The 104903-nt window shown below is 40.9% G+C and overlaps 3 protein-coding genes and 1 long non-coding RNA gene across 5 annotated transcripts; 2 read left to right on the top strand and 2 right to left on the bottom strand.

Annotated features, from left to right (window-relative positions):
• Positions 1-17329: 17329 nt before the first annotated feature.
• On the top strand, positions 17330-22806 carry wnt16 (wingless-type MMTV integration site family, member 16). The gene is made up of 4 exons (XM_060839330.1): positions 17330-17424; positions 17519-17745; positions 19083-19378; positions 22217-22806. Exons 1-4 carry the CDS (start codon positions 17330-17332, stop codon positions 22679-22681), a joined length of 1083 nt encoding a protein of 360 aa, XP_060695313.1. The 3' UTR covers positions 22682-22806.
• A 2734-nt stretch (positions 22807-25540) lies between these two features.
• On the bottom strand, positions 25541-36864 carry LOC132824679 (uncharacterized). Its single transcript, XR_009645690.1, has 3 exons — positions 36780-36864; positions 27753-27970; positions 25541-25977 (listed from the first exon to the last, which is right to left on the bottom strand). It is a non-coding gene; the product is annotated as an uncharacterized LOC132824679 (long non-coding RNA).
• A 70-nt stretch (positions 36865-36934) lies between these two features.
• On the top strand, positions 36935-71461 carry LOC132824917 (interleukin-1 receptor-associated kinase 4-like). The gene is made up of 12 exons (XM_060839790.1): positions 36935-36979; positions 40157-40321; positions 42234-42379; positions 52069-52272; positions 55510-55670; positions 59350-59423; positions 59514-59628; positions 59750-59859; positions 61975-62158; positions 66332-66394; positions 66734-66892; positions 66978-71461. The coding sequence occupies exons 2-12, from the start codon at positions 40161-40163 to the stop codon at positions 67017-67019; spliced, it is 1419 nt and encodes a 472-aa protein (XP_060695773.1). The 5' UTR covers positions 36935-36979; positions 40157-40160; the 3' UTR covers positions 67020-71461.
• An 8625-nt stretch (positions 71462-80086) lies between these two features.
• Positions 80087-91658, bottom strand: slc35e3 (solute carrier family 35 member E3). 2 transcript variants are annotated; one of them, XM_060839788.1, is made up of 5 exons: positions 91033-91658; positions 87539-87649; positions 84122-84280; positions 82574-82656; positions 80087-81236 (listed from the first exon to the last, which is right to left on the bottom strand). In XM_060839788.1, exons 1-5 carry the CDS (start codon positions 91429-91431, stop codon positions 81050-81052), a joined length of 939 nt encoding a protein of 312 aa, XP_060695771.1. In that variant the 5' UTR covers positions 91432-91658; the 3' UTR covers positions 80087-81049. The 2 variants fall into 2 exon arrangements, with proteins under 2 accessions (XP_060695771.1, XP_060695772.1); XM_060839789.1 differs by lacking the exon at positions 87539-87649.
• Positions 91659-104903: the final 13245 nt, after the last annotated feature.

Here is a 104903-nt window from a genome sequence, read left to right as displayed (position 1 = left end):
CTCATCAGCCACTTTGTCTACTGCTTCAGTCCATGACACAAAGGTTCTCGAAATCACAGAATTGCTCCAGTGCAAAAAAAGGATTTTCATCCCAGCTCTCTGTATGAGCATTATTACATAGTGCTATTCTCCACACTTGTCCCTTTAAGCCTGCATTCTATTTCTATTCAAATAATTATCTCATGCCCAATTTAATGCTTCAATTGTACCTCCCCCACCACCACCACCACCACCACCACATTTCAAGGCAGTACATGGCAAATTCTAACTACTCAAGAACATGAAACATTATTTCTCTCTCAAAGCTTTTACTTCTTTTATAAATATTTTAAATACGTGTCCTCTTGTTCTTGAGGCTTGAATATGTATGGATGGTTTCTTCTTTTCTACTTTGTCAGACTTCTCATGATTTTGAAAGCTTCTATCAAATATCTTCAGAGTGTTGTCTTCTCCAATCCCTCTTCATAACTGAAGTTTCTCACTCCTGTAAACATCTTTGGCATTCTCTCCATTCTTCCTAAAGCCCTACTATACTGTGCTCAGACATTTTTAGCTTTCAGGAATCACTTTTTCCTTCAACAGGCTTTGGTTCAGATTCAGGCCTGAGCTTCGCAAACATCACAATGGTTGCCTGGAGATTGAGCATTTTGAGGTCACCTGCCCACCTCAAAAGTAGAGAAAGGTAGTTGGATAAAGAATTATAAAGGTTCAGAGTTCAGCAGTTCTGTGAAAACCTACATTGAACATCTACAATCATGTTGTTTGATGGCACTGATGGCTCAGTCCATCATTTTATGAACAATTGGCAATATTTATTTGTTTTAACTTTAAAAATCTACTCCGAACAGTTATGTCACCAGCTCCCTGTGCCACACATAGATCAGTTCAGGAACCGATTGTCTTCATTGAAGTACAGTGGTTCTCTATTCCGACAGTAAATCAAATTTAAAATCTGGTACATAACTCTAACTCTCTCAGTGACTTCATCACATCTTAGAGTCATAGAGATGTACAGCACGGAAACAGACCCTTCGGTCCAACTTGTCCATGCCGACTAGACATCCCATCCTAATCTCGTCTCACCTGCCAGTACCCTGCCCATATCACTCCAAACCCTTCGTATTCATTCACCCACCCAGATGCCTTTTAAATGTTGCAATCATACTCGTCTCCACCACTTCCTCTGGCAACTCATTCCATACATGTACCACCCTGTACGTGAAAACATTGCCCTTTACGTGTCTTTTATATTTATTCCCACTCACACTAAAACTATGCCCTCTCGATCTGGGAAAAGACTTTGTCTATTTATCCTATCCATGTCCCTCATGATTTTATACACCTCTATAAAGTCACCACTCAACCTCCAACACTCCAGGGAAAGCAGCCTATTCAACCTCTCCATATAGCTCAAATCCTTCAACTCTGGCAACATACTTTCTGAACCCTTTCAAGTTTCACAACATCCTTCTAATAGGAAGGAGACCAGAATTGCACATAATATTCCACAAGTGGCCTAACCAATGTCCTATAAAGCTGTAACATGACCTCCCAACTCCTATATTCAATGCTCTGACCAATGAAGGAAAGCATACCAAATGCCTTCTTTACTATCCTATCTATATGCGACTCCATTTTCATGGAGCTATGAACCTGCACTCCAAGGTCTCTTTGTTCAGCAACACTCCCAAGGACCTTACCATTAAGTGTATAAGTCCTCTGTAACCTTTCAAATTTACCAGTGCTCTCTGATCCTCAGAGTTTGGACTTCTGTTGTCCCTCCCTCTATTTCAGGATCAGTCCAAGAAACTTCATATATCTCAATTCTATTCTCTGAAAACCACTCTTTAAGTTATGTTCTGTGTTTTATTGTATCGTTAAAAGGAACCATTTATTTAAACAAGCCTTTAATCATTTTGTTCCTCACTTCCTCTGGAGCATATGATGAAAAGAATAAGAGATTTACACTTAAAAAAGCAATTTTTATGGCCACTGGACATGTCTAAGTGCTTCACAGCCAATTAAGCATTTTTTGAAGTGCAGTCAACTGTAGCAATATAGGAAACAATTTAGGAATGCTTTTCTACATTGGTTCCTTGTTGTTCTGAGAGTATTAAGAATCAGCTGAACACTGTGGGATTGATGACACATGTTGACCAGATTTCCTTGCCTTCGCTGAAGGATGTTAGTGAACGAGTTTAGTTTTACAACAATCAAGTAGCCATTGTGCTCATGACAATTTACTAATGATCAGATTATTGAACTGAATTTCGTGACTTTCTATGGTATGATTTGAACTCATGACTTTTGAAGTGCTGGTCCAGTACTGTGCACATCAGTCTGCAACCTCTTTAGGAGTGTAGTTTATATTACGACAAAAAGATCCTAATGCAGAATCACCGCCCATAAAAATTCAGAAAAACAATCGGTGAAAAGACAACAGATAGCAGCAGGTAGTCTAATTCTAAAAAATAACGAAACAAAATGTGTTGCAGGTAGGAAAGACAGAGAAATGAGATATAATGGGAAAGAGCAGAGGATGATGGATTACAGCCTGTGCAGACAGACATAGTATGAGCCAATGAGAAATTATGACAATATAGGTAAATACATCAGAATAGACAATGAGTAGGAGAAATTCACATCCAAAGTTTATTTTGGAATATGATTATGGTTTATATCAGGCTTTAACATAGTAAAACGTCCTCGGCCATTTCACAGCAGCATCAACTAAACTTGTAGATATTACTACACACCTCTGCAACAGGTGGAACTTGAAGCCAAACCTCCTGCTCAGAGAAATAGCATTACCACTGCACCACAAGAACTCGTAGAACAAAAGTCTGGTCAGACAGTAGATTTTAATAATGTCTTAAAGAAGGAAAAAGAGAAAAGTGGAGAGCTTTATAGAGTGTTAAACTACAAATACCAGCTGTTGAAAGCAGAAGCCAGAGCCAGCATTGAGAGTACATTTATTCATAAATTTAAATATTCTAGATATGTATTTACATACTCAATTCTACTACTCGTTACTTCAATTTTCACTTCATGGTTAGTTATCCCTGTGCCAATTTCCAGGACAGGCATAGCCCCACCACACTTGATGAAACCCTTTACAACACAAAGGTCACTGTGTGTCGCTTCACCCTTCTCTCCTTGTCATGAACAAGCCAACAGAGGACTCCATCTTCCTCCCTAATCCTCTTCAACAGTTTTCATGCCAGTTTGGATTCCCTCATTGGCTGGTGCTGGGTTGGTGAATGTTGGGCCGTTTGGTAATTATGCAGTCTGTTGATGGCCAGGACAATTGATGAAGCTGTCTTAGGTTCCCTTTCAATGTAGATAGCGCCTGACTCGACCTATCTGGATATGGTTTGGATTTCACTCTCAAGTTCATCAGTGACACTCCACTGAATCTTAATTTGAATGTCTGAGGAATTGTGGTCAGAATGCTATCCTGATTTGGAGCATGGGCATGACATTAGCCACAGCATCCCTGCTGCTGGCATTAATGAATTCTGTCCTGTGGTCAATCTACTGACTAAGGACATCGGTATTTGTATTGATTTCCCTTGACCTGTACTGGAATAAAAAAAAATACTGGAATCAAAACTGAATGAGTTCAGCAACCCATTGGGTCTCTGTTGCTCCAGGCTTGGCAGACATTTAAAAATGGCTAAGTGGGTTGTTGTCTGTAAAATACTTCACACTCTGCACTGAGTAGAGTGTCTCTGACCTTCTGGGAAAAAGTCTATCTTAAAATTAACAGTTGGAGTTGCATACTGGCATAATTCTCGATATACCTCATTTGGCTTCAGACTTTGACGAGTATAAGTGATAACCAGACAAAATGTGGGACTGCAGATGCTGGAAAGCACAGCAGGTCAGGCAGCATCTGAGGATCAGAAAAATCAATGTTTCAGGCAAAAGTCCTTCATCAGGACTGAAGGCAGGGAGTCTCCAGGGTAGATAGATAAATGGGATGGGGGTTGGGACTGGGGAGAAACTAGCAAAGAGTGCAATGGGCGGGTGGGGGTGGGGATGAAAGTGAAAAGTCAGAGGGGAGGGTGGAGCAGATAGGTGGGAAGGGAGATAGGCAGGTAGGACAGGTCATGGGGATGATGCTGAGCTGGAAGGTTGGAACTGGGGTAAGGGAGGGGAAATGAGGAAATTGGTCAAGTCCACATTGATGTCCGGGGGTTGAAGTGTTCTGAGGTGCAAGATGAGGTGTTCTTCCTCCAGGCATCAGCTGTGAGGGAGTGGAGGTGGAAGAGGCCCAGGACCTGCATGTTCTGGGCAGAGTGGGAGGGGGCGTTGAAATGTTGGGCCACAAGGCGGTGGGGTTGATTGGTGTGGGTGTCCTGGAGATGTTCCCTGAAGCGCTCTGCGAGAAAGCATCCAGTCTTCCAGTGTAGAGGAACCTCATTGGGAGCAACGGATACAATAAATGACATTGGTGGATGTGCAGGTGAAACTTTGATGGATATGGAAGGCTCCTTTGAGGCCTTGGATAGAGGTGAGGGAGGAAGTGTGGGCACAGGTTTTGCAATTCCTGTAGTGGCAGGGGAAGGTGCCAGGATGGGAGGGTGGGTTGTTGGAGGGTCGTGGACCTGACCAGGTAGTCACAGAGGGAACAGTCTTTGCGGAAAGGGGTGGGGAGGGAAATCTGTAGTGGGGTCCATTTGGAGGTGGCAGAAATGCTGGCGGATGATGTGGTTAATGCGAAGATTGGTGGGGTGGAAGGTGAGGACTGGGGGGTTCTGTCCTTGCTACGGTTGGAGGGGTGGTTTGAGGGCGGAGGTGCAGAATATGAATGAGATGTGTTGGAGAGCATCTTCAACCACGTGGGAAGGGAAATTGTGGTTTTTAAAGAAGGAGGCCATCTGGTGTGTTCTGTGGTGGAACTGGTCATCCTGGGAGCAGATACAGTGGAGGCGGAGGAATTGGGAATACTGGATGGCATTTTTGCAAGAGGTAGGGTGGGAAGAAGTGTAATCCAGGTAGCTGTGGGAGTCGGTGGGTTTGTAAAAAATATCAGTGTCAAGTCGGTTGTCATTGATGGAGATGGAGAGGTCCGGGAAGGGGAGGGGGGTGTCAGAGATGGTCCAGGTGAATTTAAGGTCAGAGTGGAAGGGGTTGGTGAAGTTGATGAACTGCTCAATCTCCTCACGGGAGCACAAGATGGTGCTGATGCAGTCATCAATGTAGCGGAGGAAGAGGTAGGGAGTGGAGAGGTGCCAGTGTAACTACGGAAGATGGACTGTTCAACGTAACTGATAAAGAGACAGGTATAGCTGGTGCCAATATGGGTGCCCATGGCTACTCCTTTGGTCTGGAGGATGTGGGAGGATTCAAAGAAGAAATTGTTAAGGGTGAGGACCAATGCAGCCAAATGAATGAGAGTGTCAGTGGAAGGATACTGTTGGTGACGTCGGGACAGGAAGAAACTGAGGGCTTGAAGGCCCTGGTCATGGCAGATGGAGGTGTAGAGGGATTGGATATCCATGGTGAAGATGAGACGTTGGGGGCTGGGGAAACGGAAGTCTTGGAGGAGATGGAGGGCATGGGTGGTGTCTTGAATGTATGTGGGGAGTTCCTGAACTAGGGGGGACAGGACAGTATTGACGTAGGTGGAGATGAGTTCGGTGGGGCAGGAGCATGCTGAGACAATGGGTCGGCCAGGGTGGTCAGGCTTGTGGATCTTGGGAAGGAGGTAAAATCGGGCAGTGTGGGGTTCCCGGACTATGAGGTTGGAAGCTGTGGGTGGGAGATCTCCTGAAGTGATGGGGTTGTGTATGGTCTGGGAGATGATGGTTTAGTAATGGGGGGATGGGGTCACGGTTGAGGGGGCAGTAGGAGGAGGTGTCTTCGAGTTGGCGTCTGACTTCAGCGGTGTAGAGGTCAGTGCACCAAACTACCACTGCACCCCTTTTATCCGCTGGTTTTTTGGTGAGGTTGGGATTGGAGCAGAGGGAGTGGAGGGCTGCAATTGTGATGGTGAGAAGTTGGAGTGGGGGAGGGAGTAGTCAGGTTGAGGCGGTTAATGTTTTGGCAGCAGTTGGAAATGAAGAGATCGAGGGTGGGTAATAGGCCTGCATGGGCTGTCAGGTGGGTGGAATGTGTTGGAGGCATGCGAAGGGGTCCTCGGAAGATGGGCGGGAGTCCTGATTGTAAAAGTAAGCTCGGAGGCGGAGGCGGCAGAAGAAGTGTTCAACGTCACGACGTGTATTAAATTCATTGATGCGTGGACGGAGGGGGATAAAGGGAAGGCCTTTCCTGAGGACTGATAACCGCTCTTAACCAATGATACTGGTTTCAGTTTCTAATATGAAAGGAAGTTCGAAATCTGGATAAGCAAGGACAGGTAATGAGACATGGTTCTGCTTATTGGTGCAAAAGGAGTATTCACATAGTGGGGTTCAATATGCTGTGATGCTCCATTGAGTATAGCACCTTGTATATCCTTTCCCAGTCACTCCATTCTCCAGTTTCCTCAGGGAATCAATGGAATGTGTCAGGTAATGGTGCACAGCCTTGCACAAACTTCCTATAGTAATCAGATAAATCAAGGAACATATGCAGTTCCCTCTCTGCTTGAGTCCAGGGTCAAATCTCTACTGTTTTCAGCATCAGGAGTGATGCCTTCCTTTGTAATGAAGTGCTCAAGACACCATACTTTTATCTAGAGAAGTTCTCCAGTTTGACTTTCAAGTTAAACTACAACAAGCAAGCTAAGATGGTGTCTAGTCTTTCAAGGGTCTCATGACTTTGGCCTGAAAATTTGATTTAGAGTCATATAATCATAGAGATGGAAACAGACTCTTCAGTCCAACCAGTCCATGCTGACCAGATATCCCAACCCAATCTAGTCCCACCTGCCAGCACCCAGGTCATATCCCTCCAAACCCTTCCTATTCATATACCCATCCAAATGCCTTTTAAATGTTGCAATTGTACCAGTCTCCACCACTTCCTCTGGCAACTCATTCCATTCACATACTACCCAGTGCATGAAAAAGTTGCCCCTTAGGTCTCTTTTATATGTTTCCCCTCTCACCCTAAACCTATGCCCTCTAGTTCTGGACTCCACCAACCCAGGGAAAAAACTTTGTCTATTTGTCATATCTATGTCCCTCATAATTTTGTAAACTTCTATAAGGTCACTCCTCAGCCTCCGACGTTCTTCCATCAATGCTGAGCCTTCAATGATACTAGAAGATCTTCAGCCTTCCTCAGAGATATTTTCAGCTTCAACACATCTTCCATCCACTCCATCTCAGTTTGGCACCTTTCAAACTCATCTGACATGACTTGATGTCTGTAATGAAAAACCCTGTCAATACCTTTAGAACTGTAAGATAAAATTCAAACATATGGAGGGCCCAAAGATCACGAAGCATGAAGTCTTTACTCCACTATCATCAGGTCATGACAAAACATGATCTGAAATTAAGGTTCAACAAGGAAGACACAATATTTATGTGGACTTAAGCCTGTGGCTTACATCTGGTTGGGGTAATCCTTTGTCTATTTGATTCTTCTTCCCTCGAGGCGTCCTTCCTGCAAAGGCACCCTTTCCTTTGAAAGGATCTTTTCAACTCCCTTGTTCAGTGCGCTTCATCACAGTTGCTACCTGCTTGTTGTGTTGCCATGATTTCACCAGAGCATAGGCGCTGCTCTCTTATTAGAGAAAAGCAACGAGTGGTGATTTAATCTGAAGGCCACCAGACCTAGCCGAGGGAAGAGGTTGAGAAGGAGAGTCCTTCATGGTAACCTCAAACCAGTGATGGGAATTGAACCTATCCTGTTGATATTATACTGCTCTGTAAACTAACAATCCAGTCAACTGAGCTAAACCGCTACTGGAGATCCAAGCACAACTCTCCGAGCTGTCATTTGTGGCCCGCTCTCTCACCTCCAGCTTGCTACTGCAGGTTCTGTTACAGTAAAGGATGAGAGACGGGAGGGGAGGAAACCAACTATGAAGACGGTAAGAAAAAGATCAGTCAAGAAAATGTACTTCCAATGACCAATTGGTTGATAAAAAGATAGCCTAAGTTCACAATCGTGACCAAAACAAGCAGTTTAAAGACTTTGCTTTCAAATTGGAGATTTTATTTGCTAAAAATCAGAAACAGTCATCAAAGTCAATTTCATAAACTTTTTTTTATATTGGTATATATTTGGAGAAAGTAAGTATAAGAAAGGAACATGAGAGTGGGAGTCTTAAGACCTAGCCAAGGTTCAATGGGCCAAATGATCTCCTTCCATGGTGGAAATCCTAGATACAAATGGGTTTGCATTTGGATAACTGCCACTGTGTACCGGTCAAATGTAGTTGTTACAAGGGACTTCAATTTTCTAAGACAAAAAAATAGGAAATCTATCAAAAGTTACACGCCAAAATTCAGAGCATGAACATCCATTTTATGGGTGGCTAGAAGTTGGATTTCTCCTTGCAGATCTTGAACTGAATAATTTTAGTTTTTTATCCAATTTGTGGCATGAATCTTTTAAAGATTCAATATTGGCAAATAACAAGGCTCCATTAGTTTATGTTTAAAGATGTTATTTGGACAACTGTTTGCACAACCATGACAGGCAGTACAGTTGCTGGAGCCATAACTGGAAAATTTCAACTTTAATGTTACTTCAATGTTCCCTCCAATTCTCAATCCTCCAGATAATTTAAGTACCATCAGAAGCAAAATTCTGCGAATAGGAATTAAAAACAACAAAAAATATTCAGTAGGTCTGGCAGCAACTGAGGCAAGAAACAATGCTAATCTTTCAAGTTCAGGGCCTTTCTACAGATTCAAAACTTTTTTTCCTCTTGAACATTACAAAGTTGAACCAGTAACAAACATTTTATGATAAATGAATACAAACCCCCAACACCCATGCCATGTATCATCATGGAACTTTGGATAAATTTCCATTTTAGTTCTAATTTATTTGAAATGATGTAATCTCCACTATGAATTCATACCCTCCGAAATGCAAATTGGGCCTATCCAAATTCATTGATCGTTCACCTTCTCATCACATTTACTCGAATTAGTTTCAGCTCCAGAGCTAGAAGAACAACGTGACAATCCACTGTAACATCCAGTCTTCTCTGTAATTTGGTTAGTGTAAATATCCTTTATATTGTCAAAATATAGGTATTTTTACAAAGATGCTTAATATATACGTTGGTTCTGGGAGGGGTTAAATTTTGAAGGATTGTGGAAAATAGATTTATTTCAAGTTCTGGCAGACTGAATGCCACCTCTAGGTGGAACAAATTCTAGAAAGTTAAAAATCACACAACACCAGGTTATAGTCCAACAGGTTTGATTGGAAGCACACTAGATTTCGGAGCGACGCTCCTACATCAGGTGATTGTCACCTGATGAAGGATCGGTGCTCCAAAAGCTAGTGTGCTTCCAATTAAACCCATTGGACTACAACCTGGTGTTGTGTGATTTTTACCTTTGTATACCCCAGTCCAACACCAGCATCTCCAAATCAGAAATTCTAGAAGAAAACTAACATCACTCAAACAACAGGAAGCAGCTGCCTATCTAAAGATGGCACTGCCTGAATGAAAACTGCAATAGCATGTACAATAAGACAGAGGTTATTTTCTTTCAGCAGCCACCTCCTCTCTTCCATTCTCCTACAATTTTCCAATCTTCCCACAGCTTTTCCATTAGTCCCAGGCAATATGGGAGACTGGCCTCCAACTGCACCCCACCACCACCACCTTGCATCCAGATACCACTCCCAGCACAGGTGGCCTCACCTTCTCCACTACCATTCCTGCAGCAGGTAGCCTTGTCTGGCCGCTCACCCTTCCCAGAGCAAGCAGCCAGACATTCTGCAAATCACTGCTTTGCCTTCCATTCACCTTCCATCATTGCAGCAGGTGATCGTGCTTTCCCCAACCCAGAATAGCCATTGTCCCACTCCCATCAGGGTCCAAACCTCCACCTCTGCTCTCTGATCTTTCAACAGTGGCACATGTGCAGACATTTCCTGCAGTCTGATTTGTCATGTTAAGGTGACGTCTCTGGTCTTATCTGTACATGAGGTAAACATTTTGAGGAAATATCTGTACCATTTTGTTCCAAAAGAGGTAATTAAAATTTACGAGGTTTCTTGTAAATCACCTCACTGGTAAGAACTGCTCAGTTTTCTGCAGACTCTTGTGAAATAACTCCATGGAGACTAGTATTGCGTCATCAAATCAGCCTTTATTTACATGTGCATAATACTTGACATTGATCCAGCTTACACAGAGCCAACTCCCAAGGTGAACAGAATCCCTGACACTCTGGTTTATATCTGTCAGCCAGGACTCCCTGATTGGACCACGTTATCAGTTCCAATCAGGGAACTCATATTCTATGAGGTCCACCAGACTGACCCCATTGTAATCACTACACCCTGTCAGGGCTGTTTTGAACAGTGACTATCTTGGACAGTTGCTTCTGTTTTCTGGTTCAGTTGGCATGAAGTCTGTGAAGAACAAGCATCCAAGCTGATCTTTCCCATTGCTGAAAAGAAATCTTTCATGGTGAAACTCATTTGTTTCCTTGAAAGAGTAATTGAAAACGCATCTGAAGATTGTATTTCCTCAGCAAACAGTGTCTTTCAGACTTCACAAATAACTGTGCATGATTATAGATTTGACCACACCAGCCACAACATCAGATTAACAGACTCAGGAATGTTCTACTTTTTGGCCTTCAATAATATCTATTGTAGAAAGATAGGAATCATTAGCAAAGCTCAGTAAGTCTGGTCGCATCTGTGGGAAGAAAGCAGAGTTAATGATTAGTGTCCTGTGACTCTTCATCAGAATGGTTTATTCCACTGCACAGAAATCCAATCTCTGCAGAGAAATATTTCTCTCTCCTCTCCTAAACGTTTGGATGGATTAACACTTATACCTCACAATTATTGTCCGTGCATGTTAACCTAAAACTGTGTCTTTATTGATTCAATTTCATTTTCATAATAAAATAATAATTGTATTTGTTAAGAAACTGGGTTGATAAATCTTGTTAATAACTTGTTATTATGTAAAAAGGTTCTTGATCTGGTATCTGCTGACAGTATTTATATTTTATATTATGGTTTTTATGGTATTCAGACTAGAGCAACTGAACAAAAACAGGAATTGCTGGAAAAACTCAGCAGGTCGGGCAGCATCTGTGAAGAAAAATCAGAGTTAATGTTTTGGGTCTAGTAACCTTTCCTCTGAGGATCACCACAGCCAAAACGTTAACTCTGATTTCTCTTTGCAGATGCTGCCAGATCTGCTGAGCTTTTCCAGCAACTACCATTTCTGTTTCTAATCTACAGCAACCATAATTCTTTGGCTTTTTATAGAGCAATAGCACACTCGTCCAGCCTCAGTCATAAGAATATGCATATATATTTTTTAAAAATACACCCTTTGAAAAATAAAGTTACAAAGTTTATGCTGTATACCTATGAATGTTTATTTCAATCAGATATTGCATCATAAAATAAGTTTTATAAAAGACATGCAAATAAACATAAATGGTCCTCTGAGAAATGTTACTACAGAACATATTTTAAGTAAATCCATTTCAGCAGTTAGCACTTCTCCCTCCCAAGTCAGAAACTAGATTAATATTTTACTGTAGTTCTGAAGAAATGGAATCTTGTTTTTTGACGCTACCTTTCAAACAGAATTTTAAAGTGGGGCCCCACCTGGCAGCTCAAATATCCCAGTCAAAGAGATAAGTTTAGGGAGTGTTTTAAAGGAGGTGTCAGAGGAAAAGAGGGAAAGACAGGTTTAGGAAGGCACATGCACCAGTAGAGGTGCAATTAAAATCAGATATTCAAGAGGCTGAAGGAGGTTGCAAAGATAGGCAGGGAACAGGTTGAAATGAATTTGAAAAAAAAAGCACAAAAATTTTATGACTGCGGTGTTCAATCAGAAGCCAATGTAGATTTGTGAGCATGGATGTGATCAACGACTGAATTTGGTGCAAGTTATGATTTTTCTTTTGTGTCAGTTTTGTTGTTAACTTAAGAAAAATCCAAATTGGAGGCTATTCAACACTTTGCTAGATCCTAGTCTTGATTGTTCTAACTAAGACTTGGATGAAGGTTTCAGCAGAAGATGGGCTTGGGCAAGAGTTGGATTGAGCAATTCTAAAAAGGTAGAAACTGAAGGTCTTGGACTTAACCTGGGCTCAAATATAAAAGTGAGGTTGTGAATAACCTTGTTTAGTCTCAGACAGTTGCTAGGAAGAGAGTTAGTCAGTCACCAGGAAATGTGGCAAAGACCAACAAAAACAGCTTAATTCTTTGTATATTTAGTTGAAGATAATATCTGCTCAGCTCAATCATTTATAGATAGTGGGGAAGTCAGGAGGGGTAATGAATAGATAGAACTGGATGTGGTAAATGTAAGCAAAAACAGTATTTTATACAATGTTGTTAAGAGACAGGATGTAGATGAGAAATAGGAATGGACAAAAGATAGATCTTGGGGGATCACAGAGATAATGGTAAGAGTGTAAGGAGAAATTATTGCAGAGAGTTCTCTGGGTATGACTGGAGAAACAGGAACAGAACCAGGTGTGAGCATTCCAGCTGGACAATGGTGGAGCTGTTGGCAGAGGATGTTGTGGTTAACTGTGTCAAAGACTGCAGAAAGATCGAGAGGGATGAGAGAATTATTCAACCTTTTTCAAACATGTGAAATATAATTTGTATTTTGATTTAAAAAACACAATTTTAGAACTGGGGAGAAACTGTTTCAGCAATTCAAACCTGAAATGTCTTGGGGTCGTGGGAGGTGAGGTGGGAACTGCATGGATTTAGGAAATTACATTCTTGGTGCATCAAAGGTTGGAGATGAAGTGGTAGCAATGCAAATATTGTCGGACTATGGGCTGATTTTAACAGGTGAGACCTGCTTTGGCAGAGATAGGTTGGCACATGAGCAGAAAGAACCATTAGCAAAACAGCTGGCATGTCCTGGAAGTCAGTGTGAAATAGTAAGAACAGGATTAATATCAATGTTGTAGTTGGACTTCACATTAGATTTGGAGTTTATGAAGCAGAATTTTGGAATTGCATCAAAGACTAACAAAGTAAGTGACCTTATTTTTCAGTGTTTTCCTGAACAAAGGGTCATATGATATGTTTAGTACAATTCTTTCCATAGACAAAATTAAATTTAAACTCTCATTACATTAATTATTGTAATTAGTACATTTATTAGAAAAAGGTTCTTATAATATAAGAAACATTTTTAAGCCAAAGCTTTCTGGTGCTAAACCTTCAGACACGTTCACCTATAATTTTGAGTTCATAGCAATAAAAATAGGGTTTTTTTTGCAATATAACGAACAATGACAAATGAAATGAATCGACATATGACAAAGCCTTGTGAAACTGTGCCGACAGAAAAGAAATTCACTCACGCAAAAGTTTCCGGAAGATTCAGTCCTTGTTGAAGAGAAAGATTACGTCATACCACTGGACGGAAAGAAAACTTCCCAAATGCGACTGAAAATAATTCACCTCGTGATAGAAACAGTGTTAAATAGATTGACATTTGGCTGGATTGGAGTGACGCGACAGGGACTGCACTGCCACTGGCAGTGAAATCTACACTCCGGGCAGCGACGCGTTAGCAACTTGCTGTAAAAATATATTACAGCATGATTTTCATCATGGGGACCGATTATCGAAACGCACTTTGTCCTAATATCGAGTCTTTGGCTCAAATAGTCCTTTCTGAAGTAATAGGTGGCAATGTTTCGCAAGCTTAACACAGAATATACTTAACACATGACCCACTGCTGCTAATGTTCATCGTCCAACTAGAAAGACGAATCTTTACTGCTAAATATTTCCAAATGAGAAGCGACAGTAGGCCCATTGCACAACTGTTTAAAGCACTTGACATGTATGCCAACTACAAAATTATTTATCAAGTGGCAATGCTCTTGGAAAAAACCTAGGTTCAGGTCCCATCTACCCCAGATGTGAGCCAACACCTCGGAACAAGCTGGTTAGAAATATCTACACTCAAATGACATTCTTTCAAATGTGGTCGATTAGGAGTGAGAAATCTTTTTTTCATAGATGGCACTTTGTTTCACAAACAGCAAAATATACTTCTGCAATAAGAAGTGCTTCTTAGTCCCACGATTTATAGGTGGACAACAAAAAAGTAAACTTTTTCATGTTTTCAATACATAGAATTATAAACTAACGCTAGAGTTTGGATAATACTTTATGACTAGTAGGTACTACTGTCCTACTCCATAGTTGGAATTTGTAGTCATTTGGATGGCCCCCAGTAGACATTTAACATGCAATGAACGTAGAACTGCGGTTCTTTTGGAATTTAGAATTGCAGCTCTAAAAATGACACAGCTGGAGATTACAGCTTCCATTGGGCTGAAGTACGAATATTCAAATTTACAAGAAAACGGGTTTGGCGAGAAATTAAACTTAGTTTAAGTCCAATACTCTCATAGTTCCCTTTGTTTCAACATTTCTTCAATCTAGTTGAAGTTAGTTATTAAAGGGGTTATAGAAGAACGTGCAACCAAATCGACCCCAGTTTCGTATATTAACACATCCGAGGTTATTATAAGCCTAAATTGCATAAATAATTAAATTTTAGACGCCATAAAACTACAATGAGATTTTCTTATGTGTATGGGTCGAGTACATGTATTAACCGTGATGTGATATTCGAGGCGTAAACATATACATAAAATTTAAAAATTAGGAGTCTGAAAGTATAATCGATCAATTGTAGCATTTGCCTACGGCGAAAGCAAATTGGCTAGTTCTTAAGAGGCTGATTGACTTGCATTGCCAACAGCGTCCACAGTAGAATCTTAGACTAAAATATCATTTCAAAAACATTGGTGGATTTTCCATCCAACATGAATACATTTGAGAAATTATTAGCTCGTGCATGCAAATTGTACACTTTTCAAATTCTGCCCTCTCTTCCTCACCTCCTCTTTCCCCTTTCATTTTATCTAACATTTTTCAGATTAAATAAATTTTAAGCGTTCACTTGTAATACCCAAGTGTTGCACTCCGTTTATGACTTCTGGTATTTTCAAAGTAGTTCAGTAATTAAGAGCTTTTACCGAGAAACATGGAATGTATTGGAAGTAAATCTAATGGTGCTTGGAGTCAGTTTATCAGATATGGAAGACTGCTGACCCTGGCCATCCATTTACCCGCCAAACTAACGTGTTTCCCGAATCAGCTAACTGCACTATCTGCACACATGCATCAAGCCATATTTCTGACTTCTCAAATGTAATTAATTGGAAATGAAACAGGAATCTCCAAATTGTTACTTCCTGGTTCCCAATCTTGGGAGAGAATAATGTAAATACTTTTTTAAAAAGTTAAGTAACACGCAAGAATGATGTTCAATTTTTTTAAAATTCTGTATTCTCCATAATGATGACATGCTTTGTAGAAATATTAGCTCACATACTGAGTAGTTATGGAATCACTTTGACAAAAAGCTTCATGCTGATTAAGTGCGTCCCCTCATTTGACTAAACAATTTATTAGACGTTGCGCTGTGGAAAGATTTGTCAAGAAACTGGGATCACCCTGGAACCACCTGTTAGATCACAAAAACAGACGGCTGACCAACATCACCGAAGGGAGACTTGGATTAAAAATCTTAAATCGTTTACACAAAATATCTCATCTCAGATCTACAAATAAATTGTATCAAACTCGGAACTGCTCATTGGCTAAAGATGCAGTACCTTTCCGCCAAAACGTGGAAAGAGGTGGGTTTTGAAGGTGTTGAAGTTGTTAATGTTCCTATTGCCGAGTGGAAGATCATAACGTTTCAAGTCCAAAAGTTTTTTTCAAACGTTCAATGCAAACAGTACAAATTGATCAATAGTATGCATCGAAAACAGATGCTGCACTAACATTATAACCGAGCTAACATTAACAAATCTGATAGCTATTAACATCGTTGAATCGAACTTTCTTCCCAGTTTAAACAACACATTGTCAGAATCGATATCCAAATGTTAGCTTAGGTGGCAGCGATTAGTTCATTAGCACGAAATGTAATGTTAATGTTCACGTGAGTACGCGGATGCATTAACAAAATTGGTTGGCCAGCAAGTATACCAATTACAATTTCATTCTCTCCTTGAAGAAATCAATCTATTACACTCCACAAATTCTCGGGCAGATTTGTGAACACATTTTTAATCACGTTAAATCAGGAAGTTTTGCAAAAATGTTTCGCATTTTAGAAAGCAAATGTTGATGTAAAATGTGAACGCATTCGTCTAAACTTTCCAGATGTTGATTCTCTCACAGTATTTGCAAAATATATTTCCAATTAGAAACTGCGTAAGGCAACGGTACGGACGAGATGTTTAACTGCCGAGGTAACATTCCACTCTGAGGGGGTTAAAAAGAACGCTCCAAAGTCAACCGAGCGCTTAGAACACACTTCCTGGATTGTGTCCAAATCAAGTCAGACCAAACTCTACTTCTACTATTTAGAAACGAATGGAACAATTTACTTAAAATAGTTTTCTGCGTATCGCTTTCATCTTGACGTTGCACAATGCTTTGGGAGAGTTGTTTTACATTAAATGCGCTCATTCATCATTTTGACAGACTTTTAAGTGACTGATAGTTCCCCTTTTTTTTCAAACATTAACTATATAAACTATTATTCGAGAAAATAATTGTTAAGGTAGACGGAATGTGGCTTCCAATGATTCTGCTCAGTAAGGTTTGTATCATAAGAGTATCGTGCGATCCATTTCACAATTTAAGACAGTTACTAATGACCCCAAGTGTAATTGAACTGGAGATACGAGGATGTTCACTACCACCAGCATCAGGACTGAAGCTTCCTGGTGGTTAAATGAACTTTAGATACTTAGCTGCACGAAACACCCCTTGTGGAGGTGATAACCGACCAATCGCCATTGTGGTCTATTTCACTGTAACTTCGCCTTTATCCAATGGGAAGTGTACATGGGCGGGAACTGCAGTATTGGCAGACAGAGGCAACATAACGCCGAATCGAATTCGTCCTTTCACAACGATTTGCCCCAAATGTTATCTCTCTGTGAATTTATTATTCTCAATCTATTTCACACTCTGCCTCCGAATCCTGTTTTGTAAAAGCCCTCACAGGATTACAGAATGAATAGTGAGGCCAGTCGGAAGGATAATCCCCTTACATTTGCAACAATCCGGATCGATTCTCAATTACATTAACAGCCGTGACACTTTCGCTTGGCACAAGATAATAAATGATTCTGTCATGGAGAAAGGGGCTTCTTTTGGATTATTTCGGTGTTGTATGTTATTCGCAGTAATCCCAATACTCTTTCCCTACCACTGTCAAGGAAATTGGATGTAAGTAAACCTCGATCATTGAAAAGAGTCGTGTGTTTGTTTGTGATACTCTGTTTATTTAATAGTGCTGTGTGTTTCTATATACTCACAACAGGTGGTTAGGATCCACAGCCGGTGGAATCACCGAGAAGATGGGGTGTCTAGGTCTGCCACTTTCAAACAAACAGAAAGATCTGTGTAAAAGAAAGCCCAATCTTTTGCCGACTATTAAAGAAGGGGCACGCATTGGTATTTATGAATGCCAGAATCAGTTTAAACACGAGAGATGGAACTGCTCAATTACAAATGATTACTCTGTCTTTGGCTACGAGCTAACCAGTGGTGAGTCAACTGTACGACTAAATATATACGCCTGGATTTGTGATCAGTGTTCAATATTTCAGACAGTTAAGTGGAAGAGCAAGAAATCGTTGGTTTTGGTTATTAAGTGGAAACAAACCACGTGGGACTAATGTTTACACAAATGAAAATACAATATTTCTGTTATCGTTTATTCATTCCGTACAGTCAGTGGAATATTGAATAAAGCAGCTGCTAAGTACTTCCTTCAGTTTTGAATCAAACCTTGGTCGTAACTGTATTTAACAATACTCATGGTAGTGGACAACTGTCTCGTGAAACATCAAATCAGTAATTTTGCACAGCGACCAGCTGCTATTGGCTGCGGTATGCCTGCAGCTTGATCAAGAATGTTCCCATGTGGTTTCTGTTAACTTTCTCAACAAGCGTTTAACCCTGATCAAGTGTCCGTATTTTGACGCTAAACGTTTCAGAACATGAAAAACTATAAAGAATCTGAAGAAAGTTAAATATATTTAAATGAAAATTAGCAGATTACAGCAGCAAAAAAATTAAATTTTAAACCATAAACTTAAATGCGTTATTCAACAAATATCGAAACGTTATATAAATTAACGTTTTATTCATAGTTAATTTATATTTTATGACAAAATACAATTACCTAATTAAAATTTAATGTTATTAATGCCTTATTTCAGTCTGAAACATTGCGGTCGATTATAAATAACTTGTACAAAGTGTAATGTATGGTGATTATTATTGAGAAACGTGGCCTGTAAGGCAATCTAGCTTTATTCGGATACACAATAAGTCGCTCAAACTCTTTTACGAAGTCGCTAGGTTACATCCAGAGGAAAAAGGCTGCTGTTTATGTCAGTCCTAATCTTCTGAAAGGCTGCATTTCTGGTTCAGTGCACAGCCCGAAGCTGGGGGGAAAGAGAATAATGAATTCACGTGAAGTGTTTGATCCGTATCATTCTCCAGCATTGTGTACACAGTTTAGACAGGAAGTCCCCCGACCATATTTCAGCGAAATGGAAATGAAGATCTGTCGGCTCTTTTAGTAGATGCCGCCTACTTGTTCTCCTAAACCTTTCAAAATGTAAACCAGGGCCATCAAACAAACCGATAAGAATTTATCATTTGTTAAATATTCATTCAGGAAAACACAGTAACCTAACCTACTCACCCGACACGTGTATTGTAATATGTCTTTGCTCCACTGAGTTTATTAGCTCCCGCCAATTGGTTCCAAACTCGCATCAGGCAGGGGCGCAATTCGGGCGATAATCGGCGGAAATTCGGGGTCGCCGTGGCCTAAGAGATGGAGAGAAACGGGTCCCTTTTGTCTTCCTCAGGTACGAAGGAAAGTGCCTTCATCCAGGCGGTGATGGCGGCGGGACTGGTGCACTCGGTGACCCGAGCGTGCAGCGCCGGCAACCTGACCGAGTGTTCCTGTGACAGGAGCCTGCAGAGCGGAGGCTCCGCCGATGAGGGCTGGCACTGGGGCGGCTGTTCCGACGACATCCAGTACGGCGTGGCGTTCAGCAGGAAATTCATCCACTCGAGCGAGAAACCCTCGAGCCCCGGTCTGGCAGGAGAGAAGGAAGCTCGGGAAACCATGATCCTGCATAACTCCGAGGCTGGCCGCCAGGTAGGGGAAGGGAGGAGGGAAGGGACAGGGAGTAAGGTCACGGATGGGAGAGGAGAGGTGAAGGAGGGGTAAAGGTCAGGGAGTAAGGTAACAGAGGGGAGGGAAGGTCAGGCTCGCCAGGACTGACTTGAACAGCGGGACCTGCAGACTTCCCATTGGGGAAAGAAAAACTCACTGAGGGAAGGAACATTATTATCTGATGAAGGATTATTAGTAACAAACGTTGGAATTCAAATTGTTGTGGTGGCACCTTTTCACAACTGATGCAATGCTTCTGAAGCCGACACTGAAAATGCTCAAGAAACTCATGAGGTCTGATAGCATCTGTGGAGAGAGAAACAGTTAACATGTTGAGTTCTGTATGACTTAGAGTCACTCAGCATGGAAATAGACTCTCGGTCCAACTCGTCCACGCCGACCATGTTCCCAAACTAAACTAGTCGCACTTGTCTGTATTTGCCCATATCCCTCCAAGCCATTCCTATGATGTACTCATCCAAATGTATCTTAAACGTTGCAATTGTACCTGCATCTACCACTTCCTCTGGCAATTCACACGAACCACTTTCTGTGTGAAGAGGTTGCCCCTTCATATCCTTTTTAAAATTTTCTCTCACCTTAAAAATATGCCCCTTAGTTTTGAACTCTCCCACCTTAGGGAAAAGACCTTTGCTATTTATCTTATCCAAGCCTCTCATGGTTTTATAAACCCCTATAAAGTCACCCCTCAACTTCCTATAATCCGGTGAAAAAAAAGTCACAGCTCTTTTTTTATAACTTAAACCTTCCATTTCCAGCAATACCCTGGTAAATCTTTCCTGAACCCTCTCCAACTTAAGAACATCCTTCCTATGACAGGATGACCAGGACTGCAAATAGACTTCAGAAGAGGCCTCACCAACGTCCTTCTTCAGAACTGTATCCTGTGTTTGTTTCAGATTTACAACATGTGCAGGATTTGCTTTTATTGGAGTCCTTTTGAAATACTGGATAATGCAACAAACCTGTGCACAGCAAACTCCCACTAAAAAAGTTAGTTTTTGTGATGTCAATTTGAGTTAAGTAATGTGTTGGACAAGGATAACTTGCCTGTCTTTTAAATTAGTGCCATGACATCCTTTACATGCATCTGGCCAGGCATACAGAGCTTCTGTTTAATATGCCATCTTAAAATTGGCACCAGAAACAATAGCACTCTCAATACAACATTAGATTATGCACCTAGATGTTAATACTCAAGTCTCTTGGCCAGGGCTAGAACTAACCAGCTTTTCCCACTGGAGGAATTCCACCAGCAATGTGAATTTGGTGCATTCAATAAGGTTTCTTTATTTTAGGAGTACTTTCTTTGTAGCCTTCAATCAAGGCTAAAGAGCTGTACCTGTTCTTTTAAATGAACTTTACCCATCAAATGCAAATTAACCTGGCACTTGCCATGACAGGAATATACCACTGATGCAGTGTTCACTCCTTCCAGGTTCCAATAATCTATTGGTAGCTAAACTAATATTTAGAGATAATATTCTCATCTCCATTCACCAAACTGTATTGAGTGAGACTGCATCGCTTCACAACTAAATCAGAGGCTCAATCCAAATTCATGCTATAGTTAGATTAATTTGATTGGGTTTACTAGGCTACATCTGGATATTATAATTATATCTGAATGTTACAAGCATCATTCAGAGAGTATTAGCAGCTTGGGTTGTGTGAAACATTATCCCAATAGATATCTACAAGTTATATTGTAAACAAAGTAATGTAGCATGAAACTGGTAGGACTGAATGTGTTGAAACTTTAAAATTGCATTGTTACTCCTCATGAAACACAGACAAGAATTTAAAAATTCAAATTCAGTTTGATCAATCTGTCTTAGACAATGCATGTTCAAAATATATATTGAATAGTTTCACATTAATTCCTCAATATCAACAATGCATTACTGTCTTCATAATTCTATACAATATTTTAACTTCACTAGACAATCAATCTCTGGTTAATATTTATTACATAATATTCAGAAATTTTACATGGTAATTTGTTATAGACATGTGATCTGTCTTATTCATGCATTAAATTTTAATTAAATTTATTTTATTCTATTAACATAACCTGGAATATACTGTTTAGTGAAGTTAATGATACTTTTGCACTAACCTGAAACAGTATAAGTTAACTAAAGCTTGTGTTTAGCTCAGGGCTCTCACTCCTGAGCAACCATGGATATATTTACATTATTAATAACAAAGTACAAATCATTGTTGATTAGCATTGATCCCACAGTTAAAATGTAAATTCAACTGCAATCCAAATTCAGGGTCTGGTTGGGCATTGATGCCATAGGATTGACATTTCCTGATGGTTTGGACTAATTTTATGTCTAGATGTATGGTTTACACTCCTGCAACTTAGAGTTGATATACGGCTGAAGTCTTTCAATTGCAATAAATTTATATGTAACTAAAGCTAAAGGAAGCATCTAGAAGGCAATTTCACAAACGCTGGGTGTGGATTGTGTATAATATAAATCCAGATTAGTGTAATGTCACACTTTACAATTTTATCACACTTTTCAATGTTAGACATCAGAGGCTCCCCTTCCCGCTCATGGTTTAAATGTAATAATTCGGGGATGGTTCTCTGAGCACGTCAAAGAACAAACAAGATGTGTTATTTTGTGGTGAAGCAGCGAGGCATAGTTAATGGCATAACTCTAGTGACTCCTATGTTTGGACATCAGCAGTTACTGTGTAAGCACAGACTTAAAGTATGAACAATCAATGAGTTTTTTTCGAAAAATTCAAGTGGGTAATGTATCGTTATTTTGGCTCCAACAGGCAGTGTCCAAATTGCTGTCTGTGAACTGCCGGTGTCATGGAGTTTCTGGCTCATGTGCTGTGAAGACTTGTTGGAAGACCATGTCATCCTTCGACAAAATCGGTCAATTTCTGAAAGAGAAATACGAGCACAGCGTCCAGATCTTGGACAGATCAAAGAAAAAAGTGCGTCGCAAAGACAAGGTGCAGCGGAAAGTGCCTGTGAACAGGGACGATCTAGTACATATTAAAAAGTCACCAAATTATTGTGTGGAGGATAAGAAGCTTGGGATCCACGGGACCCGGGGAAGGCAATGCAACCGCACCTCACCAGCCGCTGATGGTTGCAACTTGCTGTGCTGTGGCCGGGGATATAACACACATGTAGTCCGGCACGTGGAACGGTGCGACTGTAAGTTTGTGTGGTGTTGCTACGTGCGCTGTCGGAGATGTGAAACCATGACTGATGTGCACACCTGCAAATAGCTGCGAAATGCGAAACAAGGATAGTTTAAAAAGGTTTTGGGACAAAGGAGCGTATATTCAGAGTCTGGCGATATTATTAACTTTTAATGAGCAGTTGACACATTACAACACCGAGGAAGCATTATTACAAGGAATCCAAACATGAGTGGACAGCACATTCAATTCAGAAGAAAATATGCCCACGATCCTATTATCTGTAACGGTGAACTCAGCAAACATCAAGGCCCCAAAAATGAGTTCATTTTGTTTGTAGTGACCGTAGAAAATCATGTTAGGTGATCTTCAAAAGAGCAACAAGGAAATCTCAGAGGAACAGCAATAATATTGAAGTCTTATAATAATGGCATTTATAACAGTTTAAACAACGTAAAATAGAAATGCTAACATTCCATAATGAACATTTGAAAACTTTGTATTTTGTTAGATGTCAATATAAACTGGTTGTACTAAATTTGTTCGAGGATTTTAAAAAGGATTAAAAATTCCAAGAAGCTTGCATTGCCTGCAAGCCATGGCATAATATTTACCTCTGGAGGATAAAATCTTCCAAATTGTTGTCTGTTCAGAGTTGGAAATGAAAACATGACATTTACTCAGTGATGACACTGTATTTCAGTTGCATGGCAACTGTGTATCAAAAGTTATGTTACTTACAAAGTAAAAATTTAACTTGCTATGCTGAATTCTAAAAGAATAGCATTTCATACTTTTTAAAAAATATATGTACAGAGAACTTTAGTTTTGGATAACAAACATACTAACAGCTTATCTGTAAATATTGTTTAACTTATGCAAATCATGTATAAAAGTATCAACCATTCTGTAAAATATGTAGATTGGCACTAATCTTGATAAACTTGCTCAAGTGCTGAGTGAATTGGTAGCATTTCAAACTTGTCTATCTTTCATTTAGTTTTCTGCAGATTATTATAAATGGCAGTATTGGTTTCAATAATTCTGGTATATTGATTTATCTTGCAGGAGGTGTTTTGAGAAGACAATAAATAATTTTTTTGGAACAAATGCATTAACTTTTTAAGTTACTTGGAACGAGAACTGTATGTAACTTTACCCAACTTCTCTTAAAGCTCAAGTTTGTGTGGGGTAGTGATTTGTGAAAAATGACAAGCTAACGAAAAATATCACAAGTCCATTTTTTTAAATAAAGAATTTCAGTTAAATCATGACCGGGGGTTAAAAGTCTTGGCCTGTTTTATACAGTCTGATGTAAAGATGAAAAATAACAAGTAATCTACTGAGAATTAAACAATTTGACATTTGTCTTGGTAGAAATTAATTTTCGAACTGAACTTTAGCAGTTACTTGACTTTTAATTTGCACAATATTTTTGAAGCATTATGGCAGCATAATGATTTGAAGTCTATATATTGCATAGTGCATAAGACAGAAAGTAATGGAAGTAAGGAAACAAAAACTTGCACTCAAGATCTTGCAATCTACTTATGCATTTTAGGTTGTAAGTAGTTCTCTTCGTCCTCCATTATACTGCTTCACTTTTGCAACTGTCCATTCTGTGTCTTCACAGAATCTCAGAATTGTTACAGTGTAGAAAGCAGGCCATTTGGTCCACTGTCTGCAGCAGCTTTTGGAATATTTTGATTTGTTGCTAATATCCTGCCTTTTTGTTTGCACATTATCTCAACTTAAATATTCGTCAATTGCTGTCTTCAAAACCTTAACTGAACCTGCCTTCACCAGGCTTCCAGGCAGTGCATGCCATATCCTAACGACTCATGGTGTGATTTTTTTTTCTCACCTTACATTTGCTTCTTTTGCAAAACACTTTACTCTTGTAACCACTAACTCTCAATCCTTGTGAGTGAGAATAGTTTCTCCCCATCTATACTGTCCAGGCTGAGCCTGATTAAATGGCATTAAAACTACTTAAAGACAGCATTACAATATATGAAAGTAATTAAATAAATGAGAGTTGAAGATCATGCTATTATTCAGGTATTAGCTTTATTTCTGACTGAACAGAAAGAACAATTGCAATTGGTAAAGCTTCATTTTAACTTAGAATGGATGAATTTCAGACAAATCCTAAAAGGATACAATAAGAACATTAGAAACAGAAGTACAGGCAGGCCATTCAGCCCCTTGAGTCCATTCTACCATTCAATAAGATCACAACTAACCTGCTTCAGTATAATTTTCTTGAAGTATTCCTTGATGTTTTGAATATGTAGAAATCTATCAATCTCATTCTTGAATAATAAATGAGTCTAAGGCCTCTGGGTCAGAGAATTTAAAAGATTCACCACTTTCTGAGGATGAAGAAGCACCTCTTCATCTCCACCTTAAATTTCCTGACTCCTAATCTGACACTATGTCCCCTGGTTCTACACTCACCAGCGAGCGTTGTGCCTTGTAAAAATGTTGTAAATTTCACTGGGGTTAAGTTTTCATTCTTGCAACTCTAAATATAGGCCCACTTTCTTCAATCTCTCCTCATAAGGAAATCCTGCCAGAAACTTTTGTTTCATTGCCTCTATGGTAAGTATATACTTCTGAGGGTAAAGTGACCAAAATAAGTGTCTAATATACTTGTGCTGATTACAAAGTATTTTTTTTTCTGTAATTTAGCTAATTTGATGATTTTGATTCCCAATATATGGTATTGTTCACTGTATTTTTAAAACAGGAATTAATTGTTGAGTTCCACTACAATGGAAACAAAACTTTTAATTACAAATACCATAGGAACAACCAATAAAACACACAAATAAAACCGTGTTAGGCTCACGGTTATGGGGAATTTAAAGTAAACATGAAGAAATGCTCCACACAACTGAATGAGTTTAATATCAGGTTGAATTTGTAAATATTTTGCAGGTAATGAATAATCTGTTTTAGATCTTTATAAATAAATATTTTCCAGTATTTCAATAGACTTTGACATTGTAGCTAAGGCTCAACCCTGATAGGAACTGTGGTGAGTTTGTGTACTGGAAATAAGATTTGTACCGTATTTGCAGTTGGCGTTTTGTAAACAAAATCAGAAATATTTGCTTAAAATAGTAAATATTTTGTCTGGAATACAAGGAACAAAAATCTGAATTGGTTTTATAAGCAGAATTTCTGGGCAATTAGGAATGTGCCGAAATGTAGGTGTAGCCAGCAACGCCGTCATCCACGAATAAAATAAAGATGAACTCCATTGAGACCAGTATAATGAAACAGGTAAGTTTCCTCCCAACACCCCACTGTTAATTTCTCTGTTATATGGCCAATGGAGGATGTTCATAAGTAGGATTACTTTCTTCAGGAGTAAACTGAAAAACATGTCAATTCATGAAAGTTAGGTGGAGGCATGTACACAATTTCAATACAAGTTCATTATAACTTGTAATTTTTAAGTTTTATTAATGTTTCAAATTGCAGTTGCAGTGTTTACATGAATCTATTATATCAGTGAAGTTATCCTTTTAGCTATTATAGCTTGAAAAATGTTTTTTTCTTTAATACATCATATTGTTGTACAATATTAATATTCCTGTTCCAAATCTACTTCCTAACGTAAATTTATTTCTAGAGTTCAATTTTTAGATTAGATTAGACTTACAGTGTGGAAACAGGCCCTTCGGCCCAACAAGTCCACACCGACCCGCCGAAGCGCAACCCACCCATACCCCTACATTTACCCCTTACCTAACACTATGGGCAATTTAGCATGGCCAATTCACCTGACCCGCACATCTTTGTGACTGTGGGAGGAAACCGGAGCACCCGGAGGAAACCCACGCAGACACGGGGAGAACGTGCAAACTCCACACAGTCAGTCGCCTGAGTCGGGAATTGAACCCGGGTCTACAGGCGCTGTGAGGCAGCAGTGCTAACCACTGTGCCACCGTGCCGCCCACAATTTGTTGGAAAGCAGATATTACTTAAATTTTAGATGAAATAAATTTAGTAGGGCACTATTAGAATCTTCAGCATCCGGATATGTAGCTAAGAACTTCCACAACTATATAGGTACATACTCAAATTAGATCTGTCCCAGCAGAAAATAATTCCATTCTATACTTTGAACATATCACTAAAACATCTGGAAGACAAGCAACCTAAAAATAAATTAATTAAATTTCGGCAAAGTTGAATAAACTTGTATTATTATTGCGCTAAGGTTAATTTTTTACTATAATCTATAGGAGGGGTTGAATTTCATTTGAGTTGTCAAATTTGGGCTGTATTGGTTCAGCTGCCATTATACACAGTGCCTTAATATTAAGTTCCAAATACAACTGACTAGTCTCTGTACTAGAAAATCAGCAACTGATCAATATAATTGATTTGGATTATTGTCTGAAACAAATTTCTACCCTATATAGTTGTGGAAATTCTTAGCTACATATCCGGACGCTGAAGATTCTAATAGTGCCCTACTAAATTTTCTGAACTTGATTAAATTTATACATAGAGGTATTTTCTGAAGCTGGTATGTGTGCACAGTTGGCAGTTATCAAAATTACATGCAAAAAAGAACCTATAGTGAAAAATTACATTATAGCAGAATTACAATTTTAGCTAACATAGAAAAGTACAGCACAGAACAGGCCCTTTGGCCCACGATGTTGTGCCAAGGATTAATCTTAATGTAAAATAAAATAACTTAACCTACATGTGCCTCAATTCACTGCTATCCATGTGCATGTCCAGCAGTCGCTTAAATGTCCCTAATGACTCTGCTTTCACCACCACCACTGGGAACGCATTCCATGCATTCACAACCTTCTGCGTAAAGAAACTTTCCCTGATGTCCCCTCTATACCTTTCTCCCAATATCTTAAAACTGTGACCCCCCCGCACCAGTCAATCCTGCCTTGGGGAAAAGTCTCTGGCTATTGACCCTATCCATGCCTCTCATTATCTTGCATACCTCGATCAGGTCACCTCTCTTCCTCCTACTCTCCTACTTAGTCAACCTCGGCAAGCCCTCCAGTCCAGGCAGCCTCCGGGTAAACCTTCTTTGCACCCTCTCCAAAGCCTCTGTATCTTTCCTATAGTAGGGCGACCAGAACTGGATACAATATTCCAAGTGTGGTCTCACCAGGGACTTGTAGAGCTGTAGCAAAACCTCGCAGTTCTTAAACTCGATCCTCCTGTTAATGAAAGCCAAAACGCCATATGCTTTCTTAACAATCCTATCCACTTGGTGGCAGCTTTGAGTGATCTATGTACTTGAACACCAAGATCCCTCTGTTCCTCCACACTGCCAAGAATCTTGTCTTTTATCCTAGATTCAGCATTCGAGTTCGACCTTCAAATCTTGGATGATATAAGAAATTAGACAAAAGTAAAAACAGACACTTATTGGAAGAGAGGAGTTAAAGTAGGGCAAGTGTTGAATGTCCAAAAGATCACTGATCCAAATGCTTTTATTTCCAATTTCCATTAACAACGTGGGTAGTTTTCTTTCATTTGCCACCAATCCGAAAGCTATATTATTAATTCAGTTCCTTGATTTTAAATAACCAATCTTTCTTTTCCTATTCCAATGCTGGAATTAAAGACCCAGATTTAAATTGCAAATGTTATTTCAGCAGAAACCAACCAGAAAAAAAAATGAGTCGAGACAATGACAATTTGCAAAGTGGAGCAATTGAAGCTAGGAATACAGCCCTGGATTTTCAAAATAAGTTAGAACAAAGTATTAGTGTGTGGAGACATGTTAACTATGAATACAGATGCAAAATACTATGTAAGAAGCTTTGAGAATAAAACTTGGCAGCATGTGTGATAGGTACACTCGTTGTATGGTAATCAAACATCCCAGGATAAAGGAATGGGCAATCCTGGATATTATTATACTCAGCAGTTGGAATGTTTACTTATGATGGAACAGCCATGAAATGAATTATGTACTAAGCTATGCAACTAAAGCACAGATAAAGTTTAAGGCAACTATGCTTATATTGTAGTGTTACAGTTAGACTACATGTTGAGTTATGTGGAAGTTCTAGCCACTAAAATGTAAGAAATAAATTCATGACTTGGGAATGTAAATCCATATGAAGGGTGATCCTAATTGGAATATCTTACCACAAAAGATTCTATAATCAATATTTTGAATGATGAAATGACAAAATGATCTATACTGTTCCATGTAGAAATCCACTTCTTGTTTTCAAAATTATCCATTTTATTGGAGAAATCAGGATCAAACCTGCCTGTTCCCTGTGGTCAGTGATGAGGAATGTGAAATTTAAAATTGTTAACAAAAGAGGGAAAAGGGTTTGAGAAACTTGTGGAGTGGGTTATTGGAGTGTGAGATGCTTGGCCACAGGAAATAGGGTGTAGAGAACAATTCAAAATTAACTCCTGCTGGTTTGTTTTCTGTTCTGGTAACACCAACTTTCTGAAACATTCAATAGATTTCTGGGAAGGATCATATAGACAAACTTTATACAAACTTTGCAGAAATACATCAGTATACTTAAGCATTTTGAAACCAAGCTACACAGAAATCTAGACAGCTTTGTTTCAGTTTGCCATGGTCAGATCAGAATGCACATTATACAAATCAAACGTCAGCAAGCTAAGTTGCAGGATTGAAAAGTTAAGTCTTAGAAAAGCCCTAATTTGCAATAAGATTCTGCTCAATTTAATTAGATAAAGCCATACTGTGTAGCTGCATAGAGAATTCCAGAGATACCTGAACAGAATGATTTAGGGCACTAAAGGCATATAACTTAGAGGCCATCTCCTTAACTCCAAGCAGACCAATTTATCTCTCTCCAAGAGGGACACTTATTAGACAAGTGAAGCATTGACAACAGGTAGTACTCACAACTGGCATGGTCAACAGTTCAATTTACTATGAATATGATTGCACTGTCACCATTCTCAAGACCACAGATTAGTTCTATCCTACCAAACAATGATTCTAATAGTCGGAGTTGCAGCACATCACCATTATTGTTTACTTCTGCAATAAGTCATTAAAGACCTCAACTCCTGAATTTTTGAGCTCATATTCTTATACTTAATTTAAAAATAGCATCTATTAGCAGTTATTGCAAGCCCCAGATTTCTCAGAAACTATAAAGTGGCCAAATGCAATAATCAAGTAGATGAACCAATCTGGTAACATTTTGTGATGCATCACAAATGTTAATGCTCTTTACATCCACACCTAAACTGAAGTAGCAAGTATATTAGTCACAGCTTGCTCAATGTTGAGAGGCTTTGGCCCCTATTAAGAGACAAATTAAATAATATTTCAGCATAAATTATGACTTTTCAATTGACAGAAGCATAAATTCAATTTTAATGTTATATATTTAAATTACAGTAACAGTAAATTTCTGTGTAATTGAATGAATGCTTGACTGGATAAAGTGATTTTATCATAAACCATTTTTTAACAGATTTATATTCTACTGTAGGATATTGCTATTCAGAATATATAATTCTGATGAAAAGAAAAAATATAAATACAAGCCTACTTTACAAAAATGTATTAATAAAGACCTAATCAGTTATTTGGTATGCCACTGTAAACTACAAAATGCTTATCAATTATTGATCATAGCAATATAACATGCTGGCTTAGTGCAAATTATATATAAATATTTATTATTAATTATAGGGAAATATTAATGTAACTCGCCAGATGTGGATGGGAAACCCACTGGACTAGGTGAAATACTGATTTTACACTGAACAATTGAGGCCAATGTGAATATCACCTGAAGGTTGGGAAACTGATGGAATTGGGTGTAAAACATTTTACACCACACACAATTTTATTCTCCATGAAAGTTAATCAGTAATATTGTATGGAATCTAAAATGAGCATGCAGCTTGATCTAGTGGGTTTTCACTTGGCAAGCTTAAATTGTCTCCTACACCTTTAACCATAGGATTTGCTTTAAAATGCTTTAAATTCCAGTTATTCATTTGGGCACAAACAAAAACACCTTTCGTTTTATTTAGTGTATCCTTGTTGTCCATAGATTGCTTATCATGACTAATTTAGACCATGATATCACAATGGGAAAGTAGAAGATGCAGGCTACAAGAACTATCTGCCATTATAACAAACCCATGCTGTCAAACTAATCAGCCCTTGTACATATTCTGCAAAATGTTAAAATAAAACACATCCGACAATGTCAGTATCTCTTGCAAAAGTAAGTAAAATAATTGCATCACAATTGATGAGCTGACGCCCTCTAGTGGAGAACGAGCGGTTATATTAGCATGATTCCCAGTTAGCATGAGAATTGCAATCAATAAGAGAAATTTAGATTTCATTTAAAAACTTCCAGATCCTAATTTGAAAATGTACTAACGTATACCTCTATAATTCCTTGCTGACTAGCTAAAATAGGAACACCACTTGGGCCAAGATCCCCCCAAACCCCAAAGACACACCATCCTGACTTGGAAGTATTTTACCATTGCTTCACTGTTGCTGAGTCAAAATCTTGGATCTCCCTTCCTAAAAGTCCTGTCCATGCACCTGCACTAGATGGATGGCAACAGTTCAAGAATACAGATCTCTCCATCCTTCTCACGGGCATTTAAAGGTGGGTGACAAATGGTGACAGCCAACAATATTCACATCTCGAGAAAGAATGAAAATGAGGGTGGCAAATTCTGCTTTCTACTAAACATACCAAAGATTTAGGATTTGATTTAGCAATTTATTGGTTAAGTATAATCTTGAGCATCTCCAAAGGCGAAAGTAATCAGAATCAATTCTTTTTACTGTAGCTGAAAAATTTGAAGTGCACATATATTGTAAACAGAAACATAGAACCCTTCTAATAGCTGAGTTTAAATAATTCATCATAATGTGATCATGATTGGTCATTATTTTTGACAGCTGGTTTGAGCACTGCCTAAAGTCAAACACATGTACTCTTACCTCTACTGTCATACATAGCCCACTAAAGGGTATGTAGGAGAATAATTCATTCTCAATACAAATAGATTGCATGTTTAAATGGAACTTTAAATTGAAAGCCACAATAGTTCAATTCTTAAAAATGAACAACTGAAATATAACTTCTATCCATATTAATAACTGCATCATAGAGTGCAGTAATCAAACAGAATTTTGGCTTGCAGTCACTAGTGTATGGTACATGCTGTGAAACAAGTTGTACCAGGAATTATATTGTTCATAATGTTTAGCTGTCTGCTATACTAAAGTTAGAGAGCAAGAAAATCTGTATCCAAATTCTAGTCCATGTGTATTCTTCACAGCCTATGAAAATACAGTCAGGATCAAGTTAAAATGCTTTTGTAAAATCCACAAGACATTTTAAAACTTGTTTTAGTATCTTAAGCATAAATAAAGGTAATTTCAAGGATGCCTTTGCAAAGAAATTCTAGGGAAACGTGCAGTGGGTTTTGTCATTGTTCATCGTGCTCTTTGACACAGGACTCTGTTCCTTCGTCTGTTCCCCAGGATGTTCAGCGAGATAAGTATCAACTGCACCTGGAGGACCATGAGCTTGGTAAAAGATACTCTTTGGTCTTTCCAAAACTTGTTGGTCTTCCAGAACAAGGTGTTGACCCTGACTGAGTATTGTAGACTGCACATTCCACGGTCCAGGACTATAGTACATGGGACACGCCAAAGCTTCGGGCAGCTATCACCACGGAACGGTTGGAAAAGACCACTGTCCGAGGCTATTACTGCCAAAATGGGAGTCTGTTCAGTTATCGGACCCTCCTAGTACCTCAACTATATGTAAACATAATCTAGTTCAAGTAAGCGATGCCTTTGGTTTTGTTTGTTAGATAGAATCAAACTCCAATGTTTGTTTGTTTTCTTCATATGCTACTGAACAGAACTGCTTTACTGATTTTTTTAATGAATAAACTATATTCTGGAAATGAAAAAATGAACACAGAATGAACTAGAGTGAACTTGGAAAATATGTTAAAAGGTAGAATTGTTAGTGTGCAATGAAACGTATTTAAGGAGATATTTCACAACCTACAGCAATGATATCTTCCATTAGAAATAGTGTAAGAAAGATGAACTATCTATAACTAAGGAATTTAAGAATGGTGTTAAATTGAAAGGAAAAGCATACAATATGAAAAATCAGATGGTTTTTAAGAGGTGTATTTTATCCTGGATGTTTTAATGAAGAAAGATCGAGACAGAGGTGACAAGCAGTCTGCTCAAAGCCAACAAAATAAACATTTTGAGAGACCTTGGGTTTAGTTTTAAAGTTGGAACAATAGAAGCAGCCTGAATGGGTGGGGTCAAACACCCACAAAACCAGGAGTTTTAGTTTTAGCTTTCTGCATTCGTGGGGTCTTGAAGATGGATGTGGAAGCACTTATTCCTCTCTCTGTTAGATCTAAAAGATCGGGTTCTCTTCCTGCTGCCAGGATTGTGACAATCTATTTTACTGAATTTGCCTTTGCCAAGGATGTGTTTATGGGATGTTACCATATTGGAACAGTTAATCAGTAGTAGTTAATATATTTTTTGTTAAGCATTTCGAAACAGTTAAGCCAATTATTTTATTTTTATTTTGTCTGCATTACCGTAGTGCAAAAATAAAGCATGTTTTGCTAAAATCAAGAGGTTTGACCAATCAAATTACATGTGAAATGCAACACCTTATACTACCTTTAAAATAAGAAAAAAAAAGGTGTAGTCCATCTTCTTAATATATTTTAAGGGTGTTTGGTCTAGTCCATCACACATACTAGATGAGAAGGCTGGAGTGATCTTAGAATAAACAAGGAATAACTAATAAAAAGAGAGAAATTAGAATAAAGCTAGCTGGAAACATAAAAATAGATGGTAAAGGTGTCTAAAAATATTTAAAAAGGAAAAGAGTAACTAAAACAGGTATTGGTATCTTAGATGATGAGTTAGGGGAATAATGAGAGACAAGAAACTGGCAAAAACTTTGAATAGGTATTTTCTGTCTGTCTTCACTACCAAAGAAACAAAAAAATCCCAAGAATATTTAAAGAGGTGAATGGGAGAGAAGAAATTGACCATCATAATATTCAGGAAAAGGGAGAAAATAAGAAAATGATCGGCAATTGCTGACAAGTCTCTTAGATACAATAGGGTAAAAAATGAGGTCTGCAGATGCTGGAGATCACAGCTGAAAATGTGTTGCTGGTTAAAGCACAGCAGGTCAGGCAGCATCCAAGGAATAGGAAATTTGACGTTTCGGGCATAAGCCCTTCATCAGGAATGAGGAGAGTGTGCCAAGCAGGCTAAGATAAAAGGTAGGGAGGAGGGACTTGGGGGAGGGGCGATGGAGATGTGATAGGTGGAAGGAGGTCAAGGTGAGGGTGATAGGCCAGAGTGGGGTGGGGGCGGAGAGGTCAGGAAGAAGATTGCAGGTTAGGAGGGCGGTGCTGAGTTGAGGGAATCAACTGAGACAAGGTGGGGGGAGGGGAAATGAGGAAACTGGAGAAATCTGAGTTCATCCCTTGTGGTTGGAGGGTTCCCAGGTGGAAGATGAGGCGCTCTTCCTCCAACCGTCGTGTTGTTATGTTCTGGCGATGGAGCAGTCCAAGGACCTGCATGTCTTTGGTGGAGTGGGAGGGAGAGTTAAAGTGTTGCTGTGAGAGTGTTGTCCTGAGCTGGGTAGGGCTGATTGCAGGGAATGTAGGTAGCGACGCATGGCTGCAAGGGTGGAGCGGAGGATCCGGAGGGAGGTCTGTTGCTGGAGGCTTCGGATTTGTTGTAGGTACAGTTTGTCCTGGTTGGGTCCAAATTTTGTTGGTTGGAATGTAGTTCAGAGTCCGTGTGGGATCAGTCGGTTCTGTAGGCAGGTGCTGAGGAAGGAGATGTGGCTGTGGTAACGAGCCTGTTTGAGAACGTGGCTGAAGAGCTTCTGTGCAGAGGAGATGACCCGGGGGGTGCAGTGAGAGAGAGACTCACTGAAATCCTTGTAGAGAGAGGAAGAGAGCTTCTTCAAGGAAGGCATCCTTGCAAGAGGATTCGCAGTAGGTTAAAATCTTCGAGTAAAAAGTGAGGTCTGCAGATGCTGGAGATCAGAGCTGAAAATGTGTTGCTGGTTAAAGCACAGCAGGTCAGGCAGCATCCAAGGAATAGGAAATTTGACGTTTCGGGCATAAGCCCTTCATCAGGAATGAGGAGAGTGTGCCAAGCAGGCTAAGATAAAAGGTAGGGAGGAGGGACTTGGGGGAGGGGCGATGGAGATGTGATAGGTGGAAGGAGGTCAAGGTGAGGGTGATAGGCCAGAGTGGGGTGGGGGCGGAGAGGTCAGGAAGAAGATTGCAGGTTAGGAGGGCGGTGCTGAGTTGAGGGAATCAACTGAGACAAGGTGGGGGGAGGGGAAATGAGGAAACTGGAGAAATCTGAGTTCATCCCTTGTGGTTGGAGGGTTCCCAGGTGGAAGATGAGGCGCTCTTCCTCCAACCGTCGTGTTGTTATGTTCTGGCGATGGAGCAGTCCAAGGACCTGCATGTCTTTGGTGGAGTGGGAGGGAGAGTTAAAGTGTTGCTGTGAGAGTGTTGTCCTGAGCTGGGTAGGGCTGATTGCAGGGAATGTAGGTAGCGACGCATGGCTGCAAGGGTGGAGCGGAGGATCCGGAGGGAGGTCTGTTGCTGGAGGCTTCGGATTTGTTGTAGGTACAGTTTGTCCTGGTTGGGTCCAAATTTTGTTGGTTGGAATGTAGTTCAGAGTCCGTGTGGGATCAGTCGGTTCTGTAGGCAGGTGCTGAGGAAGGAGATGTGGCTGTGGTAACGAGCCTGTTTGAGAACGTGGCTGAAGAGCTTCTGTGCAGAGGAGATGACCCGGGGGGTGCAGTGAGAGAGAGACTCACTGAAATCCTTGTAGAGAGAGGAAGAGAGCTTCTTCAAGGAAGGCATCCTTGCAAGAGGATTCGCAGTAGGTTAAAATCTTCGAGTAAAAAGTGAGGTCTGCAGATGCTGGAGATCAGAGCTGAAAATGTGTTGCTGGTTAAAGCACAGCAGGTCAGGCAGCATCCAAGGAATAGGAAATTCGACGTTTCGGGCCAGAGCCCTTCATCAGGAATGAGGAGAGGGTGCCAGGCAGGCTAAGATAAAAGGTAGGGAGGAGGGACTTGGCGCAGTAGGTTAAAATCTTCGAGTAAAAACGCAGTAGGTTAAAATCTTCGAGTAAAAACGCAGTAGGTCCCTCCTCCCTACCTTTTATCTTAGCCTGCCTGGCACCCTCTCCTCATTCCTGATGAAGGGCTCTGGCCCGAAACATCGAATTTCCTGTTCCTTGGATGCTGCCTGACCTGCTGTGCTTTAACCAGCATCACATTTTCAGCTCTAGTATGGGTTTATTCATTCCACAATTTGCGAACTCAGATCTGCTCTTTTAGCCATAGTATTTGTATGGCTGTTCCAGTCCAATTTCTGTTCAATGGTAACCCAAATATTGATGGTGACTGGTGACAATTACATGGGACATCAAGGGGATACTTTTAGATTCTCTCTTCTTGGAGCTGCTCATTATTTGGTCCTTGTGTGCACATAGAACAAGAAAGTTATGATGAATCTGTGCAGTACACTGGTTCAGCACTACACCAGGAAGGATGTGAACGTATGGGAGATGGCACAGAAAATATTTACAAAAAATGCTGGAGGTCATAGCAGGTCAGGCAGCGTCCATGGAGAGAATGCAAGCTAACATTTCAAGTCTAAATGACTCTTCACAGAGCTCTTATGAAGAGTTACCTAGACTCAAAACGTTAACTTCCTTTCTCTGTTAATCTGCTGCGACCTCCGGCATCTATTGATTTCAGTTTAGATTCCAGCAGTAAGGTGCTTTTACAAAAATGCTCCCAGGAATGAGATGCTTCTGTTACGTGAATAGATTGGAGAAGCCAGAACTGTTACCCTAGGGAGAACAGAAAATTATGAGAAGATTTGACAAGAGATGTTAAGACTGTTGGAGGTCAGAAAAGTGTGTGGTTGGGGCCCCCATCCTCTTGGTCTCATCCTTGAAGCTGCAGGAATCAAAGATTAACATCCTTGGACATAACTACCCAGTAACCCAACAGGTAATCAAAGACAAGGGGGAAAAAACAATAGGCTGCTTGATCACCAAATATCACGTACTCAACCACTAAAGAATGGCTACCTTCCATTCGTCACCCAGTCTTGAATTTAACGAGAAGTGAGGAAATAGCAGGAGGAAACGGACTCTCAGAGAAACCTTCAAAAAGCAGAACTCCAACTTCCGGTCACCGGGAGGAAACGGGTGAGTGGGGCGTGGCGAGCGGAAGTGACGTTAGCAGAGCGGTTAATTACCCGGAGTGAGGATTAGGAGCGAGAGAGCGAGTGAGTGGGGGTGGTGTGGGCCTCGCGCTCCCCTCGCGTGCTGAAGTTCAGCCCTCGTGGTATTCGCGAGTTTGACGGTTGGCCAGGGTCGGCGCTGTCCTGCTGTGCCCCCTCCCCGCCTTTGCCCATAAGGTGTGGAGTTTCGGTGAACGCCATTCGGCTTCCAAGGCTTCATCCGGGTTAAAATCATGTCGGTGGTTCAGTGCAATCTCTGGGGACGGGAGGAATGAACTGTCTTATTCGTGGTCCTGTATTGTTAAGTTTGAGTTGTATAGCCTTGCAATGGCATCAGAGTATCTTACTGTAACGTACATATCATCTCCTTATAAAACGTTATTTATTTCAATAACAACGGCAGCAGCCTGTCTCTAATGCGGCAGTTTGTGGGTTCACAATCCATTCCAAAGACTTCACTACAAAACCTAAGTTAACTCTCCAGTGTAGTGTTAATGCAGTGTCAAGGATGATAATTTAAAGCAAGGTCCTCTCTGCCCTCACAGCTAAAAGCAAATGATCCCATAGCACTATTGTTAAAATAAAGCGAGTCGTTTTGATGCCCTGGACAGTATTTATGACTGGACCGATGTGTCTCTGTGGATATTGCAGTTGTTGTTTATGGTAATGTGCTTTCTATCCATGCAGTAAAGGTGCTAAATTTGATGATACGAAGATGGATAAGGTTCTAAAGAGGACATAAGGTGGCTGCAAAAGGATATAATTAGGTTGAGTGAGTGAGTGAGCAAACCTATGACAAATTGAGGGTAAATGGAAAAATGTGAAATTGTCCATTTTTGGTGGTGAGACTGTGTATAGGATATAAGCAGCAGGGAAAAAAAGTTAAGGTCTGAGTTTTGTGAAACAGGAGGTTCAGCTGAACGTGACTCCGATCAGATAAAAAAACTTATAGTTCACAATAGGATGCTGGAGGCAAGGGTAGTGGGTTAACAAGGTGGAAAAGCAGTCATTATGTAGAACCATTTAACAATATTGGAAGCATTCAGTTATGCAAGATCAGCTAACAAGAGGAAATATTTTCCATTGTATGAATCAAGTTATCAAGATTAAGAACATTCATTGTATAACAGTGGAGAGCTTGGTTTCTGCTATTGATTCTCGTTGATTGTACCGGTCACCCAATTAATGTATGTTGTCTTATCTGGATGCTCCTCCCTGTAAAATGACTGTAGTTCATTGAGAAACTGCTGTTTCAGAGAAGACTGTGAACTCATGTCTCAGTGCACATGGGCGATCGATCTCTCTCCTTCCAGGGCCCAGAATAAAGATGAAGGTAAAACTACATTGTCTCTGAGTGTTTTTCTTTGACTGGTAGGAGGAAGGAATAGGACGACAGGGGGAATAATCTAAATGCATAATTGGAAAGTTCTCAGGTGCAAAAGGATTTGGTGTTCTCATGACACACAAAGTTGATGTGCAAATATGGAAAGTATTTAGAAAATCTAATAAAATGTTATCACTTACTGTGAAGGGAACTGAATACAAAAGTAAGAAGTTTATGCTTCAGCTATACAGAGCATTAATGAGACCACATCTGGAATACTACATAGTATAGTATTGGTCTCTGTTTAAGGAAAATTAAATACATCAGAAGCAATTCAGAGAAGGTCTATTGGACCAATTACTAGAATAGGTCTGACTGATGAAATTTTATCCACTGGAATTTCAGAAGAAGTGGGTGACTTGATTGAAACATTTATTTTTGGATTTATTTTGACAAGATGGATGTAGAAAGGATGTTTCTTGTGGGAAAGTTTAAAACTAAGGATCACTGCTTAAAAATAAGGAGTTATCCAAAAAGAGATGAGAATTCTTTTCTCTGATTTCAGTCTTTGGAGCACCCTTTCTCTGGGGACAGTGGAAGCAACATTGTTGAATGTTTTTAAGGCAGTCATAGATGGATTCTTGATGAGCAAGTCAGTAGAAAGTTAATGGAAGTTAAGTGGGAAGAATAATCAGATCAGCTATGATTTAACTGGTAGAGCAGGTTTGGTCCTGTTCTTAATTTGTATATTCATAGTTGCTAGGACTATCCTTGCACTCCTTCTTGAGGAAAGTGTGGCGTCTGCCACTCAAATACAATTTGCACATCTTTAAAAGCTTGATAAATAAAAACAAGCCCTTTCATTATCTCCACTCTGACATCCTTTGGCTCCTGCGCTACAAATCATCTGGATGAGGCTTCAGATCTACCCTATGCATAGTTAGCCTTTTTGGCACCTTTCAATTTTCAAACTATTGTCTCCATTTCTACCAGTACTTTACCAGACTGCTCTTCTTTAGTAAACACAATACAAAGTACTCTTCAAGTATTCTAGTCTACCCTGTACTCAGTATATATCACTGTTTTTGACTGTAATGGCACTCAATCCATCTCTTACTACCCCTTACAACTTGCTGCAACCTTTTTTTCTTCACAATTTATGTTAATTGTCTTTTTATGCCCATGCTATGTTTGCAAATTTACTTTCCCTTCTAAACTATGTTTTGACGTGGTTTTCATTTGAAGAATTCACCTGACATCCATCATGCCCACTCTTTTTTTGTTTCACCCTTCCACCTCCAACATATGTACCCTTTATATCCTTCCTTAAATATGGAAACCAGAATTCCACGCCATATTCCAACTGTGATTTCACCAACACTGCAATTGTAACAAGATTGGATTATCTTTGTAAAGGGATTGGAGTACAATGAAAGTCACCATGCTCTTTGTCTTTCTACTTGCTTACTGCACCTGCATGCTAACTTTGAGTTCCTTGTACAAAAGCACCCAAGTCTCTTAATGCTTACTCCTAATTTCCCAAACACTGCGTCCTTTGATCAACAGAAATGTGATTGAGGCTCAGCTTTCCAAGTCAGCTGAGTCTGCCTGCTGTTGCTTTCGGACAGAGACAAAAAAAAACCCTGCAAATTCTGGAACCCAAAATAGACAGGCAGGAGGTTGCCTGGCTTGCTGTGTTCTTCCAGCCTCCTGCCTGTCTATGCTGATTCCAGACAGACAGATTGCAAGGTTTGTGTGCTCTGCTAATAAGTGAAAATTGATCCTTGAGTTTTCTTTTGTCCCATTTCCTCCTGAGCTTTTGCCTCCTGATCCTGGTATTATTTGTTTGTTTTTCATTTGTAAAACTGATTCAAATATTTATTTTCTAATAAATGAAGGAAAATGAATAAATCATTGACTCCACAATCCTACATCCGCCACCTGAAGCATGGGCTCATCCAAGAACTATCAGATATGTTGGATCCACAAGATGGTTGGAAGAAACTAGCAGTAAGCATAAAAAAGCCTACAGGAGAACTAAGATACAGCCAGTTACATATAAGGTAGGTAAGACTGTTGAAGGGATGCCATTGATTGAAGATGGTACATGACGCTGAGGAAGATCCCAGTAAATACCAAATAAGTTGACCTTTGGTGCACATTCACTGCTAATTTGAAGCCAGTGTTAATTTCTAACCAATTATCATAGCAAAATCAGGAAAAGTCAAATTGTTAACCACTTTTCAGGTTGATGCAAAAGATCACATGGTCAAACACAATTACTCTACATTTTAAATCGATCTGTGTGGAGTTATTTCACACCTTTGGAGTAGGTTGAACATGAATCCAGGCCTCCTTGCTCAAGAGTTCAGGACACTACCACTGTGACATTACTCAAATGTTCTAAAGATAGTAATTTGTACCTATGAAACGTCGGCTTAAGAGTCCAGCTTTAAGAAATTGCTTTTAATTACAGCAAAACATCCAATCTATACCCTGCAATATTAATTGCAGATACGGATGGTTTATTCTCGAAGTTGTGTTACACTACATGCATGGAACTGATCAAATGCAGAAGGTGTCAGATTGAAAAGCAACTAAGCATTGGAGGCTGGCTTTTATGCCTCCAACCCCTCCCACACTGGTATTGAGATGAGAGGTGTGGGAGTGGGTAGCTGGTAAAATCTATGCCATAGCACCAATGTCAAAACTTGCACCCCCTACCTGCTCCAGTTTTATCAGAAGTATGTGGGCACTGAGAGGCCAGTCTGCTTGTGAGTGAGTCGAGACTGTTGACTGCCACAAGGGCCTCTCCCAGCTGCCACCAGCATTTAATCAAATGAGGATACACCCCTGCAAGCCTGGTAGCTTTCACTACGTGTGTGATGATAGGAAAGGGGGAGTTTCTCCCCAAATATACCTTTTAACGCCAGTTACATGGCCCCTTACCATTGCAGTGCCAGCAATGGTCACCACTGCTAGCAGTGCTACTGCAACCAGGGAGTAGTTGGCTAATAGATTGCCCTTCAGATCTCAGACGCAGGACTTTCTCTCTACAGGGGTGTGGAAGTCTTGCCTTAAACCAATAATGGCCTGGTGACCTTAAATTTACACAAGGCAGACTTTGACATATCTACTTGGCCATACTATGTTGGTGTGCAAGGATTCCAAAATGTTAATCCAGCAATTATAGGTGTTTTTAAAATATATCTTTTAAAAGTTGCTTAGAAGGCACTTCAAAATGGATATGTCCTCTGCTTTATCTGCAAAGGCAGCTCCTTCCACACTGATATCAGAACCAAAGGGACCATTGATTTGATTTATTATCACATGTATTTATTATAAATACAGTGAAAACATTGTTTAGTGTCCCCATGTCTGGCACCATATTAAAACACAGAAAATAAACCAAAACACAGCATAATGTTGCCCATCCAGATGGGGAGCTTGTCTATTGCCTTTAATTAACTGTTGACTATAGAGACTTTTATTCAGCTTATTGAAGAGCATCAGGACACACTAGAGTCATAGAGATGTACAGCATGGAAACAGACCCTTTAGTCCAATCTGTCCATGCCGACGAGATATCCTCATCCAAACTAGTCCTACCTGCCAGCACCCAGCCCATATCCCTTACCTAGGAATCAACCTGTTCAGAGATGTTATTGCACACTCTGGAGTAGATGGGATATGAACCCAGGCCTCTCTGGTCTGGGGCAGGGACACTACCACTGCATCAAAAGAGGGGTCCCTTGAATGTTAAGTATATTCATTGGACATTAATCGGCCAGTTTATGGAAAGTCAGTGCTGGGTGACTACTAATGCTATTGCATGATTAGGATACATCTCTTTGGTTCTGATTTCTGGGCGCCAACTCAAAAATCTGTCCACGGTTTCTTGCTGAGGCAACATTAGTTTTAATGTGGACTTTGGCCAAACAGTTTTACATGGAACCAAACAATTTTTGTGTTCAGGAGATTTGAAGGATTGATTCCTAAGGGCAGGAGCCCTACTGCAGAGCTTCTGTTTGACTGGGGAACAACCAATGCCACAGTCAATGACTTGGTGGAAATCTTGATCCAAAATAATTTTCTAGCTGCAGCTAGCTTGGTACTTCCAGGTAAGGATTTTTTTTTTTTAGTTTACTGTATACTTGACTCGAATATTAATGTAAGCATGTGTTAAAAGTTGTTGGTTGTGCTTTGAAAAATGCAAAGCATTGAAACATCCTATGCAGTAGTATTTCCAGCAGCGCATGCATTCTTGCTTTTGCTTTTTCTTCTGAGTTGTGTATCATAAATATTTAAAGTATTCTTTACAAAATCACATCATGATAAAGAATTAAATAAGTCTTTTCATTCAGTCCTTTTTGTCTAATGAGTGGATCTCCCATGAAGTTACGGTTAAAGATGATTAAATAAAGTCAAACAGCATTTATTGCAGGAGATTAGTGATATTTCTGGGCTTAATTTTATGATAAATGAGAGCAATTGCAAAAAAAAACTGTATAAAACCACTTTCATGATTATTAAAAGTATATTCACCTAGATATTTTTGATTAACCTTTTTAAAGGTAATGATGTTTCTTATAGATAAGATGTAATTTGTAAGAAATTTGTGTAGCAGTGTTAGGAAGTTGGAGAATTGTTGGAGATGATGTTTGAAGGATGGGCCTCGAGCTTGCAAGAAGTAATCAGAGTGCAATTCCACCCCCCCCCCCAAAAAAAAACCCAGTAGTGGTAAGAAAGGCAAATAATTTGGTGAGTTAGGCTTGGTGAGATACTTGCATTTGCTTATCTCATCTGTTACATGCTTTGTCATCTTGCCAGCAATTAAAGCCCTTAAGTCAATTAACAGCCCCAATGTTCTAAGTGCCACCAATTACCTGCCTTCTTGGCCGATAAGAAAATTGACTGGGCACCCTGACTGCTAGGTTAGGGAAGGAGGATTCGCCATTTTCACCAATCTAGAACCAGTCAGGTTAGCAATTTGGTGGAAGAAAGTTGCCATGAAAGCTATACCTTGTCTCTAACCCCCTGACTGTCCTACCCTCATGACCTCCACCCTGCAAGATTCCAAAATAAACCACCTACCTTCTCACTATTGGATCTCAAGGGGTGCAATTCTCCACTAACTCAGTTAGCAAGAATAATAGAGTCATAAAGATGTACAGCATAGAAACAGACCCTTCAGTCCAAACCGTCCATGCTGACCAGATATCCCAACCCAATCTTGTCCCACTTGCCAGCACCTGGCCCATATCCCTCCAAACCCTTCCTATTCATATACCCATCCAAATGCCTCTTAAATGTTGCAATTGTATCAGCCTCCACCATATCCTCTGGCAGCTCATTCCATACACGTACCACCCTCTGCGTGAAAAAGTTGCCCCTTAGGTCTTTTTTATATCTTTCCTCTCTCACCCTAAACCTATGCCCTCTAGTTCTGGACTCCCCGACCCCAGGGAAAAGACTTTGTCTATTTATCCTATCCATGCCCTCTCTATAAGGTCACCCCTCAGCCTCCGATATTCTAGGGAAAACTGACCCAGCTTGTTCAGCCTCTCCCTGTAGCTCGGATCCTCCAACCCCGGCAACATCCTTGTAAATCTTTTCTGAACCCTTTCAAGTTTCACAACATCTTTCCAAAAGAAAGGAGACCAGAATTGCACGCAATATTCCAACAGCGGCCTAACCAATGTCCTGTACAGCTGCAACATGACCTCCCAACTCTTGTACTCAATACTCTGACCAACAAAGGAAAGCATACCAAACGCCTTCTTCACTATCCTGTCTACCTGCGACTCCACTTTCAAGGAGCTATGAACCTGCACTCCAAGGTCTTTTTGTTCAGCAACACTCCCTAGGACCTTACATTAAGTATATAAGTCCTGCTAAGATTTGCTTTCCCAAAATACAGCACCTTGCATTTATCTGGCAGGCATGATGTGTTACCCGGGAGAGAACCTAGTCAAAAGTTTTCAGATATTTTACAGAGAGGTCAGACTTGTACAATTAGTCCTGGTATATTGGTTGTGTCATAGTCATACAGCACAGAAACAGACCCTTCGGTGTAACTCATCTGCGCCAAACAGACATTCCAATTTGACCTCTTATTTGCCAGCATTTGGCCCATATCCCTCTCAATACTTCCTATTCATATACCCATCCAGATGACTTTTAAATACTGTAGCTTAACCTGCCTCCATCTCTTCCTCTGGCAACTTGTTCCATACACACACCACTCTCTCCGTGAGTGTGGCCATTTTAGTGGGAGAAGCAGATAAGCTGCCTTGGATAAAAGTGCAGTAGCAGATGTTGGCTCAACACGGTGAAGAAGATGCGGGCAGGATCAGACAAGCATAGAACTATTTTATTGATGCTGCTGGAAGAACGCAAAGCTATGTAAGCACAGGGACATTAAGAACCAATCTGGGAGGAATCAAACAGAAGTAGAATTAAGCCTGACGAGAAGAAATAAGAAACATGTGACAAAAAAAATCACATGATGAAATCATTTTACAGCTTAAAGATAGTCAAGAAGGCTTGTTGGAGATTTTTATGTTTAGAAAAAAAATTATGGGTTCAGTAATAGTGTCAATTCTACAATGTACACTACTTTATCTTCCACACATTCCTGAGTTTAGAAACTCATCCACATTAACCTCTTGAATTTAAATTATTTAAAGTGACAGTTTAAAAATAATTTAGTAAAATTGTTGCAATGTTTTATTGTGTAAGAGATGGTGATGATGAAAATTTCTCATTAACTCTTAAGGGCAGCGTAATTGCCATTTCTTAGCTCTCAATTTACTTCTCTGTCCTTTTACTTTTATTAGATATTTTACGCAATTTACTTAGCTTCACAACTTTTTTAGTCTTCTGGCTAAAACTGTACCTTCTGGCTCAGTTAATCCCTGCTTCTGTGTCAAGACATGCAAGTTGTTCATGTTCTCAGAATGAACGTTCAACACTCCACACTTTACATCTCCTTGTATTGGGGTAGAACCAGATTACATCTGCAATTGTAAGTACATATACTCAGAAGGACATTTTGAGATTTCATAGCTAATGGACAGAAAATCTAACTTATTTACCATTTGAAGATACAGGTTTAATTTAACATGCCAAATACAAATGAAAAAGAGTGGTCTTTATGATTTACCAAAGCATATGTGTCTTGTGCTAATGGTAAATGTTGAACTTCATAAATCTGATATGCATGTTACATGTTTAAGTTTGCAGTGTATTACACTTGATTTATGAGTCCTGCTGCTTGGAACATTTTATCGTGCTATCGCACAATCTCCAATTATAGTTTTCTGACTTAACCATTTTCATCCCAACTGCTAGTCATGTTCTTCTTTAACCACAATAGCTCTGGTTGAGTTGGTAGACCTCTCACCAGAGTAGAACAAGTTACACTCCTGAAACTTGAGCACAAAGTCTAGGTTGCACTCCTGTGTAGAGCTCAAAGCCAAGCTGTAATGTTGCAGGATGACAAGTTAAAGCAACATTCTGTCTGTTCTCTCAGGTGAATATAAAAGATTTCATGGGAGATAACTCTGATGGCCTGACCAATATTTATCACTCAATCAACACTGTGAAAAACAATTTATCTAGTCATTTATGCTGTTTGCGCTTGTTTTGCACAAAGTCTGTGTAACTTGTTTTCTATACTACAGCATAGAAAGCATTTCAAATGTACTTAATTGACTGCAAGGCATTTTATGATGTCCTGAGGTGATGAGCTGTATAAATAAAATAATTTTCAACTCTTTCCAGTAAATTATTCTTGTGCCACCACCACTGAAAATATGATAAGTCCAATTCGCTAACCCAAGATTCTGAAGGTATTGACATTGTCAGCTATTCCCACTGGCAGAACAGTATATCCAATCCAAAAGAAGAATGCCTTGATATATCATAGCTTCGGATTAGCAGATCGCAGGTGAGATTGTCATGTTACCGTGCCAACTAGTTAGAGCAGAGATCCATGCTAAATCATCATTTGATTTCAAGATCTGACAGAGAAAGAACATTCAAGCCCTGCAAGTGTGGCTGAGCCTGTGAGAAAATTGTGTGTTGGTGATTGGAGAGCAAGTGAAAACCATAGCACAAAGCAAAATGGCACAGACATTGCTAAAGAGTCAGAGAATCCACCATCAAGTTTGTCAATGTTTTGAAGTACAAGGCAAACAAGCAAGCATTCCCTCCAGCAAGAAAGAGGATGAGAATGGTTCCCTAGCATTGAAGAAGCTCTGTTAATGTGGTTCAAGAGAACTATGCCATCTCTGGTAATTCTGCAAGAGGGGTAAGTTGCCCTAGCATAGAGGCTGGGCCACAAGGAGTTCACCTGCTGTGATGGATGGCTGGACTGATTCATTTTTCAACTCTGGTACTCCAGCATCTGCAGTTCCCACTTTCTCCTAGTTGATCTTAACGTACTGCGAATCTTCTTGCAAGGATGCCTACCTTGAAGAAGCTCTCCTCCTCCCTCTACAAGGATCTCAGTGAGTCCCTGTCTCACTGCACCCCTCAGGTCATCTCCTCTGTCCTGAAGCTCTTTAGCCACGTCCTGAAACAGACTTGCTACTACAGCCACATCTTTTTCGTCAGCACCTGCATACGGAACCGACTGACCCCGCATGGACTCTGGACTACATTCGGACCAACAGTTTGGACCCAACCAGGACAACCAGTACCTGCAACAAATCTGAAGCCTCCAGCAACAGACCTCCCTCCGGATCCTCCGTTCCACGCTCGCAGCCATGTGCCGCCACCTACACTCCCTGCAGTCAGCCCTGCCCCAACTCAGGACAACACTCTCCCAGACCTGCAAAGGACCTCTGCTGTTCTTCATCCTCAGAAAAATTCATACACTGAACAAACGCTTTTTCCTAGCCATTATCGAACATCAAAGAAAGTAAGTACTTTCATGTATTCACCCCCACACTCCGGATTCCTCGACCGTTCCTGAACTTTCTCGGGACCTCCGGAACCGCTCAGGCGCCATTGCCTACGCGGTCATTGCAGCCACCACCGCCGCGGCGAACGATGATGTCACTTCCGCCCCCACCACCGCACGGACAACAGCTACCACCGACCATGCAGTCAGGATTGTCAGGAAGACCATCGCCAACAGATACGCGGGATCCATGGCCACCGGGACCAGCAACTTCCCCCCCCCCCCCCCCCCCCCCCCCCCAGTGACATCACTCACCTGCTCAAGGACCACACCGCATGCCACGCCGCCCCCATGTCGGTCTCCGCCCCCACGTCGATCTCCGCTCCCACGACTAACTCCGCCCCCACACCCAGCTCCAGCCCTACACTAGGTCCTAGCTCCCAGCCCTGCCATGTTTTCACCATCCCTCCAGACCTCCCCCTTTCTGAGGATGAACGATCAGTCCTCAGCAGAGGCCTCACCTTCATCCCCTTACGCTCCCGGATCAATGAGTTTGGCACGTAGCTAGACATTGAGCATTTTTTCTGCCGCCTTCGCCTCTGCGCCTACTTCTTCAACCAGGACTCCCGCCCACCCTCTGACGACCCCTTCTCCCACCTCTAACACACCCCATCCACCTGGACACCCCTTGCTGGCCTCTTACCCGCCCTCGATCTCTTCATATCCAACTGCTGCTGCGACATTGACCGCCTCAACCTGTCCACCCCTCTCACCCACTCCAACCTCTCACCCTTACAACACGCAACCTTCCACTCCCTCTGCTCCAACCCCAACCTCACCATCAAACCGGCAGACAAGGGAGGCGCAATGGTAGTTTGGCCCACCGATCTTTACACCGCTGAAGCTAGACGCCAACTCACGGACACCTCCTCCTACTGCCACCTTGACCATGACTCCACCTTCCACCACCAAACCATCATCTCCCAGACCATCTGTAACCTCATCACCTCAAGAGACCATTCCTGAAGAAGGCTTATGCCTGAAACGTCGATTCTCCTGCTCCTCGGATGCTGCCTGGCCTGCTATGTTTTTCCAGCACAACATTTTTCAACTCTGGTACTCCAGCATCTGCAGTCCTCACTTTCTCCTGGACTGATTCAAGACCAGGTACTGCATGTCCTTCTGCACACTAAGGATGCAGTAATTATGGCAGCATTGATGGATGATTAGCTACAGATTGGTTTTATCATATCTTCTATAAGTAAATGTTTTGGACATCTTGCACAGGAAAATCTTCCTGTTATGATGATTTAGCATAGCCTAACTCTGCTCTAACTGGTTGGCATAGTCACATGACAAGTTCATGTGCTTGGCTAATCCAAGAATCTGACTTACCAAGACATTATTCTATTAGACTTGCTGTCCTGCTGACACGAAAACATCAACACGACAGGAATTTTGAGTTGTTCAAATTTGACCATCACATTTCAGTGGTGGAGGCACAAGAAGAATTTACTGGGGACAAAAATTGAAAATTATTTTATTTATATATCTCGTTATGTCACCTCAGGACATTCCAAAATGCTTTACAGCTAATTAAATGTTTTAAAATACTTTCCATATTGTGTGTAGAAAACAAGGCATGCATTTGTGCTACAATCCAATATGCAATAATGACCAGATAAACTGTTTCTCATTTTTACTACAGACTGTTCATTGTCTTTTGTCAGACCATTCTTTGCTGTTTTAAAAATGAAACAAGTGATGATGGAAAGTGAGGCTAAGAACATGTCACTTCTCTGGTCTATGTCAGCATAGATGTCACTTAAAAGCTATTGCCTCTTATGATAGGAAAGTCCAAAAAGTCATGTTACTTTGCAAATGTCAAGACATATGACCCATGCAATATGAGGCTAACAAAACTGCCTGGATGGCCTCCATTATATATGAGCTGAAGATCAGAAAATTGTACTGACTGTATCAATGGAGAAAGGGAAAATTTATAATCGTTTGAGATAACTGCCCCTTGACTCCGATGTTGTTCGTCTTGAGAAGGTCCAGCTGACACTGCTACCTTCTAACACTATAGCAGAGAATCAGCCAATGTTTAGGAACCCGAAGACACTTTACCAACAGTAGTTGATCTCATAGATTATTGAGACCATCAGTAAGAGGCAGCAGTGCAATCCAAGTTTTGTAGAGGCCGTGTACATGATGACAACGGCATGGAAGATGGTGATGGCAGCCACAGTTGTCAACCTGCCATTCTGGGTTCAAATGAGCTATGATGTGCTAATTGCCAAGAATGAGGAGAAATTTACAGTAGCGCCTCGACATACGAACGACCCCGTTCATGTACAAATTGGTCTACGAACAGGATTGTACGTAAAATTTTGTTTCAACGTACGAATGAAATTGAAGGTACGAACGCAAAAAGCCCATGTGCGACCACGTGATTTCATTGTTCTGCTTTGCTACGCGCTTGTTGAATGCAAAAGCTCTCGGGCCCCGCGTGATCTCATTCAGTTCGTCTTTGGCGCGTGCGCTGTGAACAGCCGTCCAAGCATTCTTACGCTATCCGAACAATGGGAAAAATTGATTCAGTTCGCGAACTTTGCGGTTTGCGAACCGGGTCCCGGAACGGATTAAATTTGTAAGTCGTGGCGCTACTGTAATACCAACTAACCCAAGGCAGGGTGTTTTTATTCACCTGTGGGAAACTGCCATTGAAATTCCAGCAGAGATAGTCGTGGAAATGTATCCCATAGTGGACAACTCAGTACGCTGCACATTGGAACTGATAGATGAGACATTTATAGATGCAAAATGTTTTTCTTAAACTGACATGTCCAAGAATGCCGAGGACCCTGAAGAGTCTGATAAATATCTGCTTGCTCATTTGTCTGCATTAACTATATGATAGAATGTCTTTCATTCATCCGGATTCAGCATACTACTCATAAAATAAATAGTTTTTCCAGACCCAGCTCCCTGTGAGCAATGTGAAAAATGACAATTTTCAACTTTACAGCTTTACTATGTTTTCGTTTGGGATTTTCTTGATATAGAATATGTTAGTAAGCAAAGTGGATTACAAAAGGACTTCCATAGCTGTTGTGAAACACAAATTTTGGATAGAACCACAGCAATTCGACTCATCATGATTGCATTGTATCGTCGTTTATGTTTGTACCTTTCCCATTTTTGTCTCTCCTTTTCTCCAAGTTTTTGTTCTCTTTACCATGATATACCATGGCCTAAATGATAGAACATAGAACATTACCGTGCAGTATAGGCTCTTCGGCCCTCTATGTTGTGCCAACCTGTGAAATCAATCTGAAGCCTGTCTAATCTATACTATTCCATTTTCATCCATATGTCTATCCAATGACCATTTAAATGCCGTAAATTTGGCGAGTCTACAACTGTTGCAGGCAGGCCGTTCCACGCCCTACTACTCTGAGTAAAGAAAATACCTCTGACATTTGTCCGAGATCTATCACCCCTCAATTTAAAGCTATGTCCCTTGTGCTAGCCATCACCATTTGAGGAAAAAGGCTCTCACTGTCCACCCTATCTAATTACATTGTATGTATCCATTAAGTCATCTCTCAACCTTCTTCTAACGAAAGCAGCCTCAAGTCCCTCAGCCTTTCCTCCATAAGACTTTACCTCCATACCAGCAATATCCTTGGAAGTCTCCTCTGAACCCTTTCCAAAGCTTCTACATCCTTCCTGTAATGCGGTGACCAGAACTGCACACAATTCTCCACATGTGACTGCACCAGAGTTTTTAACAGCTGCAGAATCATCTTATGGCTCTGAAACTCAATCCATTTACTAATAAAATCCATTTGTAAATTGACATTTGTCGATACAGCCCCATATTGCATAAAGAGAAACATGAAGCTGGACTTTCTCACAGGCTTCAGTACCTGATGTCTGATCCAAACTGAAGTCATAAGCTAGCACTTGCTGACAATGCTCCTACCAGCATATCCTGGACACTGCCTCCTAATTGGCGGTTCCCTCGTTTGCTACCCTATTAAAGGTGGCAGGCAAGTTCTCAATGCTGTCAGTCCAGTCAGGGCCAGTATCTCCGGAACCTCGGAAACCTGGAGGAAAACCCCTCCACTGATTGCAATCGTAACAAATGCCAATCTTTTAAGCACATAGCCTGATTATTTGAGAGAATTCCTCCATTGAGCTGGAAAAATCTCTGCTTGGGTCAGGAGATGCCTTTCTACTGACAGGAAAGTGCTGATTTAGCTGCAACTTTGCCCAAAATGTGCTCTAATTACCTTTTAAATGTCTGTTCGGCATGTTGCGAGCAGCTGATCCACTTCATTGCTTGCCTGGGGAAATCTCCATGGTGACAGAAATATGCCATGGAGTTTTACAAATATGCCCCACCCCCCACCCCCATTTTCACCTTCTTTCCATGCCTTCAACCTCATTTATGTGCCATGTCTCTTGTTGGGAGAGTTATGAAGGCACAACCACCTTGGAAATTATATTAAAACGCAAAATACTCCAGATGCTGGAAATCTGATATAATAAGAAAACAAAATGGAAAACTCAGTTGGTCAAACTGCTTCTCTTCATAGACACTGAGTTATTGATTCAGTTCATTGACCTTTCATCAGAACAGATCAACTCTTTCCATTTACAGTTGCTGCCAAAGCTGAGATTTTCTAGCTTTTATTAGAAATTTTATTCCATAACTTGTTACAGTCAATGTTCGTGGTAAATGAAAAAATAAAGCCTTTTTATTGTTGTTTTAACTATCCTTATATCTATTTCTAAAGGGGAAGAGGGATTTATTTAGCAGAAGATAATACCATGACCTAAAGGTTTTATTTATTGCTTTTTTAAACTTTGATTTATGATTTTACTTAACAGATAAAGTACCATTGGCTACACCATTTGCTTTATTACCTGAAAAAAATGATACCCTTATCTGTGACTCTGCCTATAAGCCAATTCTACAGGTCTCTAATAACGAACACACCTGCCACTATCCAGACAGCAGCACTGAGAAGGAAACTGCCTTATTGGTAAACAGTTCAACGCCACCATGTTCATCTTATGACAGTTCAGAAATAAGTAAGTCAGTTGTTTTGCAGCATTGCGTGTATGATATATGAACAATGTGCTTAAAGATTTCAAAATAAATTTTAATTGTCATGCTGAAGAATTTGCAGAACTTGAAATGGAATGCCCAAAACCAAGAATGAATAAGATTACTCTGTTCAAAATGGGATATGTAATATCACTATCATTAACTTGTATCCAGTGCATATGCTGGTACAATTAATTGTCCATTACATACCCTCAGATACCAAGCAATCTACTTCATAGCCATTGACTTGTAACATTCTTTTCTGGTGTGACATCAATAATAAACGTTGCAGTGCTTATTCTACGAGTATTTTGCAAGTCAGATATTTATCCACTTAATGTTCTACTCGATTCTAACATTCCTTGAATTAGAAACTTGTGGTTTATTTTGACATCCAGTAAAATTCAGTCTCATTATCCTCATGGACAAGGATTTAAGCGGAGTAGTATTTTAGAACTAAAATGCTACTCAGATTAATTCCTTGTCCATACAGATCATTTCTGTTCAACCTATTAACAATAATTTTGAAAAGATTTTGCCACTGACAAATTAGAGGTATTACTGCTGAAATTCTGGCAGCAGAAGTAAAGAAAATTGTAGCCGGCATTTTATATTTGCAAACTGGACTGTTGCTGTCCTATGAAAATGTAAAATCCCATGTGATGATGTTGTGTTGTGAACCTGTACTATGGTAGATTCCATACCTCTGAGCCAGGAGGCCTGGGTTCAAGTCTCACCTACTCCAGAAATATGTACAGTAACATCTCTGAATAGTATTTTTTTAAGGAAAGAGAAACATAATTTATTTGGTTTGGTAAAGTAGGCAGAATAGGAATAACACTTTGACTAGGGTAGGTATCGGTCCAGTCAAGGATAGTAGTGGGAAGTTGTGTGTGGAGGCGGAGGAGATTGGAGAGACATTAAATCAGTACTTTTCATCAGTATTCACTCAGGAACAGGACACTGTTGCTGATGTGAATATGGAATCACAAATAATTAGAATGGATGCCCTGGAAATATGCAGGGAAGAGGTTTTGGGAATATTGGAAAGGATGAATATAGATAAGTCTCCTGGGCCTGATGGCATTTACCCCAGGATCCTATGGGAAGCTAGGGAGGAGATAGCAGAGCCATTGGCCTGGATTTTTATGTCGTCATTGTCAACGGGAATAGTACCAGAGGACTGGAGGATAGCGAATGTGGTCCCATTGTTCAAGAAAGGGAGTAGGGATAGCCCTAGTAACTATAGGCCAGTGAGTCTGACTTAAGTGGTGGGCAAAGTCTTAGAGAGAATGGTAAGGGATAAGATTTATGAACATCTGGGTAGGAATAACGTGATCAGGGATAGCCAGCATGGTTTTGTGAAGGGCAGGTCGTGCCTCACAAACCTTATTGAGTTCTTTGAGAAGGTGACTAAGGAAGTGGACGAGGGTAAAGCAGTAGATGTTGTGTATATGGATTTTAGTAAGGCGTTCGATAAGGTTCCCCATGGTAGGCTAATGCTAAAACTACGGAGGTATGGCATTGAGGATACATTAGAGGTTTGGATTAGGAATTGGCTGGCTGGAAGGAGACAGAGGGTAGTAGTTGATGGATTATGTTCATCTTGGAGCGCAGTTACTAGCGGTGTACCACAAGGATCTGTTTTGGGACCATTGCTTTTTGTTATCTTTATAAATGATCTAGAGGAAGGACTTGAAAGCTGGGTAAGCAAGTTTGCGGATGACACAAAAGTCGGTGGAGTTGTGGATAGTGAGGAAGGAAGTGGTAGGTTACAGCGGGATATAGATAAGTTGCAGAGCTGGGCGGAAATGTGGCAAATGGAATTCAATGTAGCTAAGTGCGAAGTCGTTCACTTTGGTAGGAATAACAAGATGATGGATTACTGGGCTAATGGTAGGCTACTTGGTAGTGTGGATGAGCAGAGGGATCTTGGTGTCCATGTACACAGATCTCTGAAAGTTGCCACCCAGGTAAATAGTGCTGTGAGGAAGGCATATGGTGTACTGGGCTTTATTGGCAGAGGAATTGAGTTCCGGAGTCCTGAGGTCATGTTGCAGTTGTATAAGACTCTGGTGAGGCCTCATCTAGAGTATTGTGTGCAGTTTTGGTCGCCATACTATAGGAAGGATGTGGAAGCTTTAGAACGAGTGCAGAGGAGGTTTACCAGGATGTTGCCTGGAATGGTAGGAAAATCTTATGAGGAAAGGCTGAGGCACTTGGGGCTGTTCTCATTGGAGAAGAGAAGGTTTAGGGGAGATCTGATAGAAGTGTATAAGATGATTAGGGGTTTAGATAGGGTAGATACTAAGAACCTTTTACCGCTAATGGAGTCAGGTGTTACTAGGGGACATAGCTTTAAATTAAGGGGTGGTAGGTATAGGACAGATGTTAGGGGTAGATTCTTCACACAGCGGGTTGTGAGTTCATGGAATGCCCTGCCCGTATCAGTGGTGAACTCTCCTTCTTTATGGTCATTTAAGCGGGCATTGGATAGGCATTTGGAAGTTATTGGGCTAGTATAGGTTAGGTAGGATTCGGTCGGTGCAACATCGAGGGCCGAAGGGCCTGTACTGCGCTGTATCCTTCTATGTTCTATGTTCTAAAAGAAAGAAGGAACAGAATGTCCATCATGATGAATAAGGGACACCTCCATTCTCATTCGTGTCTCATTGTTTGGTTTCCAAAACCCACTCCTTCAAAGCCTGCATGAGTGTCCAATTGCTCACTAACCATCAATGATTCTTGCAGACCCAGCCATGCCTGTTACTGAGTTCTAACACTGCAGGAGCTGCTAACCAGTCCAGTTTGCTCAAAGATCAAAGGCAGAACCTTTTTTGTTCTATTTCTGTGAGATGGCCATTTTTTTTTCAGTCAACTGGTTCACAGCCAATTGATGATAGGGGATGGGAAGTGACTATAAAATTCACTCGAGTTTTACAACAATATTTAATGGCTCCAAGCTCAAGACATTTTATACAGATTGTAAATACTTTTTCTATTATGTCTCAATTTTAAAAATAACCAATTATGTGGAAGTAATCCTGTTCTTTGAGTGTTAAGATGAATATCAAAATTAATATGAAACATTTCTGTGTAAAGGCTGATATCGCTTCATGTTGAAATGTGATGAAATTCAGGAAACAAAATATTAATTAGATTTTAAAAATTTGGTAACTATCATTTTGGTAGTTTACTAACGTTCTGAATTTCTCTTTCAGATCTTCACAATTTCAACTATTATGAGTTAATGCAGAGGACTGGTAACTTTGATGAGCGTCCAGTATCGGATGGTGGCAGTAAGATTGGTGAGGGGGGGTTTGGAATTGTTTACAGAGGCTACATAAATAACAGAATGGTGGCTGTGAAAAAATTGACAGCAGTGAGTATTAATTTCTAATGTATAATGAGCTGCAAGCACATTTTTTTATTTTGTCTCATTTTATTTTTATGAAACTAAGTTATAGGTTGATTAGTTTTTTGCTGATCAATAATTCAAGAAAAATATTATGAATTGTACAATAAATCTGTACAATTACAATGTGTGTATTTAAGGTGATTGAGAAAAGAACGAGAAGTAACATGAGGAATACCTTTTCTAACAGTGACTGATTAGATTCATGAACATATTATCTGAGAATGTGTTGGAAGCAGATTCAATTTTGGCTTTCAGATAGGAAATGAGTAATTTTCGGAAGAATAGACTGAAATTACTGGGCTACGGGGAAAAGATGAAGGAGTGGGACCAGCTGAGTTGCCTTTACAGAGAACTAACATGGATACAACAGACTAAACAGCTGCCTCCAATGATGCAATAATTATTCTATGGGGCTAAATTTTAAAGTGCATCATGCCACCAACCCTCACCCCGCCCACCACCTTAACAACCAGTACCCCATATACCTTGTCTAAAACATCTGTAAAGCAACGGCCCATTTAAAAAGCCCTGTGGCCATTATATGCTTAATGAATTGTTAATTATCTAAAAACAAGACTAAGTTTTTATTCTTTGAAGGGATATGTGCGTCATAGAGATGTACAGCACAGAAACAGATTCTTCAGTCCAACTCGTCCATGCCAACCAGATATCCCAACCCAATCTAGTCCCACCTGCCAGCACCCAGCCCATATTCCTTCAAACTCTTCCTGTTCATTTACCCATCCAGATGCCTTTTAAATGTTGCAATTGTACTAGTCTCCACCACTTCCTCTGGCAGCTCATTCCATTCATTTACCACTCATCACTAACAAGGTTGGCAACTATTTTTCACCCCTAATTTGCTTGAGAAAGTGATGGTGAACGACTTGTTTGAATTTTTGCAGTCAGTCCATAGGGAAAGGTAGATTCACAGTGCTTAGAAGGGAATGTTCAAATACTGAACGAATTATTAAGTCCAGTGTACTTGGGACAAATATTTAGTGCACAAAGGAAAATAATCAAAAACTATCTTCCATGATACAAGAAATACAGAGGAACCTTGATTATGTGGCATCTGATTATCCAAATATTGGATTACCCAGCGAGATCCCGATGCTTGGCTGAACTGTTATCCAGCATTTGATTATCCAGAATTCAATTAATCGAACAATATACTTCCCGCCCATGTCCTTCGGATAATCGAGGTTCCTCTGTATTTCAAATGGTCTTACAAATATCAGAAATAAAGATTCAACCATTTAACCTCAACAGTATATCTCCGTCTCTTCTCCATTCTTTCTATATCACCTCCATGCTATCTGTCTCTCCTCTCCTCTCCTTTGCTTTCTTCACCCCCACCCTACCTTCAAAGATGCTGGCAGACGGCTGTAAAATCTTTTTTTTGATTCTGATTATTATTGCATGTCACTTTGCCTCAATTGTGAATGGTCCTACCTCTGTATCATTGTCATGAGTTCAAATTCCACTCCTTAATCCATGTAGGTCAGCACTTAAATGTAGTTCTAGGGACTGGTGTCAGCCATTCTGTCTTTTGGATAAGACACTTAAATGGAAATTCTTACATTTCTTAAAAGGAAGATTCTCTACCAGGAAACTCTAAAGAATCTCTGAAATTAGATCAAGGCCATTCAGGAATAAAATAGGGAAGCATGTTTTCATTCAAAGGTTGTGAAATTGTGCATTTTTCTCCCTTGCATAAATGTTGTTGCTATCAAATGATGTTTGCAAGACTGAGATGGACAGATTTTAATTAGGTATGCTTGTCAAAGAACGTGAAGCAAAACTGGAATCGAGTCGAAGTACAGATCAGGTACGATAAATTTGCGGGGTTGAAGGGCTGACAGGTCTTGTTCTGTGCAAAGAAGAGTAGGAAGTTTTTCAAAGTCGTCAACTGATCATGTATCACTTGAGTAACTAGTGTTTCTGAGTACTGTTTGATTCATTTAAGGATTGGAAAGTTTACATCTGATGGAGCATGTTATGACAGTCCAGAAAGCATTACAAAACTCTTAAAATCATGCGATTTTTCAGTATATGTGCAAAAAGGAGTTGCCATGTGATTATGTGGTGCATTCATTGATCTGTATTTCTTCCTCAGTCACCCTCTCTATATGAGTTTGTAAATATTGCAAGTTGTATCAATTTTTAGTGTGGTGTTATGCTTTAACTTGAACTAAAAAGGTTCAGAGATTAGGCAGTTAAATAGGAAATGCAGTGGTAATGTCAAGATGTTAATTAGCTATTTTTTTTTAAATATTAGATTATGACAGTGCTTCCTTTACATCTTTCCTTTCAAGTTCTTATTTAGATTTCAGTACTTGATTATAATGTTCAGAACATAGAATTTACAGAACCAAGTTAAATTGTTGGGACTTGATTTGTCTATTGCTGCTTTACCACATAGAACCACAGTTAGAATTCAGATCACCTCTGCGTTAGAACACTAAAACTAGGAGTAGGTCTGGGCACTTCAGTTTGCTTGGCCATGGAATACGACCATGGTTGATCTAACCTTGGCCTCAACTCTCCTGCCCACTCCCACAACCCTTGAACCATTAAGTAAAAATCTGTCTAACTCCTCTTAAACTTACTGTACATCCTAGCATCCATCTCAGTCTGGATTAGTGAGTTCAATAGATTCATAACCCTCTTGAGAGAAGTAATATTTCCTCATTTCTGTTTTAAATCTAAAACTAAGATTTCTCAATCCAGATTGCCCCACAAGAAGAAACATCCTCTCTCGAAGTCAACTTTGTCAATGCCCTTTAGCATCTAGTATACCTCAATTATAATTCCTGTCATTCTTCTAAACCCTATAGAGTGTAGGCTGAGAAGACACTGCTCAGTCTGTCTTCATAATACAAACCCCTCATCTCTGGAATCAAGCTAATAAATCTCCTCTGACTCCAGAGCAACTACAGTGCAACAAGTAAAATTGCACAAAATGCTCACTAATGTCTTGTACAGTCATACCAACATTTCCTTACTTTTATACTCTATCTCTTTAGCAATAAATGCTAAAATTCTCTTTGCCTTCCTTATCACCTGCTGTTCCTGTGTATTAGTTTTCTGTGATTCAAGCACCCAGATCCCTTTGCACCAAAGCACTCTGACATTTCTCTCCATTTAGGTAATTTGTAATCTTCTGACCAAAATGGATAACCTCATACTTCATTGATTCCAGGTGCTGATTTTGGCCCATTCACCTGACCCATCTATATCCATTCGTAAATTTCTTATTTCTTCATAGCAGTTCACTTTCCCACCTATTCTAGTGTCATCTTCAAATTTGACTACAGTTTTATCCTTGTATCCCAAGTTATTAGTAATTGTAAATAGTTGACTGAACCCTGTGCTACATCTTGCCAACCAGATAAAGACCCATTTATCCCAATATTCTGCTTTCCATTAGTTAGCCAATCCTCTATCCAAGCTAATAAATTACTTCTAACTATAAATATACTTTCTATTACATTTACAAACAACAATAAAAAGCATTTATATTGGGCCTGTAAGTTTTGTAAAGCAAGTCACATAATGCAGCACCAAGCAACTTTTATTATTAAATGACATGTATTTTAATCACTGATTATAAAACTCCGCATTTAATTTTATTGTTTAGGCACTGGATCAGCATAATGTCAGCATGGGGGAGCTGAGACTTCAGTTCAGTCAAGAAATTAAAACTTTGGCTAAGTATGTCAAGTTTTTAGAAATAGTTTACACCAATAATTCTCAAAGAATACTGTTTAATCTAATGATAGCCATAATATGACATATTTATAGATTAAAGCATGAAAACCTGGTTGAGTTACTTGGCTTTTCCAATGATGGAGAACACCCTTGCCTGGTATATGCTTATATGCCAAATGGGTCATTGCTAGACAGATTGGCATGTCTGGTAAGTACAGTTGTACTTGGCAACAGTCAAAATGTGTTATATTTATTTTGAAGAGCCTGTTTAACAGTAAACTATAATATTCTTTTCAGTATTAAATTGATTAATTCCAAAATCCTTTCAGAATAACACAGCTCCACTTTCTTGGAATAAAAGATGTAATATTGCTGGAGATACAGCCAATGGACTAAAATATTTACATGACAATAATCATATCCATCGTGATGTTAAAAGGTAAAGAATACAAGTGTGTTTACTGTTTCATTGCACTTCATATTTTGTTCTCAGGATATTTAATTTGATTATTGCTGAGAATAAAACTAAAGGCAGAATAACAATGATACTACTGATTAGTCGATATCATTAGAAGTGTTTTTGTGGAGAATGCAGCAGTTAATGATAGACAGTTAAAAAGTAAAATTTTTAAAATTTTAAACCAGTCAGATTGACTTAGCCAAAAATATGTTCTTCCCATCACATAAATAAATAATGTAGTACAGTAGCACCTCGACTTACAAACTTAATCCGTTCTGGGACCCGGTTTGCAAACCGAAAAGTTCGCGAACTGAATCAATTTTTCCCATTGTTCAGATAGTGTAGAATGCTTGATCGGCTGTTCACAGCGCACGTGCCAAAGACGAACTGAATGAGATCACGCGGGGCCTGAGAGCTTTTGCGTTCAACAAGCGCGTAGCAGAGCAGAACAATGAAACCAAGTGGTCACACACGGGCTTTTTGCGTTCGTACCTTGAATTTCGTATGTACGTTGAAGCAAACTTTTACGTTCAATCCTGTTCATAAACCGATTGTACGTGAACAGGGTCGTTCGTATATTGAGGCGCTACTGTATATGAATTTCAGTGCCAGTGTGATGCGAGGTGAGTATATTGTACAACCCAAAGACTGACTGATCATTTCAAACAAAATGAGCCTCCATTGTTAACAAGTAAAGTGCTAACTATACATAACCAGCCCACGTTTGCAAAACTCTCAACAGTGTCCAACATTAGATGTGATTCCATTATTCAACAGCATATGCTATATAAACCTGAGTTTAAAAAGATTTATGCTGACGATCAATTTAGGATTGCGTAATAGGGCATGTTTGCATATCCTGGAAACTAAAAATTAATGAGGTCATTAGATTCGTTCGCTGAGCTGGTGTGTTTTTCTGCAGATGTTTCATTGCTTCATAAGGTGACATAAGGTGGGTCTTCAACAAAGTGTTGGTGGTCTATCCTGCCTGGTATTTGTGTCTCTGCTTTTTTGATACTTCCAGTTTTTTGTTGGAGTGGTTTGTATATGGGGTCCAGTTTAATGTGTTTATTGAGTCAGTTATGGTTGGAGAGCCAGGTCTCCAAGAATTCTCTTACATCAGAAGTACGCGAGAAAGTTCTTTGAGGCCAGGCACTCCAACTGTAACTCACTCAATGAACACATAAATACCAGGTGTGATAGACCACCAACATTTTATCGAAGATGCACTGACAGTGTCACCTAGCGAAGCAACAAAGCGTCTGCAGAAATACACACCAGCTCAGTAAATGAATCTACAATCTCATCCACCATCTGAGCTATGAATCTTTTCAAAAATTCTAAACTTCATATTAATACACAGGACCATGTACTTTGCAGACAGGAAGAACATATACATTCACTGTATGTGTGTGAATACAGCAAAATAAGCATAATTTTTTCATTCATTTCTCAGAAAAATATATTGATGGGATTCAACATGCTTTGTTTAAAATGTAAACAACTTTGGCAGTTAACTGTCAGTTATCATTAACTGATGCATTCTCCATGGCAACACTTTTGTCTATAGTCAAAGACCACTTACCAACAAATCTGCACTCTCCACTTGTATAGTATAAATGTTGTTCTCCCTTTGGGTATTTCTTGAAATTTGTCCTGATAAATGTAAGATAAAAGCTTTGACAAAAATCAGTCTTTTTTGCAGCATTATTCATGTTGTATACTGCAAAATTAATATTTTGAGAATTCTAATTCTTACAGTTGTCCATAAAACAAAAGTCAAATAAATTATTGATTATTAGAACCCCTGCATTATAATGGATTCTTTCACACACCTAGTTCACACTGTACGAAATAGTGCGAGGAAACATAATTTTAACAATATTTAATTAATATTTAATTTTCAGGATTGAAGTTTCCATTTCATAGTTCTTTCTGAGACACAGTACTTAATATAATACAATGAGCACAGAATATGAATTGTAGTAACCCTAAGACGCTGATATAATATGCATATTTGCCATGACTTCAACATGCCCTTGCATATAGATTTTCGCTCCTTAAAAATTGTATGCTGGTCATTTTGTCTTTCAGTGCAAACATCTTGTTGGATGATCTATTTGTTCCTAAGATTTCAGACTTCGGACTTAGTCGAGCATCATCATGTTTAACACAAACAATGTTAACTGAGAAAATTGTCGGCACAACTGCATACATGGCTCCAGAGGCAATGCGTGGGGAGATTACTCCAAAGTCGGATGTTTTTAGCTTTGGCATAGTAAGTAATAGTGATATTTCTCCTGAGGTTCAACGAGTCAAATTTTTTCCACTTAGTAAAACCGTTAGAGTGTATATCTCAGAAAACTAAAGTTACTTATAAGCTTCAAATGTGTATGAAAGAATTTTCCCTTGCCCTTCGCTGAAAAAGAGCGGCGTATTCTTGACTTTTTTCTGAGAGCTATTGGTAGGCATTTGGGTCTTGACTCTCAACCCTGGAATCCCACCCTAAACACCTCTGGAATAAGTCAGGGAAACCCACACATTCTGTGTGTGTTAATTTTATATTCACTAAATAGTGACAAAAGCACAAAGTAAAAATGGAGTTTTAGAGCCGCGATCAGTGTAAGTTACAACAAAATGACAGAGGGGTGCCAGTGGCATGGTAATAATGTCACTGAACTAATCATCCAGAACCCGACTAACAGATATGGGTTCAAATCCCACCAGGGCAGATGGTGAACTTTGAATTCAAGAATGATTATATATCAGGCTAACTTATTTTTCAATGTTCATTGTTATTTTAAAAAAACCATCTAGTTCATTAATGTCCTTTAAAGAAGGAAAGCTGTCATCCTTACCTGATACAAGTGATGAAAAATGTGTTGCTGGAAAAGCGCAGCAGGTCAGGCAGCATCCAAGGAGCAGGAGAATCAACTTTTCGGGTATAAGCCCTTCTTCAGGAAGGGCTGCTCCTTGCTTGCTGCCTGACCTGCTGCGCTTTTCCAGCAGCACATTTTTCAGCTCTGATCTCCAGCATCTGTAGTCCTCACTTTCTCCTACTACAAGTGATACCTCTCAGTAGTGTGGTTGACTCTTAACTACTCTCTGGGCAATTAGGGATGGGCAATAACTGCTGTCCTAGTCAGTAACACCTATATCCCATGAAAGAATAGAGAAAACAACCAAACTGACTGTAGTGAATTATACTGCATATTCCATATTGCACTTAACCCAATTATCAACAACATCCTTTTCCACTTCTTTTATCTCTTGTTACTGGGTCACTGTTATTTTCAACCACACCCATCTGATCGTACAACGAACTATCCAAGTATTTGTTTCTTTTCCCATTGTTGTATTGTTACCTCTGGAGTCCTCCAAAGATCAACTCTTAGCCCTGTTATCTTCCTTATCTACAGCTGCCCTTTTGCCACATTGTTTACACATATAGGCTTTCATATATACTCATGAACTCTGAGCCTCAATTATCTTAAGACTGTTAGACATCCAGTCTTAGAAGTCTGTAATTTGTTCCAACTGAACATTGAGAAGTCTGAAACTATTATATTCCGCCTTTCTACAAATTCAGTGCCCCTGTCATTTTGACCATCGCCTCAGGATGACCCAGATTATTTGCAGTTTTGCTGTCATGTTTGACCTTGAGCTAAAGTTCCAACTGTTTACTTATTATTTTTTAAAAAACACAATATCTGCTGCTTTTGCCCCTGTTTTCACCTTCCTGCTCCAAAAATCCTCAACTGTTTTGTTGTCTCCACATTTCCCTAGTTCACTGCTGTCTTGCCTTCTCCTCACTGTTGGGAACCACAACTTTAACTGCCTCAGATCATATGAGTAGGAGCAGGCAATTCAGCTTCTCAACCCCACTCTGCTGTTTCGAATCATTAGCTTGCCATCCATCTTGCAATTTTTCTATTTTGTCCCTACATTGTTTGATGCTTTTAAACAGAAATCTTTCAGACTCTGTCTTGAACTTACTTAATAACTGAAAATCCACATTGCTTTGAGGTGAAGAATTTCTGAGATGAGTGAAGAAGTTCTAAGTCATCTCATTCCTAAATGGTTTGCCTTGGTTGTATACACAACAGCCAGAGGAAATATCTTTACTGTATCTACTCTGTCTATCCCTTTAAGAATTTTGTAAGTTTCTGAGATCACCTCTCATTATGATTATGGTTGTAGGCGGTCAGCCATCTCAGGTGTGATGCTTCTCACTTGCCTGAATGAGCATCTCCAACAACATTAAGGAGCTTGAATTCCAAAGTCAGCAGTCTATGCAAACAGCTTCCAGTAGGCTCCAAGGAATATTCACTTATTTCCTATAACTGGGAAAGCTTTCCTCAAAACATTCAACAAATCTTGAACTGGATGATGACTAGAAAGCAACCAATTCAAACTATGGTTTTTCTACATTTTCATCATTTGGCTGGCCAGCACCATTCCAACTTTGATTGACCAATTCAACATCCAACATCTGCCAGTTCTTGAGCATAACATATCCTAGTGTAGAAGTGTCTGCTGTAGTCTTAAAACAATTGCTAACCTGTAATTAACTTGCCAGGTCAATTCCCATAAGAAAATATCAGTTTGTTTGCTCTTTTTTCCAAAAAAAATCAAGCTGCTGTTAAAATTTACTTTTCAAATTCATCTCCAGACCAAAATGAAATATAATAATGAATGCCTCAACACATGTTCTTGCCCACTCCCTCAGCTTAGTTAAATCACTTTGAAACCTGTTTGCATCCTTTTCACAACTCGTATACCCACCAGATTTTGTATCCTTTGGAAACTTGGAAGTTTACAATCGGTCCCCACATCCAAATCATTTATGTAGATTGTGAACAGCTAGGGGTCCAAGTACTTATCCCTGTAGTTGTCCACTGGTCAATCTTGTCAATCTGAGAATGACCCATTTATTTCTACTCTCTGCTTTCTGCCAGTTCCTTTTCCTCATTCTGTGCTAATAATACTTTCAATTCAATGTGCTTTAGTTTTTGTTTATTAACCTGTGTGTGACTTTATGGAAAACTCTCTGAAAATTCAAGTACATCGCATCCACTGGTTCTCCCTTATTGACCGTTAGTAACAACCTCAAGAAAACTGTAGCTTTATCACATGTGACTTTCCATTCATAAAACCATGTTGACTCTGCCAAGTCAGGCAATTGTTTTCTACATATCTAGTAATCACATGCTTAATAACAGATCTTAGTATTTCCCCTGGTATTGTTATCAGGCTAACAGGTCTGTAATTCCTCATTTTCTGTCTCTTTAAACGGTGGGGTTACATTTGCAATGTTGCAGTTTGAAGGTCTTACTGCAGAATTAGAATTTTAGAAGATGATAACCAATGTATCCACCGTCTGTCGTCATCTCTTTCAATACATGGTAATGAGATCCTGAGATTTGCAATTTTTCAGCCCAGTTAATTTTTTCCAAAGCTAATTTTTTAATTAATATTTTTCTTTCAGTTCCTCATTGTCAGTGGATACTTAGATCTTAATTGTGTCAGCCTTGTTTTGTCTTCCTCTTTGAAGAAAAACACAGTACTTATTTAACTTGTCATTTCTCTATTTCTTTTCATAAATTGTCCTGTCACTGCCTCTAATGGGACCACATATGTCCTTATGAATCTTTTCCTTTTTTACAAAAACATACCTACAGAAGCTTTTACAATTCATTTTATGTTTCTTACTGTTTTACATTCCTACTCTGCACTCTTTCATTATCAATTTCTCTTTTGTTGAATTCTAAAATTTTCCCAGAAGTCAGGTTTACAATTCTTTTCTTTTAGCAACTTTATGACCTTTTTTCTTTGTTTTAAAACTATCTGAAAGGAATGTATGTCTTTTGAAAACCAAGCATTAATTCTGACTATAGACTCCTCATTTTAAATAAGGGTGTTTCATAATTTCCCATTAATACACTGATCCTGTTCCTTATTATTGGTACTATCCTATCTTCTTTTTCCTTTTTGCCGAAACTACATAAATGTAAATATTCTTTAGTTTTAATTTCCCAGACTTTCATCCATGTTTTGGAACTCCTTCTGTTAACCCTTTCTTGTCTCAATCTCTTGCTTGAAGTACACATTTAAAATCCAACTTTTTAGACACTGCTGCTCCATTTTGTTGATTACTCTTCTGAGAAAACAGTTTTGCCAATGACCTCCTTGGGGAATTCTTTGTAGTCAGGCACCCTGTCTGATTGAGGGACTTGGCATCAGGGAGAGGTAGAAGTGGTTGATGAAGGCTGCCACCAATAACCCCCACTTGCCAGGGACTGCAGTTTCAAGCTAAATGTGATGGACATCAGCCTCCCCAGTGGAATTGCACATTCACTGACTGGTATTGCGAGCTGTTGTAGTTTTAAAACATTCGAGATAACTTGTGAAAAATATGAATAACTGTTCTATTCCTCTTGTTGCACCATAGGTTTTATTAGAATTAATAACAGGACTTCCACCTGTTGATGAATCTCGTGAACCACAATTACTGGTAATGCAACATTTTCATATATACATTTGTAGAAATGACCTGGGTATCAAAGCAACTTGATACGATTGATGTCCAGCTGGGGAAGATTTAAAAAGTTTCAATCCTCCCTCCCAACTCCTGCTTTGTCTCTCCCTCTTCAGTCTAAGATATCAGATTCAACAACAAAAGTACACTGACAAATCTAAGGATTTAGATACACTGATCAACCATTTATTTCATTGATTAAAGAATTCAATGTTTATAAGTATCAAATTTGATTTCCTTACTGAGGTCCTTAGAATTCCAGTAAATAATTATAGGTACAATCTGATTTTTTTTACTTTACTGTTAATCCTCAAGTTTGATATCAAAGAAGAAATTGAAGATGAAGAAATGTCTATCGAGGATTACATTGATAAAAAGATGCAGGACCGGGACTCTGTGACAATTGAGAAAATGTATTTAATTGCAAGTCAGTGTTTAAATGAAAAGAAGAATAAGAGACCAGATATTAAAAAGGTTTGTACTTTGTTATATTTATTCCATTTACAATTATATAAATATTTTTAAAATATTGCATTAAAAGCAATTATGTTGTTTACAGGTATACGATTCATTGCAAGAGATATCTTCAGTTGCTTCATAATGAGATGAAGTCTGGAGCCTCTGTTACATGTCACAACAAATGTTATTGAGAATATAGTACAAAGTTTGGATTTCTGATAGCCACATTATTCTGGTTGGTGTTGTTTGAGTATGAGATGAGGAATCTCAAATTAGACATAGGTGACTGAATAGGAAACTCACCCCTTGAACCAATTCTGCCATTCAATATGATCGTGGTTGATCTGGTTGTGGTCTCTGTTTCACCTCCCTTCTCCTAATAATATCTAATATCTATCTAGTGCTATCTTAAACAAACTCAAATATCCCTATCTCTACTGCTTTATTGAGAAGAGAATTCTACATGCTAACAGTCTTATGAAAGTCTTCAGACTGAGACCTGTCATTATTAAACTGTATCTCCTGGTTCTTGTTTCCTGCACTGAAGGAAACATTCTCCCTGTATCTACCATACCAAGCCCCCCTCAAATACAATGTGTCCTATAAGTTCACGTCTCCTTCTTCTAAAATCTTTCATAAAATAAGCCCTCCATTCCAGGAATGAGTTGAATTTTTAAAAATGAGAAATGTTGAACTAACCTTCCCTGAAGTGCTTCTAAAACAATTTCTTTTTCCAATAAGCAAACTAAAACTGTACACAATTGCATAGCTGGCTCTATACAGTTGCAATAAACCTTACCTCTTATATGCTATAACCCTTGCAATAAATTCCAGCATGACATTTGCTTTCCTAATCATTTACGTATTTGCATAATAACATTGAGTTTTATATGTCAAGACACTCAGATCCCAGAGTTCTGTAATCTCTCTCCATTCAAACACTGCTTTTGTATTCTTCCTGCCGAACTGGACGAGTTCAAGTTATTGATACCGTATTCAGTCTGCCAGGATTTTGCTCGCTCACTTCTTATCTCTATCCCTTTGCAGACTCTTTACTAACTCGTGACAACTTATTTTCCTACCTCTGTTGGTGTCATCAGCAAATTTAACAGCTGTGCCTTTAATCTTTCCATTTAAGTCGTTGTATATAGTTGAGGATCCAACACTGAATTCTGTGACATTTCACTAATTACTGTTTGCTAATACAAAAAGCACATTTATCCTAATTCCCTAGTTATTGTAGGTGACCAATCAATTATTGGTAACATAAGGAGCAGTAATAGGCACCTCAGCCACTTGATCCCACTCCACTAATTAATATAAACAAAGCTGATCTCACCTCCGTCTCAACTCATTTTCCTGCTCGTTCCCAATAATCCTTTAACCCATTAACCCAATACTAATTGAAAGTCTGTCTGTCTCCTCCTCGAATTTATTCATTGTCCCAGCATGTACCACATTGTGGAATAGTGACTTTGTGGATTCACAACCCTTTGAGAGGAAATAATTCCCCCACATTTTTTGTAGTGAATCAGTCACCCCTTATCTTGAAACTGTGTCTTTCCATTCTAAATTGCCTCATGAGGGGAAGCATGTGTTCTACATTTACTTTGTCAATCCCCTTTAGCATCTAATAGACCTCAATTAAATAACCTGTCATCTTTCTAAACTCCAGCAAATAGAGGCTTAAACTGCTTAATCTTTCCTTTAAATGACAAGCCCTTCATCTCTGGAATTAATTCTCAGAATTGTTTCCAATGCAATAATATCTTTCTTCACGTATCTGTGCTAATAGGTTACCCCTAACACCATAGGTTCTTACCTATGATGTAGAACCTTACTAAAAGTAATTTGCAAATTTGAGTGCTCCAAATCTACAGGTTCCTCCTTATCTATTTCGCTGGCCTCAAAAAATGCTAATAATTTAGTTATACATAGTATCACTTTCACAAAGCAATGTTGATTCTGCTTGAATACATTATAGCTGGATACTTAGAAAATCATAACCTCCCTAATGGATTTTCACAATTTCCCCAAGACAGATGTCAGGCTAACTGGTGTAGAGTTGTTTGATTTCTGTCTCCTTCCTTTCTTGTATGAAAGTATTAATGTAGTTATTTCCAATCCTTTCGTATCCTTCCTGAATCTAGGGAATTTTAGAAGATCATAACAAATACCTTCTAGTGCCTTTGCAGGCACTCCTTTTAAAACCTTAGGATAGAGGCCATCCAGTAGTTTTCCCACCACATTTTTCCTGGTGATTGTGATTGTTTAAATGCCTTCCCCTCTTTATGTTTTAGTACCTTTTGGAAGTTTTCTAAGCGATCTACAGTGAAGACAGGCACAATGTATTTATTAAATTCCCTTAAATTTCCAGAGAACCATCAGTAGGTTTAGTAACTCTCTTCCATTTATTTACGTGTAAAATCTTAACATTTGTTTATATATTACAGGCTAGCTTTTTCCTCATACTCTTTTTAAGCCTATTCTTTGCTGGTTCTTAAAACCTAACCAATCTTCTGATTGTTTCAAATTTGTACAGTTTTTCTTTAGATTGATGTAATCTTTAACTTCTTCATTTAGCCACAGATGATATCTCTTGTCTTCTCACTGGAATAAATCTTCACTGAATGTTCTTAAAATCTCCTTAAATCTCCACTGTCATATCTCTTAATCTATTTTCCCAGTTCAGTTCAGCCTTCATAGATACTTCTTAATCAACCTGTTCAGACATGTAATGACATAAGTGTACAGCAGGTGGGACTTGAAAACAGGCCTTTTTGCTGAATTTACATAAACTGTATCCACTGAATCCCTCTTGAAATTCAGTCAATTTAAATGAAACTAAGGAGTGAACATTAGGTAAAGGCAGATAAATAGAATTAAGCTACAAATGAACCATTGTTTAACAGAATTATAGAATAGGCTCAAGAGGCTGAATTGCTTGCACTTTTGTATATATTGGGAATATTTCTGTAACCCTTATGTAAAATCTGAAACATGTCAACTAACTGGGTCCCAGCTCAAAGGTAAAATACTGTAGATAGTGTAAACCTGAAATATTTACAGTTTTTTGTATGATCAGTTCCACAGCAGCTCTGAAGTGGTGGTACTATTCCCAAGCATTTTTAAAGTCTATTTTCTTATAGGCAGTCAAGATTGTGAATTTGGAAGTGCAGTCAAAGGTATTTTGGCAAGTTACTGCAATGCACCTTGATTTGGATACACTGTCAGTATTGGGATAAATGAATATTTAACATGGCAGGTTGGGTGTCAGTCAAACTTTTCTTTAAACTGTGTTGATCTTGACTGTTATTGACTCGCTCATCCAAGAAAGTGAAGATGCATTCCACCGCACTTTGATTTGTGCCTTATAGATGAGTAACAGACTGTGGTGAGTCAGGAGATGAATTACTTTATGGAGAATTTCCAACCCTTGACTGCTGTTGTAACCACTTTTTTTTAAACAGCTGGTTCAGTTAAGTATCTGGTCAAGGGTAACTTCCAGACTGGTTTTAGTGAAAAGTCTTTGCACTTGCATTAATGCTCTTCTTGGGCTGACATTTTAGACTGCCAATTTAAGTATTTTTAGCCAGTGTAGACAAGCTTGATTCCTTTACATGAGTCAATTCTAGTTGTCTGTTTATCATCTATAAGATTGTGATTCTTTTTTTGGATTCTGATAATTACTTTTAAACTTCACAGATGCTCTTGGTCTATAAACAGCACTTATATCACTTTGTTACAATTTTGGCAGAGATTGAGAGTTCAGTTGTGTGGCCAAAGCTAAAATGCAGTTTTCACAGTAATTTCATCTCTCCTATAAACTGAGATTTTTACCCTTTCACACAACATAAGTGAGGCATGGATGATAACCTGGTTATTGCATTATTTTTGCGCTATGTGGGTTCTTCTATCCATTTAAAGAAGAAATGTCAGAGCATATTACTTGAGTTAAAACTAACAGGCAAGTTTGTTTACAATTCAAGATATTTACAAAGAAGGGAAACAGCAAATTAGTAGTAACAATGTACTAAAATTGTATTTTTGTAATGCGAAGTGTACTTTTTTTGTTTCTATGTTGTAATACTACCTCACTGAACTGCTAAGAAATTAAAATGAAGTTGATAATATTACCCATTGATTTTAATGCTTCTTCTGGGGCTATTGCCAAAAGTATTTAAACCACTTGAACATAAATACTATTCTGATAGATACTGTACAACTTTCTAGAAAAGAAATGACTGGTCAGTACTTTTCTAATAGAAATACGACTTCTCTTCGACTCAACTGTTGGTGCTGATGTTATATTTGCAACTGCCCTACATACTAACTTCTCTGATGAATTATTAAGTATAATATTTTATGGCTATTGTATTTTAGAATGTAGCCATTTGCAAGCATAGATAATGATTTAATCTGTACATTGGCTCATTATGAGCCATTAATAAATTTCTAAGCATAATTTAGAATTTGCTATCTGTAAAAACATTTATCACAGAATTGAGATGTTAACAAGTGAAATATTTGTCATTCACATGTTAGATTTAAGATTGCACGTGACAGATTATTTGCCATGTAAAGTGTAACAAAATTTTTATAAAGCCATGACGGTCATGTATATGTGCTTCCATTTATTTTGTAATACAAAACTGGGAATATATTTGATCTATGAAAAATTCTTTGAATTAAAATCATAAAATCAATTTCTACACCAATTATTTTCTTCAACTGTTAAGAAATAACATTGATCATATTTATATCCACCACTGCAAATAAACTTTAAGTCAAAGTGTAATTTTTATCCCTTAGCAATCCCAATCACACATCTATTTAGTCAGCCACTGTAAAGATTTGAATTGTGGTTAATAATACTCATTTTCCAACAAGAGGATTTTCATCAAGTACTGTTTAAGATATTGAACAACCAATGCTTAAAATTGTGTAATCAGCAAGCTCTTAGATTGTGCAGGATGCTACTTAAAATTGAGAAAAGCAAAGACATGCAATCGTGAAAAAGTAAAATCACAGACTAATATTTTAGGTTAAAAGTAAGGCTGTTACCTTCTACGTGAGTTATGATTCTGATGGATTAATATGATTGAGTTGGTCGCAATGGAATAAAGCAATACGCAACAGCACTAAAAAATTCTTATTAAATATTAGTGGATTTATTTGTTTTGTAACATTACAAACTACATACGTTCTCATCATTGTAATACTTCACCATCTAAACCACTAAATATCTGAAAACAAACCTTCCAGCTCAGCGAGCAAACTTACAACCTGAGCAACAAATCTTCTCAAAAACCATAAACACCCTGGTCACTATCTGAATGACTTGATCATTTGTCACACAGCCAATTTCTATGACTTCATTATATGAATCTTCCTTGTCTTCGTCACAATCATTGGTAGTCCAGATAATCTCAGCATCAATGCTCCACAAGTAATCAGCCTCAGGATGTACATTCACCATTCTCCATTTTGGATTTCACTTGTTCACAGTACTGAAGTGATCAATTTCACTGTACCTGTTTAAATCTATTGGCAAAATTTTTATCAAGAATGTGTTTACATAATTCTGCATTTAGACAAATATTTTCACCTCTGGGTCTGCACTTAGGCAGCCCCCACCCTATTCCCTTAACACCACATTTACAATTGTTAATCCAACAAAGCTGCATATCCCTGGACACTACAAGGCAATTTAGCATAGCCAATCTATATCACGGGGTTGCTCTGTCCTGAATGGTTTCAAACTGCTTCAACTTTGTTGGGAACTGTATCCACTGAGGAAAGTGGAGAATCTTCAATCTCGATCCTGAATTGTGTCTTGTACTTAGTGAACAGACTTTGGGAAGTTAGATGGTGAGTTCTTGCTGCAGGATTCCTAGTCTTTGACCTGCTCGTTGATATAGTATTTAGATGGCTGATCCAGTCTAGTTTCTGGTAAAATAGAAACTGCCAAGATGAAATTGAAGACGTATTCAGTGATAGCTATGTGATGAACATTATGTGGTGATGATTAGATTCTCTTGTTGGAGGTGGTCATTAGTACCACACAAGTGGCAGGCAACATTAGTTATTTCTGGCCAGTTCTTGCTGCATATGGATACAGGCTGCTTCAGCAGGAGAAATGCTGAACATTGCGCAGTAAGCATCCCCACTTTTAACCATATAATGAAGGGATGATCATTGCTCAAGCAATTCAAATTAATCGGCCTAAAATCCAAACATGAGGCACACCTGTAATGGTATAGTGGAACTGAAATGATTGACCTTCAAAAATCATAACCTTCTTTCTTTATGCTACAGCTGACTCTGAAAATTGAAGAGCTTCCCCACCCTTGATTCACATTGACTCCAGTTTTGCCAGGGCTGCTTAATGTCATCCTCAGTCAAATACTGTCTTGATATTAAGGTCTTGTCAGTCTTCCCTCTGGAGTTTGGCTCTTTTCTCCATGTTTTAACCAGAGCTGTAATGAGATGAGCAGCAACTACCTATGGTGGAAATCAAACTGAGTGAGCAGGTTATTGCAAGTACCACTTGATAGCACTGTTGATGACCTCATTCATCTCTTTGCTGACAATTGAGAGTAGACTGATAGGGCATTAATGAGGTCAGAAGGAACTGAACTATTTGTGGACAGGGTTATACCTGGGCAATTTTCTAGTGCCAGATAGATGCTAGCATTGTAGATGTACTGCAACAGCTCAGCTGGGCATGTAGACTTGTGCTTCAGAATAATTGACAGTGTTGTCAGGGCCCATAGCCTTCATAATATCCAGTGCTTTGGCAATTTCTTTATATCACATGGAGCAAATCAAACTGGTGGAAGACAGGTGTCTGTGATATTGGAAGCCTCAGGCCTTCCTTCAGCACTTTTGACTCAAGATGAATGGAAATGCATCAGCGTGCTCTTTTGCACTGATGTGCTGGGATCTCCTATCCTTGAGGATGAAGGTATTTGTGAAGTCTTCGTATCAGATGTTTGATTGTCTACAACACCATGGTCTTGCAGCAAGTGCAGAGCTTAGATTTGATCCTTTGGTTGCAGGATCACTTAGCATCTACTGTTTGGATTGTGAATAGTTCTGTCTTGTAGCTTCAGGAGGTTAACACATTCTTATGTATGCTGAGTTCTGCTCCGGGCATACCCTCCAGTACCCATTAGCTAGGGCTGATCTACCACAGGAAACGTCAGACCATATGGTTACAGGTTATAGTTGAATACAATTATTCTGCTGCTTATTGCGTGCAATTCTGGTCTTCCTATCGGAAAGATGTTGTGAAACTTGAAAGGGTTCAGAAGAAATTTAGATTAGATTAGATTACTTACAGTGTGGAAACAGGCCCTTCGGCCCAACAAGTCCACACCGACCCGCCGAAGCGCAACCCATCCATACCCCTACATTTACCCCTTACCTAACACTATGGGCAATTTAGCATGGCCAATTCACCTGACCCGCACATCTTTGGACTGTGGGAGGAAACCGGAGCACCCAGAGGAAACCCACGCAGACACGGGGAGAACATGCAAACTCTACACAGTCAATTGCCTGAGTCGGAAATTGAACCCGGGTCTCAGGCACTGTGAGGCAGCAGTGCTAACCACTGTGCCACCCTTAACAAGGATGTTGCCAGGGTTGAAGGATTTGAGCTATAGGGAGAGGCTGAACAGGCTGGGGCTGTTTTCCCTGGAGCATCAGAGGCTGAGGGGTGACCTTATTGAGGTTTACAAAATTGAGGGGCATGGATAGGGTAAATAGGCAAAGTCTTTTTCCTGGGGTCGGGAGTCCAGAACTAGAGGGCATAGGTTTAGGGTGAGAGGGGAAAGATATAAAAGAGATCTAAGGGGCAACTTTTTTACACAGGGTGGTACGTGTACGGAATGAGCTGCCAGAGGAAGTGGTGGAGGCTGGTACAATTGCAACATTTAAGAAGTATTTGGATGAGTATATGAATAGGAAGGATTTGGAGGGATATGGGCTGGGTGCTGGCAGGTGAGACTAGATTGGGTTGTGATATCTGGTCGGCATGGACGGGTTGGACCAAAGGGTCTGTTTCCATGCTGTACATCTCTATGACTCTGATGATGGTTCACATCAAATTATAGACGCTCAGTTTTGGCTGCTGGATCTATTCAAAGTCAACCTGATTTAGCCACATCTGGTTGTAATGCCACATCTCACAATGGAAGGTATTCTCAATGTGCCTTTGTTTCCACAATGACTGGTAGTGGTCACTCTCCTACCTATATTGTCATGCACATCTGTGATAGATTGATTGGTGAGGACAAGGTCAAGTCTGTTCTTGAAATTACATTCTAATTTCACCATTATCCTTGGTGAGATTTGAGCCTCCTACAGCATTAGCCTGGGGTGCTCAATTACTTCTCCATTGACAGTATCACCCCTCCTTTGCCTCATGTTGACATATGCTCAAGACTTGGCATTCCAGCTACAGAACAAGGATTTTTTTAAAAAGTGAAGATTATGTAAATTATTTTAGAAAATGGAGACTTGCACCAAATGTTGCCAAGACTGTTGGTTCAACCTTCCACATGAACAACTCAAATACCAGAAAGAAACACATGTCCACTTCTGAAATCAACTGACCCAAAATACCTCACTTGTTACCATATATTGTCCTATTGGCAACTCCCCCAAAACAACTTCAGAACAACATTAATCTCACAAGAAAACTGGCAGGTACATACTTGTCACTTATTACGCATTGTTTCACTTGCCTGATTTATCCAAGAGCAGAAAAATTGTAGATATCCTGGGTGGCACGAGGATTATTTCTGGGCCAACATCGTTCAGACAGATTCTCAGAGTAGCACTCTGAACCTTTTGTTGCTGCAGGAAAATCATCTTCAAAGAACACCATCAGCTAACAACTACAAAATTGACACAGAACCTCAAACAAAAAAATGTGTACCTGTCAGAAATTATTTAGTTCTTACTCAAGCAAATCTAACCGCTTGAGAACAGACCAAGGAAGATGTGGTCACTGGCTCTCCAAGTGGAATATGAGGAATAATCCAAGTTGTGACTACAGCCATTCAAGTCACACCTTTATGCACACACTGAATTCCTATCCAGAAAGACAGACTTCTGGTGACATCATAGTCTTTCACATAAATGCCAAGGGGATTATTAATATGAACACTGAACTATAATTTTTTTTTGGTTCAGTCACCTACTTAATTCTTCTAATGGATTAGATATGTACAGTTGTGTATGTTTTTCAGAGAAAGTGAGGACCGCATTTGCTGGAGATTAGAGTCTAGAGTGTGGTGCTGGAAAAGCACAGCAGGTCAGGCAGCATCCGAGAGGCAGGAGAGTCAACATTTCAGGCATAAGACCTTCATCAGGAATGAAGGAATTCCTGATGAAGGACTTAAGCCTGAAACATCGATTCTCCTGCTCCTTGGATGCTGCCTGACCTGCTGTGTTTTTCCAGCACCACACTCTTGACTATATATGGTTTTGGACGTTGGAATCTCCAATATTATGAATCTATTGGAGAAGGCAGTCAAAGTACTTTCAAGCTCTTTTTAAAAAAACTTGTGTGACACTAAAGATCTCTGTTCTGTATCTAAATTAGGATTCTGATTCAATGTACTATCTTAAATATCCTCAATAACCTTTTCTTAAGCAAATGTCTGGATTAAATATAGCAATCCACATGCAAAGTTAGAAAAAGAATCCAAGGAAACATGGAAGTCAATTCATACAAATATACTATTTTGAAGACATAGATGTAAACTTACATTTTCATTCAGGTGTACCATGGTAAATTATGCAGCACCATGTGAATGGTCAAGTTTTCATACAATATCTTTTCTACTGTAAACAAAATGCAGTTTGTCCCCTTGGTTTTATATAATTAGCAAAATATAGCACGTAACCATAGTGACCATTTGAAAAAGCAAGGGCATTAATGAAAAAAAATTCAAAAATGTTATCTTAATGAAGTTTGATCGAATGAAAATTAACTTGTTCATTACAGAACTATTGATATATAGATATGATTGATTAGTACCAGTGCACAAATCAGATTATCAAATCTGAAATGTTAAAAAAAACATTCATTGCCCAGGGATTTATTGGGTATGCAGAGATCAAAGCATCAACAGAAATGTTTAATCAATTTTGAAGACTTGATTTGTTCATAAAGTGAAAATCAAATAGGATGATGACTGGAATTCTTGACAAAAACTGAAATTTATAAAATGACTCATTAAACAAAATGTATTCAAGAACAATTAAACTAAATACATGGATGATAACTTAAATCTTAGGATTTTAACTGTAATAAGCGAGGCTTTAAAAAAACTTTCAAAACATTCTGCTGCTGATTTGTAATGATACAGGAAACAGTGACTCAAGATCCAAACTTAACAATACTAAATAATCAATTTTGTATCAACAGTTCAATAATGGTTAAACTTGAGAGTTTCTCAATAGTGACAGCTACTCTTTTCTACAGAACTGAAACAGTGAACTGAATTTGTCTACAGGTTTCCCAACATCCCAACCAATGCATTTCCAAGTCTGGATGTACCATTAGCATGATATTTCTGGGGGCAACCTCCACACTTGCTGTTGTGTGAATGATAGTGGGCCAACTCCCAGCGCAACAACTGTGGTGTTTTTCCCACAAGTCTGGAAAATTCTGTCCAATTTCTTCTGTTTATTTCTATCTATAGACAGAAGTATTTCCAGCATTTTTTTTGGTTCTATGACAGGGTCTCTTTTCTCTTTTGAAAGGGCAAAAAAGTACTTGAAATTCTATTTTATTCCTCACAAAACTATTTGTAAGCAATTTTGTTTATCCGAGATTATATTGGGCAGGACAAAAATATTCTGTAGATGTAAATTATAAAGAATATTGTTATACATTCATTTCAACTGGCTCTAACATTTAGTTGTCTCTGCCCAGAGTTACTGACAATGTCAGCATTGAAAATGTGAGTGTATTAGGTCCTTAAACTGCTGCAGACCATGTGACACTCATGCAGTGCTGCTTGGGAAACCATCAACATCTTCGTCTGGCAACAATAAAGGAACAGGGGTACAACATCAAGTCGGGATAGTGTACACGTTGCAGGTGATTGTTTTGATACTTTAGTCCTTCAGACAGTGTAAGTCAACTAGGTTTGGCAAGTGCAGCCTTGGCAAGTTGTTGCAGTGCACCTTTGTATAAAACACATTTCAGTCATGAGGTACAGCTGATGGAGGGAGTGCACACTCAAAATGCTGGATGAGGTGGTAAGTAGTGGTATGCTTTGTCCTGAATAATATTAAGGCTCTTAAGTATTGCTGAAACTGCAGTCATTTAGGGAAGAGTAATTTGCCAAGCTACTAAGTGCCTTGTAGATAATATAAAGGTTCCTTGGAGTCAGGAAGCAAATCACTTAACTCAGAATATGCCCACCCTGATCTGTTCTTGTAGCCACAGAACTTTGACTAGTTGGTCCAGTTAGTTTCTGATCAATGGTGAATTGCAGGATGATACAAGACATGAAATATCGAAAGACAGATGGATGTAAGTGTTCCATACCACATATCAATCTAAGCAAGAATCTTGTCCATGTCCTTCGCAATATTGTAAATGGGTGATTTCATTATCTGAGGAATATTTAACAGAACTAAACATGGTTTAGTGAACATCTCCACATACAACTTTCCAACAAGATGGCTAGACATAAGATACTATCCTGAGAAACTCCTGCAGCTATTTCCTGGGGCTGAGGTAGTTTAACTGGGTCTAAAAGCAGCTATTCTTATTCCTAATTCCTTTTAACTTCAGTTTTACAAAGATCTTCAACTGCCCTATTATCACTGAATTTCCCACTATCGATATCTTAGGGGTTACCATTGACCAGAAACTGAACTGGACTAGCCACATAAATATAGTATTTACAAAAGCAGGTCAGCGGCTAGGATTATTGCAATGAATAATCTCCCAAAGCCTCTACAAGGCACAGGTCAGGAATGTGATAGAATACTTTACACTTCCTTCAATGGATGCAGCTCCAACAACAGTTAAGAAGCTCAAGACCATCCAGAACAAAGCAGCCCACAAACAACCACTCCCTCCATTACCAAATGTCTGGTGGCAGTAATGTGTACCATCCACAAAATGAACTGCAGAAATTCACCAAAGCTACACAGACAGCACCTTCCAAGCCCATGACCACTTCCATCTCGACAGACAGTCCAACAGATACATGAGTCTACACAATTTCTAAGATTCCCTCCAAGCCACTCGTCATGGTGACTCGAAATACATCACTATTACTTCACTGTCACTATGTCAGAATCTTGGAATTTCCTCCTTAACAGCACTGTGGGTCTACATCCAGCCTGTGCTATAGCAGTTCAAGAAGGCAACTTACCACCAGCTAATCAAGGTAACCAGGGATGGGCAATAAATGGCCCAACCAATGACATCCACATCCCAAGATTGAATAATAAAAAAGCCACATTCTGTCAGGTGATGCCATTTTTAAATCTCAACCCTGAAATTTAGTATTTTTATCTAAGTTTGGACCAAGGCTGTATTGAGATCAGAGTGTTGAGCAGTCCTGATGGTAACCAAGTCAAGTATGTTACTGGGAATCAACTTTGGTAGCACACAGCAATGGTGTCTTCCATAACATTAATGATACTGAGTGTAAACTGATGAGGCTGTCACTGATCAGATGGATCTGTCCTGCTTTTTGTGGACACAGCATACTTGGTCAAGTTTTCCAATTTGTCATATAAATGTCAATATTGCAACTAGAGGTGTGGTTAGTTCTGGAGCATAAGTCTTGAGCACTGTAATCAGGATTTTAACATGCTCATGAACTTCGCCATTTCCTCCATGGTTCACCATTACTTTTTATTACATGAGAAAATGAAATTAGCCGATAACTGGTTCCTGTATTGGTGGAATGTGAATTGGTGGCAGAGATGGATCATCCATTTGGTATTTTTGGATGAATGCAGTTGCACATGTTTCAGCCTTGTATCTGGCATTCATGCTGTGCTCCACCTTTTATTGAGTTTGGGGCTGTTCATGCAGCCTTCTGTTTTCCCTTCAACACCTTTGCTTCACGTTGTCTGCCACCATTCACAAATGGATATGCTAATTTAGAACACTGCGCATAGATATTAGTTATACAAAGCCACGTATATTCTGAACCATGCTTTCTACAACAATTATTTGCATTTATTATTTGGATTCCAGTTTCAAGATAGACAAAAAAAAATTCTACTTTTCGAGAAACATTTTAAGGCTCTGTTTTGCACATGTAACTTGCAAGAAACTATCACCATCACTGATAGTGATCGACCGAAATTGCCAATATGTTACAGCAGAAAAGAGAACTCTGTCATTTTTGTATTCCTTTTCCTATCAACATGTAATAAAAGCAATGAAAAATAATTTTATTCCTTCCTCCCACCACCACAATAATTTGCCCAGTATAATACAGAACGTGCAAAGCACATGTAAATTACAAATGTCCACTTTCAGAAAATACATGATTAAACCAATTTTCACATTATCTGTACATTTGATTTTGTTTCCAAGATTCAGAAAACTTATCAGCAATTTTATGCATGTTGGACAATTCTATAGACATGAATAATTAGTTTGACATTCTTTCAGATTTAAAGCTGAATGAACTTTACATGACATGTTAATTGCAAGGAACGTCCTTAAAAAGCAATTACAAAAATGACCAGGATGAGGTGGTGCCAGCATTGGACTGGAGAGGACAACGTCAAAAAAAAACACACACACCAAGTTATAGTCCAACAGGTTTATTTGGAAGTAAACTTGCAAATAAACCTGTTGGACTATAACCTGGTGCTATGTGAAAAATAACTCGAACATGGCACATGAAAATTGGTCAAATACATAAATTTCTATGTATGAGCAGCAACCATCTTCTGCAATAAAGTGAAATATTCAATGGCATTTCATTCAATTTTAGAGATGCTATACTTATCAAGTACCTTGGAATTGGTGCTCACTAGCAACACTTTGGGAAAAGAAAACACAGAGGAACCTCGATTATCCAAAGGACATGGGCAGGGAGTATTTCAATCAGTTAATCGAATACTGGATAATTGAAGTTCCTCTGTATAAGGAACTCAGAAGCAATACTAAGGCCTTTGTGCCAATTTGTTTTTTCCTTCTTCTTGTTCACGGAGTTTAAAATGTGTGTAAAATAAAATACCACATAATGTACACAAAATCCCCAGACCTTGATTCAGTGAAAGAGGATCTTTAAACAAAATATAGCCTCCCAGTAGCGTAATGCAGAACTTGAAATGTCCAAACATGTTGTATCTGAATGTTAACTTGTCAAGGAACAAGCCTCTGGAAAAGACTGCATTTCTTCCTGCTTGGTTAAAGCACAAGAAGTCAAGAGTCATTACAGAAATCACATAAAGGAACCTTGGAAACTTTGGAAATACTGCAGACAATATTATAGCCTCATTATTCAAAGCACAATTTAAAATCTCACTCTACTTGCAAATCTGTACTTTTTCAATGACCAGCTAGGTTTTACTTTCGGATTTTATTTGTGTACAAGGGACAAAGTGAGAGAACTTCCACAAATTCACATGCTTGCTCAAGGAAAACTGTAACCATAAAATCTCATCTGCTCCGAGCCATAGCAACTTGTTCACATGCATATTACCATGTTTCCCCTTTATTGTAAAAGCTGGAATCATGCTCCCTTCAAATTTTATTTTCTTAAAATTTGGAAAATGTTCACTTACACCAGCAATTCTTTTTAATGAAGATCTAATGTCTTAGAATCAGGCACCTATTCTTCAGTGCTCCCTCTGTAACATTGTTTCAAAATTGTACAGTAACCTTCAAACATAGCTTCAAAGATGGTTTAACTTAAAACTTTGTCAACTTAACCTTTGAAATGTAACCTAATACTTGACAAACCAACAAATTAACATCCATCAGACAGTTCAGTGAATGGTGAATAATCATATTCAAACCATTTTTAAGCCTTTAGCAACAGACAGCTTTTAATCACATACATTTCTTTGCACGTTTTCCAAAACGAACTGCTTTTATATATTTATTCACACATGAATCATTTTCCAATTCCTCAAAAGATATCTGCTCAACTATATACTGTAGTTTACACTTGTTTGGTATCAGTCTCCTTGACAAGAAAATAGATAAGGAGGCTTCTGCATATCTGAATCATTCTCTGGTATATATTTACAACACAGCATAATTGTGAACTCATTTATAAACACAGAGTAATGTTCTGGAACATACTAACTTGTTTAATTATAAAATACAGATCTCTGAATAATTCCTTATGCAGTGAACATATCTCAACCATATCAAATTAGGAAATTGCCAAGTGAAAGCTGGATAATTTCCACTGGGAGGAAAATTCCGATTTAAATATCAAGCAACATTGGCAAAGGGCAGATCACCTAATTGTTCCAAGTGCTAGTTAACTTGTTTTACAGAGATGCTTGACAGAAAGAAAAATGTGTGCATATATTAAGTATAGACACTCAAAGCATCCCAAGTTTTAACAAAATTGGGTTATACCATATGTGGAAAAGAAACATCTGCATATATGCAATTGTAACGATATATTAAATGGTCATGACTTGAAAGCAATACCAAATGTAGAAGGATACGTGACAGGTGAGGTATTTCCAATAATCCAGTAAATTGACAAATTGACCAGAAAGGCAATAATTCCAGAAAGCAACACCATCATCTATAAAAGATAAGTCTTACATTGTGTTCATTGCTTTTAAATTATAAAACAGAAAATAAAATATTACATGTTTATTATTACCCATTCTCACTATTTCTCAAATATACTTTATTTACTTCAACATATTCTGTCAATATAGCATACTTGGATTTAAAGTTTAAAATTACAAAAATGACAATAAAAGGCAAATGATTCCTAGTTGGAGGGAGCCAGCTACATCTACAGTTTAAAAAAACTATTTCCTCCGGATGGTGTAGCACTTTGGCATGAAGGCTGGAACTAAGAACTGAATATATGAATTCTACACACAATCAGTATTCCGCAGTGTTACAAGCCTCACATTACTTTTAATTTTATTTTAAAAATGACACTGGAGTGATGAGCAAATTGCCAGAACTTATTCAGTAGCTTCAAAGATTAAACATGCAAAAGCAGCCTGTATTTAGTCTGTGGTGGTTAACTCACCTACTGACTTCCCAAAGCCTTGCTGCCATCTATGTATTCCCCTTTATTGTAAAGGCTGGAATCATGTTCCCCTCAAATTTTGTATATTTTTTAAATAAGGAAAAAGTTCAGTTCTGCAAGCAAACATTTTTAAATGAGAATCTAATGTCTCAGATACTTATCCTTTTGCTCCCTGTACTCAAATCAGAAGTTGTTGGACTTATTTGACCTGTCTGGATGAGTTTAGCTCCAGTAACGCTCAAGAAGCTCAACACTATCCAGGACCTGCTTGTTTGGCATCAGGTCTGCACTGTGTATTATCTACACAATGCACTGCAATAAGTAGTCGAGGCTTCATTGACTGCACGTTCCCATTCCATGACTGCTACTGTCATGAAGGACAAGTAAAGCAGGCACACAGCAAAACCATCCTCCCAAAGTTCAACACTATCTTGACGTGGAACTGTATCACATTCCTTCATGTTCACAGGATAAAGATCCCATACTGCCTCCCTAACAACACTGTGGAGTACCTATAGCACGTGGAAAACAATGGTATAAGGTGGTAGCTCACTATCATCTTCCTAAGAGTAATGAGATGCTACCTTTGTCAGAGACACCCAAATCCAAAGAATGAATTAAAAAATAGTTTTACCTCAAGCCAAAATTGATCTTACACATTCATTTAGCTGTCTCACTATCTGTTAACAAATAATTTATTATCCAGACACTTGCAGAACAGAACTTGGAAAAAGTCACCAATAACACAAAACTCTTACCAAAATAGCTATTTCATTCAGCGTTAACAAGACAGACTGATGGGAGAAGTTAGAAATTTCACCTTGGTACAAAAAAATGGAAATCAAGATGAAGGTACAGTGTTAGACAAAGAACACAGAACTTTATTACTCAGTGACTGTGTGGATAGATTGAAAGGGATGACAATGAGAAGATTGGAATACAACCTACAGTCCCAAATTGTATAAACTGCAAGAGTAATGCAAACATTCAGAAATCTTACCAATGCTGTACTAGACCAGTTTCCAAAGATGCTTCCCTCTCCAGTCACTGGTTCAAAAAAAGGAACAGTGAACATCAGAATGATAGATGACATTGGGGCCTGGTAGTACAAGAGTTGCATAGAATTCACCTGCAATTCATGTTGTTTAGCTCCTACCCACTGTAAAATGAAACCAATAAGAAAAACATATTACACAGATGATTAAGTATTAATTTAATAGCTTGTAATGAAATTATGATTCTTATTTACTATCAGGTCAGAAGTGCTCAATAGAGTGCAGAGAAAGGAAAACATAGACAGGGCTGTCATAAGTTGCACTGGAGATGAGACCGATGTCATGTAAGATTGGGGTTCTTTAAAAGGGAAGGATCAATAAACAGAATTAAAGCAAAACATTAGGCAAACAGAAATCACTAATTCTGAGTACTTCAAGCCATTGATAACCTTCCAGAGAGGAATCATAATACATACTAGAATGGCAACTGAATGATTAAGTTTAATGAACATAGAAGAATTTATTCAATTTTACTGGCTCTGTTGAGATATTTTTAAAAATATATATTCATGTGATTTTTATCACAACAACTCAAAAATAATTTCAACAATGAGTATTTGAATTTATAGCCTTCAACATAATTGCTTTTTGTGAAACCTTTTCATTTATGTTTCAGTAAAACATCATAGCCAAGTTGCTGATCCAAGACTTTTTAAAAAATAAATCACAACACTCAGCTATTCTATGAATGCAGCATTCTATGTCAGGAGACTATATCATAAGCATGTTCTGGGTGGGAATTTGTTAACTCACGTATGATGATTTTTCATCTTTTTAAGTTAACATGGAAAAAAAGCATAATCTGCCTTTTTTAGCAGAAAGCACTCAACAAAGGGAGCCAGCCCTTCGTTTTATTCCCTCACGTCAGAAAAGCTTAACTTGGCATTCTACATATTCAACACCTGATGTGTTACATGGAACTTTAATTACATGGGCAGATTCAGTACTAAACAGGTCCGCACGCATGTGGATGAATAAATAAAAATGATCTAAAAAGGACCTAACAGTCATTCTAAAACAAAGCCAGAAATAAATGATTTATTTTCAAAGTAGCAACCAGATGATAAATAGTTTATAATCCTACTTTCAACATATTTCAACAGACTTTCAGGATGGACGGCAATCAGTAGCAAGAATCATGCCATTGCTTACGTCAGCTAACATAACAGCAGTCAGACTAAACTGAGAATCTTCCCGTTTATCTGGCATGTTAAATAATGCATTCAAGTCAGAGAAATTAATACCTTTCTGCAAGATGGGAACTAAATTGCGGAAAATTTCCTAAGTTCAGGAAGGTCTAAGATTTTCTTTGTTTCTGTGAGCAACACAAGTCTGTACCACAGAGGCTTAAGGACAACACAGGCAACTTAACTGCACGTAATTTTAATTTGCAGATAACGCACATTATTGATACTAACAGTACTTGGTCGGCTGACCTACATTTTCTCCATTACTCGGCTGCGAGTCCTTTCTAAACCTCTTCTCCATGACACTACAGGACTAACCTACAAAAAAAAATAAATATTTTGGGCCCCTTTGGGCTAAGTTATCAGGTCCCATGGAGCCAAATTTAACAGCCATATTAAAATGTAGCAACACTTACAATAGTGAAAAAGTCATATGTTGCCATTTTAGTCGAAGCCAATTGGCAAAGTAAAAGGTAAGAAAACGTACGAAAAAAAAAGCATAACAAGCACTTAGAAAACTACAATGAAAATGCATTATAAGAATAAAAACAAATAATCCAGGGAAAAATACCAATTTTAAAAAATGAACCACTTCCTCAAAATACTGCAAAGTTCAAGGTTTGTGCGAAGATTTGTAGCTCGGGTGCTCGTTGTTGTGGTTCTGTTCGCCGAGCTGGAAGTTTTTGTTGCAAACGTTTCGTCCCCTGGCTAGGCGACATCATCAGTGCTCTGGAGCCTCCTGCAAAACGCTTCTTTGATGTTTCTTCTGGTATTTATAGTGGTCTGTCCTTGCCGCTTCCGGGTGTCAGTCTCAGCTGTCCGCTGTAGTGGTTGGTATATTGGGTCCAGGTCGATGTGTTTGTTGATGGAGTTTGTGGATGAATGCCATGCCTCTAGGAATTCCCTGGCTGTTCTCTGTCTGGCTTGCCCTATGATAGTAGTGTTTTCCCAGTCGAATTCATGTTGCTTGTTGTCTGCGTGTGTGGCTACTAGGGATAGCTGGTCGTGTCGTTTCGTGGCTAGTTGATGTTCATGTATGCGGATTGTTAGCTGCCTTCCTGTTTGTCCTAGTGTTTTGTGCAGTCCTTGTAAACTACATTAGTTTTGCTCATGTCGGGTATCGGGTCCTTTGTTCTAGTGAGTTGTTGTCTGAGCGTGGCTGTTGGTTTGTGTGCCGTTATGAGTCCTAAGGGTCGCAGTAGTCTAGCTGTCAGTTCTGAAACGCTCCTGATGGTAGTGTGGCTAGTCCTTTTGGTTGTGGCATGTCCTCGTTCCGTGGTCTGTCTCTTAGGCATCTGTTGATAAAGTTGCATGGGTATCCGTTTTTGGCAAATACCTTGTATAGGTGTTCCTCTTCCTCTTTTTGCAGTTCTGGTGTACTGCAGTGTGTTGTGGCTCTTTTGAATAGTGTCCTGATGCAGCTTTGTTTGTGTGTGTTGGGGTGGTTACTTTCATAGTTTAGGACTTGGTCTGTGTGTGTTGTTTTCCTGTGTACCCTTGTGGTGAATTCTCCGTTCGGTGTTCTCTGTACTATCACGTCTAGGAATGGGAGTTGGCTATCCTTTTCTTCTTCTCTCGTGAATCGGATTCCTGTGAGTGTGGCGTTGATGATCCAGTGTGTTTTTTCTATTTCCGTGTTTTTGATGATTACGAACGTGTCATCGACATATCTGACCCAGAGTTTGGGTTGAATTTGTGGTAGGCTGTTTGTTCTAACCTTTGCATAACTGCCTTTGCTATGAGTCCTGACATTGGTGATCCCATGGGTGTTCCGTTGATTTGTTCGTATAATCTGATTGTTGAATGTAAAGTGTGTAGTGAGGCACAAGTCCAGTAGTTTAAGTATGCCATCTTTGTTGATAGGTTCCGCCAATACTGCAAAGTAGATTTCAAATTGGAAACTAAGATTTTTTTAACAAGTATTCAGCAAAACACTTGGAATAATTACGATCTTGAATGTAGTTGTTTAATGCAAGTACTTCTGATGATCCTTTTTGTGAGCTCCACATATCAGGAAATTTAGGTTGTGATCAAAACAAAGTATTTTAGTATTTATTACTTACAAAAGTTTACAAGAAAAATCAAACGTATCAGGAAGTTTAGGTTGTGATCAAAACAAAGTATTTTAGTATTTATTACTTATAAAAGTTTACAAGAAAAATCAAACGTACTAACCACTTGATATATTGAGGTAACCAAAACACCAAGTGTTGCAAAAAGTATTCCTAGAAAATTAAACTTCACATCAAAGTAAGAATTCAGAAATACTCCCAAAGTAATAGGGATCTGTAAGAAATAATGGGAGATGGTTATATTCAGTCTAATATTCCTAGCCATACAGATTAGTACATTTTCCTCAAGAGAATAATTAAATATAATACACTGAACATCTAAAGCTGAAATTTCTGTTTGGAGGAAAAATAGGGCTCTAGATGTTTAAAAAGTGAAACTTGATTTTTTAAAAAATGTGTATTTACCAATACATTAGTAAAAAACAAATTGCAAAATATAGATTTCAAAGATTCCCACAATAACAATTGCACGGTTGTAAGATACATAGGATACTTGCAATATCTAATAATAAAACAGTAAGCTATGTGAAAATGTTGATTCAAACAGTAGCCTTAAAAAAACCTGTGAAACAGGCGTTCATTCATAGCACTTGACCTGCAGGTCATAAAAAAAATCAACTTCGAACATATCTTATTCCATAAATACATATTAGAAAAGGCAGGGACTGTGCAGAACAGTTGGCTTATTCATGGTTTTAGGGGTTTGGTTGCCTGGCTATTTTACTTCGACCAGAGATGATAATGATTCATCATACCTTGACTTATTTCAGTAGTGACTCTTAAAACATTTGACAAATCATTACGGTAAATATATATATATATATATATATTTACCTTAAAGTAACTTGTTTATAAAATTTGATTGCATTTAAGTTAGAAAAAGATTCTAGGCAAAAGTACTCCAGTCAATACATTCAATGTTGACTCATTCTTACGTAACAGTGATACGTTATGATAAGGTTTGCTAATGCCAATGGTGTAATAGTTACAGAGCTAACTATTGTGTGTAGAACCTAGACATTATTGGCTGATTTTATCGGTTCACATTTACTGCAACTAATATTTGCTTTTCTCTTTGATATCGGCACTCAAAGGTTATAAATTATTTACTGATATGACGGCACTGTGTGTAGCTTTTTAAAAATTTGTTCATGGGACGTGGATGTTGCAGGCTAGGCCAGTATTCATTGCACAACCCTAATTGCTATGCAGAAGGTAGTGGTGAACTGCTGCAGGCATTGGAACACCCACAATGCTATTAGGAAAGGAGTTCCAGAATTTTAAGCTAACAACATTAAAGAAATTGCAACATAATTCCAAGTCAGTGTGGTTTGGAAGAAAACTTGCAGGTGTTGGTAGTTGCAACTGTTTTCTTTGATCTCCTAGACTGTTTGGAAGAGGTTGTCAGAGAAGTCTTAGTGAAATGTTCCAGTGCATCTTGTACATGGTACACACTGTATATTGGTGTTGAAGAGAATGAATGTGGAATGTGGTGGATAGGATGCCAATCAAAATGGACAGCTTTGAGGGTGCTCTGTTCTGGATGAGGTCAAGGTTCTTTTATCTTGTTGGAGCTGCACTCATCCAGGTAAGTGGAAAGTACTCCAGACTTGTGCCTTGTAGATGGTATTGAGGAGACAGGCAAGTATATTTACAGAATTTCCTGCATTTGATCTGCAGTTGCAGCACAATATTTCTATGGTCAGGGAGAAAGAGCTTATGCTCAAAATGTCGGCTCTCCTGCTCCTCGGATGCTGCCTGACCGGATGTGCTGTTCCAGCACCACACGTTTTGACTTATTTCTATGGCCAGTCCAGTTCAGTTTCTGGTCAACAGTAACCCCAGGATGTTGACAGGGGAATGTAGCCTTAATGAGGTCAGTGAACATAAAGAGGTTCATAATTAGGTTCCTTCTTCTGGCCTGGTACTTGTGGTGGAGGTGTTGTTTGCCATGTAATAGGCCAAACCAGAATATTGCCTGTCTAGCTGCATATGGACACTGCTTCAGTATCTGAGGGCATAGGTTGAGAGTGAGAGGGGAATGATTGAAAAGGGACCCAAGGGGCAACTTTTTCACGCAAAGGGTGATGGGTGTACGGAATGAACTGCCAGAGGGAGTGGTGGAGATTGGTACAATTACAACATTTAAAAGGCATCTCTCCCTGCCACGCTTTCTCCCCATAACACTCTGTCCCCGCCACGCTCTCTCCCAAGTGGTGGCAAATGGGACTAGATTAATTTAGGATATCTGGTCGACATGGAAGAGTTGAACCGAAGGGTTTGTTTCCATGCTGTACATCTCTATGACCCTGCATGCCTCAACATTTTTTTTTAATTGCATGGGTTTCAACTTTAAAGAACAGTCTCCTTCTGATGTATTTTATAAAATCCCTCGAGGGATATTCACAAATAATATCCATCAACATTCCATTATGTAACCTAAATTCTGGATAAAATTTTAATTTCATTAGGCGTTATAAAGCCTAAAAAAACTGGCTCTCTCCAATCAACTGAAAATATTCAAGTTGTAATTTAATGGTAATGCTATGGTTGAGTAGCTGTGGTGAGCAGGTTTCCACTTCAGATGCATTTAATTCACATACTGCTCAATACAGAATGGCACTGCATAATGAAACTTCAAAGTGATTTGGAAACAGTAACTTTTAATGTTCATCTGCTGACAACATTGGCAAAACTGTAGATGCAGCTAATGGCATAGGAATGCTACTCAGTCTTTTAGTTAAAGACAAAGTGACATCAATGCTGAAAATGACTGAATCAGAAGCATGCTTACACATAAGTGAACTGTAAACACAATACTGACAGAGGGCATGGACATATTCCCCACCAATTCATCCATATACCATACTAAGTGTTGGAGAACAACTTGTTAGATTGAAGTTCAAACACAATTGATTTCCCCAGTGTTTAGATTAGATTACAGTGTGGAAACAGGCCCTTCGGCCCAACATGTTCACACCGAAGCGCAACCCACCCAGACCCATTCTCCTACATTTACCCCTTCAACTAACACTACGGGCAATTTGGCTAGGCCAATTCACCTAACCTGCACATTTTTGGGCTGTGGGAGGGCACAGGAACACCCGGAGGAAACCCACGCAGACAGGGACATTGTGCAAACTCCACACAGACAGTTGCCCGAGGCAGAAATTGAACCCGTGTCTCTGGCGCTGTGAGGCAGCAGTGCTAACCACTGTGCCGCCCTTGTTATTTTGAATAAACAAATTATTGTAGAAAAACAAAGTTTTGCAGTTGCTGGGAACCAGAAATTAAAAATAACAGAAAATGTTGGAGATACAATGAATTTGTTGAAGGAAACTTTCTCATGGATGCATCCAGAGGTGCTGAGTATTTGCAGCATTTTCTGCTTTTACTTAAGTAGAAAGCTTGCATATACATTTATAAAAGTAGGTTAACCTGAATAACATCATGATTTATGTTTGTCAACTGTCTAGACATTTCTGATTCAAATTTGGTGAAAGTTAACAACGTGTTTTTAAGATAAAAGATGCGAAACTTAACACAAACATTTCACTCCCTTCCCCACTAATTATTATTAGACTTGATGGTTCTTACCAATGTCAGTTTTATCCTGGTAGAGAAGGTTTTCTTGTAGTAGACAGTCTGTATGACTATAATGACTGGAGTGGTCATGGCTTTAGCCAGCTGATAGGTGCCAATGGTGTTATTCTGGAGGGACAGGTTTGTGAAAACAACAAAGCCGCAGAAACTGAGAGCCAGCAGCAGGATCTTGGTGGGTTTGAGAGTTTTGGGGGAGAAAATGTTGAGCCTCTGGCAAATATAGAGCCCCAGGCCGGTCATGATAAAGTGCAGCAACGTTAGGGTCATATTGGGGAAGCCATACTGCACATAAATCCATTTGTTAACGAAGACGATGCAGATGGAAGCGGACAGGTTCACCAGGAGCCCGAGTAACAGCCGCCCGTTCAGGCTCACAGCCTCCGAGAGCCCCATGGTGATCGGCCCCGACCTCGATCCTCCTCCTGCTGCTGCTGCTGGGGGCGGAATTCCGAGCCCCAACTCCCTGTGCTCCCCCACGCTGGGTCCGGCTGAGGATGCTCTAGGCGAGGCTGCTTTATGTAAACTGCTCCGCTACCTCCCCTCCATTTTGAGCGAATATGAACAGCTCAACGACTGGAGTGACACACAGGCCCCGCCGGATCGTCACCGTAACTACCACCGCCCCCGCCGAAAGTGGCAGAATCCACTGCTGTCCCTCCCCACGCCAGCCCAACTCATTCGTGGCAGAGTCCACACCACCCGCCCCCCCCATACGTCATAAACACTCCCTCAGACTCCCCCACCCACCACAGACAGCGCCTCATCTCACTCACTCACACTCCCCCCCCACCCACCACAGACAGCGCCTCATCTCACACACACTCCCCCCACCCACCACAGAGAGCGCCTCATCTCACTCACTCACACACACTCCCCCCACCCACCACAGACAGCGCCTCATCTCACTCACTCACACACACTCCCCCCACCCACCACAGAGAGCGCCTCATCTCACTCACTCACACACACTCCCCCCACCCACCACAGAGAGCGCCTCACCTCCCTCACTCACACTCCCCCCCACCCACCACAGACAGCGCCTCATCTCACTCACACTCCCCCCACCCACCACAGAGAGCGCCTCACCTCCCTCACTCACACTCCCCCCCCACCCACCACAGACAGCGCCTCATCTCACTCACACTCCCACCCACCCACCACAGACAGCGCCTCATCTCACTCACACTCCCCCCACCCACCACAGAGAGCGCCTCACCTCCCTCACTCACACTCCCCCCCCCACCCACCACAGACAGCGCCTCATCTCTCTCACTCACACTCCCCCCACCCACCACAGAGAGCGCCTCATCTCTCTCACTCACACTCCCCCCACCCACCACAGAGAGCGCCTCATCTCTCTCACACACACTCCCCCCACCCACCACAGAGAGCGCCTCATCTCCCTCACACACACTCCCCCCACCCACCACAGAGAGCGCCTCATCTCCCTCACACTCCCCCACCCACCACAGAGCGCCTCATCTCCCTCACTCACACTCCCCCCACCCACCACAGAGAGCGCCTCATCTCCCTCACTCACACTCCCCCCACCCACCAGAGAGCGCCTCATCTCCCTCTCCCCCCCCCACCCCCACCAGAGAGCGCCTCATCTCCCTCTCACACACTCCCCCCACCCACCATAGAGAGCTCCTCATCTCACTCACACACACACACCCCCCCCACCCACCATAGAGAGCTCCTCATCTCACTCTCACACACTCCCTCCACCCACCACAGAGAGCTCATCTCCCTCTCCCTCTCCCCCCACCCCCACAACAGAGAGCGCCTCATCTCCCTCACACTCCCCCTCCCACCACAGAGAGCTCCTCATCTCCCTCACACTCTTCCCCCCCCACCCCCACAACAGAGAGTGCCTCATCTCCCTCACACTCCCTCCACCCACCACAGAGAGCTCCTCATCTCCCTCTCCCCCCCACCCCCACAACAGAGAGTGCCTCATCTCCCTCACACTCCCCCACCCACCAGAGAGCTCCTCATCTCCCTCACACTCTTCCCCCCCCACCCCAACAGAGAGTGCCTCATCTCCCTCACACTCCCCCACCCACCACAGAGAGCTCCTCATCTCCCTCTCCCCCCCCACCCGAGAGCACCTCATCTCCCTCTCACACACTCCCCCCACCCACCATAGAGAGCTCCTCATCTCACTCTCACACACACTCCCCCCCCACCCACCATAGAGAGCTCCTCATCTCACTCTCACACACACTCCCCCCCCACCCACCATAGAGAGCTCCTCATCTCACTCACACACACACTCCCCCCCACCCACCATAGAGAGCTCCTCATCTCACTCACACACACACTCCCCCCCACCCACCATAGAGCTCCTCATCTCACTCTCACACACTCCCTCCACCCACCACAGAGAGCTCCTCATCTCCCTCTCACACACTCCCCCCACCCACCAGAGAGCTCCTCATCTCCCTCTCACACACTCCCCCCACCCACCAGAGAGCTCCTCATCTCCCTCTCCCCCCCACCCCCACAACAGAGAGTGCCTCATCTCCCTCACACTCCCCCACCCACCACAGAGAGCTCCTCATCTCCCTCACACTCTTCCCCCCCACCCCCACCAGAGAGTGCCTCATCTCCCTCTCACACACTCCCCCCACCCACCACAGAGAGCTCCTCATCTCACTCACACACACACTCCCCCCACCCACCACAGAGAGCTCCTCATCTCACTCACACACACACTCCCCCCACCCACCACAGAGAGCTCCTCATCTCACTCACACACACACTCCCCCCACCCACCACAGAGAGCTCCTCATCTCACTCACACACACACTCCCCCCACCCACCACAGAGAGCTCCTCATCTCCCTCACACTCTTCCTCCCCCCCACCCCCACCACAGAGAGCTCATCTCCCTCACACACACTCCCCCCCACACACACTCCCCCCACCCACCACAGAAAGCTCATCTCCCTCACACTACCCCCCCACTACAGAAAGCTCATCTCCCTCAGACTCCCCCCACCCACCACAGAGCTCATCTCCCTCACACTCTTTCCCCCCCCCCCCGAGAGCTCATCTCCCTCACACTCTTCACCCCCCCGAGAGCTCATCTCCCTCACACACACACTCCCCCCACCCACCACAGAGATCACCTCACTCCCTCAGACTCCCCTCATCCACCACAGAGAGCTCCTCATCTCCCTCACACTCTTCCCCCCCACCACCACAGAGAGCTCCTCATCTCCCTCACACTCCCCCCATCACAGAGCTCCTCATCTCCCTCACACTACCCCATCAGAGAACTCATCTCCCTCACACTTCCCCATCACAGAGCGCTCCTCATCTCCCTCACACTTCATCATCACAGAGCTCCTCATCTCACTCACACACCCCTAGGGAGCTCATCTCCCTCACACTCCCCCATCACAGAGCTAGTCTCCCTCACATTTCTCCCAGAGCGCCTCGTCTCCCTCACATCCCCATCACAGAGAACTCCTCATCTCCCTCACACTCCCCCATCACAGAGAGCTCCTCGTCTCCTTCACATTCCCCTCATCACAGAGAGCTCCTCGTCTCCCTCATTCTCCCCCATCAGAGAACTCCTCGCCTCCCTCACACTCCCCCACCAGAGCACCTCATGTCCCTCACACTCCCTCATCACAGAGAGCTTCTCATTTCCCTCTCACTCCCCCAGAGACCACCTCGTCCCCCTCACACTCCCCAATCAGAGCTCCTCAAAGCCCTCACTCCATCAGAGAGCTCCTTGTCTCCCTCACACTCCCCCATCACAGAGAGCTCCTCGTCTCCTTCACATTCCCCTCATCACAGAGAGCTCCTCATCTCCCTCATTCTCCCCCATCAGAGAGCTCCTCGCCTCCCTCATACTCCCCCACCAGAGCACCTCATGTCCCTCACACTCCCTCATCACAGAGAGCTTCTCATTTCCCTCTCACTCCCCAGAGACCTCCTCGTCCCCCTCACTCCCCCATCAGAGAGCTCCTCGTCTCCCTCACACACACACCCCCACCACAGAGAGCTCATCTCCCTCAAACTCCCCACAGCATAGAGAGCTCATCTCCCTCACACACACCCAGCCACACCACAGAGCTCCTCGTCTCCCTCACATTCCCCCATCAGAGATCTCATCTCCCTCATCACAAAGAGCTCATTTCCCTCACACTCCCCCAGAGCTCCACATCTCCCTCACACTCCCCCATCAGAGAGCTCCTCATCTCCCTCACACTCCCCCATCACACAACGTTCCACATCTCGCTCACACACCCCCCAAAGAGCTCATCTCCCTCACACTCCACCCATCACAGAGCTCATCTCCCTCACACTCCACCCATCAGAGCTCCTCATCTACCTCACACTCCACCCATCACAGAGCTCCTCATCTACCTCACACTCCCCCCATCAGAGCTCGTCTCCCTCACATTTCTCCAGAGAGCTCCTCATCTCCCTCACACACACCCCCCACCAGAGAGCTCCTCATCTCCCTCTCACACACTCCCCCCAGAGAGCTCATGTCCCTCTCACACACTCCCCCCAGAGAGCTCATGTCCCTCTCACACACTCCCCCCAGAGAGCTCATGTCCCTCTCACACACTCCCCCCCAGAGAGCTCCTCATCTCCCTCTCTCACTCCCCCCAGAGAGCTCATGTCCCTCTCACACACTCCCCCCAGAGAGCTCATCTCCCTCTCACACACTCCCCCCCCCCCCCAGAGAGCTCCTCATCTCCCTCTCTCACTCCTCCCACAGAGCTCCTCATCTCCCTCTCTCACTCCCCCCAGAGAGCTCCTCATCTCCCTCTCACTCCCCCCAGAGAGCTCATCTCCCCCTCACACACTCCCCCCAGAGAGCTCCTCATCTCCCTCTCTCACACTCCCCCACCAGAGAGCTCCTCATCTCCATCTCACACACTCCCCCCAGAGAGCTCAACTCCCTCACACAGCTCATCTTCCTCACACCACCATCACAGGGAGCTCCTCATTTCCCTCACACTCCCCACACCACAGAGAGCTCATCTCCCTCACACACACTCCCCCATCAGTGAGCTCCTCATCTCCCTCACACTCCTCCATCACATAGCTCATCTCCCTCACTCCCATCACAGAGAGCTCCTAGTCTCACTCACATTCCCCACACCAGAGAGCTCCTCATCTCCCTCACACACACTCCCCCATCAGAGAGCTCATCTTCCTCACACTCCCCACAGCAGAGTTCATCTCCCTCACACACACCCAGCCCCACCACAGAGAGCTCCTCATCTCCCTCACACACACTCCCCCATCAGAGAGCTCATCTTCCTCACACTCCCCACAGCAGAGTTCATCTCCCTCACACACACCCAGCCCCACCACAGAGAGCTCCTCATCTCCCTCACACACACTCCCCCATCAGAGAGCTCATCTTCCTCACACTCCCCACAGCAGAGTTCATCTCCCTCACACACACCCAGCCCCACCACAGAGAGCTCCTCATCTCCCTCACACACACTCCCCCATCAGAGAGCTCATCTTCCTCACACTCCCCACAGCAGAGTTCATCTCCCTCACACACACCCAGTCCCACCACAGAGAGCTCCTCATCTCCCTCACACACACTCCCCCATCAGAGAGCTCATCTTCCTCACACTCCCCACAGCAGAGTTCATCTCCCTCACACTCCCATCAGAGAGCTCCTCATCTCCCTCACACACACTCCTCCATCAGAGAGCTCATCTTCTTCACACTCCCCACAGCAGAGAGTTCATCTCCCTCACACACACCCAGCCCCACCAGAGAGCTCCTCATCTCCCTCGCACTTCCATCAGAGAGCTCCTCATCTCCCTCACACTCCCTGCAGAGAGCTCATATCCCTCACACTCCCTGCATCAGAGAGCTCATCTCCCTCACACACACTGCCCCCCCATCAGAGAGCTCCTCATCTCCCTCACACACACTGCCCCCCCATCAGAGAGGTCATCTCCCTCACTCCCCACACCACAGAGAGCTCATCTCCCTCACACACTCTCCCATCAGAGAGCTCCTCATTTCCCTCACACTCCCCCATCACATAGTTCCTCATCTCACACTCCCATCAGAGAGCTCCTAGTCTCACTCACATCTCCCCCCCCATCACAGAGAACTCCTCATCTCCCTCACTCTCCCTCCATCAGAGCTCTTCGTCTCCCTCACTCCCCCATCAGAGAGCTCCTCGCCTCCCTCACACTCCCCCATCAGAGCACTCCTGGTCTCCCTCACACTCCCCCATCAGACAGCACCTCATGTCCCTCACACTCCCCCATCACAAAGAGCTTCTCATCTACCTCACACTCCCCCATCACAGAGCGCTCCTCATCTCCCTCACACACCCCCAGGGAGCTCATCTCCCTCACACACCCATCACAGAGCTGGTGTCCCTCACATTTCTCCCAGAGAGCGCCTCGTCTCCCTCACATTCCCCCCATCACAGAGCTCCTCGTCTCCCTCACACTCCCCTCATCACAGAGAGCTCCTCGTCTCCCTCATTCTCCCCCTCAGAGAGCTCCTCGCCTCCCTCACACACCCCATCATCACAGAGAGATCCTCATCTTCCTTACATTTCTACCATCACAGAGAGCTCCTCGTCTCCCTCACACTGCCTCTCCCATCAGAGCGCTCCTCATCTCCCTCACATTCACCCCCATCACAGAGAGCTCCTCGTCTCCCTCACGCTCCCCCATCAGAGAGCTCCTCCTCTCCCTCACACCCCCAGAGAACTCCTCATCTTCCTCAAAGAGCCGGTCTCCCTCACACTTGCCCATCACACAGAGCTCATGTCCCTCACACTCCCCCATTACAGAGAGCTTCCCAACTCCCTCACATTTCCCCCCCACCAATCACAGAGCTCCTTGTCTCCCTCACATTCCCCTCATCACAGAAAGCTCCTCGTCTCCCTCACTATCCCCCCATCACAGAGGTCCTCGTCTTCCTCACACCCCCATCACAGATCTCGTCTCTCTCACACTTCCCCATCAGAGAGCTCCTTGACTCCCTCACTCTCCCCCAGAGAGCTCGTCTCCCTCACACTTGCCCATCACAGAGCTCATCTCCCTCACACTCCCTGAACACAGAGAGCACTTCATCTCTCTCTCACTCCCCCAATCAGAGAGCTCCTCGTCTCCCTCACACTTGCCCATCAGAGAGCTCATCTCCCTCACAATCCCCCAGAGAGCTCCTCATGTCCATCACACTCCCTCATCCCACGAAGCTCCTCATCTCCCTCACTACCCCATCAGAGCTCATCTCCCTCACGCACAATTCCCCCCCATCAGAGAACTCATCTCCCTCACACCTAATTTCCTCCCCATCGGAGAGCTCCTCATCTCCCTCACAACCCCCAGAGAGCTCATCTTCCTCACACTCCCCATCACAGAGAGCTCCTCGTCTCCCTCACATTACCCCCATCAGAGAGCTCCTCATCTCCCTCATCACAAAGAGTTCATTTCCCTCACACTCCCTCATCAGAGAGCTCCTCATCTCCCTCACACTACCCTATCAGAGCTCATGTCCCTCACACTCCCATCAGAGAGCTCCTCGTCTCCCTCACACTCCTCCCATCACAGAGAGCTCATCTCCCTCACGCACCCCACCATCACACAGATCCTCGTCTCCCTCACATTGCCGCCCCCCATCACAGCTCCTCGTCTCCCTCACACTGCCGCCCCCCCATCACAGAGAGCTCCTCGTTTCTTTCACACTACCCCCATCACAGAGCTCATCTCCCTCACACTACCCCCATCAGAGCTCCTCGTCTCCCGCACACTCTCCCAGAGAGCTCATCATCTCCCTCACACTACCCCACCACAGAAAGCTCCTCATGTCCCTCACATTTCCCCATCAGAGAGCTCCTCGTCTCCCTCACATTTCCCCCATCACGGAGAGCTCATCACCCTCACACTGCCGCCCCCCCATCACAGAGAGCTCCTCGTCTCCCTCACACTGCCGCCCCCCCATCACGGAGAGCTCATCACCCTCACACTGCCACCCCCCCCCCATCACAGAGAGCTCCTCGTCTCCCTCACACTGCCGCCCTCCCATCACAGAGCTCATCTCCCTCCCACTACCCCCATTAGAGCTCCTCGTCTCCCTCACATTCCCATCAGAGAGCTCCTCGTCTCCCTCACACTACCCCATCAGAGCTCATGTCCCTCACACTCCCCTCATCACAGAGCTCCTCATCTCCCTCACATTCCCCCCATCACAGAGCTCCTCGTCTCCCTCACATTTCCCCCATCACCGAGAGCTCATCTCCCTCACGCATCCCACCATCACACAGATCCTCGTCTCCCTCACACTGCCGCCCCCCCAATCACAGAAAGCTCCTCATCTCCCTCACACTGCAGCCCCCCCATCACAGAGCTCCTCATCTCCCTCACACTATCCCCATCAGAGAGCTCGTCTTCCTCACACTCCCCCATCAGAGAGCTCCTCGTCCATCTCACACTCCCCCATCACAGAGAGCTCATGTCCCTCACACTCCCCGATCAGAGAGCTCCTCATCTCCCTCGCACTCCCCCATGACAGAGCTCATCTCCCTCACACTCCCCCATGACAGAGCTCCTCATCACCTTCACACTCTCCCCCATCACAGAGAGCTCATCTCCCTCACACACCCCACCGCCAGAGATCCTCATCTCCCTCACATTCCCCCCCATCACAGAGAGCTTCTCATCTCCCTCACATTTCCCCCCCATCGCAGAGAGCTCCTCATCTCCCTCACTCTCCCCCCAAAGAGCTCGTCTCCCTCACACTTCCCCATCACACTGAGCTCATCTCCCTCACACTTCCCCATCACACTGAGCTCATCTCCCTCACACTCGATCAGAGAGCTCTACGTCTCCCTCACACTCCCCCATCTGAGCTCATCTCCCTCACAATCCCCCGAGAGCTCCTCATATCCCTCACACTCCCCCATCAGAGAGCTCTTCATCTCCCTCACACTACCCCCAGAGAGCTCTTCATCTCCCTCACACTACCCCCAGAGAGCTCCTCATCTCCCTCACACTAGCCCCATCATAGAGTTCCTCATCTCCCTCATACTCCCCCATCATAGACAGCTCATGTCCCTCACACTCCCCATTACAGAGAGCTCCTCATCTCCATCACATTCGCCCCCAACACAGATAGCTCTGTCTCTCTCACACTCCCCCATCCACACATCATAAAGAGCTTCTCATCTCCGCCGCCAACATTTTCCTAGTGTCTGCTCTGTTCCTACTCAAGGAAAAAACAATTCCTTAAACAAAGCCACTGGAGGTGTGGCTTTCTAAAAATCATGAGCGGGATGGTTATGATGAAAAGCCAAAGTCTTTTCCCCTGGGTGGGGGAGTCCAAAACTAGATGGCACAGGTTTAAGCTGATAAGGGAAAGACTTAAAAAGGACCTAAGAGGCAAAGCTTTGACACAGAGGGTGGCTTGTATGTGGAATGAACTGCCTGAGGAAGTGGTGTTTGCGGATACAATTACGTTTAAAAGACATCTGGATGGTCACATGAATAAGGAAGGTTTGGAGGGATACGCACCAGGAGCAGGCAGGTGGGATTACATTAGTTTGGCATTATGTATGGCATGGACTGGTCAGACTGAAAGGTTGGTTTCCGTGTTCTGTGATTCTGTGTAAAAGGAACATAAAGGTCAAAGTTTTCATGCAGAGGGTGGTGATACATTACAATATTTAAAAGACGTCTGTATGGGTATATGCATAGGAAAGGTTGAGAGAGGGCCAAATGCTGGAAACTGGGACTAGATTTGTTTAGCCTATCCGGTTGGCATGGGCAGGTTGGATGAAAGGGTCAATTTTCGTGCTGTATAACTCATAATTGCCAAAGCAAAATCACAAATTATGGCCATGAGAAACTGTTCCCTCCTTATCTTTGCTGCAGTCTTTGACACAGTTAACCACAGTATCCTCTTTCAATGCCCCCTCTTCCTGCTCCATAGACCAGTGAGCCTGACATTGGTGGTGGGCAAGTTGTTGGAGGGAATCATGAGGGACAGGATTTACATGTATTTGAAAAGTCAAGGACTGATTAACGATATGGCTTTGTGCACAGGAAATAGTGTACCGCTAACTTGAGATTTTTGAAGAGCTAATAGAGGATTGATGAGGGCAGAGCAGTGGATATGATGTACATGTACTTCAGTAAGGCGTTTGACAAGGTTCCCCATGGGAGACTGGCTAGCAATGTTAGATGTCATGGAATGCAGGGAGAACTAGCCATTTGGCTACAGAACTAGCTCAAAAGTAGATGACAGAGGGTGCTGGTGGAGGGTTTTCAGATTGGAGGCCTGTGACCAAGGATCAATGCTGGGTCCACTGTGTTTCATCATTTACATAAATTATGTGGATCTGAACATGGGAGGTATGTTTAGTAAGTTTGCAGGTGACAACAAAATTGTAAGTGTAGTGGACAACAAAGGAGGTTATTTCAGAGTACAACATGATTGGCCAATAGGTTGAGGAATGACAGATGGAGTTTAATTTAGGAAAAGGTGAGATGCTGCATTTTGGAAAGGCAAATCAGTGCAGGACTAATACACTTAATGGTAAGGTCCTGGGGAGTTTTGATGAACAGAGACACCTTTGGGGGCAGGTTCATAGGTCCTTGAAAGTGGACTCGCAAGTAGATAGGATAGTGAAGGTGGCATTTGGTATGCTTGCCTTTATTGAGTCAGTGCATTGAGTATAGGAGTTGGGAGGTCATGTTGCTGCTGTACAGGTCATTGGTGAGGCCACTCTTGGAATACTGCATGCACTTCTGGTCTCCTTTCTATCGGAAAGATGTTGTGAAATTTGAAAGGGTTCAGAAAAGATTGACAAGAATATTGCCAGGGTTGGAGGGTTTGAGCTGTAGGGGGAGGCTGAATACACTGGGGCTATTTTCCCTGGAGCGCCAGAGGCTGAGGGGTGACCTTAGAGGTTTACAAAATCAGGATGGAAATGGACAGGGTGAATAGACAAGGTCGTTTCCCCAGAGTGGGAGAGTCCAAAACCACGGGGCATAGGGAGGGGAAAGATCGAAAAGGGATTGGAGGAGCAACATTTCCTCACTCAGAGGGTGGTATATGTCTAGAATGAGCTGCCAAAGGAAGTGTTGGAGGCTGGTACAATTACAACATTTAAACGTCATCCGGATGTGTATATGAATAGGAAGAGTTTGAGAGTGATAAGGGCCAAATGCTGGAAAATGGAACTAGATTTATTATTTATCTGGTTGGCATATACAAAAACAAGTCTGTTTGTGTGCTGGAGATCTCTATGACTCCAAAATATTGGGCACACTGCAATCCTTGTCCTTGGTTCCAGTCACAAACTCTAGTCCCTCTCTATAATCTGAAGCATACTGACATCATTCACAACCTTGATGTTTGTGGTTGAGCCTGCAAGGAGTTTCTGACCATGTCACGGAGCCTTTTTACTTCTACCTCAGCAACATCTTTGACACATTTGCTATAGAAACTTTCACCAATGTCAGGTACTTTGAGATATAATCCGTAGCTCCAATCTCCACAAACTTGAGCTTAACCAAAGGTATGCTGCTTGCAGCTTAACTCACTTCCAGTCCTTTCACTCATTGTCTGTCTACTTGCCAACCTACCCTGATTCCTGATCTGAAACCACAGCATTAATATCCTTATTTGTTTTCATATCATTCCATGCATTTGGTCTTCCCTGTAGCCTGACAAGCCTCCATTCTACATTTCCAATTCTGGCAACTCAAATTATTAATCACCTTTCCTGATATTGTTATCTGTGATTGCCTACCTAGAAAATGATTTTTGATATTCAATGCTCTTGTTAAGCATCTCAATATATTTAATATACCAAAAAATGATTTAAATGCAAACAAATAAAATATCCTCACATAATAGCAAGAATAGGGAGTGCTCCTCCTCACTAAAATTGCAAGCATGATGAAACACAGCCAACCTCTCTTGCTTATCAGTTTCAAAGTGACAAGTGAATTTATAATGGGATTCATGATAAAAATCACTGACAAGTCTGTCTCAAGAAATTCAATGAATTCAATGGTTTGTTTCCTATTGTTGTCCTAAATAAAAGGTATACACTTGTTTTTCAGAGGTGAATGGCTATCTTAAGCTAGTCACAGCCTTCAAACTGCATTGATTATACATATAGTGAAAAACTTAACACCTTAGTTGTGATTATTGAAAATATAAAATTTGGCTGCAATCAATGTTCCATTTAGTATTATGGAAAATGATTTGCACAAATACACAAGATTTCACCCAAACCAACATGAGACATCTATTTAGTTACTTTTGGAAGTAGATCACGTTGAAAGGCAAAAAAAGACAAATGAACAGAGAGAAAAATGCAGGATTTTTAGAAAATTTGGAAACATGTCAAGCAAATAAAAAGATTCTTCTGACTATCATCATCCATGTTGCATCGATGGCAAATGAAAAACAGACTATTTGGTCATATGATTGAGTGACTGTAATGCAATGCACACCACTTGATCAGGAACCACATCAAAATTGCAGAGATTTAGAGTCAGAATCATACATTACAGAAGCAGGTCCTTCATTCTATTATGTCTATGCTGACCAACAAATACAAAATGAAACTAATCCCATTTACCAGCACTTCGTCCACAGCCTAAGACCTAGCATTTTAAGTACTCATCCAGATGCCCCTTAAACATTGCAAGAGTACTCAACTCCACTACTTTGTTAGGCATGTTCCATTTACCTACCATCTGAGTGAAAAAATGTTTCTTCAGATTGCCTCTAAACCACTTGTTCCTCATCGTAAACATATACCTTCAAGTCTGAGGCACGTTTATTATGGGAAAAGAGATTCTCACGATCTACTCCTGCTATGCCTCTCAATTTTGTATGCTTCAAAAAAAAAACCCTCAGGCCTCCTCTGCTCCTATAAAAACGAACCCAGCCCAACCAGTCTTTCCTTAAAACTCAAGCTTTTACCACAGGCAACCTCCTAGTGAATCTCCACTGCACCTTCTCCAGTGTAATCACATGCTTCCAAATTGTGCAGTTCTGGTCACCACACTCAGTAATCGATGTTTTATAAAGTCAAAACAAGACTTCCTTGCTCCTATATTCTATGACCCAGCTAATGAAACAAACATCCTATATGCCTTCTTTACCACCCTGTCCACCTGTGTTGACACCTTCAGGGATCTACAGAATTGTACACCAAGGTCCCATTGTTTCAGCTATGTTGAAGTAATTTAGACATTAGATAATCAGAAAGATGATTAATGGTTTCTTGGAGATTTACCAGTATGCTCAATGCATATGATAGATGTGATCTGCAGAATTCACAGAATAATTTTCATGACAAGAATAGATTCCATCAGCACATTTGGAATCTTCTCAACTTTATTGGCATCCAATAATTATAAAAGAGAATTTTATAATTTTGGCAATTACATAAAAAATTACAAATCTCAGCTAAACCTACAATTTCTTCCTATAAGCGCAGCAAAACATGGTCCCCCCAGTCTCCCCAATGCTCTCAAAATCCATTTCTCACAGCTGACAGAATTCCCACATAACACAATTTCCCCAAAGGTTTAAAACACGGTATTTATAATGCAACTAAAATATTCCTTCCCTGCTCCTCCCAAATTTTAAAATTGCCTCCACAGTGACGGCTATCACAGAATGCAAGTACTAGATTCTAGGATCTCAACACAAGTTTTCGAAACGCCAGGACCACTATCCAACAATACCATAGACTACAATCTATGTCCTGTCTAAACACATACCATTTCTTTCCCCAGTACTGCTAAATATTAGAATAAAACAAAAGAACTACATATGCTGGATTCAAGCAAGATCAAAAAGAGATACTCAGTAGAAATTTCT

The sequence above is a fragment of the Hemiscyllium ocellatum genome, chromosome 19 (assembly GCF_020745735.1).
Source record: "Hemiscyllium ocellatum isolate sHemOce1 chromosome 19, sHemOce1.pat.X.cur, whole genome shotgun sequence".
Taxonomy (NCBI): Eukaryota; Metazoa; Chordata; class Chondrichthyes; order Orectolobiformes; family Hemiscylliidae; genus Hemiscyllium; species Hemiscyllium ocellatum.
This window is presented reverse-complemented; position numbering and strand designations above follow the sequence as displayed.

Excerpts from the sequence above, each read along its gene's own strand:
- wnt16 (XM_060839330.1), top strand. The coding sequence starts at position 17,330 with ATGGAGAAAGGGGCTTCTTTTGGATTATTTCGGTGTTGTATGTTATTC. Across the intron at positions 17,425-17,518 it reads CACTGTCAAGGAAATTGGAT|GTGGTTAGGATCCACAGCCG; the intron begins GTAAGTAAACCT and ends TACTCACAACAG. Across the intron at positions 19,379-22,216 it reads ACTCCGAGGCTGGCCGCCAG|GCAGTGTCCAAATTGCTGTC; the intron begins GTAGGGGAAGGG and ends TGGCTCCAACAG.
- LOC132824917 (XM_060839790.1), top strand. The coding sequence starts at position 40,161 with ATGAATAAATCATTGACTCCACAATCCTACATCCGCCACCTGAAGCAT. Across the intron at positions 40,322-42,233 it reads TACAGCCAGTTACATATAAG|GAGATTTGAAGGATTGATTC; the intron begins GTAGGTAAGACT and ends TTTTGTGTTCAG. Across the intron at positions 59,424-59,513 it reads GAAATTAAAACTTTGGCTAA|ATTAAAGCATGAAAACCTGG; the intron begins GTATGTCAAGTT and ends ACATATTTATAG.
- slc35e3 (XM_060839788.1), bottom strand. The coding sequence starts at position 91,431 with ATGGGGCTCTCGGAGGCTGTGAGCCTGAACGGGCGGCTGTTACTCGGG. Across the intron at positions 84,281-87,538 it reads TTACCTCAATATATCAAGTG|TGGGTAGGAGCTAAACAACA; the intron begins GTTAGTACGTTT and ends TTCATTTTACAG. Across the intron at positions 81,237-82,573 it reads GGAAATACCTCACCTGTCAC|ATACAACATGTTTGGACATT; the intron begins GTATCCTTCTAC and ends GTTAACATTCAG.